General features: G+C 45.6%; 3 protein-coding genes across 6 annotated transcripts; 1 reads left to right on the top strand and 2 right to left on the bottom strand.

Moving 5' to 3' along the window:
* Positions 1–15,816: 15,816 nt before the first annotated feature.
* On the bottom strand, positions 15,817–51,993 carry GATM (glycine amidinotransferase). Of its 3 annotated transcripts, XM_082198705.1 has the most exons (11): positions 51,845–51,993; positions 40,281–40,505; positions 32,705–32,900; positions 31,032–31,222; positions 28,434–28,571; positions 27,428–27,592; positions 23,394–23,457; positions 23,164–23,280; positions 17,651–20,259; positions 16,563–17,410; positions 15,817–16,301 (listed from the first exon to the last, which is right to left on the bottom strand). In XM_082198705.1, the coding sequence occupies exons 1-9, from the start codon at positions 51,911–51,913 to the stop codon at positions 20,147–20,149; spliced, it is 1,278 nt and encodes a 425-aa protein (XP_082054831.1). In that variant the 5' UTR covers positions 51,914–51,993; the 3' UTR covers positions 15,817–16,301; positions 16,563–17,410; positions 17,651–20,146. The 3 variants fall into 3 exon arrangements, with proteins under 3 accessions (XP_082054831.1, XP_082054830.1, XP_082054832.1); XM_082198704.1 differs by having other exon boundaries at positions 15,817–17,410; XM_082198706.1 differs by having other exon boundaries at positions 15,817–17,365.
* A 24,202-nt stretch (positions 51,994–76,195) lies between these two features.
* On the top strand, positions 76,196–133,233 carry SLC27A2 (solute carrier family 27 member 2). Of its 2 annotated transcripts, XM_082198526.1 has the most exons (11): positions 76,196–76,748; positions 83,173–83,382; positions 85,579–85,737; positions 88,174–88,298; positions 95,646–95,840; positions 96,465–96,555; positions 97,804–98,002; positions 99,418–99,515; positions 103,097–103,227; positions 105,882–106,206; positions 133,186–133,233. In XM_082198526.1, exons 1-10 carry the CDS (start codon positions 76,271–76,273, stop codon positions 106,056–106,058), a joined length of 1,863 nt encoding a protein of 620 aa, XP_082054652.1. In that variant the 5' UTR covers positions 76,196–76,270; the 3' UTR covers positions 106,059–106,206; positions 133,186–133,233. The 2 variants fall into 2 exon arrangements, with proteins under 2 accessions (XP_082054652.1, XP_082054651.1); XM_082198525.1 differs by lacking the exon at positions 133,186–133,233 and having other exon boundaries at positions 76,237–76,748; positions 105,882–107,186.
* HDC (histidine decarboxylase) lies at positions 109,366–132,199 on the bottom strand. The gene is made up of 12 exons (XM_082198489.1): positions 131,956–132,199; positions 130,809–130,981; positions 126,148–126,261; positions 124,012–124,134; positions 120,827–120,961; positions 118,785–118,928; positions 117,774–117,840; positions 117,302–117,464; positions 117,115–117,205; positions 114,345–114,443; positions 111,219–111,320; positions 109,366–110,327 (listed from the first exon to the last, which is right to left on the bottom strand). Exons 1-12 carry the CDS (start codon positions 131,981–131,983, stop codon positions 109,575–109,577), a joined length of 1,992 nt encoding a protein of 663 aa, XP_082054615.1. The 5' UTR covers positions 131,984–132,199; the 3' UTR covers positions 109,366–109,574.
* Positions 133,234–135,269: the final 2,036 nt, after the last annotated feature.

Here is a 135,269-nt window from a genome sequence, read left to right as displayed (position 1 = left end):
GATGAACACCCAGCCCAAACCCTTTGATGATCTCTCCCAGTGGCTTCATATGTTAAAAAGCAAGGGGGAGTGGACAGAACCCTGAGGCACCCCACAAGTGGGATTCCAGGGGTCTGAACACTCAAGAAGTGATGCTGCTTCCACCCCTGGAAAAAAGCCTCTCTTTTGATAAATAAGAGTACTGTAGTGGTTTGAGAGAGTAATTCAGCCTCAATCTTCTTGGAGGATACTGAATATCTAGATTCATTTCAGTTAGGGTTCAAACCCCAGTCGTAGTTGTCCCAGTGGACAACCTTTACTGAGACAGAAAGGGACAGGGCTAATACAACCCTCTCTCCCTCCTGGTTGCCTAGCTACTATCTCAAAACTGTGCAACTCTTTCCCCAACTGTATGGCCTCTGAATCTGGTGGTCTCTCTGCTTCTGGGAATGTTGAAGTAAGGGGGGGGGTAAATCTTCCCCTTCTTCCTCTGTTAAAGGCTGCTCTGTCTGTGATGGCATTCCTCCCTCTTCAGAGTCATACTAGTCTCTGACATCCGATCAGCTCCAGCCAATAACGTCTAGAAGGCCACAGGTTCCTACCACAAAGATAACTCTGGGACAAACAAGCCATGGCTGCTCTCCCTTCAAAAACATGAGAGCATAGGAACCAAGTCCTAGAGACTGAGTGCCCTCCCTCCCATAAAATATTTGAGGGGGCCAGCCCCCCACCCACAAAGCTAATGGGCATTGCCATTCAAATGGTCTATGGGCTTGGTTTTGTGGTGCAGGGCATACCTGGGCCCCCCTAATATTTTATTCAAGTTGGCACCCCTGCATATGAGTCTGCAGTTATCCAGATTTGGCTCTGTTAATTGAATTCTTTAATTTTATCTTCTTCACGGCCCACTAATTTCTGCTGTGAGGCTTAGTACTCGTCGTATCTCAGTTGCAGCTCTTTTATTATGGCTGGGGCAGAGGGAAGCTTGCTACCAGGAAAGACAGAATATTCTATTATTGCCTGAGTGAATTCCTGCCTCAGGCTATTTCAGGGGCCAACGTCATGCCTTCCTCCGAGATCTTCGGGCGGCTGCAGATGAACGATGTCCCCCAAATAGGTGGCATTTTTCTTGGTTGCAAAACTCTCCTGCCCACCCTGGAAAAAGGTCAGGCCCCTTCTTTTGGCAACGGTCTTTGATTTCGAGATCCGTTTCCCCTGGACTGATCCTTTCAAGCTTTTAGGATTAATAAAATGATCAAATAGCTGGAAAGGTCAACCAGGTCTGTGAAGCATGCATTTAAAATCACTTTAATGAAGCAGTGTTTCATAGGGAGAAAGGAATCTTTTGGATTAACTCTCTGCTCTTCTGAGGCCCAGCGGAAGCAAAGAAAGAAAGGGGAAAGATATGGGGGTGTAGCCCGTGCTAGAACTCAGAGTAGACTCATTAAAGTTAACCAACTCAGGTTCATTATTTTCAATGGGTCTAGGGACGCGTGTGGCGCTGTGGGTTAAACCACAGAGCCTAGGACTTGCCGATCAGAAGGTCGGCGGTTCGAATCCCCGCGACAGGGTGAGCTCCTGTTACTCAGTCCCTGCTCCTGCCAACCTAGCAGTTCAAAAGCACATCAAAGTGCAAGTAGATAAATAGGTACCAATCTGGCGGGAAGGTAAACGGTGTCTCTGTGAGCTGCTCTGGTTTGCCAGAAGTGGCTTAGTCATGCTGGCCACATGACCTGGAAGCTGTACACCGGCTCCCTCGGCCAATAAAGCGAGATGAGCACTGCAACCCCAGAGTCGGTCACGACTGGACCTAATGGTCAGGGGTCCCTTTACCTTTACCTCGAGTTACATACACTTCAGGTTACATACGCTTCAGGTTACAGACTCCGCTAACCCAGAAATAGTGCTTCAGGTTAAATACTTTGCTTCAGGTTAAGAACAGAAATCGTGCTCCGGCGGCCCGGCAGCAGCGGGAGGCCCCATTAGCTAAAGTGGTGCTTCAGGCTAAGAACAGTTTCAGGTTACGTACAGACCTCCGGAACGAATTAAGTACTTAACCCGAGGTACCACTGTAATCCAAGTGTGTGTTTTTTATAACTCCATTGTATCCATACTTCTCGTTACATTACAAGTGTTATTACAATCACGCTAATGTTTTCATCTGCGTACAGTAGTCTTTAAGGAAAATTGTATATTTCCCCCATTCCTTATTAAAGTTTTGATCGTCCTGGTTCCTGAGCTTTACGGTCAGTTTTGCCATTTTGGCGTAGTCCATTCTTCTCTGGTAAGGGCCCTCGCTTTTTTCTATCCTGGTGGCCAAAAGACCTCAAAGTTCAATGCCCATTTGCCTGAGGTGACTACTTCCTTCCACCCAATGGTAGGGCCGGCTTTTTGGAATCACCTCTGCTAACCCTGCCCTGTCTTTGTTCACTCTGACTTCCCTACATCGTCTTTGATAGCTAGCCAGCTGAACATGAAGCATTTCATTCCTTTTATCCTGTACTCTTTTTTTCTGGCTCGCGAGAGGCAGTAGAACAAGATCAGAAATTGCTTGGACTAGACTCTACTCCCACCATTGCAACCTGTTTCGAAACCTCAGATGGGGAGTCTGTCAAGCCAATTAGATGACTTCCCTGTACAGTGGTACCTTGGGTTACAGACGCTTCAGGTTACAGACTCTGCTAACCCATAAATAAGAACTTTGCTTCAGGAGGAGAACAGAAATTGTGCTGCGGCAGCGGGAGGCCCCATTAGCTAAAGTGGTGCCTCAGATTAAGAACAGTTTCAAGTTAAGAACGGACCTCCAGAACGAATTAAGTTCTTAACCTGAGGTACCACTGTGTGTTGCTCCCGTGGGTTACCCGAGAGGCAAGGTCCAAGTCCGGTCCATGGTCAAAGGTGCAACATGGAGGCAGTCCGTAGTAGCTAAAGCTGGGTGCAGGGCAGGGAGTCGGGTGAAGTTAGGAACAGGCAAGCAAGCAGGGAGCCAGGGCGGGTCAGGAGCTCAGGCAGGAAAGCAGGACAGGGTTCAGACAGGAACTAGCAACCAACAATGTTGCTCCCGCAACTTGGGACTGGGGCTGGCCGGCTTTCATCTGCCCCAAGGCATAGGGCGGCCCCATCCTCAGGTGACTCACCTCTCCTGGCCTGGAGGCGAGCACTCCTCCTGCGGGAACTTAGTTCCCTCCGCCTCTCTGCCTTGAGCCTCTGTAGCTCAGGAGAGGCTGGAGGGTTACCGGACCCAGAGGCAACCTCAGCCTCCCCTGACGGGGCTGAGAGTGGAGCACCTGCAGGCAATGGGTCCTCCATCACGTCAGGAGCCAGAGCAGACTCAGCTGATGCCTGCACCTGAGGACCCAGCACAGGTGAGGACCCTTCAGGCTCAAGCCCCAGCCCCGGCTCAGCTGGTTCTGGAGGCGGGAACTCCTGTGCAGGCTGGGATTCCTCAGGTTCAGCCTCTGAGTCTGAATCCCAGGCCATCACACACTGTACTGTGTGACTGACAGACTGATGGACTGACAGGCTCTAATCAAAAGGGAAACAGATCAGAATGAGTCTGCCCAGTTCTCTGCTTCTCTTGCTTGTTAAGCAGATACGAAAAGGGGAGGCCAGCCCCGTCTCTCCAGTTCCCTTCTTGCCCTGCCTCTCTCCCGCCGTGGACTTTCTTTCTGCTCAGATAAGGTACTCGGAATACCAAGCTTGCAAGCAGGGAGGCAGGGAGGGAGAATGGTACAACGTGTTACCGGGTCCATTCCACGTCAGCCCAAACAACTCCCCCTTTGGAGAAATAAAACTGATAACCGCTCCGAAAGAAAGAGGTTGCAAAGAGATCCGGGCTGCCGCTTAGAAGGGCTGAGTACAAAGGGGGAACAGGACTCCTGCATTTTGAAAAGTGACATCGAAACATTTGGAGGGTGCTTTCCGAGGGTGTGAAGGTTTATCGAGCCAGAATCCTTCCAACCTGAAAGCCGCTGGCCTGCCGAACGTTATTGGGCTCACATCCAGAGTGAATACTCAGGTGGTTGTAGGACGGCAGGAGTAGGCCATGTTGAGCCAGTGTGGTGTAGTGGTTAAAAGGCTGTTCTCCAACTGGAGCGCTCACAGGCCAGTGTTTCCCAGTTGTCGGTGTTTATACTACATTTTTTAATATTTGCCTTGGGACAGTCTTTAAACCTCTTTTGTTGACCACCAGCATTATGCTTTCCATTTTTAAGTTTGGAATAGAGTACAGTGGTACCTTGGGTTACATACGCTTCAGGTTACATATGCTTCAGGTTACAGACTCCACTAACCCAAAAATAGTACCTCGGGTTAAGAACTTTGCTTCAGGATGAGAACAGAAATCACGTGGTGGCGGCGCAGCAGCAGCAGGAGGCCCCATTAGCTAAAGTGGTGCTTCAGGTTAAGAACAGTTTCAGGTTAAGAATGGACCTCCGGAACGAATTAAGTACGTAACCATAGGTACCACTGTAGTTGCTTTAGAAGATGATAATCAAGCATCCACACAACATGACCAGTCCAATGAAGTTGACGTTGAAGAATCATTGCTTCAGCACTGGTGATCTTTGCTTCATCCAGTACACTGATATTAGTTCACCCGTCTTCCCAAGTAATGTGTAAGATTTTCTGGAGACACCATTGATGGAATTTTTCGAGAAGTTGTAGATGGCGCTTGTAAGTGGTCCATGTTTCACAAGCATACAGTAAGGTTGGTAGTACAATAGCTTTGTAAACAAGCATTTTGGTTTCCCTGCGAATGTCCCAGACACTCGAACTCAGAACGCAAGGGAGAAACGTGCTAAGAGGAAGGCACGCTTGGCAAATCCACACTGTGATGGACTCCCGCCCAGAAACCAATGTCCCCACTGTGGAAGGACTTGTGGGTCCAGAATTGGCCTCCACAGTCACTTACGGACTCATTGTTAAAGCCGTGTTTATGGAAGACAAGCTTACTCGGCTCACCAAAGAAGAAGAAGAAAGAAGTGGTTAGAGAGTCAGACTAAAACCTTGGAGATCTGGGTTCAAAGCCCTACTCAGCCATGAAGCTCACTGTGTGACCTTGGGCCAGTCACTGTCTCTCAGCCTGACTTACCTCACAGGGTTGTTGTGAGGATTAAATGGAGATGGGACAGAACTATGTGCGGCACCTTGAGCTCCTTTGAGAAAAAGGTGTGATATCAATGCAATAAAATAAAAATAGATATAGATGCTTTTTGGACTGGTTCCTGGTTCCACCAGGCCTTTGGCCAGGGCACAGCCTGACCCCCTCCTTTGGCAATCCTCACAGAACTCTAGCCCAATGGTTGCCATTAATCTGATTTTGAGCTGATTTTATAATGAAATGATTTTAGAATGTTGTATCATTTTACTGTTGTTAGCCGCTCTGAGCCCGGCTTTGGCTGGGGAGGGTGGGATATAAATAAAATAAATTATTATTATTATTATTATTATTATTATTATTATTATTATTACGCTACCCATTATAGCCAACAGTCATGGGAGAAGGCAGCAGTAGACCCTCAACATCTGGAGAAGTATTATGTAAGCATAGTAATAATAACAATAACAATACAGTGGTACCTCAGGGTAAGTATTTAATTCGTTCTGGAGGTCTGTTCTTAACCTGAAACTGTTCTTAACCTGAAGCACCACTTTAGATAATGGGGCCTCCTGCTGCTGCTGCACCACCGGAGCACGATTTCTGTTCTTATCCTGAAGCAAAGTTCTTAACCCGAGGTAATATTTCTGGGTTAGCGGAGTCTGTAACCTGAAGTTAGAGTGTTGGATTAGGACCTGGGAGAGCGGGGTTCAAATCTCCCCTAAGCCACATGAAGCTCACCTGGGGCCCCTCACTCACTCTCAGCCGAACCCGCCTTGCAGTGCTGTTGTGAGGATAAAATGGGGAGGAGTGCTACGAGTGCCGCCTTAAGCTCCTTAGAGGAAAGGAGGAATAGAAAACTTTTACGTAAATAAATAAAATAAACATGCATTTCCTTAGGAAAAAATGCATGCAAAAATGTGGCAGAATTGCACAGAAAATGTGTCTATTTGGGAGAAGCATGCATGTATTTGTGCATAAACGCTGATGCGTTTTTCATAAGCAATTTTTTTTTTACTTTTAAAAAATTGAAACCCCACCCCCACGTGCTGTGGAAAAGTGATGAGCGGAAAGTAAGCGTGGAGAAGAAGGAGAAATCAGAACAGACAGACCCACCCATTCCTACGCAGCCTGATGAACAGAGTGGGGGCAACTGGAATAGCAGAACCCCGCCTTGGTGCTCAGCAGGAGAAAAAAGTCCTGTGGTCTGGCCTTAGTGGGAGGGGTCCTTCGATGTCCCCGTCTTGCCAGCTCCCCCAAGCATAGTGATTTCTATTTTCTTTTCAGCACATACTGATCTTAGCCCAACCTGCCCATAGATGAAGACTGTTTTCTTCCACTCCTTATAAAGAGCTTGCGATCTGCTTTTTTAACTCACTTGCAAATTCCCTACTGAGTTCATTCATTCTGGGAAGGAAGGAGGCAGCCGGCCAACCCGAAATTTCAAATTGCTTTGTGTTGTTGATAACCGGTTTATTTTGGTTCTTTGTCAAGGTCAGCGGCAGCTCTTGCGGCTCGCTTTATGTATCAATTTGCCATCTTTCCTCTCAGTGAAAGAAAATGAATCCAGCCGTGATGGGGCTGTAGGATTGGCGTGCGGAGCAAAACTCTCTTGTGAACGTCCCTTACTGATTTCAGGCTGCAATCCTGCATATCTTTAAGGCCTATTTTTCATCTGTTTAAAATACTTGTGCTCCATGTTCTCTTTCTCCCCATTTACTTCCAACTTTTCAAAAGAATTTAGCCACCCCCTCCCCCCTCAAAAATGCATTTCCTATGGTAAAGAGTGTGTGTAATCATATATATTAGTAAAAACAACATACCAAATATGCATTGTGTTATGGGAAAATGTTTTACAGAAATGCACGTTGCGGGAAACTGAAAACAAAAATGGTATATTAGCAGGAATTGACACTGAAATGGTGGTGGATTTTCAGGAGGACTTTTAAAGGGGGAAAAAATGCTTTATTTTCCAACGCTGTTGATTTAATCTGAATTTGCACTTTGCATAGTTACTGTTTTTCTTTTTCTGATCTGTACGTTCTCTAGACTTCCTTGAAGTTGTATTTTTGAAAAGCCAATAAATATATATTTAAAAAGAATCACAAGCCAATGCTGAATTCATGAGAACTGAATTGAAGACTGGAAAAATGAGACATTCTCCCATGTTTTCTGTTGTATTTTGGTTAGTTATTTTGGCCCTGGGACCACGTGGTGAAGGGCTGGCTATCAATGTGAAATATAAAATAAAACTGATTTTCATAAAGCCATTCTACTACTCTAACCACTACGGCACACAGACTTTTCAGTGTAAAGAGCAATTGTGGCGAAGCGGTTCGACTAGAAGTGTAGAGTAAAAAGGTAAAGGTAAAGGGACCCCTGACCATTAGGTCCAGTCGTGGCCGACTCTGGGGTTGCGGCGCTCATCTCGCTTTATTGGCCGAGGGAGCCGGCGTACAGCTTCCGGGTCATGTGGCCAGCATGACCAAGCCGCTTCTGGCGAACCAGAGCAGGGCATGGAAACGCTGTTTACCTTCCCGCTGGAGCGGTACCTATTTATCTACTTGCACTTTTTAGCGTGCTTTTGAACTGCTAGGTTGACAGGAGCAAGGACCAAGCAACGGGAGCATGGGGATTTGAACTGCTGACCTTCTGATTGGCAAGTCCTAGGCTCTGTGGTTTAGCCCACAGCACCACCCACGTCCCTAGAGGTGAAGAGATCTGGGTTCAAATCCCTTCTCAACCATGAAGCATACCCCTTTACTTTCATTGAGTGACTGCCACCAGGTCTGTACAGTGACTTTGGCCTAAGCCAGAACTGAATCAGGCCAATGGAGGATGATCTGGGCCTTGGGCCAAGTTGGGTTGAGACAAAGCCCCAGATCAGCCTGGATTAGATCAGGTTGCCCAGAGTGGTCTGAGGCTGCCAGTTCCTTCCCAGCAAGGAAGGCACTTGGGACGCAGACGCCAGCAGGATTGAATCCTCCACTCACCAGCTGGAAGGTTCAGTGCTCATGCTTCAGTGTGCCTCTTTTCATTGCGAGCACCTTCGCTGAAGGGAAGACCCATGCAAAGCCGCATTCTCAGGATCGAGCCCTCAATGAGTGGGTGAAGACCCCTATGAAAGCCTTTACCCTGTCCCCACACTGGTTCGGGGTTGGATCTGGGGCGGGTGCTTCCCACGCTGGCCAGGATCAGGATAGGGGTGGGCTGTGCACAGCCCAGGTTGCCCCTTACTCTGGGGTGGCATGTAGGAAGAAGAAAAAAGTAAAGGTAAAGGACCCCGGACGGTAAGTCCAGTCAAAGGCAACTATGGGGTTGCGGCGCTCATCTAACTTTCAGGCTGAAGGAGCCGGCGTTTGTCTGCAGACAGCATTCTGGGACATGTGGCCAGCATGACTAAACTGCTTCTGGTGCAACGGGACACCATGACAGAGCATAGGACTTGCTGATTAGAAAGTCAACGGTTCGAATCCCTGTGATGGGGTGAGCTCCCGTTGCTCGGTCCCTGCTCCTGCCAAGCTAGCAGTTTGAAAGCACGTCAAAGTTCAAGTAGATAAATAGGTACCACTCCGGCAGGAAGGTAAACGGCATTTCCGTGTGGTGCTCTGGTTCGCCAGAAGCGGCTTAGTCATGCTGGCCACATGACCCGGAAGCTGTATGCCGGCTCCCTCGGCCAATAAAGCGAGATGAGCACCGCAACCCCAGAGTCGGTCACGACTGGACCTAATGGTCAGGGGTCCCTTTACCTTTTTAGAGGGACATTAATGTGAATGGAGGAAAACCACTTCCACCACCATGCAGACTCTCCAATTGTCCCTATTTCCCAGGAACTTTGAGTATGTTGTTGCTTAGTCATTTAGTCATGTCCAACTCTTCATGACCCCATGGACCAGAGCACGCCAGGCACTTCTGTCTTCCACTGCTTCCCGCAGTTTGGCCAAACTCATGCTGGTAGCTTCGCGAACTTTGAGTATATGCATATACAAAAGTTTGTATTCATCTGTCTCCCTGCAGGAAATTTATATAGGACCTTTACATAGAAGGTTTACTTTCTGTTATCAGTAAGGAGCTCGGGGTTCCCAGGAGCTGGTCAACAGACTTACAAGAACAGGTTAATCTACAATGCTAATGCCGTCAGCAAACAGAGAAGCAAGATCTGAATATTTTCCTCCAGATAAGCCTCAAGGTATGTATCGGGGTAGTGTGGGAAAAGATGGTGTGTGTGTGTGTCTGTGGAACATAGGAAGCTGCCTGAGGCACATTCGCGCCAGACCTCTGAAGCAGTAGGATACCACTTTAAACTGTCATGGCTTCCCCCAAAGAATTATGGGAGCTGTAGTTTGTTACAGGGGCAAAGAATTGCTAGGAGACCTTCCTATTGCCTCCCACAGCTGCAGTTTACAAAGTGCATACCCTCCGACATTTCTCCGATGAAAATAGGGGCATCCTATTCCATAATAATCATCAGCATTTTATTATTTGTACCCCGCCCATCTGATTGGGTTGCCCCAACCACTATGGGTTCCAACACAGATAGAAACCTCATTACACATTTTTTTTTAAAAAAAATTCCCTATACCAGGTTGCCTTCAGATGTCTTCTAAAGGTTATCTAGGTTGCTCATCTCATTGGCTCAGGGGTCTCATAACTCCATACCCTCCAACATTTTTCTGATGAAAATAGGGACATCCTACCATACCCACCAATATTTCTCCAATGAAAATAGGGACGCGGGTGGCGCTGTGGGTTAAACCACAGAGCCTAGGACTTGCCGATCAGAGGGTCGGCGGTTTGAATCCCCGTGATGGGGTGGGCTCCTGTTGCTCAGTCCCTGCTCCTCTGGCGGGAAGATAAACGGTGTTTCCGTGCGCTGCTCTGGTTCGCCAGAAGCGGCTTAGTCATGCTGGCCACATGACCCGGAAGCTGTACACCGGCTCCCTCGGCCAATAAAGCGAGATGAGCGCCGCAACCCCAGAGTCGGCCATGACTGGACCTAATGGTCAGGGGTCCCTTTACCTTTACCTTTAAGGAAAAGTGAGATCAAATAAAAAACCAGAACGGCTTCAGTAAATTTGGGGCTGTCCCTGGAAAACAGGGACACTTGGAGGGTCTGAAAGTGGTTTAACAGTCAATCTCTTTTCCTATGGAACTGCAGTGGTACCTCGGGTTAAGTACTTAATTATTTCTGGAGGTCCATTCTTAACCTGAAACTGTTCTTAACCTGAAGCACCACTTTAGCTAATGGGGCCTCCTGCTGCCGCCGCGCCGCAGGAGCCCGATTTCTGTTCTCATCCTGAAGCAAAGTTCTTAACCTCAAGCACTATTTCTGGGTTAGTGGAGTCTGTAACCCGAAGCGTATGTAACCTGAAGTGTATGTAACCCGAGGTACCACTGTAATGCCTAACTCCTGCTATAGTGAATTCAACAAACAACGGCATTTGGACTAGACTCAGCAGGAGTACCAACTTGGCCCCGCGGCTGTGGGTGCCTGGGGCCGTGGGTGCCACACAGCGTGCACGGCCATGGCACCAAAATTTGTGGGTGCCTGGCCCCTTCATGGGGAAATTTGTGGGTGCTTGGGCACCCAAGATCCCGGGGAGTTGGCACCTATGGGACTCGGTGAAGGTTGGAATCCTACAAGATACTTACTTGGGAGTAAGGTTTACACTACTCTTTTGGACTTACTTCTAGGTAAAGGTGCGCAGGTTTACTTCAGGCTGTTATGATCGCAAAAGTCAGCTAAGAAATAAAATCTAACCAATAAAACTACTTTCTCAAGCAGATTCCTAGACAATTACCGTATTTTTTGCACCATAACACTCACTTTTTTCCTCTTAAAAAGTAAGTGGAAATGTCTGTGCGTGTTATGGAGGGAATGCCTACGGGTGGCATGCCTACGGATTTTCCTCCTCTAAAAATTACGTGCGTGTTATGGTCGGGTGCGTGTTATAGAGCGAAAAATACGGTAGCTGCTGAGACAGCGCCCTCTAGCGTTGCAGCATCCCAATTTTTTACTGCCTCTTTCTTTTCAAGCCATTTGACAACAATTATGAAGCATTCTAGAAACAGATGCAGATAACGGCTAGACTTGAGAGCAAGAGTGTGCTCTGTGGTGGGAGCATCCCTCATGCCTGTTTTCCCACAAGCAGCTCTTCAAAAACAAGACAGGAAATAATGCTTTCTTTCTTTTTTTTTGCAAGCATTCATTTCAAGCGCTTGCAGAAGTCTCTGAGGTTTTGCACGTACAGTGGTACCTCAGGTTACATACGCTTCAGGTTACAGACTCCGCTAACCCAGAAATAGTGCTTCAGGTTAAGAACTTTGCTTCAGTATGAGAACAGAAATTGGGCTCCGGCGGCACGGCAGCAGCAGGAGGCTCCATTAGCTAAAGTGGTGCTTCAGGTTAAGACCAGTTTCAGGTTAAGAACAGACCTCCGGAACGAATTAAGTACTTAACCTGGGGTACCACTGTATTAAAAGGAAATGCTTGGAAAATACAACTATCATTTGGCCTCAGATTAGAGTGTCTGTGCATCTCTGGACCTGAGGAATATAAATGAAATGAATGTGTAAAGACCAGATTACTATTTTTAAGCAGATATCCCTCAGCAAGACTCAATCACAAGCTTTCAAGCAGGTAGTCCTCAGCAAGACAATTTATTGCCTTCTTCCTTGCTTTCTTCTAGTGGGGCGACCACACAGGGTCCCCGGACGTTTCACCCTCTATTGATCCCTGTGCCACCACTTTATTTCTCGCTGCCACCACCCAGGCCCTACCTGGGACAATACTGACTCCAGTCAGGGCTAAATTGGAACATAAATTTCTGTTTATATATTGCAGTTTAACAAGCGTGTGGTTTAACAAATGGTATCGGTCAATTAGGGATGCAGGTGGCGCTGTGGGTTAAACCACAGAGCATAGGGCTTGCTGATCAGAAGGTCGGCGGTTCGAATCCCCGCGACGGGGTGAGCTCCCGTTGCTCTGTCCCTGCTACTGCCAACCTAGCAGTTTGAAAGCACGAAGTGCAAGTAGATAAATAGGTACCACTCTGGCGGGAAGGTAAATGGTGTTTCCATGCGCTGGTCTGGTTCACCAGAAGTGGCTTAGTCATGTTAGCCACATGACCCGGAAGCTGTACGCCGGCTCCCTCCGCCAATAAAGTGAGATGAGCACCGCAACCCCAGAGTAGGTCACGACTGGACCTAATGGTCAGGGGTCCCTTTACCTTTACTATTGGTCAATTACAATCATAGGGTGCCTATCCAGACCTATAACTTACGCTACCTGCTCTCACTCACTAAACCACCTCTCAGAGATTTACTTGTCTTCCTAGCTCCTAACTGTTCCTGACTGAGCTTATTTCGTTACACTAACTCAACCTACCCCCAGACTCTATCCCAATTCACTCCCACTGCAACCAGCCTCCCAACAAACTCCACCCTTTGCCCCTCCCAGAGCTGGTTTTATAGTCCCTCTGACTCCACCCCCCGGGTTCTGATTGGGTAACCTGTTTAACTATTTCACCTCCAGCACTCTCATATGTTAACGTCACACAGTGAGGTTTTTTTAATTGAGTTTTCATCCTCCTTTTTTGCAGGTAGGCTAAATAATGTTGACTTACGAGTGAGCATTCCATCTCATTTGTTTGTGGGGAGCTTACATGACACTGGATTCAAGGAAATGCTTCCCCACATTTTCCCATCACTTTCCTTAACGCACAAGGTTTGTTCTTCTGGAGAAGGGTTTGTGTGGTGCAATCAGCCTTGCAATCAACGGTAATTGTGCAACCTGGATTTGCTGGTAGGTGACTGAATCCAGCAAAAAATAAAAAATAATTGGCCATCTGGGAATGCCCTTGTGTAAATGAAGCTACTCTGAATGGTTTGGTCGTTTCTTCTCCCTTGTAATTTGTTTTCCTTTGTTTTCCGAACAAAAAGCTTAACACAGTAATAAAAAAAGGTCACATCCAATCGTGGTTTAGTAGTTTTTTCCTCGTTGCTAGTGCTGTGCTGGTTGGAAATAAATTTCAGCACAGGGACTCCTGCCCAAGGTTGTTGAACTACAGTTGCCATCAGCCCCAGCCAGTGCGGCCAATGGTCAGCAATGGTGGGAGGTGTAGTTATAAGAATTTTAAGGTCTCAAATATAGAATAAATATTCATAAATGCACGCATATCTAAATATATGAACCATGGGAGAGCAATCCTGAAGCCATTTCAACTCTCCCAGTGACCCCAAATATTCCTCTGCAATAAGGGAGGCAAATGGGGAAAGCCTTCCCATTGTCTTTTTGCTTGCAAATCCTGTCTTAAGGGCATATTTTTGTTTGAATAGGGTGAGCCTGTGACCAGGATTTAGGAACTAAAGTATTAACCACCACAAAAGATTGGCCAGGTAAAGCAATCAGTGACCATTATCAGGTATCCTGGCAGGCAGGATATCTGCTGTAGACCACCTCCCTCTGTGATGTATGAATGATGTTTTGGAGTGGTGGTCTTGGGCTACAGGGTGGCAATTTCAAAAGTCTATATAAGGGCTTGCGCACCATTGTTCAGGGTCCTTCTCCCTCCACAGCTGTCAACGTTTCCCTTTTCTAAAGGGAAATTCCCTTATTCCGAATAGGATTCCTCGCAAGAAAAGGGAAAAGTTGACAGCTATGCCGCCCTCCTGTGTGTGGCGAGTGGGGACCCTGTTGCAACAGTTAACAGAGATCAGGCTTACCAGCTGCTTTGCTTCTCAATATACTCTAAAGGTAAAGGTAAAGGGACCCCTGACCATTAGTTCCAGTTGTGGCCAACTCCGGGGTTGTGGCGCTCATCTCGCTTTATTGGCCAAGGGAGCCCGCGTACAGCTTCCAGGTCATGTGGCCAGCATGACTAAGCTGCTTCTGGCAAACCAGAGCAGCGCATGGAAATGCCGTTTACCTTCCCGCCGGAGCGGTACCTATTTATCTACTTGCACTTTGAAATGTTTTCGAATTGCTAGGTTGGCAGGAGCAGGGACCGAGCAAAAGGAACTCACCCTGTTGCGGGGATTCGAACTGCCGACCTTCTGATTGGCAAGTCCTAGGCTCTGTGGTTTAACCCACAGCGCCACCCGTGTCCCTTCCTCTGTCCTATATACTCTGGTATATACCCGTGTCCCATATCCTCTGGTCAGCCTCTATTATTCCTCCTACCAATAGGGAACCCACTTAAGGACTCTAGATAGGTTCTGGAATAACCCATAAGGGAAAGGGAGCCGTTTTTCTTAGAACACCAGAAACATCTGAAAGGCACCAAGGCAGGGCAAAGTTGGAACTTCTCAGCAAGCACCTGATTGGTCATGAAATTGATCAGGAACATCCTTCTTTCATGCAAATGACTGTGCCCTGAGCACACCTGGTTAGCTCAGTGTTGCTTGTCACAAGGAGAAATGACCGAATGTAGACTGGGCTCTGCATGGAGAAAGGGACTGCTGGGTGGGGAGACTGCATGGGTCCTCTTGTCCACAGGTGCCACCTCATACCTATTCCGCTTTTGTAAGAATTTGATTATTTAGTGTGGCAACACCTGGACTTTGGAACTTCCTGCCTCTTGAGACAAGCAGGTGCTTTCACTGTACTCTTGTCAGCGCCTGCTAAAAACATCCTTGTTTAGAGAAGCCTGCCCAGGTGCGTAGAAAGTTAAGGTAATTCTAATCCGTTTTAGTATTTTGACTTCTGTATGTTGTGAAGTATGGTTGAAAACAAATTATTTGTTTTCTCTTTTACAGTGGTACCTCGGGTTACACACACTTCAGGTTACAGACGCTTCTGGTTACAGACTCCACTAACCCAGAAATAGTACCTCGGGTTAAGAACTTTGCTTCAGGATGAGAACAGAAATTGTGCTCCGGCGACACAGCAGCAGCGGGAGGCCCCATTAGCTAAAGTGGTGCTTCAGGTTAAGAACAGTTTCAGGTTAAGAATGGACCTCCAGAATGAATTAAGTACTTAACCCGAGGTACCACTGTATTCGTAAACTGCCTTGAGGTGTTTTTACCACCAAGCAATGTATAAATTTTATGAAATCAATAAATGTATCTGCAGCTGACTGAACAGTAAAGATAATAATAATACAGTGGTACTTCTGGTTACACACTTAATTTGTTCCAGAGGTCTGTTCTTAACCTGAAACTGTTCTTAATCTGAAGCACCACTTTAGCTGATGGGGCCTCCTGCTGCTGCTGCACCGCTGCCATGCGATTTCTGTTCTCATCCTGAAGCAAAGTTCTTAACCCGAGGTACTATTTCTGGGTTAGCGGAGTCTGTAACCTGAAGCTTATGTAACCTGAAGCGTATGTAACCCGAGGTACCACTCTGGGCGGCTTCCAACAGAACACTAAAATACAATAACCTATTGAAAATGGGTTTTGTGGGTTTTGGGAGGCAGACAGAGAGCAGATGTATTTAAAGCACATTCAATACACATGACTCCCCATATTCTAGAACTCTGGGAACTATCATTTCTCTGTCACAGAACTACACTTCCCAACACCCTTATGCTATCATTCCCAATATTTTGGGGGTGAAGTAATGTGTTTTAAATGTGTGTTGAATGTGCCCTAAATGTTTAGTGTGAATGTCTGAAGACAGAAACACACACACATACACACACACACAGAGGATTTGGGTTTTCTGTGGTGAGTGGGGGTCGAGGTGTAGCCATTCTTGTCCCAGGCAGAAAATCAACCCTCAAAACAAGAAACACCAAAAGTTCACAAATGCAAACATGTTTTATCGGCATAAAAATACATATTGAGGAAATCAGTATTGAAAACTTAATTTACAGCACTCCTTAAAATTCCCACGATTTGGCATTTCTGCTAAGGATTATTAACAATAATAACAACAACAATAAAAAGCCTTTCCTTTATCTAAACAAGCTCACAAAATCAAATGTGTTGGCACACATGGGAACTTTGAAAACAAACAAACCAGAAGTGATGTTCATCGAGAGAAGATACATTGAAATAAGAACTACTTCCTAAACCAGAGCACTAGATACAAAGTCTAGAGCTGTAGAAAGCACTATGCGGATGTGATTGTGTAGGAAGGTGACCATGCCCTATTTCCTGACCCACCTGCAGATCCATCCACTGGAGTAAGGGGCTATGTGCGTGAATTTCCTGCCATTACCACCACCTCATGAAAACAGTGGACAACTAGAGATCCAAGGGGAACCTGTAAGCAGGACCTCAACTCAATAGCCTTCTCCCTTCCAGTGAAGAAGAAGAAGAAGAAGAGTTTGGATTTGATATCCCGCTTTATCACTACCCGAAGGAGTCTCAAAGCGGCTAACATTCTCCTTTCCCTTCCTCCCCCACAACAAACACTCTGTGAGGTGAGTGAGGCTGAGAGACTTCAGAAAAGTGTGACTGGCCCAAGGTCACCCAGCAGCTGCATGTGGAGGAGCGGAGACGCGAACCCGGTTCCCCAGATTACGAGACTACCGGTCTTAACCACTACACCACACTGGCTCTCAGTGGTTTCCAGCAGCTGGCATTCGGAAGCAGCAGAAGTAAAACATAGCCTTACTTGTTTATTCTTTTATGTTTATTCGTTTATTTGTCTATTCTTTTGAAGCCATCCACGTTGATAGCCATCACCACCCTGTGGAACGCCCTCCCATCAGATGTCAAAGAAATAAACAACAATCAGATTTTTAGACGACATCTGAAGGCAGCCCTTTTAATATTTGATGAATCATTGTATTTTAATATTCTGCTGGAAGCTGCCCAGAGTGGCTGGGGAAACCCAGCCAGATGGGCGGGGTATAAATAATAAATTATTATTATTATTATTATTATTATTATTATTATTATTATTATTATTATCATTATCATCATCATCATCATCATTCTTGAGGGCTTTTATTTTGTCTGCCTTGAATCTTCCCAACATTCAGCTTCATTTAAAGTCCCCAAGTTCTAGCTGGGGGGAGAGGGGAATTACCTACCCATTTTCTCTGCATCGTGCAAAATTCTATAATATATTAAGTAGAATCATAGAATTGTAGAGGTGGAAGGGACCCTGAGGATCATCTATTCCAACGCCCTGCGTTGCAGGAATATGCAGCTGAGGGGATCGAACCTGCAACCTTGGGTGTTATCAGCACCATGCTCTAACAACTGAGTCATCTAGGAAAAGCATGAGGTTCAGAGTTATATATGTGGGCCTGGCCTCCTAAGGTAGACCTTTAGGAATCTCCCATTTCAAAGGGCAAAGGTTGTGCCAACTTTAAGGATGGAGAGATCAGTCTTTTTCTGGTCCGGCAAATTTTGCAAATACTGTATAACTTTATATACCACCTAATATATTTATATACCACCTAAACATTAGGAAGAACTTCCTGACAGTAAGAGCTGTTCGACAGTGGAATTTGCTGCCAAGGAGTGTGGTGGAGTCTCCTTCTTTGGAGGTCTTTAAGCAGAGGCTTGACAACCATATGTCAGGAGTGCTCTGATGGTGTTTCCTGCTTGGCAGGGGGTTGGACTCGATGGCCCTTGTGGTCTCTTCCAGCTCTATGATTCTATGATTCTATATCACACAGTTTCCCGCATATTCTTTTGGTGTGCATTTCATGACAAGGTACACACTTGGTTTTGCATTCACCCATCGAAGAAACTCAAGCTATGGCGTGCTGTGAACAAGCAACAATCCTGGTACATGCTGCTGGGAAAAAGCCCTCTTGTGGTTTGTTTGGAAAGAAACAGACTTCGAGGATCAATTTTGCACCGAGCCGTAAGCCGTAGGCACAATGGTTTGCTTCCTGTCGGCGCAGGAAAGGGAGAGTGAGTTAGGCACAGTTCTGACAGCGTACATCAGGAGACATGCATGTCATAGTTGGGCGAATGTGTGAAGCGCGCCACTGCTTCCAGAAGTGTATCACAAAGAACAGAGAAGGGAGGGAAATAGAAGGATAGCCTTGGGCCAATCTGTGTAGCAAACCAGGAACCCCCAAATGAGGCTTGTTTGCTTAAAAATGCAGACCAAATTCAGTTCACGAGGATCCCTAGCCTTTGTGTGATGGATTGCAAGCATGTAGCTCCCCTACTCCAATGAATGGGTTTCAGGCAGGTCCACAGAGGGCATTATATTATTCCTACATGATTAATAAATTCAGTTACAGCCGCATCAGCGTGGGGCTTAACCTTTTCGAAAGAACAACAACACAAGTCAAACTAACCTAAATAGCTTATACAAAATCAGTAAAAACCAAGGTCCATATAAGATCTGTGTATTTAAATATTTTGCCTTAAATTTTATGAAGTGTGATGTGTATCCACAAACACACTCAAACTAGAAAAGATACTGGAAAGATTTCTGTTAAAAATCAGGTCTAACCTTTCTAGCTGCCTTTTTGAAAAGAGGTAGATGTAGAGCGGTATTCAACCAGTTGACCTCTATGAGGCTGAAAAGTACTGTTGAAGTTTGTGCATCCTGGAAGTGAAGGTAAGAAGGGACTTCACGGGGAGGTGGAAGACTTTCAAAAAGCCAGCCAGAAGACCTGTACTGCTGATGAGGAGTTGCAACTTTGGCCTAGACGAGCTAAGGGCCACTTCACACATTACAGGGTTTGAGGGCGCACCCAAGTTGTTTTAAAGGCTACAGAACCTATACAGGAAAGGTTAGATTCAGAGTAACGACACACACGACCTTACAGGCTGTATATAACTGTATAACTTCTGTTTCAAAAAACAATTCAACAGATCATATCACAGTATGTCATTCCATAGACCAATTTATCATATGAGCGGAACATATTCTGAGAGATTAAAGTCCAGGGGATTAATCAGGATCTCCCCCCCCCCCAATTTTTTATTGATTTTCCAAAAAAAATTTAAAACAAACAAACAAACAAACATAAATCCCAACCGTAATTAAACCAATCTTGATAACATTGTTACGTGACTTCCTCAAATCCCCCTGGTTGAATTTCAGTGTATATCATTTTAACAGTTTTCCAAAATCAATTTTCTCAAAAAATTAACTTAATCACTTAGCATCTTTCATTCTTTCTAATTTAGCTTTAAACATCTTAATTCCTATCCTTACATATTTGAATCCTAAGCCTATCTAATATTTGCAAGCTTTTCCAATTAAGTTATCTTAACATATTTAGCGAAAAGTTCATCCATTCTTCCTGGTATTCCTCCTCCTGGTCGCAGACTCTTCCAGTCAGGTCGAATCAGGATCTTATGTTCCTAACATAAGAACTGAATAGACTGTATCTCCTGATCAATCCGCTGGACTTTAATCTCTCAGAATATGTTCTGCTCATATGATAAATTGGTCTATGGAATTACATATTGTGATATGATATGTTGAATTGTTTTTTGAAATAGAAGTTACACAGTTACATACAGTCTGTTACATCGTGTGTGTCGTTACCAGTATTGTATTCACGTAACAAAAGTTTCAGCAGCGCTTTGTAGATTCAGAGTATGCCAGAGGCACTGAGGTCCTATGGAAATAAGGTCAGCAACAGGTCACTTCCATAGAATTGTAGAAATGGAAGGGACCCCGAGGGACTGAAACTGCAACCTTGGCAATATCAGCGCCATGCTCTAACCAACAAAGTATTCTATTGATTTCAGATGGGACCCAACAGCAACTAACAGTCTGGATCAAACCAAGAGGAGCAGGAGCCCTTTGAAAATGTAGGCATCTTCTAAAAAGGGAATTTTTAAAAAAGATACGTGGATTTAGTGATTTAAGGCTGCAATCCTGTGCATCTGGAAATGAGCCATGTCCACCACAGTGGAGCTTCTGAACAAATATATGCATGGGGACCAAAAAACCACGGAACATACAGGCACATTTTGGGCTTGCCTCTGTGTAATGTGTGAATAGGCTCTTAGGGCACATTGTTCATGTTACCTCCGTTGGGGTGGGTGGGGAGGTGGGCACTGTCCCAAGTATTGCAGTCCATGCACTCGCACCCTTTTTAAGCAGAAAGATGAAACCGATCTCCTCTTCTTCATTTGCCTACGCCTAGCTCATGAAAACTTAACCGCGTGCAGCTTCACAAAGCTGCACCCTGCCTAATCAAAGTAAGACTTCAGGGTACCACGACGGCGGATGTCGCAGGTCCAGCAGTGGAAGCCTCCTCCCAAGGAATTGGCGTGGCGGATGTTCACTTTGACTGTCGAAATGCCTGCAGAGGAAAAGAAAGCGAAGCAAGACCCTTTGGTGAAGGTTGACCCAGATTTACACACAGGGTTTTGAGGAGCTGTGCAAACATGTCTGTAAAAGGCGAAAGATTTATACGATCTGAAGAGAAACCAGATCTCTTCAAACATGTCTGGTACCATGGCCAGCTCCCCCTTCATTTACAACACAGTCAGGGGACACGGATGGCGCTGTGGGTTAAACCACAGAGCCTAGGACTTGCCGATCAGAAGGTCGGCGGTTCGAATCCCCGCAACGGGTGAGCTCCCGTTGCTCTGTCCCAGCTCCTGCCAACCTAGCAGTTCAAAAGCACGCCACTGTAAGTAGATAAATAGGTACCACTCCTGCAGGAAGGTAAATAGCCTTTCTGTGCGCTCTGGCTTCTGTCACGGTCTCCTGTTGTGCCAGGAGTGGTTTAGTACTGTTGGCCACATGACCCGGAAAGCTGTCTGTGGACAAACGCCGGCTCCCTCGCCAAGCGAGATGAGAGTCGCAACCCCATAGTCGCCTTTGAATGGACGTAACAGTCCAGGGGTCCTTTACCTATTTTACCCAGACCCACTGAATTCAATAGCTTATGAACTAATTATTATGACCAATGTTGGCTATCCCCCAGTGAATGCAGCAAAATGAGATTGGGAGGAAAGGTGGGGTAAACATTTCATTAAAAAAATAATGTGTGTCACAGCGCTGTCAGGCTACGAATGCCCAGAGCGAGGAATTAACTCATTATTGTCAAAAGTAGGCATTACATTAGGAGAAGGCATGACCCGGAAAGCTGTCTGGACAAACACCGGCTCCCTCGGCCTGAAAGCGAGATGAGCGCCGCAACCCCAGAGTCGCCTTTGACTGGACTTAACGGTCCAGGGGTCCTTTACCTTTTTTATCTTTACAACACAGCACGTGTCATAGAGTGTTTGGGGCATATTTTTGGGCTTGAACCCCCCTCTCCCAACAGTGGGGCTCCTCCTGCAAGGCCATTTTGGCCACGCTACCCCCAAATGGCTCAGACAATTTCAGTTCTCTCAAATTTCTTATTTTTCCAGGCTTAAATCTAGTTCTTCATATCTCTGCATCTTCCCCAGCTGGCATAGCCCAGGGGTGATGGGTTTTGAAGTTCAGCAACATCTGGAGGGTCAAAAGTCCCCCACACCTGCCTTAAGAGTTGCCAGAGAGTAGGGATGGGAAAATTTGTGGCCTGACGGTTGGACTCCAACTCCCATAAGCTCCAACCAGCATGCCCAAGGATCAGTGGCGTAGCGTGTGGGGTGCAGGGGGGGCCGGCCGCACCGGGCGCAACATCTGGGGGGGCGCTCGCACTCGCAGGTCTCTGCCCCTACCTGGCTCACTCACTTTCTCTCACTGCAGTGCTGGCTGTGCGAATCCGATCCGAGCCGCTGGGTCGCCGCCCACTGTGGAGGGGGTGGGTGCCAGGCGTGCGGTGCGGAGAGAGAGGGAGGGACTATCTGGGGGAGGGACAGTGCAGCGGCCGTCCAGCGCAGCGCTGAGCGCGGGAGAGAACCACACCAGACCAGACCACGCAGCAGCAAGAAGAAGCTGGCAGCGGCGGCAGGTTAGGGGTTAGGGGGCGCAAATTACTTGCCTTGCCCCGGGTTAGGGGGCGCAAATTACTTGCCTTGCCCCGGGTGCTGACAACCCACGCTACGCCATTGCCAAGGATGGTAGGACCTGCATAGAGGAGTCAGAGGTTTTCCTCTTTCTGGCCTAGGGAGGCCCTGGGGCAGAGCCATATCTTTCACTTTCTCCGTCATGCCACTGCAGCCCTGCCAATTAGCTGCTCCTTTAAGCTTCACTTACACACTACATTAGGGAGGCGGGTGGCGCTGTGGGTTAAACCACAGAGCCTAGGACTTGCCGATCAGAAGGTCGGCGGTTCGAATCCCTGCAACGGGGTGAGCTCCCGTTGCTCGGTCCCTGCTCCTGCCCACCTAGCAGTTCGAAAGCACAACAAAGTGCAAGTAGATAAATAGGTACCACTCCAGCGGTAAACGGTGTTTCCGTGCACTGCTCTGGTTTGCCAGAAGCGGCTTAGTCATGCTGGCCACATGACTCGGGAGCTGTACGCTGGCTCCCTCAGCCAATAAAGCGAGATGAGCGCCGCAACCCCAGAGTCGGTCACAACTGGACCTAATGGCCAGGGGTCCCTTTACCTTTACCTACTACATTGCATGGGATATTTACAATGCAATCAAACCAACAGTGCATGTTTGCTAGACAGGCACATGATAGGAGCTGAAGCTCATAGAGTTTTCCTGTAAGTTTGCTAGACAGAACTCTTGAGAGCCACTCCCAATGTGCCCTGTCAGTGGGAAAGTGTAGCCACATATAATCTCCTCACCCGGCTGGGCACATTCTCTTTGCTCTTTCGCCGCATCCCAGCAATGTATAACATATGCTGAGTCTGAGCCACACCGACTCCATTTTGAACTAGACTAAAGTATGTATTTGTAACTGGATTACCATTTTAAGCCTGCCTGAACAAAGCTGCTGTTAACTCTGCTGTTCTTCAGTGGGGAATACTGAATGAGTAAATGTCATTTTTTACTTTTTACAAGACTGTTTTACTTTTTTTAAAAAAAACAATAAGTGATTATTGTTTTCAGGGGGGAGAACATAGGAAATACCAAGAGAATCCAGTCCTCCTTAAAGCATCCTGGATTACTTAAATTAAAAGGCTAAAACTAACCTATCTAAGCTTCCCTTTTAAGCTGCAAAGGGATGCATTCTGCTGAACTCACAAGCGTGAGGAAGGAAGGAAGGATAATATAACCTAAATATAATATAACCTAAATATAACCTCTCCTGGATAATATAACCTAAATATAACCTCCCCTGGCAACTATACACATCCCTAAACATTTTGACCCACCGAGACTTTCAAACAGCTTGTGGATTGGAGTTTCGTTGGCATCGACCATCACACGTTTTTCATCCAGCATCAGGACGTTCATAGAGAGCCATTTAGAGGACATCCACAACGGGTGGTCTGGATGCAAATATAAACAGGAAATAATATTTAGCACTCCCATTGGGCGGGTGAAGTCTGGGACTTCTGCTTTGCAAAACCCATCTTCAAAATTGGGAATAAGCTAAACATACCATCAGGGATCAGGGGCAATGGAGGGTGAACCACCGTCCAGCCTGCGTTCTTGAAGAGATCGATCTAAGAGAGATAGAGATTCAAATTGAAGAGATTCAATTTTGAAGAGATTTTTTTTAAACCATTGTGGGATTTATTCCCAATGCAAACAAGCACCCACAGAAGAGGGTGTATCTTGCGGGATCACAGAAGGAGAGGAAAGGGTTAAGAATAATAGAGTTGGAAGGGACTCCATTGATAATCTAGTAGTCCAACCCGTTACAATTCAGGAATGTGCACCCATACAGGGATCAAACCCGTGACCTTGCCTCCTACAATCCTTATTATGATCGCCATTGCTACTCTTGGCGTTTGCATGTTAAAATGCATGCATGCTAAAATGAAAATATGCATTCTGCATCAAATCTAGTTTGGTCCCAAGGTCTTTATAAGAAAATGTAGTATAGTTTGCAGAAGTTGCATTGCTTAGTTTTCATCACAAGAGGGCTCTCTACTTGCACATCAAAGAAAGACATTGAGCATCCTTTTTTTCATGGCACTTCATTCGATTTTCAATCTTTCCCCTAAGTTCCACATTATATCTGAGCTTTCACACATCATAAAAGCCTCTTCTGTAACTATAGTGAAATATAGTTCAAGTTTAGCAGCCAAGTCCATGTTATTTGCTTCCAGAAAAGAATCCATTTGCAAATAATATGGAAGCGAGTGCTACTCTATAGCACAATAGCTCCAGAGGTGGCTTTTAAATTGTGTGAAAGCTGAAAAATAATGTGGAAATTATCAGTTAGGGAAACATTTTATGAAAATGGAATAGATTGCCATGTGAATGCAATCTCAGTCTGGAGCTAAATGTATTGTGCTGTCACTGGTGTCTAATATTTTCCAATTGCTCAAATATTCCTAAAATGTTTGCAGTCTGATGGGATCCAGTTTCAATATATTATATTTCACATGCAATGACATTGTACTTTGTACTTCTCAACTGACACGCAATCAGTGCAGGCCTAGACATGCAGACCTCTAAAAATTTAGACAGGGAGAGTCTAAATTTTAAAACCACCCCAAAATCCGGTCATGTTACCTTACTCCCATCTTTACTAAGGAAGGTTGCCACAGAAGCCATGACTGTTTAAAGCGGTATTCTACTGATTTAAATTATAGTGCAGATAGCACCCTAGAAAACACTCCACATCCTCCTTTGGCCACCCACTGCAAAGGAAGATCAAGAGCTATACTGGATCAGACCCAAAGTCCATCTTGTCCACTATTCTCCTCCTCACAGAGGCCCGTCAGATGATTCTAGCACCCCCACCGGACAAGATATTTTAAAAGGGAGCACACACTAATTTCTTCCCCTCTAGCACTCATGCCAGCTTTTGTAGGCCATTCCTCTCATGTAGATAAACGTATTCCCCATATGCTACATGCAGGGCCAGATTTAGGATTGAGAGGCCCTCAGCTACTGAAGGTAATGGGGCCCTTTATATGTCCAGCTGTCCTTTGTCAACAACATAGTCCCTGTTTTTTGTGCTGAATATATGCTACGTGGTAATTTATGGACCTAATAGGTATCTAAAGCCATTTGCATATAACAAAATATGTATTTTATCAAAGCAATTGTTGAACTGAAATACAATTAAGAAGAAGTATATTGATAGTGAAATACAATTAAGAAGTATATTAACAGTGAAATAATTATTAAGCTCTAAATTAAAATGATTTTTTATTCATAACAAACTTAATAATGCAAACACACTGGCATTTGGCAATAACAGAATTTCCTTTAGAAACACAATTTACAAAGACTCATAATCTAGTCTCTAGAAACTTGCTATAACATGAAATAATAATAGCAAACCAGTGATATTTTAGGGAGCAGGCTAGCAGGCGGGGCCCATTACTTACATCATAGGAGCCTACACAACACAAAACACTGTTGCTGTATGTAGGTTTTATTTTATTTGTTTTTTATCTTTTATTTTGGAAATGTATATCCAGTTTTATTTTCCTTTATTTGGGGGGGGGGCTCAAGAGAGTGGGGCCCTAAGCTATAGCTTGTTTAGCTTATACGTAAATCTGGCACTGGCTGCATGCATCTTTCTGCCCAAGGAAGCTGCAGCTAACAAACGGAGCAATAGTTCTGCTAAATAAAGCAATCTACTGCAGTGGTAAAGGTAAAGGGACCCCTGACCATTAGGTCCAGTAGTGACCGACTCTGGGGTAGCGGCGCTCATCTCGCAGCGCATGGAAACGCCATTTACCTTTCCGCCGGAGTGGTACCTATTTATCTACTTGCACTTTGATGTGCTTTCGAACTGCTAGGTTGGCAGGAGCAGGGACTGAGCAATGGGAGCTCACTCCATCGCGAGGATTCAAACCGCTGACCTTCTGGTTGGCAAGTTCTAGGCTCTGTGGTTTAACCCACAGTGCCACCTGCTTCCCTCACTACAGTGGTACCTCGGGTTAAGATCTCAATTCGTTCCAGAGGTCCGTTCTTAACCTGAAACTGTTCTTAACCTGAAGCACCACTTTAGCTAATGGGGCCTCCCGCTGCCACTGTGCCGCCGCTGTGCGATTTCTGTTCTCATCCTGAAGCAAAGTTCTTAACTCGAGGTACTGTTTCTGGGTTAGCGGAGTCTGTAACCTGAAGCGTATGTAACCTGTAACCCGAGGTACCACTGCACAGTCCTTTTGTTAGCTGGAGCAAAAACAGATCAAGAGTCCAAGGGAGAGCCCACACAAATTTAAGAGCTGTAAAAAGGAACCACAACCTTTGCCCGCAATTGCCCAAGGTCAGCTGCAAAAACAAGGGCTTAAATAATGTTTGGCTTAGTTAACAATTGCTGACGAGACACCTAGCGACTTGTTCAAAGGGTTCAGAAAAGTCTCGGCTTGCAAGCTTCCCGAAAGCACCTGTGGGCCTAGACTGGCCATTGTGTCTGATTCAACAGGGCTCTTTCGTTCTCCTGGCAGGACTCTACCACTTTAAGAATGGAGGTGTGTGAACAGGATCTTTGAATATTCTCCTGCATCAAACTCCCTGCACATAATCAGCTAGTGCCGCAGGGAAGAGGCCTAGAAATACACCAGAAATTGCTTCCACAAGAAGCAGTGGTGGCTACCAACTTGGGATGGCTTCAAAAGAGGGTTAGACAAATTCATGGAGGAGAAAGCTATCAAGGGCTACTATCCACAAAGGCTATGTTCTGCCTCCATGGTCAGAGGCTGTGATACTTCTGACTACCAGTTGCTGGAAGCTGCAGAGGGGGGGGCCCTCTTGTTCTTGGGGGTCCTGCTTTCCCATGGGTTGACCCCTGTGAGAACAGGATACTGGACTAGATTACTGCCGTGCAATATACGTAGGGCTGCCTCTGAAGATTGTTCGGAAACTGTAGCTGGTGCAGAATTCAGCAGCCAGGTTGCTCACCAGAGCAAGACGGTTTGAGCATATTATATCGATCCTGGTCTCACTTGCACTGGCTACCAATTAGTTTCCGGGCCCAATTCAAAGTGCTGGTTTTGAACTATAACGCCTTAAATGGCTCAGGACCGCAATACCTCAAGGACCGCCTCTTCCCATACAAACCTACCCGGACCGTGAGATCATCTTCTGAGACCCTCCTTTGTGTGCCTCCTCAAGAGGTCCAGAGGGTGGCAACACGAGAACAGGGCCTTCTCCGCAGTGGCTCCCCATCTGTGGAATGCTCTCCTCAGGGAAGTTCACCTGGCACCTTCATTAGACACCAGGCAAAAACATTCCTTTTTATCCAGGACTTTGGTTGATTTGATTGACATCCTATGCCCTTTTAAAATGGGCGGGGGCGTTATTGGGTTGCTGTTTTTATTTTGATTACCTATTTTGTGGTTTTATATTTTGATTTCGTTCTGTGAACCACCCTGAGACCCCCGGGTATAGGGCAGTATATAAATTCAATAACTAATAATACTAATAGCAATAATAGGTGGGTCTTTGGCCAGATCCTACAGGGCTGCTCTTATATTCTTGCCCCCAGTTTGTCTGAAGAGCCCTTACCTCATTGCACGGACGGTCTGGGTTGGAAAGCACGAGGCCCGGTCCGATGATGTTGAATGTGGCATCAATGTGCATGGGATTGGGGTCTTTGAAAGAGATGGTGTGCACTCTGTATTCCGGCGCAAGGTGTCTCCGCATCCACTCAATACCCAAGTAGTTAGTAACCTGAGAGCAAGATTTAGACTTTTAGTTGTTTCAGAAGAAATATCTGCAACAACAGTAAGCCATGTATCAGGCCCGTCCAACGCCCAAGAGACTTCGATCTACTCCCAGTATTTTTTAAAAAAATGGCAGTGATCTACCTGATCTACCCATTGTCACTGAGGATTGACCAGAGTTGCTGAGCTTTTTTAAAGGGGGAATGACATAAATCACTCATCTAAACTCCGCCACTAACAAACACATGCCGCATTAACTCCGATCAACGTATTCCCAAAGCGCAAAACTCTGCCAACTTGACGCAACGGAGGGACAGAGAGAGGCAGATATTTAAACTGAACATCAATAGAGCATTGGGGGGGGGGTGTATTCTTAATTGTCTGCATAGGTGTAGCGGAATAGAAAAGTTTTCAGCAGGCTTTTCAAAGTCAGCATAAAAGTTGGCACTAACCAACAAATAAATCTAACTAAAAAACGAATAATGGATGTAATTTTGTTGTTGGACTACGCAGAAATGGCAAAGCTGACAGTGAAATTAAGAGATCAAAATGGTGAACTTTTCATAGAAGAATGGACTATTTTTAAAAACACTATAGCCAAATGAAATTGAAGTCTGGATTCTAGCTAAAAGCAGAGGAAGAAAAAAATGATAAAATAATTGCACCAAAGAAACTTTTGTAATAAATATATAATGCAGTAGAGACGGTCTGAGTAAAAAGACTGCAGAAATGAGAGTGGGAAGTCAATTTATGAAACAATGTAACTATTTGATAAGAAGATTATGGTGCAGATGTTTGAAAAAATTAATAAAAAATTATACTGCAAAAAAAGGAACTGATCTGCTCACCTGACTTCTTTGCACAAAGATGTCTCTTCCGGCTCGTATGAAATCTGCAGCATCAAAACACGGCTCAAATTCAGTTGTGACAAATTTGCCCTGTGCAGCCAGCTTGTGCCTGTCTTCCACCGTGCGAATGGGGTAATCCTGGTTTCAGAAAGACAAAATACACACAGGCCTTCGCTAGGACTGTTCTCACTACTCAGGGCAATCACACGGCGCCATTTCTCAACCTCTGATCTGCCTAAACCAGGCTTCCTCAACCTCGGCCCTCCAGATGTTTTGGGCCTACAACTCCCATGATCCCTAGCTAGCAGGACCAGTGGTCAGGGATGACGGGAATTGTAGTCTCAAAACATCTGGATGGCCGAGGTTGAGGAAGCCTGGCCTAAGCTTTTCCAGGGCTGATAGTTCTAGCAGGGAGGGTTGCCAATGCAAACATGCTGGGGCCAAACCCCGATTTCTGGGGCGAGGAACACGGATGGTCCTGCAGATATTATTGTTGGCATTGAGCTCCCATCAGCCCCTGCCAACTGTTAGGATTTTTATCTATCTGAGCTGCTCCAGCGAGTGGTACTATGATTTGTAGTATGATTTGGGAATTCTGGCGGTTCCCTCATTGTGAGAAGCAAAGCTATAGGGAACCAGGCAGAGGGCCTTCTCGGTAGTGGCGCCTGCCCTGTGGAACGCCCTTCCAGCAGATGTCAAAGCGATAAACAACTACCTGACATCCAGAAGACATCTTAAGGTAGCCCTGTTCAGGGAAGTTTTTAATGTGTGACATCTTAGTGTATTTTTGGTCTTTGTGGAAGCCGCCGAGAGTGGCTGGGGAAACCCAGCCAAATGGGCGGGGTACAAATAATTTATTATTATTATTATCGTATACATCACGTGAGTGTCTGAGTGAGCGTGAGAAAGGAAGTCTGTGTTGTCTCTTCCTTCTGAGTACTATTGGAAGTTGGTTTCACTTCTGTGTGTGTTGCAGTTCTGTATAGTGGTACCTCGGGTTACGTTTGCTTCAGGTTACAGACGCTTCAGGTTACAGACTCCGCTAACCCAGTAATAGTACCTCGGGTTAAGAACTTTGCTTCAGGATAAGAACAGAAATCGTTCTCCGGTGGCGCATCGGCAGCAGGAGGCCCCATTAGCTAAAGTGGTGATCCAGGTTAAGAACAGTTTCAGGTTAAGAAAGGAACGAATTAAGTACTTAACCTGAGGTACCACTGTACTGGTGTTCAGAGAGCACAGATGTACTGATGGAGTCTCTGTATATAAAAGGTAAAGGGACCCCTGACCGTTAGGTCCAGTCTCTGGGGTTGAGGCGCTCATCTCGCTTTATTGGCCAAGGGAGCCGGCGTACAGTTTCCGGGTCATGTGGCCAGCATGACTAAGCCGCTTCTGGTGAACCAGAGCAGCGCACGGAAATGCCATTTACCTTCCCGCCGGAGGGGTACCTATTTATCTACTTGCACTTTGATGTGCTTTTGAACTGCTAGGTTGGCAGGAGCAGGGACCGAGCACTGGGAGCTCAGGTCCATCGCAGGGATTCGAACCGCCGACCTTCTGATCGGCAAGTCCTAGGCTCTGTGGTTTAACTCACAGTGCCACCCGCCTCCCTCTGTATAAAGGTAAAGGTAAAGGTACCACTGCCCGTACGGGCCAGTCGTGACCGACTCTAGGGTTGCACGCTCATCTCGCTCAAGAGGCCAGGAGCCGTCGCCGTTCGAAGACACTTCCGGGTCACGTGGCCAGCGTGACGAAGCAGCAACTGGTGAGCCAGCACCAGTGCCGCACACGGAAATGCCGTTTACCTTCCCGCTATAAAGCGGTACCTATTTATCTACTTGCACTTAGGGGTGCTTTCAAACTGCTAGGTGGGCAGGAGCTGGGACCGAGCAACGGGAGCTCACCCTGTTGCGGGGATTCGAACCGCCGACCTTCTGATCAGCAAGTCCTAGGCTCTGTGGTTTAACCCACAGCGCCTCCCTCTGTATATAAGACTGTAAATAAAGTAGTTTTAGAACTACGAGTGAGTCTTCCTTCTGCTATGATATGCCAGAAGACTGGCGTGCTCTTTTCAGGAGAGAAGAGTTGCTTATTACTGGCCGCTCTTGACTGAAGAAGATTTATAGCCAGAGAGAGCCACAGGGGAATGCTCCGGAGACGTAGGGAAGTTTGCAGAAGAAGAAGAAGAAGAAGAAGAAGAAGAAGAAGAAGAAGAAGAAGAAGAATTTGGATTTGATATCCCGCTTTATCACTACCCGAAGGAATCTCAAAGCGGCTAACATTCTCCTTTCCCTTCCTCCCCCACAACAAACACTCTGTGAGGTGAGTGGGGCTGAGAGACTTCAGAGAAGTGTGACTGGCCCAAGGTCACCCAGCAGCTGCATGTGGAGGAGCGGAGATGCGAACCCGGTTCCCCAGATTACGAGACTACCGCTCTTAACCACTACACCACACTGGCAGCCTTCCCAGGGCGTTTTTCCAACACCAACATGGCCAATCAATGGTCAAGGATGATGGGAGTTGTACTCCAATATCACCAGGAAGGTACCCTTGCTCCTGCCACCATAGTTGCTTGCTTGAAAGCCAAACGGATAATAATACCTGGTCATAAAGTTCATCAGCCATGGTGGGCTTTGGTGCTGTGGTCCATTTCGATCCGCGGCGGAAGTACTCTTTGATGATGGGCCGATACGCTCTGTATTCAAAGAAACGAGCGCGCCAAGCCATCGGCGCTTCAATGATCTCGTTCCCAATGACCAGCAGAATGTCTCTTGGCATAGCTGCGTACATCCCTACCAAAAGAACAAAGTGTTTGATATGGGGATCCAATCAACAGCGGCACAAATCCTGCACACCGGATCCCAGTCAAGGTTCGATTTTGCTCAGTAGCAACCCGGTGGAAGAGGGAGTGAAGCTTCCACACATCAAGCAAAAAAACAAGCAAACCACAGGCTACTGAACGTAACCGAAACAAATCAACTCGATTCCCAGCGTCGGTTTGCCAAAATGTGTTAGGACCCAACCTTCTTTTGGGGACACGATTGTGTTTCTGCCACTCTTAACCAGAATGCCAAGCCTTTATCAAAAAGCAGCAAAACACTGCACTCAATTTCAAGTAGTTTGTATGGGGCAGACAAACATTTTAGCGTGTCATCCATTTTAATCCATCATGGCTGCTCCACTGTGTGCCTAAAGCACATCACAACAGCATAACAGTGATGTCTATGTAGGCCTAGCAAGATCTAGATCAGGGGCCGACAGCCTAAGGCCCATGGGTCACAAGTGGCCCACAGGGGTCATTTTACCGGCCCACGAGCTGCCCCAAAACCGAGCCACCCGCTCGCGAGACCCCGCGTGCTGCGTTAAACTGGCACAGCGTGGTGTGGGGACTCGCCGAGTAGCGCCAGAAATCGCGTCTGCGCAGACACAGATGCTGAAAATTGTGGACATGCACACTCACACACGCCCGCAATCGGGCCCACGGAGGGGTCTCCATGGCAGTGAACCGGCCCAGGCAAGGTAAGTGTTATGTACTGAGTTGAATAGGATCCAAAATGCAGCCGTCTGATTGGTCCTAGAAAAATAGGATTCAGAATGCAGCAGCCTGATTGGTCCTAGAACAATAGGATCCAGAATGCAGCAGTCTGATTGGTCCACAGGAGCCACCCAATCCAGCTCCAGGTGGAAGTGAATCCGCAACCTGATTGGCCTACAGGAGAATCCCGGAATTAGCCAATCATGTGGGGTCCATTGTGTAAATAATGTATATAAAGCAGACATTCTGGGGGAACTTCCATTCCTCCTCACCACTATGAGCTGAATAAAGAGCATGAAATCCACTCTCGACTCCAAGTATATTTCAGTAAGCCTTGCCAACCCCTGAAGTCCCTGTGAAACTATAGCTAGCAATACACTAAGTTGCTTAACGGTAGGCTCTTGTTGTCCTTTATGAATTGTCACGAGGACTTTAAAGTTTTTTAGTTTTTTTAAAAAGAGGAAACAAATCTCTTCAATAACGAATAAACAATACATTATAAAATAATGAGGAGACGGAGACGTGGGTCACACCCACAATGTACATTTTAAGCATGTTTTTACCACTTTTCGCAATCATGGCTTCCTCCAAAGAATCCTGCAGTTTATCCATCACAGAGCTACAATTCCCGGCACCCTTAAACTACATTTCCCAGGATTCCCAGGTGCTTTACATGTACGGCTTAGATGTGGGCATGCGCTAAATCGATTCTGCACATTCCAAGTCACTGAGCAATTACCGGTGGACTCAAAGTCAGGCGTTTTATATTTGGTCGACCAGTCAAGTGGCTCTGGTCTTCTCACAATCACTCCTTCCATTTTCAGAATATTGCACATCTCTTCGATTTCAGCAATTGCTTTCTTCACATGATCCTGGGGGAAACTCTGGCCTCCATACTTCTGATAGAATCCCCAGTACTTCTCATAGGTATTCGCCTGGTAATCAATAAAGAAAAAGCAGACATGAACCAGCATCATATTAACATTGCAAAGAATCACTCTGTATTCATCTACTAACAGTTAAACAACAGTATGTCAATCTCATAGGACTTGTATATTCAGGTGATTGCATTTTCTGTAATTCTAAGTTTTAAAAACTATTTTTGAATAGTATTACATCGGCTCAACAACCAAAGCTAATTTTTTTCCCCTTCCCACTCTTATTTCAAAGCGATTTTTGTCTTGTATCAGAAAGGCACCTGGATAATTTGGTTGCCAATAAATATCGCTGCAAACATTTCTGAGATCATGGTCTTTCCAATGATTGGCTCTTGTCTAGGTTTGTTACCGTATTTTTCGCTCTATAAGATGCACCAGACCACAAGACGCACCTAGTTTTTGAAGGAGGAAAAGAAGAAAAAATATATTCTGAATCTCAGAAACCAGAACAGCAAGAGGGATCGCTGCGCAGTGAAAGCAGCAATCCCTCTTGCTGTTCTGGCTTCTGTGATAGCTGTGCAGCCTGCATTCGCTCCATAAGACGCACACACATTTCCCCTTACTTTTTAGGAGGGAAAAAGTGCGTCTTATAGAGCAAAAAATACGGCAATTGTCTTACTTTGAATATTGTGAGGATCCTATGCCTTTTTGAAATGTGCTTTTTTGGAGTGGGGGTTATTGGGTTGTTGTTTTTATTTTGATTATGTATTTTGTGGTTTTATATTTGGATTTTATTCTGTGAACCGCCCTGAGACCTCCAGGTATAGGGGGGTAAGTAAGTAAGTAAGTAAGTAAATAAAGTATTTTGAATTGTCATAACCAAGCCATGTGGGGGTAATAAATAAAAATTATTGCTATTCACATGGCACCTGAATCACATGGCACCACTGCAACTGCAAGCTGGAGAAATTCCACTGAGATGAGCAAGAGGGATTGCCGGACAGTTTTCCATAGAGTCCTGGGCTTAGACTAGAAAGACCTGAGTTCAAATCCCCATTCAGCACAAAGTTAACTGGGCAACCTCGCGTCAGCCTTTCCCCCCTCTATTATTTATATGCCACCCATGGGTTGCCGCAGCCACTCTGGGCTTCCTCTAGCAAAATATAAAAACACAAGGAACATTATTACATTGGCAATTTCTACTCCTGTTTCCATCAAAATTGTTCAACATCCCTAGTTAAGTCTTGTAGAAATTGGGTGCAGTGACTGCCATTACGTCAGCTGCCTGAGCGAAGGGGGTGCCTGACCCAAACATTCTTTTTTTGAGCATGCTTTCTTCCTCCTCCCTCCAGTTCCTTTTTCCTCACGTGTCATGACTTTTTAGACGGTGAGCCTCAAGTCAGAAACCACCTTAGTAGTTGATTTATTTAAGCTGCTCCGACGGTCATTTTTCCTTCAAAGGCAGGGTATAAAATGCCTGAAACAAACTTCCGGGTTCAGGGATGCAGCAGTAAGAATACCAATACAGGGGTACCTCTGGTTAAGTACTTAATTCGTTCCAGAGGTCTGTTCTTAACCTGAAACTGTTCTTAACCTGAAGCACCACTTTAGCTAATGGGGCCTGTCGCTGCGCCGCCGGAGCACGATTTCTGTTGTCATCCTGAAGCAAAGTTCTTAACCCGAGGTACTATGTCTGGGTTAGTGGAGTCTGTAACCTGAAGCATATGTAACCCGAGGTACCACTGTACAATACATCTGTCACCTTCCTCTTATGTACATGCAGGGAAAAAAACCCATAAGCTAGTACAGTGGTACCTCGGGTTACATACGCTTCAGGTTACAGACTCCACTAACGCAGAAATAGTGCTTCAGGTTAAGAACTTTGCTTCAGGATGAGAACAGAAATCATGCTCCCGCGGCGCGGCAACAGCAGGAGGCCCCATTAGCTAAAGTGGTGCTTCAGGTGAAGAACAGTTTCAGGTTAAGAACGGACCTCCAGAATGAATTAAGTACTTAACCCGAGGTACCACTGTAGTGGAATGAGTGTTGCAGCCAGCCGCCTTCCACAGAACGCAAGCAAAGCTTTGCACATATGCAATACATTATACAGTGGTGCCCCGCAAGACGAATGCCTCGCAAGACGGAAAACTCGCTAGACGAAAGAGTTTTCCGTTTTGGAGGTGCTTCACAAAACTAATTTCCTATGGGCTTGCTTCGCAAGACGACAATGTCTTGCGAGTTCCTGCTGGGTTCCCCCCCCCCCTTTTCTAAGCCGCTAAGCCACTTATCAGCTGATCCGATCAGCAGATAAGCCGCTAAAAGCCACTAAAAGCCGCTAATAGCGCTAATAGCGCTAATCTGCTAATCCGTCAATGGGCTTGCTTCGCAAGACGAAAAAACCGCTAGTCGAAGAGAATCACAGAACGGATTCTTTTCGTCTTGCAAGGCACCACTGTATGTGAATGCCACGTATTAAGTCTTTGAACAAGTCAATGAATAAGTGAATGTGGTTTTTTTTATTAAAAAAAAATACTGCCCCCCCCGGCTGCTAAAAAAAGAGGTCAGCAGAGCAGTGAGCTCAGCCAACACTGAACATCTGTGACTGTATTTAAGTTTCAGTAGGGAAATGTTAAGAAGGCCTTTAGACAGCTAGAAGATGAATTGCTGCAGCGGCGGCCAAATGTACAGTACACAGCCCGAGATTTTCTGCCAGCAGGACTCAGTCCTGGAGACTCAGAAATGGCCTGGAATGAAACCTGTAACATAAGAACGACCTTCAGAGACTGCCAGCTCAGCAACTCGTAACCTACATGTCAAACCGCTCATTGCAGGCTGTGATAAATGCACTTAAAAAAAATAATTTAAAAGCACCCTTTTAAAAATAAAATATATAAAAGCGGTTTGCTACCCTCTCAACTCTGTTGGGAAACTGTATCGCAAACTTCCCTTGGTGTCATTCCAGGAGCCTGGAGACTCTTATCAGAAGCCACACAAGTACGAGATTATAGGGGTCTGCTTGGAAACACCGTTTTCTGATATTTATGTAGTGCTCTCAATGGACACAGCACTTCACAGAGTATGGGGATACCACACCCCCTTAAAAGGAAGATCCCTGCTGCCCCTATGAGGCTTACAATTTAAATTACGATTTAAGAGGATAGATAGTGACAGAGTATGGTATATACTGTGTAAAGGTAAGGTAAAGGTAAAGGACGCCTGGACGGTTATGTCCAGTCAAAGGTGACTATGGGGTAGTGTTTTCCTCATCTCGCTTTCAGGCTGAGGGATTTTCAGGCTGTGGCATTTGTCCACAGACAGCTTTCCGGCTCCTGTGGCCAACAGGACTAAACCGCTTCTGGCACAACGGAACACAGTGATGGAAGCCAAAGCGCATGGAAATGCTATTTACCTTCCTGCCACAACAGTACCTTTTGATCTACTTGCACTGGCGTGCTTTCAAACTGCTAGGTTGGTAGGAGCTGGGACAGAGCAACAGGGACTCACTCTGTCATGGGGATTCAAACCGCCGACCTTCCCATCAGCAAGCCCAAGAGGCTCAGTGGTTTAGACCAGAGTGCATATATATACACGCACACAACAAACATCTACACACTATTACTACCATTAATACTGATCATACTACAAATACCACTTGCCGTAAAGTTATGTGAAACATTTTGAATGTCCTCAAGTTCCTATAGAAATGCTATAATTATGATGGTGATGATTACTAATGCTACTGTCAAATGCATGCTCTGTTTGTTTTCATCATGTTCACAACAGATTTAAACCCTCAATCAGCTACATGCAATTAAAATGCATATTAGTTTCTCTGTCATTGACATTTGTTCATATTTGATAAGCAATGCTGAGAACTGATTTTCCATTATCAGCCTATCAAATCAGCCTTACTAAAGAGAGCATTTTCCTCTGCTAAAACACATACAGCCATGCTAATCCCTCCCACACGGAGGACTTTCCTTCTACCGAGTTTCCTAAAAGAGGTGCATGCTAATAAACGAAGGACTGAAGCATGACTAAAACTTCATTCTGAACAGGAAACGCTGTTGCACTTCTTGGATCCATGGATCCAAGAAAATATTTAGGGGCATCTGTTTCCATTTTAAATTGTGCCACCCTCGGGTTGCCAGACGGGACGCGGGTGGCGCTGTGGGTTAAACCACAGAGCCTAGGACTTGCCGATCAGAAGGTCGACGGTTCGAATCCCTGTGACAGGGTGAGCTCCTGTTGCTTGGTCCCTGCTCCTGCCAAGCTAGCAGTTTGTAAGCACATCAAAGTGCAAGTAGATAAGTAGGTACCGCTCCGGCGGGAAGGTAAACGGTGTTTCTGTGTGCTGCTCTGGTTTGCCAGAAGCGACTTGGTCATGCTGGCCACATGACCCGGAAGCTGTATGCCGGCTCCCTTGGCCAATAAAGCGAGATGAGCGCCGCAACCCCAGAGTCGGCCACGACTGGACCTAATGGTCAGGGGTCCCTTTACCTTTAGGGTTGCTAGACATCTGGGGAAACCTGGATGTGCCCTCCTTTTGGGTGCCAACATGCCCATCCTGGCAGATTTTTACATTTTAAAGGAAATGTCTGGGTTGGGGGGGCATGTGTATGTTTCAGAGGGCCCTGTACCCCGGAAGCAGAAGCGCTGCAGTGGAGTGAGGCTGTCGCAGCAAAGATCAGGTCACAGCAAGGATTGGGCTTGGGCTGCTCTGCACACCGCAGGCACTGCCAACCCGAGTTGGGAAAGAGGCATGGGGAAGTGGCAGCAAGGGCTCTGTGCACCTCTTTCCCCATCTCAAGCTGGCAGCGTCTTCAAGATATGGCAAACCCTATGCAACCTCCCCGAGAATTGACCTGTGAAGCAGCTACGTCTCTTAGCGGTTTCTTGCTTCACTTGCTAAACTGCATCGCTTCCATGTGCCGACACAACTGTCAAGCCACTCAAATGTTATCAGTGTATTTACTTCTCTACCTGCAGGCGATAGTGTTCTTTGCAGCCAGATTAATCTGGCAGCATGCAAATGTCAAACAAGATCTGGAAAACTAATGCTGGGCTGACAGCGCAGCTGAATGAATGTTGACTCTAAAGTAATTCTCATTGTGCTCAGTAATCCTTCCTCCTTAGCAAGCGTGTTTAGGGTTTGCTCTCTAAATAAACTGTGAAAGTAAGTGCAGAAGCAGTATACAATAAAATTACCGTATTTTTTGCACCATAACACTCACTTTTTTCCTCCTAAAAAGTAAGGGAAAATGTCTGTGCGTGTTATGGAGGAAATGCCTACGGGTGGCATGCTTACGGATTTTCCTCCTCTAAAAACTACGTGCGTGTTATGGTTGGGTGCGTGTTATAGAGCGAAAAATACGGTAATATGGGCTTGTCAACCAGCAGCCTGTTTGGGCTTGTCAACAAGTGTGTGTTTTTTATAAAAAAAAAAAAATCTGGCAAAGTTTTCACTGCACATCCCTGGTTTGATTCAAAAGCAGTTTTCCATGTTTCCTCCGTGTGTCAGCCAGAGCTAATGGAAATTGCACTCCGAAATATCTGAAGGAAACCAGCTTGATGAAGGCTGCTCTTACTACTGCAGGCTACTGAGCACGTAGAAGAGATTTTGTGGGGTGAAATAAAGTTTCAGCCCCACACTTTTACAACTGCTGCATAGAGTAGGTAGCCCACCCCACCCCCCGGCTCCACTACAAGAATACAGTGGTACCTCGGGTTAAGTACTTAATTCGTTCCGGAGGTCCGTTCTTAACCTGAAACTGTTCTTAACCTGAAGCACCACTTTAGCTAATGAGGCCTCCTGCTGCCGCCGTGCCGCCGGAGCACGATTTCTGTTCTCATCCTGAAGCAAAGTTCTTAACCCAAGGTACTATTTCTGGGTTAGCGGAGTGTGTAACCTGAAGCGTCTGTAACCTGAAGCATCTGTAACCCGAGGTACCACTGTACAGAACTAGGCCACCCTTTATTTACAGGATTATCCGGAGGTTTAGAGTATGTTGCCAACAATATGCTGATGACGCAAATCTCTATTTCTCCTTTACATCTGCAGGCATGGCAGTGGAGGTGCTGGACGGAAATGTCTTGCATCGGAAATGGAAACAAGAGCCAACAAACTGAAGCTCAATCCAGATAAGACAGAGACCCTGCGAGTGGCAGTTCCCCAGACTGGATGGCTGGGAGATTGCCAGCTCTTGATGGCGTTACACTCCCTCTGAAGGAGCGGGTATGCTGCTTGGGGTTACTTCTGAATCCCTTGCTGTCACTTGAGGCTCAGGTGGCGTCCGTGGCGCTCAGTACCTTCTATTAGCTTTGGCTGGTGGCCCAGCTGCACCCCTACTGTATCTGCAAAGGGACAGCCTAACTGCTGTTGTTTATGCTTTGGTCACCTCTAGGTTAGATGACCGCAACGTGTTATACGTAGGGCTGCCTCTGAAGACTGTTCAGAAACTTCAGCTGGTGCAGAATTTGGCAGCAAAGCTGCTCACCGGGGCAAAATAGTTTTACAGTCAGTATTACACTGACTAAACCGACTGCCAATTAGTTTCGGGGCCCAATTCAAAGTGCTGGTTTTGACCTACAGTGGTGCCCCGCAAGACGAACGCCTCACGAGACGAAAAACTCGCAAGACGAAAGGTTTTTTCGTTTTCGAGTTGCTTCGCAAGACGAATTTCCCTATGGGCTTGCTTCGCAAAACGAAGCTTGCCCCCGCACCCCGGACCTCTTTTGAAGCAAGGGGCGGCAGGGAGAAGATCGCTTCTCCCCGTTGCCAGCCCCGCAATCTCCGGGGACAGAGGGGAAGGCGCGCGCGCGCCTTCCCCTCTCTCCCCGGACCCCTTTTGAACCAAGGGGCGGCAACGGGGAGAAGCGATTCTCCCCGCTGCCCCTTCCCTTGCTTTAAAACAGGTCCGGGGACAGAGGGGAAGGCGCGCGGCGCTTCCCCTCTGTGACCGGACGGTCTCCATAGGAACGCATTGATTGATTTTCAATGCATTCCTATGGGAAACCGTGCTTCGCAAGACGAAAAACTCGCAAGAAGAAAAAACTTGTGGAACGAATTAATTTCGTCTTGCGAGGCACCACTGTATAAAGCCTTAAACGACTCAGGACTCTATGAATGATACATAGGCTTCTACTCTAGATGAAGACTGTCTGTCTGAGCTTGCAATTCCCTCCTTGTAAGAGCTACGAAATTGGAAGCAAGCCATTTTTTTTCTTGCAATAACTTTTATTTACAAGTTGATTGGGGATAGCAGGCAGGCACCCAGACAGAAAGAAGCCCGCAAATGCTATTAGAAGTCTTCGGTACTCATAGCAAAACAGACATCGTAAAAGCCTGTTATTGCAAAACCTCTCCAGAGTTTGCAGAAGTGCGGAGATGCAAAAGGCATACATAAAGTCTTGCGACGTAAACAGCACATGGTTTACCTTGACCTCCACAGAGAAAGGAGGAACGCAGGCATTTTCGGCTCTCCCCACAATGACTTCCTCCAGCGGGTCCCATTCGTTGTATGAGCAAACAGGGCAGTCCTCGGGAACAGGGTCAGGGGCCTTGTTATTTTCATCAGCAACAGCACAGGTCGTCTGGGAGGCTGCAGCTGCGTGGGTGCTCTGGAAAGTTCGCTGCACCCATCCTGTGAAGACGCGTCCAAGCTTTAATGAAAAAACAAAAAGTGGGGGGGAGGTCGTCACTTCATTAATTTAGATTATTTAAACATCATTCTGCTAAGCGAGGAGCCAAGGGGCTAGACCCAGTGGTGTAGCGTGGGGGGTGCAGGGGGGGCCGGCCACACCGGGCGTAACATCTGGGGGTTAGGGTTAGGGGGCGCAAATTACTTGCCTTGCCCCGGGTGCTGACAACCCACGCTATGCCACTGGCTAGACCTCATGATCTTGACAGCGCACACACACACATACACACCCACCCAAGAAGCTCCATCCTCACAGCGGCCAAGACAACGATTCTCTTCTAGGGAAGAAAGGTTCTCCATTTCATTTGCCTCGAGTATTTGAATGGCAAGATTCTTTATTATTATTATTATTAAAGATTTTCTTGTTTTACAGAAGTATGTGTAATGTCTCTCGTATTTCTTCCATGTAACATTTTTACAAATCAGTTTCATTTGTTGAGACATGGGGGGGGGAGATGGGTGTGGGGGGGTCGGGTGGCGATGATAATAATAATAATAATAATAATAATAATAATAATAATAATAATAATTTATTATTTATACCCCGCCCATCTGGCTGGGTTTCCCCAGCCACTCTGGGCGACTCCCAACGAAACACTAAAGTACAATAATCTATTAAACATTAAAAGCTTAAGCTCTATTTTGCTTAATGTCTGTAGGGTTTGCTCATGCAGGTTCTCTGCTGTACATTTGTGTTTCTTTGGTGGTGAGAGAGGTTGGGGTTGGCCTAGGGCAGGGGTCTGCAACCTTTAAGACAAAAAGAGCCACTTGGACCCATTTCCGAAGAAAAAAAAACTGGGAGCCGCAAAACTCGTCATTATAAAAATAACTTTTTTGTCACTTTTTTATTATTTCTTTGTTTGACCCCTCAGAATTACTCCTCCTCATAGAAATAAACGTTAAATTTACAAGTTACCTTTTTGTGTGTGTGTGTGTGTGTTCTTCACTCCCCTTCAAAACAGTGACCAGCGTACATGCCCCCTTTCAATGCAGTGACCAGCGTACGTGCCCCTTACAATGTAGCGGGCGGGTGGGCGGCCGGAAAGGTGATGTCGGGACAGTGCGTGACTAACGCACGCACCGCCCCCATGCGACGTCACAGCCAGTACAGCGCCCGCCACAGTGGGGAGTGTCGGGGCACACAATGCGCCTCCTCCCCTCGCTAGTATCCGCCCCGGAGCCGTGGCAAAGGTGTAAAAGAGCCACATGCGGCTCCAGAGCCGCGGGTTGCAGACCCCTGGCCTAGAGTGTAGTTGTTTGTTTGTGATTGGCTGTAGTGATCTTTGTTTTCGTGTGGGGAAAGATTCTTTTTTAAAAAAGAAAGTAAATTTTAGCGCCTCGCCCACTTGCAAGCAGGTTCATGCATGATCTGTGCAAATGAACTCATGTGTGAGATTGCTTGCACCAGCAATGTGCAGAATCGTGATTTCTTTTCCCTGTGAGCAGGAACATCGCAAGTGCTCGAACATTCACCTGAATGCACAGTGAGTAAAAGTGGGGGGTGGGCATGCCTGCAAGCCCCCACGCCCCGCAATATCTTTCAGCTGCTCTTCATATCTACAATTAGCAAAGAAAGGGAAATGGTTCGAAGGGAGGTTTCAAAGCACGTTCAGTCAAAGACACTTTTTAAAAGCCTTCAGCCCTTCATGCTAGTTGCACAAAAATCAGAAGACTAATGCTGAACAGCGCAATTTATTTTCCTGTGCTTGAAGAGAACTCTCAAGCCTCAAAGCACAAAGACCCAGTTCAGGAAACCCAGCTTAGGAAAAAGGAACGAGCTCAAGCACTGAAGAAGAGAAGAAGAGTTTGGATTTGATATCCCGCCTTTCACTCCCCTTCAGGAGTCTCAAAGCGGCTAACATTCTCCTTTCCCTTCCTCCCCCACAACAAACACTCTGTGAGGTGAGGTGAGTGGGGCTGAGAGACTTCAGAGAAGTGTGACTGGCCCAAGGTCACCCAGCAGCTGCATGTGGAGGAGCGGGGAAGCGAACCTGGTTCACCAGATTACGAGACTACCGCTCTTAACCACTACACCACACTGGCTCTCACTGCTGCCTTCTTGTGCTCATAAAAAGTCCCCAAGAAACTTTATGTTTTTCTGAAAATGCAGTAAGTGAAATCAGGTGCAGGCACAAAAGTGTACACAAGTCCCGTCCCCAACACCCCAGACCAGAAGCATGGGACCCGATTTGGGTTTGCTCTGGGCCCCACAAACCCTCTCAGCAGCTCCACAGGAGGGGCTGTGTTGCATGCAAGATCCTGGGCAGCTGCACAGGGTACCTATTTGCAGAGGGGGAGTAAACGCAAAGCGCTCGTGGAAGGGGAGCAACTGTGCCGACTGCCCTATATCACCAGAAAACATTCGGTGGAGCGGGGCCAGGAGCTGGCGTTTCATGAATTGGACAGCGAGCAGTAAGAATTTCAGCACCGGGAGTGAGCAGTCAACAAAAGCTGCTACTGTAAACGTATCCAAGCTAGGAGATGACACAACACACCTCACCGCGGAGAGGGATCTTTACAAAAGATGGTCTGCTACAGAGCCACGGCTCTCCCCATACTTCCAACATACACTCCAACATTTCTCCGATGAAAATAGGGAAGTCCTATGTCATTATTATTAATATTATTATTATACCTGTATACCTGAAGGAGCGTCTTCACCCCCATCATAGAATCATAGAGTTGGAAGAGACCACAAGGGCCATCGAGTCCAACCCCCTGCCAAGCAGGAAACACCATCAGAGCACTCCTGACATATGGTTGTCAAGCCTCTGCTTAAAGACCTCCAAAGTAGGAGACTCCACCACACTCCTTGGCAGCAAATTCCACTGTCGAACAGCTCTTACTGTCAGGAAGTTCTTCCTAATGTTTAGGTGGAATCTTCTTTCTTGTAGTTTGGATCCATTGCTCCGTGTCCGCTTCTCTGGAGCAGCAGAAAACAACCTTTCTCCCTCCTCTATGTGACATCCTTTTATATATTTGAAGATGGCTATCATATCACCCCTTAACCTCCTCTTCTCCAGGCTAAACATGCCCAGCTCCCTTAGCCGTTCCTCATAAGGCATCGTTTCCAGGCCTTTGACCATTTGGGTTGCCCTTCTCTGGACACGTTCCAGTTTGTCGGTGTCCTTCTTGAACTGTGGTGCCCAGAACTGGACACAGTACTCCAGGTGAGGTCTGACCAGAGCAGAATACAGTGGCACTATTACTTCCCTTGATCTAGATGCTATACTCCTATTGATGCAGCCCAGAATTGCATTGGCTTTTTTAGCTGCTGCATCACACTGTTGGCTCATGTCAAGTTTGTGGTCAACCAAGACTCCTAGATCCTTTTCACATGTACTGCTCTCAAGCCAGGTGTCACCCATCTTGTATTTGTGCCTCTCATTTTTTTTGCCCAAGTGCAATACTTTACATTTCTCCCTGTTAAAATTCATCTTGTTTGTTTTTGCCCAGTTCTCTAATCTGTCAAGGTCGTTTTGAAGTGTGATCCTGTCCTCTGGGGTGTTAGCCACCCCTCCCAGTTTGGTGTCATCTGCAAATTTGATCAGGATGCCCTTGAGTCCATCATCCAAGTCGTTGATAAAGATGTTGAATAAGACCGGGCCCAAGACAGAACCCTGTGGCACCCCACTAGTCACTCAGTGTCCATCCTTCAGCCCGGACACTGAGATCCAGCACCAAGGGCCTTCTGGCGATTCCCTCATTGCGAGAAGGCAGGCTACAGGGAACCAGGCAGATGGCCTTCTCGGTAGTGGCACCTGCCCTGTGGAACGCCCTCCCAGCAGATGTCAAGGCAATAAACAACTATTTTACTTTTAAAAGACAACTGAAGGCAGCCCTCTTTAGGGAAGTTTTTAATGTCTAATGCTGTATTGTTTTTAATATTCAGTTGGAAGCCGCCCAGAGTGGCTGGGGAAACCCAGCCAGATGGACGGGGTATAAATAAATTTTATTATTATTATTATTATTATTATTATTATTATTATTATTATTATTCTCTTTTTACCCCACCCATTTGACTGGGCTGCCCCAGCCACTCTGGGCAGCTTACAACATATATAAAAACATAACTAAACATTTTAAAACTTCCCTATACAGGGCTGCCTTCAGATGGCTATGAAGTTGGATAACTCATTTCTCTGATGAAAATAGGAATGTCCTAAGGAAAATTGGGACATTCCGGGATCAAATTAGAAACCGGGATGGCTTCTGTAAATCTGGGACTATCCCTGGATATTTGGGACTGTCCCTGGAAAAGAGGGACACCTGGATAATAAGAATAAGAATAATTTATTTATACCCCACCCATTTATCTGGGTTTCCCCAGCCACTCTGGAGGGTCTGTTCCAATTAACGTGAGACATGCAGGAAATTGTCTGGCACAATCCCCCTGATGTTTATGTAGTGATGCTTGACTGGTCTGGAACTCCCTTCGCTGCCTGAGGATTGGAGCCATGGTTGTCTTGCACTGCTCTTCATCCAGGCTGCTTCACCTTGTCTCAAGGGGTGGAGAAACTCTTGCAGCCCATGAGCCAAGTTCCATTCTGGGCAACCTTCTGGGTACCACATGTCAGCAGTGGAAGGAGGCAACAGTCATCAGAAAAAAACATAAATAATACCTTTTGTACAAGGCTCGTTTCTAGACACACTCATGCATCCCTCTGGTCACAGCTCAAGGACTCATTCCAGCCAGGCAAAATCACTCAAGCAGGGTGCAAAGTTTGAAATTCACCAGGCGCGTTTTGCAGCTGGTTTTTGGCCACTTGCAACCAAGTGAAAATGCCCGGGGGGGGGGGCAGAATGCTGCCTAATGCATGGGTAGGCAAACTAAGGCCTGGGGGCCAGATCCAGCCCAATCGCCTTCTAAATTCGGCCCTTGGACAGTCCAGGAATCAGTGTGTTTTTACATGAGTAGAATGTGTCCTTTTATTTAAAATATATAAATGTATTTATTTAAAATGTATCTCTGGGTTATTTGTGGGGCCTGCCTGGTGTTTTTACATGAGTAGAATGTGTGATCTTATTTAAAATGAATCTCTGGGTTATTTGTGGGGCATAGGAATTCGTTCATATTTTTTTTCAAAATATAGTCCGTCCGCCCCCACAAGGTCTGAGGGACAGTGGACAAGCTGCCCGCTGAAAAAGTCTGCTGACCCCTGGCCTAATGTCTCCACCATCTGGAGGTATGTCCCTGGAGATCTTATAAATAAATAAATAAATAAATAAATAAATAAATAATACCCCACCTATCTGGCTGGCTTTCCCCAGCCACTCTGGGCGGCTTCCAACAAAAGATTAAAAATACATTAAAACATCAGTCATTAAAAACTTCCCTTGACTGTCTTCACACACATCAGCAACACATCCTGCAGAATTTTTTACCCATTATATTTCATCTGCACAATCAGAATGAATTTCAGGAACCAAAAAATCACATTGAAAAATATGACTTTCAAGCCGTTTGGCCCAGAAATGGCAGCTAGGCATTCCGTTTTGGCAACACTGACCCTGGTTTAAGGAGCCATTTGGTGCCTAGCTTATATATCTGAGTTTCTAACACTGCCTGCGGAGAGTGGGGTGCAACTGGGAAGGGCCGGATAGGAGGCTTGGAGGGCCACATTGCAGGGGCTTATCTTCCTACCCAGAATGTAGAATATAAGGGAGAGAGGACTGGCTCCAGCTCTCCAGTGCCTGTGTACACAGTGGAAGGCACTTTTCTGTAGCTGGGGCATCTACCTCCATTCAAGGCACAACATATAGGGATATACGCTTGGCTTGCTCCCCCCCCCCAAAAAAAAAAAACTGTTCCGGCATAACTGGATCAGGCTTGAGGGCAATTTCTCCCTGCTCTGCAAAGCTGAGCATTCCAAATACTTAAAAGAAGCTGGTTGCAGTTGTTCCACACCAGCTGTTGGGAAAGGCTAGACAGCAAAGCTGCAGATGAGCAAATATGCCCTATCCTGTTGCAGACTGTTAATGATCAACATTCCCCGACCCAATATGGGAGGGGTATGCATGCCTGCTGGCTCAGCAAAAGAGAGGGAACGGTGGGAGGGAAATAACCCTTCCCTATGTGAGGCGTGGGACGCGGGTGGCGCTGTGGGTTAAACCGCAAAGCCTAGGACTTGCCGATCAGAAGGTCGGCGGTTCGAATCCCCGCGACGGGGTGAGCTCCCGTTGCTCGGTCCCAGCTCCTGCCAACCTAGCAGTTTGAAAGCACGTCACAGTGCAAGTAGATAAATAGGTACCGCTCCGGCGTGAAGGTAAACAGCGTTTCCGTGTGCTGCTCTGGTTCGCCAGAAGCGGCTTAGTCATGCTGGCTACATGACCCGGAAGCTGTACGCCGGCTCCCTCGGCCAATAAAGCAAGATGAGCGCCCCAACCCCAGAGACAGCCACGACTGGTACTAATGGTCAGGGGTCCCTTTACCCTTTACCTTTATGTGAGGTGTGCTGGCAGATGCAAAGGGAAGCCACACAATTGAAAGTGTTGCCTCCCCCCCCACCCGCCCAAGACAGATATGATCTTGGCTCTAACACAAGAAGACATCAGCAGCATCTACAGTAAGAAAGGGAAAGGGTAAAGGGACCCCTGACCGTTAGGTCCAGTCGTGGACGACTCTGGGGTAGTGGCGCTCATCTCGCTTTATTGGCCGAGGGAGGTCATGTGGCCAGATGTGGCCAATATGTTAGCTGTAATTGTACTTTAAGGAACATACAAACTCTTCTAGATCATACCAACATCCTCTCTGGTCTTGCATTCTGCAGCCAGCCAGAAGTTAGGAGGGATGTGGTTGGCTCTGTGGTCTAAACCACTGAACCTCTTGGGCTTGCCGATCAGAAGGTTGGAGGTTCGAATCCCCGTGATGGGGTGAGCTCCTGTTGCTCTGTCCCAGCTCCTGCCAACCTAGCAGTTCGAAAGCACGCCAGTGCAAGTAGATAAATAGGTACCACTACTGCAGGAAGGTAAATGGTGTTTCCATGTGCTCTGGTTTCTGTCAAGGTGTTCCGTTGCACCAGAAGTGGTTTAGTCCTGCTGGCCACATGACCCGGAAAGCTGTCTGTGGACAAATGCCGGCTCCCTCAGCCTGAAAGCAAGATGAGCGCCGCAACCCCAGAGTCGCCTTTGACTGGGCTTTTTAGGAGGGGCTGCAGCCCAGTGCACGTAGCATCTCCTTTGCATGCAGAAGATTCCAGGTTCATTCCTGAGCATCTCCAGGTGGGGCTGGGAGACAAGCCAGTCTGGAATGCCGGAAGGCTGTTGCTAGTTAAGAATGGACCTCCAGAACAAATTAAGTTCTTAACCCGAGCTACCACTGTATAAGGCAGCTCAGTACAGTGGTACCTCAGGTTACATACACTTCAGGTTACAGATGCTTCAGGTTACACACTCTGCTAACCCAGAAATAGTACCTCAGGTTAAGAACTTTGCTTCAGGATGAGAACAGAAATCCTGCTCCGGCGGCGTGGCAGGAGGCCCCATTAGCTAAAGTGGTGCTTCAGGTTAAGAACAGTTTCAGGTTAAGAACGGACCTCCAGAACGAATTAAGTACTTAACCCAAGGTACCACTGTATAAGGCAGCAGGACAGGAGCGCAACAGCAGCCTCCCTAAATGTATGTTCCAGCAAGTGGTATTCAGATATCGCCTCTGCTTACCGCAGGAAATACATAGCCAACTTCACAACTAGTAGACATGGACAGTCTGGGGCAGGAGAGGAAGGAATCTCTTACAGCTGTCAACACAACTGCTGTGTGTCAATCTGAGAAGAATGGCACACCTTGAACTTTGACACCTCCCTGGTAAGACAAGGCGCGTTGGAGGCTAACTTCTTACCTGATAGTCCACAATGCTAAAGTGCACATTCCAGGACTTGAATTTAAGTCCTGTTGACAAGGCGGAACCTTCTTTCAGTTAACTCGCTCACAACAGATTACAGTGGTACCTTGGTTCTCGAACTTAATCCGTTCTGGGAGTCCGTTCGACTCTGGAAACCGTTCGAAAACCAAGGCGCGGCTTCCAATTGGCTGCAGGAGCTTCCTGCACTCAATCGGAAGCCACGTTGGACGTTGGGCTTCCAAAAAACGTTGGGCTCCCAAAAAACGTTCGCAAACTGGAACACTTACTTCCGGGTTTGTGGTGTTCAGGAACTGAGTTGTTTGACAACTAAGCCGTTCAGGAACCGAAGGTACCACTGTACACACAAAAGCGCAGAAGGAGACAGTTGAGCGTGTTCACATCACGTACCTACTGGGCATTCTTAGTCAAATCGGATTTACAAAATAACACCCATCATTGCTTATTTGAAAAGATCCATCCCTGCCTTTCCACTAACTGTGCCCAAAGCAGCTTTACCAAGATGGCCACCTGCCATGGATGTTCTAGTTGAGATTCCTGCTCTGCAGGGGGTTGGACTAGATGACATTTGGGGTCGCTTCCAGCGAGGCTTCCACAGAGCCTAGGATTTGCTAATCAGAAGGTCGGCGGTTCAAATCCCCACGATGGGGTGAGCTCCTGTTGCTCAGTCCCTGCTCCTGCCAACCGAGCAGTTCGAAAGCACGTCAAAGTGCAAGTAGATAAATAGGTACCGCTCTGACAGGAAGGTAAACGGCGCTTCCGTGCGCTGCTCTGGTTCGCCAGAAGCGGCTTAGTCATGCTGGCCACATGACCCGGAAGCTGTACGCCGGCTCCCTCGGCCAATAAAGCGAGATGAGCGCCACAACCCCAGAGTCGGTCACGACTGGACCTAATGGTCAGGGGTCCCTTTACCTTTACCAGCTCTACAATTCTATGATTCTACATGACAAGAGAGGGGCCTAGGAAGCAACAGAGGAACACAGGAAGCTGTCGGGCCATTGGATCCACCTTGCTCAACATTGTCTATGTTGATTGGCAGCAGCCAATTGAGGGTTTCAAACAAGATTCTCTCCCAGCTCTACCTGGAGATACTAGGAGGTGAATATGTGTGCAAAGCAGATTCTGTACCACTGAGTTGCAGCCACGAGGAAAGCAACCTTTACTGTATATTATATATATTCAGGGTGGCTTCCCAACCTTTCCCTCTCCATTTCAGCACCCTCTGTGTCACACCCACCATTTCACAGCTCCATTCAATAGTTTAATCCTCCTTCCTTCATATTTCAATCAAGACAGACCCCATCACCACCACCGCTGAATTAAAGGTTTGCTTTCTAGGGTCCAACAACACACGTACCTCATTAGCAAATTACTGTTTAGCAATGCAGGTTTTGCCACGAGGAAGCGGTATGGAAAGGGGTTGATCAGACACAGATTTAGGGGAGCGCGAGCAGTTCGATTGCACGAGGCATGGGGACTTGGGGGCGCCACAACTATGATGTAGAATGGGGGGCACTGAATTTTGCTGCTGAAGTTTAAGACCCCAGGGTCCGCTGCTGGGTTGATTATGTTGCTTTGGTTAAGGATATGCAATACGCTTGTTTGCAGTAATTGTGTGAGAAACCTAGCAATCCAGAGAAAGGTAAGTTTTCTCCCCAATTTATCAGTACAGTGGTACCTCAGGTTACATACGCTTCAGGTTACACACTCCACTAACCCAGAAATAGTGCTTCAGGTTAAGAACTTTGCTTCAGGATAAGAACAGAAATCGGGCTCCAGCGGTGTGGTGGCAGCAGGAGGCCCCATTAGCTAAAGTGGTGCTTCAGGTTAAGCACAGTTTCAGGTTAAGAACGGACCTCCGGAACGAAGTAAGTACTTAACCCGAGGTACCAGTGTACACATTTTCCCCTCTCACCTCCTGCATGCATGGGAATGGGAATGCTCTTGCCACAAATTTGTGTATTTGGATACAGCACACGGTCACACTTTCATACTGGAATCATCCGTCCATCCATCCAACCAACCAACCACAAAAAGTATTAATTCCTCAGACGCAGCCAGGAAGCATATATCTAAGCCTGTATGAGGACCACCCCTTTCCACCACTTTGACCATTTTTAAAGCTTACAGTCCCTGACATTGTGAAATGGTACATATATGCACACAAAGGGTATGCATTATTTTGTAAAAGTAGCATACATGATGCTCTTCAGCTGGTACCGAACCCCATGCCCAATCAGCCGCTTTAAAACACACCTGCAGCCCATCTGTCTCTCTCACCTGCCCTGCATATGCAATCCGGACATATACACAACTCCACAGAATATGAAGCTCCGACTCTTGCAATTATGATTATTGCAAGGATTGCAGTGCGAGCAGAGACTGGCTTGGTTAAGGTTAGTGCAATGTGATCATCAGCTCAAGAAGAAGAAATTAGGCAATCTTCACAAGCTGTTTTTTCTTTTATGCACACATAAGCATCAGGTTAAAAAATATATATTTTATACCCTACAAAGGGCCAGAGATGAGTAAATGACTAGCTGGAAGCAATTTGGACAATGGGACGGGGGAGGGGAAGAGTTTCAAGTGAATTTGGATTTGCTTCCCAAACTTGTAAGCAATATTTTAATTTAAACCATTCACACACATCCCCAAATTATGGAATGTTGGAGAAGTTGAGTTATGGAAATAGTTCTATAAAAATGGAAGCATTGCCTTGGGGTTTTTTTAAGGCATTTAAACCCGAAAGTTAAATATATGGTCTTAAAAATTCATATTCAGCAAGGGTAGCTCTCCAATGCAAATTTCAAAAGCAAGAATGTGCTTGCGTTGGAAATTCCAAACATTCAGTCCTGACTTTTTGCCAGATTCCACTTTTCTCTCAAGACACGCACACTCCTTCCAGTCCCTAGAAAGAAGAATTAAGAGAAGCTGTTAATCATAGCCCGGCCCCTTTCCGAAAAGGAGAAGATAAGAGCGTCTCCAAGCCTCAGCAAAGTCACGCTCATACTCCGTAAGTCCTGCTCTGATGAGCAAGCAGCGTCTAGCGGCGAGAGGAATGCACTCTGCACATGCACAGATTCACTTTCCCCCCAATCATGTCCTTCTTCCTCCCAAATTAAGTTCTGGTTTAAAATACTGTTTAGGGGGCTTGCCTTGCCTAGAAAGTAGTCGAATGTTAATTTATTAACACCGTCCCAAGGGAGAGAAACATTTCATTGCAAATTCTAGCACGTTTTCATGGCGCAAAGTGAGACGGGGTTGTTTTTAAAGAAAAAAATATTTTAAAAATATACTTTTGTTAAAGTTGCACCCATATAAATAGAGCGCACGGCCTCGATCCTTGGAGACCTGTTCTTTCCTCCCCTTGCCCAGAGCGAGCCATCCGAGCGCCCAGGTCATTCTGGGTTTAAGATCGCGCGCACCGGGGTCTCCGCACCTACCCTGGACCCGATGTAATGCACGGCTTCGGCTCCCCGGCTCCCTCCTCGCAAGCACCGGACGCGCAGCATCCCTCTCTCTCCGCGGCTCTGGCGACAGGAATGATCCCTCTCTCGTCCCCTCCGGGGAACACACAGCACGCCTAACCTAAACAGCGAAAAGCGAGAGGCAGTGGGGCGGCCGCGACCCTTTATAGCAGCTGCCGCCTCGCGATTGGCTGGCCCAAAGCGATGGGGCGGAGGGAGGCGGTGGGCGAGAGCCCCAAATTAGCAAGCGGCGTCCGGCCAAGGCGCCTCCGTTGCCTTTTATAGCCTCCAGGGGCGCCTCTCTGGCAGGGATGAATGGGGAAGAGGGTGAAAGACGACCATTCAGACCCGCCCCTCACTCTTTTCTAAGAAAGCCACGGGGTGTGTGTGTGGAGTACGGGGAGATCTCTTGTTTTCCGTGGCTGGATCTGTTGCACCGTGCAGCAAAAGGAAGTGGTAGAGCACCCCCCCCCACCCCCGGACTGCACCACTTCAGACTCCACATGGAGGATGCAATTCTCTGCAATGTTTCCCCACTTCAAAATGGATGAGGGAGCCTGCTAGCCTGTGCCCGAGAATATAAGCCCCTTTAATAGGATGTGTAGCCCTGCAAAAACTAGACCCGTTGGAGTTAAGAGACATGGCAGCCTTAGCTTTGTTAATTTCAGTGGGTCTGCTCTAAATAGGGTTAGCATTGGATAAAGCCGGTCATGGTACTTTAAAAGGTAAAGGGACCCCTGACCATTAGGTCCAGTCGTGACCGACTCTGGGGTTGCGGTGCTCATCTCGTTTTATTGGCCAAGGGAGCCAGTGCACAGCTTCCGGGTCATGTGGCCAGCATGACTAAGCCACTTCTGGCGAACCAGAGCAGCACACGGAAACGCTGTTTACCTTCCCGCCAGAGCGGTACCTATTTATCTACTTGCACTTTGACGTGCTTTCAAACTGCTAGGTTGGCAGGAGCAGGGACGGAGCAACGGGAGCTCACCCTCTTGCAGGGATTCGAACCGCCGACCTTCTGATCGGCAAATCCTAGGCTCTGTGGTTTATTTTTTTTTTAATAGATATTTATTGAGAATTTTCCATTTTAATACATTAAAAAGCCAAAAAGAAAAAACAAAAGAAAAATTAAAAACATATACAGTTTACAATCCTTATTTTTCTATAACATATTTCCCTGACTTCCCCACACCTCCCCTTCTTATATTCCAATTCAAATTGTTAGTTCAACAAGTTCTTATCCCCAATTTTTAACCTTTTTACATTTAATTCATTTAAAAAACCAATTTTACCTTATAAACATCAAAATTTATACATCAGTACTCATTCTTAAATCCTTTTTCTAAAGTCGACCCAAATTCCCTTCCACGAATTTCCCACTTTTCATAGTAATAACAAAACAGAATAAAAAGAAAAAGACGAATTATGATTATGCACCCTTTGGATCCCCAAACCCCACCCCGTCCCCTTTCCCGGTTTCAATCCCCAACAAATGTCCATCAGTCTTAATCTGCTGTCAGCCTGGAGATCTCACGTCCGAGGCTCTTAATTGTCTCTCAGTTCCTCTCTGCCGGTTTTTTTTTTTTGATAGTCCTTAATATTAAACACCAGATCTCGGAGGTGCTCTGGCCCAATGGGGACAATGTTTCTTCCAGCCAGACCTCCATACTTAAAGGTGGAGCCCAAATCTTGTTTCTTACTCCTTTCAAGTCCAAATGTCCCCAAAGCTCCAACTTTTACCTTAATCAAATTTGTAATCCTTGGATCTTCAGATCTCCACATAAGGAGATCTCTCCATTCTTCAATCTCCAGTTCAAACCAAATTTTCATCATTATGTCAGGCCTCTGGCTCTCCTTTGTCATCTGCAACATTACATCTCCTCCTTCCTTCTCCTCAAAAATAACATGTGTCTCTTTCTCCGCACTCTCAAAGTTCTCAGATTTCTCCTCTTGTCCAGCTGCATGAACTTCCTGGATCAAATCCTTATCAAATTCAGTGAACTTGCTTACTGTTAAGTCCAGAGTTGCAACGTTGGTAGCCAAAACATCAATTTGGCCTTGTAACTTTCCCAAGAGAAAAAAGACTCTGTCCAATTTAGCTTGAATTTCCACTCCTTCAGCCATTCTTGTAATCTAGAGGGATTTTGGTTACTTAGTATTCCTTCCAGTTCAAATCCAAAAATCAAGTTAGTTTGTGTCAGTTCTTCCTTGTTTTCAACAAAATATAGCCAAATTGTAACGAATATAACCAGCAGAGACAATAAAAAACAAAGTTCACTTTTTCCGTCTTGACAGCTAATTTGACAGCTGTCAAACTCTTTAATATCTCTTCAACAGGCTCTCTCGCGGATCACTCCCGGGTCCGGGGGGGGTGGCACTTCAGCTCCAAAAATTAGCCCTTATCCTCCAGTAAGATTACTTAAACTGCCAAATCGTGAAATTAATGTCTTATACCCAATAAAAAGAAAAAAAAACCTCTCGACCTTAGTTAGCAGGTCCTTGCTTTAGATTATTTACAAGACGGGGAGACGGACTTCCTGTTTGCGCCTTCCCCGATCGTGCCTAATTTTTTTTTAAAAAAAATCTTTACGAATCCAATTTCCGTACTACTCATGGGTTGCTGCCTTAAAATCCAATTGTTCACAAGAAGAAGTCAGCGCTCTCCGACCATGGCATGCGGCTTCACTCCGCAGGAGAAGCAGTCGACTCTCAGCACCGCGCCACTCACCCCGTCCCCCGTTCCGAACAGTGGCGTAGCGTGGGTTGTCAGCACCCGGGGCAAGGCAAGTAATTTGCGCCCCCTAACCCGTGGATTTGCGCCCCCTAACCTGTGGATTTGTGCCCCCTAACCCTAACCCCCAGATGTTGCGCCCGGTGCGCCCGGCCCCCCCTGCACCCCCCACGCTACGCCACTGGTTCCGAAGCCTTTAAAAAGGCTCCTTCACGGGTCGGGCGGGCGCAAATGGTGCCCGCCGAGTCACCAGGTTCACAGGCTTCGCCACCTGTGATTTTTAAGGGTCCCCGCGTCGCTAGGCTCTGTGGTTTAGCCCACAGCGCCACCCGCGTCCCTTTATCATGGTATCATGAGTAAACATTCATAGGTCACATTCACACAATAAAGTGCTGTGGTACCAATAACAGAAGCCAACGTTGACACCTGACCTAGGCTGCATCTGCACTATACAGTGGTACCTGTAGTTGTGGACACAATCTGTTTCGGGGTACCGTTTGCACCCCAAAAAGCCCGCAACTAGAGTGGCACTTCTGCGAAAGCGTGGAGCGTGATAGAGTGCTTCTGCGCATGTGCGAAGCAAGCAGAATGTTTCTGCACATGCACGAAGCATGCGGTGAAACCCGGAATTATACACTGGTGTGATAAATGTACAGAAGAGTTTGGATTTGATATCCCGCCCTTCACTCCCCTTCAGGAGTCTCAAAGCGGCTAACATTCTCCTTTCCCTTCCTCCCTGACAACAAACACTCTGTGAGGTGAGTGAGGCTGAGAGACTTCAGAGAAGTGTGACTGGCCCAGGGTCACCCAGCAGCTGCATGTGGAGGAACGGAGATGCGAACCCAGTTCCCCAGATTACGAGACTACCGCTCTTAACCACTACACCACACTGGCTCTCCACACTGACTCTCCACACTCTCCACTACACCACACTGGAAGTTCTGGGTTTGCCATGTTTGCAAGCCCAAAAGACGCAACATGAACCTAACGCAACATGAGGTATGACTGTACATTTATCACACCAGTTTAAACAGTCATGGCTTCCCCCAAAGAATTTTGGGAACTGTTGTTTGGTTAAGATAGCTGAGAGTTGTTAGGGGACCACTATTCTCCTCCCAGAACTGCAGTTCCCAAAGTTTCCTGTGAAGAAGGATTGGTTGCTATTTTGTGTCCTAGGCAAGGCTCCTTGCACCCACCCCTCCTCACCCCCCCCCCGAAAAATGCTAACTTCCCTTTTGAAAAGCAACATACTTGAAGAGGAAAAAAGAAAAGCAAAAAAACTTGAAATTGCTACATTTATTTTAAATTGCAAGAATGTGAAACACAGCAATATTTGATGATCTTTCTCAAATACAAAAGAAAATGTTTTACCGCACAAGTCATTTTGAATACTCTTGTCTATTGTGATGTTAAAATTCAAGTCTCTTAAAAGTTTCAGTTTCAGGCACATCAAAACCTTCTCCTTTTCAAATGTTCAAATTTTGCCAGCAATTTCTTCAGGTCAAAGTGCTGATATTTGAGTATGTTCAACTGATATACTTGCCAAGGCAACCGGTCTCTTTTGCATCGTCGCTGAGCGTAAGTTTTTATAAGCTTGAGTTTGAGAAACTGCGTTCCCCACTTGCCACCAACACTGGAAGTGTGAGAAGAATCCTTAGAGCAATAAGAACATTAGGCACATTATCCATGAGTTTTTGCTGTAGTATGAAGAGAAGTATTCATTGTGAAGCGTAGACTTTTAAAGTCTTTGAGCTATTGCTTTAAGTTTACAGCATAGACCTTCAGCATCAATAGCTTCAATTTTTCCAAATTCTTGCAGGCCTTATCTATCTCTTAAGTAGATTTTATATTGATATCGTATTTATCACACAGGAAGCCAGATACAGAATTACAGTGGTACCTTGGTTCTCAAACTTAATCCGTTCCGGAAATCCGTTCCAAAGCGTTCCAAAACCAAGGTGCGCTTTCCCATAGAAAATAATACAAAATGGATTAATCCGTTCCAGACTTTTAAAAACAACCCCTAAAACAGCAGTTTAACATGAATTTTACTATCTAATGAGACCATCGATCCATAAAATGAAAGCAATAAACAATGTACTGCAGTCACACAATCAATCAATCAGTAGCTGTGTTCCACACAGTCACAAAAACAAAAAAGAGCTGCAAAAACAAAAACGCAAAATAAATAGCAAAAACAGACTGACCTCAGCATAATACTCAAAACGGAAGTGTAGCACTCAAATTGGGGCAGAACACTAAAAATGGAGCACATTCAGCTTCCAAAAGAATTCACAAACCAGAACACTTACTTCCGGGTTTGCAGTGTTTGGGTTCCAAGTTGTTTGAATACCAAGGCGTTTGAGAACCAAGGTACCACTGTATATTATTATACCTGTTGGAATCGCTCTTCAACTAAGGCCCAGCTCTTAGTGTCAGAAAGTTCTTCCTGATGCTTCATTACATTTCCTCCATTGGTCTGAGTCCTACCCTCTGGAGCAGGAGAAAACAAGCTTTCTCCATCTTCCATGTGGCAACCTTTTAGATATTTGAAGATGGCTGTCATATCTCCATCTCAGAGTGCCTTGGCTCCTAGGCCAGACCAGTGGAGCTTCCTGTGGGCGTGCTACAGGTGAGCCATAGCCCCTCACCCCTTTTGCACCTTGCCCCAGGCTCTAGCAACCTATGCTATGCCACTGGCTCCCACAGTTCTTTGGGGGAAGCCATAACTGTTTCAAGTGGGATCATAGCACTTTAAATGCATGATGTGAATGTGGGCATAGATTGCTTGTTAATAGGTTCCTTGCAGTTAGAAAACTCCATGGCTGGCAGCAGCAATGTTTTTGATTACCAGCTGCTGGAAACCGCAGAACGGGGAGGTTCTCTTGGTAGCCTTCTGGCTAAGCACCCGTCTTTTAAGGAAACGAGTACTGCTCTGGCTGTTCCTGACTCTTGCATGTTTAGATCATGGTTCCTATTAGAGAGAGAGAGTGGGGTTTTCCTTTCCAAATCGATGGCAGCATATGCCTGGATTGAGAACAGTTCTGTGGCTGTAGGCACACCCCTTACGTGTGCAAAAATGCATATATTGGGGGAAAGCATGCATAAAAATGCATATATTCATGAAAAAAATAACACAAAATTGCATTATATTAGAAGACTTCAGTTTCCAAAAATGTGTACATTAGGAGAAATTGCATACAAAAATGTGTCTATTAGGGGGGAAATTCACACAATTATGTGGATGAATTTTAAGGAGGACTTTTTAAAAATCACAAACTGTTGTGCAAATGCGGGGAAAAAGGACATAAGATTGAAAAAAATGAGAAATGGGGAGAAACAAAAAATGACAAACTTGCCCACCCCTAATCTAGAGCCATCCCTGAAAAGATGATTCAGGGCCGCTTGATAACCTTTTCCAGATCAGATAGTTCCAAAAGTTTAAACATTGCCCCCACCCGGGGAAATTGCTTTCCTCTTGATCTGCCATGAACCTTTGGAATGTTTACTGTGCATTTTTGCACAATGAGTGAACTTTAACATTTAATAAGGGTGGCATGCAGCAGGAATCTGGCACTTAACAGTACATACAGTAGAAAACAGTGCTCCTTTGTGAACTTGTACAGTCGTACCTTGGCTGTCGAATGAAATCCATTCTGGAAGTCCGTTCAACTTCCAAAAATGTTTGAAAACCAAGGTGCAGCTTCTGATTGGCTGCAAGGGCTTCCTGCACTCAATCGGAACCCACCGAAGCCGAGTCAGACATCCGGCTTCCAAAGAACATTCGCAAATTGGAACACCCACTTCCGGGTTTGCGGAATTTGGAAGCCAAAACGGACAAGTGCCAAGGCGTTCGACAAACAAGGTACGACTGTACAGTGGTACCTCGGGTTAAGTACTTAATTTATTCCGGAGGTCCGTACTTAACCTGAAACTGTTCTTAACCTGAAGCACCACTTTAGCTAATGGGGTCTCCTGCTGCTGCCGCGCTGCTGGAGCACGATTTCTGTTCTCATCCTGAAGCAAAGTTCTTAACCTGAAGCACTATTTCTGGATTAGCAGAGTGTGTAACCTGAAGCGTATGTAGCCTGAAGCGTATGTAACCCGAGGTACCACTGTAATCATTTTGCAAACACGTAAGCTTTCATGTAATTATCACCTCCTGGAATGCATACATTTACTTTCCCTCTGACATAATAATAATAATAATAATAATAATAATAATAATAATAATAATAATAATAATTTATTATTTATACCCCACCCATCTGGCTGGGTTTCCCCAGCCACTCTGGGCGGCTTCCAATCGAGTGTTAAAAACAATACAGCATTAAATATTAAAAACTTCCCTAAACAGGGCTGCCTTCAGATGTCTTTTAAAGATGAGATAGCTACTTATTTCCTTCACATCTGAAGGGAGGGCGTTCCACAGGGAAGGCGCCACTACCGAGAAGGCCCTCTGTCTGGTTCCCTGTAACCTCACTTCTCGCAATGAGGGAACCACCAGAAGGCCTTCGGCGCTGGATCTCATCGCGCTGAACAATGGGGGTGATAATATATATATATATATATTTCACAGTCCAAAACCCTGCATATACACATTTGAGCATTACACCTGTCAGTTTAGGATAACACTTCATGCATCTGATGTAGTGGACTCCAGTCCATGAGAACTTATGCTAACGATCCCCAAACTTTAAGGCCTGGTGGCATATTTGGAATTGTAAGAAACCGTTGCAGGCACAGGTACTGTCGGTGAGTCGATACCACATTTGAGAAATTGGTCAGTTGCCTGCCCTGGCTGGAGTGGAACTCTTCCTGAAATAGCAAGTACAGTGGTAAAGGTAAAGGTAAAGGGACCCCTGACCATTAGGTCCAGTCGTGACCGAATCTGGAGTTGCGGCGCTCATCTCGCTTTATTGGCCGAGGGAGCTGGCGTACAGCTTCCGGGTCATGTGGCCAGCATGACTAAGCCGCTTCTGGAGAACCAGAGCAGCACACGGAAACACCGTTTACCTTCCCGCCAGAGCGGTACCTATTTATCTACTTGTACTTTGACATGCTTCCGAACTGCTAGGTTGGCAGGAGCAGTGACTGAGCAATGGGAGCTCACCCCGTCGCAGGGATTCGAACCGCCAACCTTCTGTTTAACTTACAGTGCCACCTGCGTCCCCTAAGTACACTGGTACCTCGGGTTAAAAACTTAATTCATTCTGGAGTTCCGTTCTTAACCTGAAACTGTTCTTAACCTGAAGCACCACTTTAGCTAATGGGGCCGCCTGCTGCTGCCGCGCCACCGCTGCTTGATTTCTGTTCTCATCCTGAAGCAAAGTTCTTAACCCGATGTCCTATTTCTGGGTTAGCAGAGTCTGTAACCTGAAGCATATGTAACCCGAGGTACCACTGTATATAGTCTGTGGGTGCTTCTGAGTTCCAAGTAGCCTCAATGTCCAAATGTGCTTCTTCATCAACTGCAGCTGCTATAACAGCTATGACTGTTCTCGGACCAGGAAAGTTTGCCCTCAGTAGCTCAGGCATGGGTGACTTCAAGACTGGATTACTGCAATGCACTCTATATGGGACCTCCCTTGAGCTCTGAGAGAGAAAGGGTGACTGGCTGAAGTTCGCCTCTCAATCTTCATGGCTCAGAAGGAATTTCAGCCAGGTCTCCCAAGTTCTCGCACACCCTATTCATTGCGTCCCACTGTCCCTCTGATTGCTCTGCCTCCAGGAAAGAAAGAAAAGGCATTAATAAAATAAATGAGCGTTTTGTCCATCACAGGGTTTATGTTTATTTTACATACCCAATTAAAGCAAGAGCCTCCATGGGTGAAAACGCACTTGTGATATTTATGCCTTGTACAGAAATGCATATTTAAGTCAAGTCTAAATTAATTTCCCCCGCCCCCAGTGGAATATTATGGCCCCAATTCAATGGTGTACTCAGACATCTGCTAAGACTGGGTTAATGGATTTCAATTGAGAGAATCCTCTTTTTTTATTACTAAAACTGGCATCAGTTGAAAAGAAAATTTAAATAAAGGATTTGGACCATTAAGATTCCTAAAAATTCTAGGCCATTCAACTCAGATAGCCCCAACTTAGGTAATTAATTATTGGCTCAAGGTTAACTCTAAAGGTCCCCCTCTATGCCATCTGCTGGTTTTGAAACTTTGGTTCACCTCTAAGCAACTTGACAGATCAGCTGTTTCTGAAACTTTGGTTCACCTCTAAATGACTTGACTGATTAGGAAAACTCTGACTCTGCATATGTCTAGGGGCTGTGTGCATTTGCACCAAGAAAAGCTGAACTCTACAAGTCATATGAAGCATCAACTTGCTTACTTGTCATCATATAGTTTATATTTTACTGCATTACTTCATTTCAAAAAGATATGTATAATTTTCATCATTTATTCTGGCTTTGCAAGTCATGGCAAGGGGCAAACAGGTTTGCAGTGCCAGCAGAATCACCGTGCTAAATAACACATTTAAATTCAAGCAATTCTGTACTCTAGTGCAACTGTCCTGAGTATACGGCTAGGGACAAGGAATAAACTCAGTTTGGTTTGCATCTTAATGGGAACCACCTAATTCATATGTGTTTACCCAATACATGAAGGGATACACAATTTTCTTTTGAAATTTGCACTTCTCTGTTTCTCCAGCCAACAATGGGTACAAAAATGCATACATCGGATGAAAACATGCAGAAAGATATAGACACTGCAGAAAAATATATACACTGAAGTAACTTTCAAATATCGTTATTAGGAGAAATTGCTTGCAGAAATGTGTTTATTACTCAAAACGAATTTAATAATGTGCACGTTAGGAGAAATTCGCGTAAAATGCTGGTGAATTTTCGCAAGAAGCTTTTTAAAAAATCACATATTTCTACAGAAATGTGGAAAACTGAGTTTAAGAGTGGAAAAATGAGAAACGGAAATTGGTAGGTTCATCCATCCCTACCTGCAGACCCTGAAGAGTTGTAAGCATGATCTAATATCATTTCCCCTCTCAGAGCTGAGCTATAGACAAGCTGTCCCAGATAACCCTGGACATGGGGACCAGGTGTCAGGGACCGTGCTGAGGAGGGGTGCTCTGAGGAGGAATGGTGGGAGCCTCCCCCCCCCTGCTCTTGATCAGGATCCTGAAACTTCCCAGGAGCAGGAGGACAGTATAGATTTGGAATAGTGGTTTGCAGAGGGACATAGTTCAGAAGGCAGAAGCTAGGAAATACTGGATGGGGAACAGTTGCCCTCTTTTCCCGAAAATAAGACAGTGTCTTATATTAATTTTTGCTCCCAAAGATGTGCTAGGTCTTATTTTCGGGGGATGTCTTACTTTCGGGAAAACAGGGTATTCCGGGGAGGCCTTATTATCGGGGAGGTCTTATTTTGGGGGGGATGCCTCATATTACAGCGAGAGGCAAAACTGGAAGTAGGTCTTGTTTTCGGGGGATGTAGGAGAAGAAGCACCAGGAGGGAGAGAGTTAACAGATTCACTGTCAAGATTCCCAAAAATCAAGAAGAGCTGGTAAGGTGGCAGCACAGAAAGCACAGTGGTTACGAGATGAGGTTACAAGATGCGGTAGTGATGGGGGTGACTAGGGAGGAAGTGGGTGGAACTGTTAATTGGGAGCACCGCCATTCCTAGAAAATGGATTCTTTGTTCTCTTGCTGTTATCATTGAAGTATCTTCTTTGGTTAAGAAGACTCCTTTCCTTTTGTTCTGCTTATCTACTGCCACAGGCGGAGGAAGCCAATTTCCTGAAGCCTGACGCCAGGAGATAAGAGTTCAAAGCCAAGGAACAAGCCAGGAGTGAGACCTGAGGAATCAGAGCCAAGGGTTAAGCAGGAATCAATGGTCAGCACCAAGGACCAATCCAGAATTCAGGACTAATGAGCAAACAAAAAATTGGGACCATGTGGTCAGACACAAACATAACCAGAGCATGCCCCAGAGCTCAATAAGATCCTGTTGTTCAGTCAAAGCTAGACACAGACAAGGAGTCCATTTAAAGTCCTTTTCTGTCCAGGAGGATCAGAACTGTCAGCCCGAGCAGATGAGCTGTTCTAGGACCTGAGGACGCTTAACTGCCTTGGCCAGTTCCCCCTAAGCTGGTGCCCTCCAAACCTTTGCTGGTTGGGTCTGATGGGAGATGTGGCCCAAACATTTAGAGAGCACCAGGTTTGGGGAAGACTAAGCAGATGCGTCAATTGGCAGATCATCAAGTGAGGTAGCAGCAGTGCCCGCCCAAGGCCTTTTGGCGCCGGAGGCAAGATCTGCCACTGATGCTTGTCACCCCCAATCCAGATCCACACCTCAGTGGGGTGGGAGGAGCGTGCCACCTGAGCTGGGTTGTCTCCTTGGTGCGCCAGTCATGTGAGGGCAGCAAGAGAGCTGCAGGGCTGCAGGGCAGACCACATGGAACACCTTTCTAGCCACTTTCCACCCCTCAGAATTTGCTGCCTGAGGCAGCTGCCTCACTCTGCTTCATGGTGGAACCAGCACTGGGTAGCAGCACAGAAAATCTGTGTTAAGTTGTGGGAGAACATATCAGACGACACAGCGATTCTTCAAACAGCTCTTGTTTATTCACAGGCCAGAACAGAACTGAACTGAAGGGTTCAGCCAGCCTGCTTATATAGAGCTCCACTACAAAACAACTGTAACAAATTTCTGTAACTATCCAATCACTGAACGTCACTTTCATTCCCTTATTTGCATATGTGGACCTGAGTGAAAACTATCTACAGTATCCCCCTGCTGGCCCAGGGTGAGAACTTCAGTACAGAACAATCTGAATGACCCCTCAGTTTGAGTCCTGATGAACCCACACTTTCAGAACAGCAGCAATCTGGGTACAGAAAGTCACACTTTGATTCAGAAATTGTATGAGAAATTGAACACGTGGCAACCAAATTGTAAGAAAATGTGGAAGTCTCCGAAGCATAAAAGTGACCCACAGGTTAGCAAAATTTTAAGAGCTGGTGGTACAGAAAATTGTTATGGGCCAATTGGCTGCGGCTATAAAGGTCTGTATAGTTAAAGCTATGGTTTTCCCAGTAGTGATGTATGGAAGTGAGAGCTGGACCATAAAGAAGGCTGATCGCCGAAGAATGGATGCTTTTGAATTATGGTGCTGGAGGAGACTCTTGAGAATCCCATGGGCTGCAAGAAGATCAAACCTATCCATTCTGAGGGAAATCAGCCCTGAGTGCTCACTGGAAGGACAGATCCTGAAGCTGAGGCTCCAATACTTTGGCCACCTCATGAGAAGAGAAGACTCCCTGGAAAAGACCCTGATGTTGGGAAGGATTGAGGGCACAAGGAGAAGGGGACGGCAGAAGACAAGATGGCTGCACAGTGTTCTCGAAGCTACCAGCATGAGTTTGACCAAACTGCGGGAGGCAGTGGAAGACAGGAGTGCCTGGCGTGCTCTGGTCCATGGGGTCACGAAGAGCTGGACATGACTAAACAACAACAGAGTGTTACCTCGGTTTTTTAGCTTCTCAGAAACCGAACGTTCCGTTTTTTGAACACACCTTGGAAGTCGAAAGTCTTCCACTCCATTTCTTTTTTTCAATCTTCTCCATTGACTTTGCTGACCACCCTTTGCACCTTGCTTGTCGAATGTTTTGGAAGTCAAACGGTCTTCCGGAACAGATTTTGTTTGACAACCAAGTTGCCACTGTATTTTCTTTTTTAGAATAAAACAGATAATCAGTATTTTATCTCTCACTATTTAAATTTAGACTTGACCGGCTGCAATTTACTCAAATGCAAAAAATCAATCCTCGTTGTTGTTTTTCCTTTTCCTTTTTTGCAGCTGCTGCAGGAACTGTAAAAATCCCCATGCCAAGTATTGAGTCCTCATTTCCAATAATACAAATCCTCTTTCCAAGACATAAGCTTGGCCATTAACTCTCTTGGTGGCCGTTGGCCAGCTGTTATCTCTCAGTCTCGGTTCATTTCAGGCCAACCTTAGATTTAAAAAAAATAAAATAAAATTGGCCACCTGAATGAAAAATGCCTGTTTGCTTAACTCCTGCAACTCACCAGTATAACCAGCCTTCTTGCCAGGAGGTTGGAAAGTAGACAAATTGAACATCAGTTTTCACAAATGGACCACCTGCCAGGCAGTCAGCAGTGCCTGGATTACAGGTGGAATAAGAGGATCCTGCTCACCTGCAGCTAGGAGATGACCCCCATAGCCATGGCTCCTGTTTTAGAAGGTTCCTAACACAGTGGTACCTTGGCTCTCAAACTTAATCCGTTTCGGAAGTCCGTTCCAAAACCAAAGCGTTCCAAAACCAAGGTGGGCTTTCCTATAGAAAGTAATGCAAAATGGATTAATCCGTTCCAGACTTTTGAAAACAACTCCTAAAATAGCAGTTTAACATGAATTTTGCTATCTAACCAGACCATTGACCCATAAAATGAAAGCAATAAACAATGTACTGCAGTCACACAATCAATCGATCAGTAGCTGAACCGGGTTCCACACAGTCACAAAAACAAAAGAAAAGAGCCGCAAAAAACAAAAACGCAAAATAAATAGCAAAAACAGACAGACCTTAGCATAACACTCAAAACGGAAGTGTGGCACTCAAATCGGAGGCCTAACACTAAAAATGGAGCACATTCAGCTTCCAAAAAAAGTTTACAAACCGGAACACTTACTTCCAGGTTTGCAGTGTTTGGGTTCCAAGTTGTTTGAGTATCAAGGCGTTTGACAACCAAGGTACCAAGGTACTCAGAGGGGAGCCAGGGTAGAGTTCATAGATAACATTAAGTGCCTGCCCCCAATAATTCCCGCAGGAAAAGATTAGCCTATAAACTAATGTCTGTTCTAAAGAATCATGTGAACCCCAAGTCACATCGACACCATGCATTTAAAGCGCATGGCTTCCCCCAAAGCATTCTGGGAACTGTAGTTTACATCTCATAGCTACAATTCCTAGCCCCCTTAATAAACTACAGTTCCCATTATTCTTCGGAGGAAGTCATATGTGTTAAATGTACTTCAAATGCGTACCTGTGACATTTATCCTAGAAATCAGAGAGGGATGGGGGATGCAATCAAGAGTGGACATGTTAAAAGTTGATAAAATTATGGCATGGACTGGAGAAAGTAGATTGTAAAATTCTCGCACAACACTACAAGTTGAGGCCATCCAATGAAATTAAGGGGGGAAGTATATTCTGGAAAGGGAAAAATTCACATTTGGAACAACAACCAAAAGGTTGGCTCTTGAGGTTATCTGCCCAGCTACAGATTCCCTTATGGCCCCATAAGTGAGCCACAGATCACTGAGCACACAGAACACTTTATAATGCTAGGATAAATGCTGTCAGTGCAACATACCTAACCTGTGTGATGATGAACCAGTTTAACTTATATCCTTCCCTGAAATTGTTGAGCAATAGAGCTCAAAATTCAGTTTCTTCCACTCCACTGACCGTCAGCTTTTGTTAGTTATTTAATCTGAGCTATGTTTTGAGAACACCCAGAAGAAGAATCCGCTTTGAAGAACTTAGAAGAGTATAATTTTTCATAGTGATGGATCTAAAGAAGGGGGAGCTTGGAGGACCTCAATGAAAGTCACAAGCCCCACCCCTGACTCCTCCCACCTTTAGCCAAATCTTGTTCTATATAGGGTAAAGGGACCCTTGACCGTTAAGTCCAGTCACGGACGACTCTGGGGTTGCAGCGCTCATCTTACTTTACTGGCCGAGGGAGCCGGCATTTGTCCGCAGACAGCTTCCGGGTCATGTGGCCAGTATGACTAAGCTGCTTCTGGCAAACCAGAGCAGTGCATGGAAACGCTGTTTACCCCACCGCCGGAGCGGTACCTATTTATCTACTTGCACTTTCACGTGTTTTTGAACTGCTAGGTTGGCAGGAGCAGGGACCGAGCAACGGGACCTCACCCCGTCGTGGGGATTCGAACCGCTGATCTTCTGATCAGCAAGTCCTAGGCTAGGGGTCTGCAACCTTTAAGACAAAAAGAGCCACTTGGACCCGTTTCTGAAGGAAAAAAAACTGGGAGCCGCAAAACCATTGCGACATTTAAAACAAATATATCTCCGGAGCCGCGATCTGACAGTGGGCGGGAAGGCGACGTTGGGACGGTGCGTGACTAACGCATGCACCGCCCCCATGCGACATCACAGCCAGTACAGCGCCCGCCACAGTGGGGAGTGTCGGGGCACACAATGCGCCTCCTCCCCTCGCTAGTATCCGCCCTGGAGCCGCGGGTTGCAGACCCCTGTCCTAGGCTCTGTGGCTTAGACCACAGCACCACCTTCGCCCCCTTGTTCTCCATATATCCTTCTAAAAACAGTAGCTGAGAGGACTACCACCACCTGATATAAGGGAGAGATGAGCCTCTTCTGGACCCCTGTAGTTCAAGCGCTGTCAACCAAGCAAAGAAATTGTAATTGGTGAGTTCCGCAGCCTTCACCAGTTATTTAAAACCTGCCAAATAAAATTTGTATTCATTGCATCAGAAAACCGAAGGGAGGAAAAAGATTCCGCATACGACAGGGATGGGAATCTCTGGCTCTTCCAGATGTTCCTGTACTAACATCATCCCTCAGCCTTGGCTGTGCTGGCTGAGCACATCAGAGCTGTAGTCCAATAAGACCTCTCCTCCTCCCAGAGGGGAGGAGTTGTGAGCGGGAGCAGCAGGGAGGCATATTCGGCTCCCTGCTTCTGATTGCCTCTGCTGCCACGGCCAAGCCTTTCAGCCGGCCAATAGGGACGGCTGGTGGGCGGGGTTTCGCTGCATATAAACAGCCACGCGGCAGCGCTCTGACCCCAGTCGGTTCCTGCTTGCATCGGATCTCCCCATAGCTGTCAACATTTCCCTTTTTTTTAAGGGAAACTCCCTTATTCCAAATAGGATTCCTCGCAAGAAAAGGGAAAAGTTGACAGCTATGGATCTCCCGCCCTCCCTCCCTTTTAGGTCAGCTGCCTCTGCGTATTGACCTTGCTATGGACTTCGGTTGGTTGCCTTGTCAGAACTGTTTTGGTATTGGCGGTTAGGCATTGGAATATGTGTACTGTGTTGGAGGATTGAGTATGGCCATCATCTACCCCTCCTCTTTTGGGTATTCCGTTAAAGGAATCCGGTGGTCGTGGATCCTGCCCAATGCCCTGCTGGTGGCTAGGGCCATAGCACGACCCTCGGTGACGTCATGGGGAGGCTTCCAGTTGTATTTGCATCAACAAGCTCCTCCCACTGGTTGTTAACCCCTGAAATGACTCCCCGCTGAGCAGGGTGGAGTCATGTATTGCTGTTTCATCCAATGCCTAAGGCAATACCACTCACATGCTGTAACCAATAAAGTTGTGGCTGCCTTGCTGTGGCGAAGGGGCTTGAATAACTCAGAGAAGCAATGAGCTACGCTGTGCAGGGCCACCCAAGATGGACAGGTCATAGTGGAGAGTTTTGACCAAACATGATCTACCTGGAGCAGGAACCGGCAAGCCACTCCAGTATCCCTGCCAAGAAAACTCCATGGACAAAGACAATATGGAAGTGAGAGCTGGACCATAAAGAAGGCTGATCGCCGAAGAATTGATGCTTTTGAATTATGGTGCTGGAGGAGACTCTTGAGAGTCCCATGGACTGCAAGAAGATCAAACCTCTCCATTCTGAAGGAAATCAGCCCTGAGTGCTCACTGGAAGGACACATCCTGAAGCTGAGGCTCCAATATTTTGGCCACCTCATGAGAAGAGAAGAATCCCTGGAAAAGACCCTGATGTTGGGAAAGATGGAGGGCACAAGGAGAAGGGGATGACAGAGGATGAGATGGTTGGACAGTGTTCTCGAAGCTACCAACATGAATTTGACCAAACTGCGGGAGGCAGTGGAAGACAGGAGCGCCTGGCGTGCTCTGGTCCATGGGGTCACGAAGATTCGGACACGACTAAACGACTAAACAACAACAATTTTGCCCATTAACCTAAAATAATGTGTCTTTGTGTCTTAATCCCATGCGGGTGCCAGGTCCTCGACTCACAATATCTGGAAGCTTCCACATTCACTACTCCTAGACTAGAGTGAGTAACAGCAGTTCTTTGCGCTTCCAGCTTTTCCGAGTCCTCCCAGGGACTGAACATACACACAAATCCTGTGCTCTGTTACTGAGCTACATTCCTGTCTTCCAAATGGGGCTCGCTTCCTTCTGTGTCAATACACTCCAGTCCATGCCGTCAGTGGTTATAATACGTGACATCTTACACTCTGCTATTTTGAAAGGGAGTACAGTGCTGAGTAGTGAAAGGCACGGACGTTTCGGGAAGCTGCTCTCTGGGATATATTTCATTCATACCAACATTCCTTCAAGAGCTTGCTGCTCACAGCATGGGTAGAAGAGAAGCCGGCCAGCTGCGGTTTCCAGTGGCCCAGATTGTAAGAACAATATTCTCAAGTCACAAATGCTAAGCAGAACTGCTCTGGGGAGACTTGCAATAGCACACATTTTTTTTGCATGCATGCTCTTTGCAGGAAAGACACTGCAGGCAGCTCAGCGTTTCCAGTTTGCCACGTAGTATTTAAAAAAGTATTTAAAAAAAACAATTTATTTATTTTTTAATCTCCTTCACGATGAACCCAAAGCAGTCTTAGAGCTGAGAATTGCAGAGGGGTTGCTAACAGCATAGCATCATGTGTGCACTCGGGATTTAATGGGGAATGTGTAATATTCCCTGAAAAAATAAAAGGGTCTTTGGTGTTCCTGCATCTATGTGCATTGGGACTTGTGTACATGGTGCAAGATGCTATTGGGCTGTATCCTGTCTGCTTGTCTGGGGCTGCTTGTCTGGGGCTGCTTGCGCTAGCAGATGGGTGAGTTTTAACGTCACACAACAGCATAGCTGTCAACGTTTCCCTTCCCCCCCAAAAAAATAATTCTCTTTTTTATAAACTTTTTTTTATTCAAAATTAAAACAAAACATATTATCCAGAAACATATCATCCTTATTCCCCCCCCATTTTTCCTCCCCCCCACCCTCCCACACAAACCCACCCAAACCCACCTCCCAGCTTCCCTCAGTTCCAGTCTTTGATTTCTCTAAGAACGCTGTTTTCTGCATGTTTCCCTTTTTTAAAGGGAAATTCCTTTATTCTGAATAGGATTCCTCGCAAGAAAAGGGAAAAGTTGACAGCTATGCAACAGAGGGATCCAGCACTACAGTTGTGCTAGTAGAAACTCATCAGGCAGAAAATTGCCCCATCTCTTGTGCAGCGAAGCAACCAGCAACTTGCCTATGCATTCTCTTGCACAACAATTTTGGCTGAAAGATAAAGAAGCCTATGAAAGGAAAGCAGGAGTGGCTTTGAAGTTGTCCATCAAAGGTCAACAGCAGCTGGGCAGCAGAATGAGCAGGGACACAGGTCACCTAGTCATAATTTTCCCGGCTATGAGGGCAGGACGTACTTCAGTCCTATCTAAATTATGCTAATTATTTCTAAATTTGAATATATACATATATGAATTGGTGCGTGCATATTTTATGTAGATGTGAGTTCCCTTTTTGTTATTTTCTTTGGCAAAGTATTTCCTCTTTTTGGAAATAAACAAAATCAGGCTTAGATACAGCATGCTGCTTCTAGGCAGCTTACTTCTTGCGGCTTCAGAACATGCTACGTTCGTTACTCAGAGTTATGGTATATGTATGACATTAATGACAAATACGAAATATAGTGCAATAAAAAAAATCCAGTTAGGGGCCATGTACTTCTGGATGACCCAGACATGTATGTACATATGTATACATGTACATACATACATACATACATACATGTATGTATGTATAGCCAAAGCTAGCTCTTTAAATATTATGTCCCATCCGTGGAAGCCATGACTGTTTAAGGTGGCATTATACTGTTGCAGACATCACCTTGCTGACAAAGGTCCGTATAGTCAAAGCTATGGTTTTCCCAGTAGTGATGTATGGAAGTGAGAGCTGGACCATAAAGAAGGCTGATCGCTGAAGAATTGATGCTTTTGAATTATGCTGCTGGGGGAGACTCTTGAGAGTCCCATGGACTGCAAGAAGATCCAACCTATCCATTCTGAAGGAAATCTGCTTTCGGCAACAGTGTTTTGCAGACTGCAATTGTTTCGCTGATGATTTGTTAATTATTCTATATGATTTACACTGTGTTTGTGATGTTCTGTTATTTTCTATCATGTTTGCCTTGTATTGGGAAGTTTTTAATGGTTGGTGTTTTAGTATGTTCTGATATATGCTGTGAGCTGCTCAGAGTGGCTGGGGAAACCCAGCCATACGGCCGGGGTATAAATAACAAAATTGTTGTTGTTTATTTGTAAACCGCTTTTGGATTCATTTGAATGAAAAGCAGCATAGAAATACAGTGGATGCTCAGGTTGCGAATGTGATCTGTGCAGGATGCACATTCGCAACCCGCAACGTCCGCAACCTGAAGTGGTGCGTCTGCGCACACGTGGGTTGTGATTCGGTGCTTCTGCACATGCGCAAAGCCGATTTAGCACTTCTGCGCATGTGCGAACGCCGAAACCCGGAAGTAACCTGTTCCAGTACTTCCAGGTTTCGGCGGTCCATAACACAAAAAAATGCAACCTGAAGCATCTGTAACCCGAGGTATAACTGTATAATGAATCAAATCAAATCATGGTTATTCTTAATTTTCAATAATAAAAAGCAATGATTACTTGTTGTGTTTCATATATTTATAATAAAATTACAATTACTAATTGATAATAAATGTTAGTAATTTTTTTAATAAGTTGATCAGGTCTGGCAGCTGAATCTTATTTCAACACTAGTGTCAGGGCAATATTCTCCCGAAGGCAGAAGCCTAAGGGGCCACAGGACATCTCACTGCCATTCCTAGCACAGTCAAACCTCTGTTCCCAAACACCTCCGTTATTGTACATTTCGGCTCCCCAATGCTGAAAACCTGGAAGTAAATGCTCCGGTTTTGGAACGTTTTTCGGAACCTGAACACCTGACATGGCTTCTGCTTGAGTGCAAGAAGCTCTTGCAACCTATCAGAAGCCGCACCTCGGTTGTCGAACGTTTCGGAAGTCGAACGGTCTTCCGGAACGGACTACGTGCAACAACTGAGGTTTGACTGTACCACTCAAGGCAGCTGCCTCACAGCCTTATGGCAGGTCTTAGCCCCGTCTCTCTCTAACTCTCAGTCCTTTTGCAGCCTGTCCACACGGTGGGTACCATTAGCCAATGGGAATGACTGTTGGCCTGGTCTGAAGACTGCCACATCCCTGTAGCAATCTCCTCCGAAAAAGGGAGAATGTGGGCCCTAGGCCAGGAATCTAGCCCAAGTTTAAATCATGAGGCAGGCATGTATGTTTCACATGACAGTAGAGAAATACTATCGTGAGGTTGAGGAGGGGGAAAGAGATTGAAACGGCAGCAGCCTCTAGGGTTTCTGCAACAGATATGCTTCATTCGAAGCAACTTTCTTCTAGGAAGAGCTCTGCGTGGCTATAAATCACCTGAAATCCAATGCTAAACTGCATGTTAAAAATAACGTGAATGTCTTTAGCCTTCTGTGGTCTCCAAGACATACAATATGGCCAGGACCCCCACAACCGAGCCAATTATGGAGCACGAAAAAGTAAGACATCGAGGTCAGAGCGTACCTAGGCACAAATTTTAACAAGCAGTAGGAAAAATCACTACACACTCCTCATAACCCTGAGCGGTAAGAAGTCCAGCGGCAGCCTGGCAAAGTTTTATTCCCTTTTCCATTAAACTTGCGGTGCCGTCTGAAGTACTTAATGGGTTGTCGTTTTATAAATGTAGACATTTGTAAAAAAAAAGGATCTCTAATACAAGTTTGTTTATGACATTGTGCAAAAGCATGCGCTTGTATTTTCATAAAAACAACTTTTTTAAAACCCCACCTTTCCATTCTAAAACAGAAGCCTCAAAGCAGTTCGCACGTTTAATCAAAGAAAAAAAAATATATTACTTGTCAGCTTAATCATACTGTTATGAGTTGGGTTGGGGGGAAATAGGCTGTATGCAGAGATCCTTCTAACCCCTGGATCAAGTGTTAAAAATAGTACAGTAATGTTATCAACAACTGTCTTAGCCCTATGCCTTATGCTTGTTTTTCTGTTAATGAATTTACAAAATGGTTCTTTTGAAACCCTTAATAAACAATAAAAACAATCTCAAAACAGTGAGCAATTAATAAAACCTCTAACTGCTTCCTGATTTCTTTTTCCAAAGTTTTGCTCTGGGAGGCAATAATGAAGTGTGTGTTGAGTAAGCAGAGGAAATAGATTTCTGTTTGGTTTGTTGTTGTTCTAATATTTACTATGAGGGTTTCTGCTTGTAGAGTTGTTCGATTGCCTAAAGAGAACTGATGCACTGTGGTCCACGTTCGCTCCCTAGTGGCAAACTAAGGGAGCAATCCAAACCCAATATCTACCAGATCTAGCGAGTTGGAATCCAGCAGGACTCCAGCATAGCCGGCTGATTTCTGGCACAGCCGGGCTACACCAGTGTAAGCTCCACATCCCAGCTCAGCAGGAGAATATGCCGTAGCAACTGCCTCATCCCAGCTCAGCAAGGGCTGAGCCAAGAACAAGCTTTTGCCTGCACAAGCCCTGAAGGGGTGTTCCAGGTTGGGAGCACGACGAGGCAGGGGAAACTTACACTGGATTCTAACTCAGTTCTGCTCAGTCACATGAACTGACAACTCAGGGGAACATATGCCAGCAAAAAGGGTGATGTCAGTCCAATTCCATTTTAAAGGCTTGTTTTCTTTCTGCCGAAGTTTGGAATAAGGGTAATCTATATCAGTTTATATGCCCGTTGTCTTTTTCCATTGAGTTTTCTTGTAGTGATGTATGGAAGTGAGAGCTGGACCATAAAGAAGGTTGATCGCCGAAGAATTGATGCTTTTGGTGCTGGAGGAGACTCTTGAGAGTCCCATGGACTGCAAGAAAATCAAACCTATCCATTCTGAAGGAAATCAGCCCTGAGTGCTCACTGGAAGGACACATCCTGAAGCTGAGGCTCCAATACTTTGGCCACCTCATGAGAAGAGAAGACTCCCTGGAAAAGACCCTGATGTTGGGAAAGATGGAGGGCACAAGGAGAAGGGGATGGCAGAAGACAAGATGGCTGCACAGTGTTCTCAAAGCTACCAGCATGAGTTTGACCAAACTGCGGGAGGCAGTGGAAGACAGGAGTGCCTGGTGTGCTCTGGTCCATGGAGTCACAAAGAGTCGGACACGACAAAACGACTAAACAACAACATATCCGTTTAACATGAACAAGCATAAATTGCACAGGCTTTCTATATTTAGGGTTGCTCTGCTGTCTCAAGTGTGTCCATTTTTTGCACATTTCCTACTGCAATTATGGTATGCCACCTTGTTTCAGTACTGTCCTTTAGCTACCTTGTTGCAAGGATTGGACACCCTATTGCACATCCCTGCGCTGAAAGTTTCAATTTTATAAGCAACAGAGCATGTGCTTCCACAGTGCCTTTATTACAGAGACATTTGTACTAGATTCATCTTACCATTACTGCATTCTTATACCCAGGGTACACAGGACAATTCTATACCTTGTAGCTGCTTTCAGATACCAACCCTGCTACAAATTACACAGTTGCCAGATTCTGCACAGCAGCGCTCAAAATTTGTCGGACGATGACCTGTGTCACAAACTAGATTTTATGACCACATATCAGAGTGCTCTGTAGACTGACAGCTATATATACTAACCGCTTATGCTCTGCCATTCCAGTCTAATGTTCCTGACTCTTCGCTTAGACTTTCCTTGCCTCCTTTAGATTTTTATAGACTTTAAATACTTTTTAGTTTTTCAAATCGTTTTTCAGATTTTAAATGACTGTACCCACCCACCCCTTCCTTATGCTGGTCTATGACCATAACAAAGATTTGATTTGATAATTTCGATTTTATCAACTGAAGACCAGACATAAGAAGCATTAATCCCATTAACACTTCTGCAAATCCCTTTGTTCTGATTTTAGGTTGCAATCCTATGCATAGGTTCTTGGTTGCAATTCCCATTGAACTCAGTAGACTTTATGAGTAAAGCTCAACAACTTCACAAACACACACACACCCCAAGGTCAACAACAACTTTGGCTCGGTTTGGGGGCAGCTCGGGGGCCAGTTAAATGACCCCCGTGGGCCGCTTGTGGCCCATGGGCCTTTGGTTGCCAACCCCTGCTTTACATAGTCTAAGATACATTGAGGACAGAACCAACCAAGCCCTCAGGGGCGGCCCTACCATTAGGCAGAGTGAGGCCACCACCCACAGGTACTGGGGGACACCAGCGCTGCTCCTCTGGCACTCCTGCTTCTACAGCAGGGAAGATCTGTGCATGTTCATAAGGAGCCTACTTTCCCACCCCCACCCCATGTGGTAAAGGACACTGTCCCATGGCCAGTGCTGTGGGGGGGGGATTCAACTTCTGGTCCATTTCTGTACCAGGAAGAGTGAGGGTGCCATCTTTTTGTTATCATGCCTTACTCGTCATTTCATTTTCAGTTTTGTAAAATCCAGTTAAAATATTTTTTTAAGAAAAAAAAATATTTGTATCCTGCAATTTTATTTTATTTTTTTTAAAAAGGAATCAAGAGCAGAACAGGCAGATGGTAACAAGCAGTATGTGATATACAAATGACATGAGAAAACTTAGTATACCGTACTTTTTTGTATAACATTATTCTTGTTTATAAAACCCAATAATAACTTAAAATCAAAAAACAAGCGGTATGTTAAAACCGCTTGTGAAGGCGGATGAAGGCTGCAGCACATAAGATATCTACCAGTCGTCATGATACTCTGTTGTTGTTTAGTTGTGCCCCACTCTTTGTGACCCCATGGACCAGAGCACGCCAGGCCCTCCTGTCTTCCACTGCCTCCCACAGTTTGGCCAAACTCATGCTGGTAGCTTCGAGAACACTGTCCAACCATCTCGTCCTCTGCCGTCCCCTTCTCCTTGTGCCCTTCATCTTTCCCAACATCAGGGTCTTTTCCAGGGAGTCTTCTCTTCTTGTGAGGTGGCCAAAGTATTGGAGTCTCAGCTTCAGTATCTGTCCTTCCAGTGAGCACTCAGGGCTGATTTCCTTCAGAATGGAGAGGTTTGATCTTCTTCCAGTCCATGGGACTCTCAAGAGTTTCCTCCAGCACCATAATTCAAAAGCATCAATTCTTCGGCGATCAGCCTTCTTGATGGTCCAGCTCTCACTTCCATACATCTCTACTGGGAAAACGATACTCACGCCTTTTGAATAGAACCTTACTGCGAAGACTGTGCGCTGGACAGCGCGCACACATAAAACAAAACAAACCCCAAACCGTGTTTATGGAAGGCAATCTTACTCGTGATCGCCAAAGAAGTAGAAGTTTGAGACTCCTGATCTCCGCTTCTGGAGGAGACAGGCGGGCTGGAAACCTGGAGAGAGAAAGGGAGCGTGAGCGCGCGCTCCCGTCTGGCTGGCTGGACCCGCCCCTCGTTTGGCAGGAGCCGGTCACTTTTTGCGCCGGTAACCAAGCGAGGCGCCTCAGTGCGCTCGGCGCGCCTGGGCAGAGAGGAGCGACGAGCTGGCGCCGGGGGCCGAGTCTCCCCAAGGCGCCGTCGAGACCATGTTCCCGGGCTTGTACACGGCGCTGGCGGGTCTGCTGCTGCTGCCTCTGCTGGTGAACCTGGCGTGCCCTTACCTCTTCCAGGATTTGGGCTTCTTCCTGCAGCTGGTGCGCGTGGCGCAAAGGTCTCGCCGCGCCGCCTCGCGCGTCCCTCCGCGGACGCTGGTGGAGGTGTTCAGGCAGCGGGCGCGCCAGGCTCCCCAAAAGCCCATGCTGCTCTTCCGAGACGAGGTGTACACCTACGAGCAGGTGGAGCGGCGGAGCAACCAGGTGGCGAGGGCGCTGAGGGAGCACGCAGGGCTGCGGCAGGGCGATGCCGTGGCGCTCTTCCTGGGCAACCAGCCCGCCTACGTGTGGCTGTGGCTGGGCTGCGCCAAGCTGGGATGCGCCATGGCCTGCCTCAACTGCAACATCAGGGCCAGGTCCTTGGTGCATTGCTTCCAGTGCAGCGGCGCCAAAGTGCTGCTGGCCGACCCAGGTGAGGACCTCCTCTTCTCCTCTCCCTCCCCCCCCCAGCTGATAGTGGTTTAATTGCTCTGTCACCAGCTCCTGCCAACCTAGCAGTTCGAAAGCACTCCAGTCATAGCTGTCAACCTTCCCCTTTTTTTTTTTTTGCTGGAAATTCCCTTATTCCAGCGCCGTTTCCCACTGCTATCCCGGATTGTTAGATATCCCGTGGACTGTCCCCGGGACAGGTGAAGCTGCTGATCCCTTATTTCCGAGGCTGCTGATCCCTTATTTTCAAATCTGAAAGTTGACAGCTATGACTCCAGTGCAAGTAGATAAAAAGGTACTGCTGGGGCAGGAAGGTAAATGGCGTTTCCGTGTGCTCTGGTTTCCGTCACGGTGTTCCATTGTGCCAGAAGTGGTTTAGTCATGCTAGCCACATGACCTGGAAAGCTGTCTGTGGCAGTGGCGTAGCGTGGGTTGTCAGCACCCGGGGCAAGGCAAGTAATTTGCGCCCCCTAACCTGTGGATTTGCGCCCCCTAACCCCCAGATGTTGTGCCCGGTGCAGCCAGCCCCCCCTGCACCCCCCACGCTACGCCACTGGTCTGTGGATAAACACCGTCTCCCTTGGCCTGAAAGCGAGATGAGCACCGCAACCCCATAGTCACCTTGGACTGGACTTAACCGTCCAGCGGTCCTCTACCGTTTTTTAACCTTTTTTTAATGGCCGCCCACCTAGCAGTATCCATGCCTTTAGGGGCCCCGCAACCAAGGATCAAAAGAAAATTACAACCAACCTTTTGTAGTTCAGTGTTACCCCACTAGAGCACTCCCACGAGACATCTCCAGATACGAAGCTTCTGTGAGCTAGTGCGTTGCACGTTCCCACTGAGCCCAGATCCTAGTAGAATATTCTCAAGTAGGTGATTGGAAGCAATGGTGGGTTGGTAAAATCAAGAACGTTTTAGGAGATAATTTGTGAGTGCCCCTCCTGAGATTTCGTCTGCCTAGAGTAGAGGCCTCCACAGAGTTTAATCTAGCACTGGTGGCTAGAGTGATGGGCAGGGGTGCCAACTTGAATAAAATATGGGAGGGGGGCAGGTAAGCCCCACCCTGATATAATGGATTACATGATGTGTCACTGTGTACATGATGTGGCAATGCTCATGAACTCTGGGGGAGCCTTGGCCCTCTCAAATACAGTGGTACCTCAAGTTGAGTACTTAATTTGTTCCGGAGGTCCATACTTAACCTGAAACTATTCTTAACCTGAAGCACCACTTTAGCTAATGGGGCCTCCCGCTGCCGCCGTGCCACCGGAGCACGATTTCTGTTCTCATCCTGAAGCAAAGTTCTTAACCTGAAGCACTATTTCTAGGTTAGCGGAGTCTGTAACCTGAAGCGTCTGTAACCTGAGGTACCACTGTGTTTTATGGGGGGGGGCGGTACCTCAGCCCCTAGGAGTTGGCTCCTATGGTGGTGTGAAACCCGCTCAGAATCCCACAGCGTGACCTTGGGTCATGTGCACAATCTCAGCTTTAGCCCACCTCGCAGGGGTGTTGCGAGGATGAGCTCCCAGAAGGATGGTGGAGCTGTGTGTGCTGAGCTCTTTGAAGGAAGAATGAGATGATGGCATGGTAACCTGGTGTTGCACACCATCAAGTCAATAGAAAACCACTTTTTTCAAAACCAGGTTTGAGGGAGGGAGCCTTGAAGCACCAGTCTTTCACTTTTGTTGCCTCTGATTAACAGGTTTTGCAATAATAATGATAATAATAATAATAAGTATTGTTCATCAGAGGTAATAGAAGAACAAGAAGTGGTTGGGTGCACATTTGGGGGGGGAATCCTCATGCTCACCATAAATGTGAGGTTCCCAGTGGCGTAGCGTGGGTTGTCAGCACCCGGGGCAAGGCAAGTAATTTGTGCCCCCTAACCCGTGGATTTGCGCCCCCTAACCATAACCCCCAGATGTTGCGCCCGGTGCGGCTGGCCCCCCCTGCACCCCCCACGCTACGCCACTGGAGGTTCCACAAGATTATTCACTGTTTTGACAGCAATATTGTGCCTTATTAAAATGCAGATGACACCTTTAAATTGCTTCCTATTATTAAGCTTCATGCTAGGCAGCAGTTCCACAGGTGCATGGAGCATGGTATCCCCTGTTGCATTTCTCTCTCTCGTGTAGCTGTGAAAGGGATAGGAGACTTTCTGGAGAAAAGAGGTTATCCCTACCAATAGGGTGACCTGAATAGTTGCCATTCCATATCTTTTATTAAGCTCCATCAGCAGTTTGACATTGGGTCAGTGTGAGTAGTGAGTGAGAGCAAAGGTACATTTACAATCATTGGTCGTAGATACAGGCTCATTAAGAAGCAAGAATCAGTTATGACCAAGTATCAATATGACTTTCAGTGGCAAAGAGAGGACTGATAAGTGACAATCCAATAATATATATGAGAATAACCACACTGAAATTTCTAAGCAGCCCTCCAAACTGAGTGACTGGACAGTGAAATGTGAGGTACAATTCAATGTAAACAAGTGTAAAGTGATGCATTTGGGGACATATTATTATTATTGTTGTTATTATTATTATTATTAATTTCAAGTATATATGCCCATGGGGTCTTACCTGGAGGTGACAGATAAGGAATGGGATCTGGGACTCATAGTCAATAATTTAATGAAGATGTTCACTTAGTGTGCAGCGGCTGTGAAAAAAGGCAAATTCCATGCTAGGGATCAAATTCCTTCTTAGGAATCATTAAATTAGTTATACAAGTCTGTGATGGTTGCCTTGCCTCAAAAATGATACAGTGGTACCTTGGGTTAAGAACTTAATTCGTTCCAGAGGTCTGAGCTGAGGAGATGCAAACTTGAGAAGATCCACTTGGGGTCACCAATTTTTGGCCTTGCATAGGGCGCCATGTTATGAAAGATTACCAAAGACCACCCCTGGGCTAGGGCCTGAGAGACCAGTGTTCAAATCTCCACTCAGCCACACGAAGCCTGCTGGCTCACCTTGGACCAGTCACTATCTCTCAGCCTAACCTACCTCACAGGCCTGTTGTGAGGATAAAATGGAAAGCACAACACCTTGAGCTCCTTGGAGGAAAAGTGGAATATAAATAATAACTAAGCTTTCTTTAAAAAAAATCCAAACAGACAGAATAGTGAGATTTGTAACAAGAATATATGCCTGGATACTATCATACAAGTTTAAACAAGTTTTGTTTGTTTTGAAAAGTGCTCTGGAAATGTTGGAAGTAACCTGTTATTGGGTTAAAACAACTTGCAACCTCGGGTTTACACAGGTAATGGTAGTAACTTAAAAATAGGAGGCAGAAGGTGTTCCCTGTTAAATAGTTAGCAGAGATACCTTGTTTGGACGTTAGCCTGCATTTTCTTGTAAACATGCCCACATTGCTGATATATCCGTATCTACATGAGATAACGGATAATTATCGTTGTTCACTTGGCATAAAGTATGAGTTTTAAAATCCTACCTGTGGAAAATGAAGGATTAGACAATGACCTGAATTAAGAAAACAGAACTACAAACAAGTTACCGAACAAGTTCATCTGATACACTGATGGTCTAATATCAGCCTCCCTATGCAAATGATAGTTTCTGGAAGTGCAATGCAATTCCTTCCTCCTTTCTCTTATCTGTCCTTGTAATTGCTGTGACCCGAGAAAGAGAAACAATAGTATGTATAAATTATTTACTTGAGAGCATCTTCTGCCAAGGCAGAATCATAGGCTGTAAGTTGGTTGGTTTTTGCAAAACTCCTCTCTCATATCCAGAAAGGAGGTAAACCTAAGGTTGCTGGTGGGGGCTTCGATGGCTGAATGTTCTTTATTACACTATTTTTATTTATTGTTTTCTTTATTAGACTTATATATCGTCCTTCTCCATGAGATTTCAGGGCGGTTCTGACCCCCCAGATTCCTCTAACTTAGCTAGAACTCTCTCTTCATACATGCTGCAGAAATATTATAGATGGGGAAATATTCAGTTAGATGGGCCTGCAGTAGTTACATCCAGACAGAGTTTTACCACCTCAGATTGCCAGCAATCAAATTAGAAGAACCAAGGATGCTATGCAGGGCCAGAGTCAACGACAGTGGTACCTCAGTTTTCGAGCATCTCGGAAGCCAAACGTTTTGGTTTTCAAAGACCGAAAACCCGGAAGTAATTGCTTCCATTTTCGAACACACCTCAGAAGTCGAACGGCTTCCGTGGCATGTTTTTCCATTTTCCCCATTGACTTTGCAAACCGCCCTTTGTGCCTCGGTTGTCAAACATTTCGGAAGTCAAGCGGTCTTCCGGAATGGATTATGTTCAACAACTGAGGTACCATTGTATATGCAGTGTCCACCTTTTAAGGTGGTTTTGGGGGGGGTTGTTTTTGCCTTTTACAAGATTTGGAAATTCTGCTTTTATTCTACTCTTCTGCTTCTATTCTGTTGATACATTAATACATTACATAACAGCAAAATGTCCCTTTACCTTGTTCTGAATAATGGTACTTCTCTTGTTAATGCTGTCTGGCATTTGGGTTTGGAGCTGGGGCGCGGGTGGCGCTGTGGTCTAAATTACAGAGCCTAGGGCTTGCCGATTGGAAGGTCGGCAGTTCGAATCCCCACGGCAGGCTGAGCTCCCATTGTTTCCTCCCAGTTCCTGCCCACCTAGCAGTTCAAAAGCACATCAAGTTACCACTGTACTAAATGCACGAGCGAAAATGCTTAAGTGAACAATGCTATGTTTAAGTGATGATCATGTAGGAGACATAAGGGAAGAGTTCCCTAATAAGGATGCTGCCACAGAGAAGGCCCTGCTGGAGGTCACAACCGCACCCCTGAGCCATACACATCTGTGTCACCACTTCCTTTTTTGGGAATGCCTTCCAAAAAGAGAACCGTGCTCACAGTGGCTTTTGGGGAGTCTCTCATGCAGGGTGGAACAGGAGCACACAGATAACCGCAGATACATTTTCCATGTCATTATGGGAACCTTTCAGAAACGATGCATGAAAGAGGTAGGAAATTCCCTGGGATATTGCGTCACCCTCCCACTGGAAATAGCTGAAATACGCAGGTGGGGCTGGAGAACCCTCACACTTGATAATGAACAATCTCCTGAGGGTCCTTATAGTGACACACAAATCCAGGCATTGTGCAATTTCAGATTGTTAGGAAACATGCCGGCTAGCCTTTTCCCAGATGTATCGTGAAAATATGACACCTGTGTTTCTGATACCCCACAGTATTTTGCCTTCCTTTATATGGCACCACTAAATATTTGTGGAAATAAATTTGGCAAGATGTTTGCTGTGGACCCTGTTACAGTGGTACGTCGGGTTAAGTACTTAATTCGTTCTGGAGGTCTGTACTTAACCTGAAACTGTTCTTAACCTGAAGCACCACTTTAGCTAATGGGGCCTCCTGCTGCTGCCACGCCGCCGGAGCACGATTTCTGTTCTCAACCTGAAGCAAAGTTCTTAACCTGAAGCACTATTTCTGGGTTAGCGGAGTATGTAACCTGAAGTGTATGTAACCTGAAGCGTATGTAACCTGAAGTGTATGTAGCCTGAGGTACCACTGTACAGTGGTACCTCGGGTGACAGACACTTCAGGTTACAGACTCCGCTAACCCAGAAATAGTTCCTCGGATTAAGAACTTTGCCTCAGGATGAGAACAGAAATCGCACGGCGGTAGCAGGAGGCCCCATTATCTAAAGTGGTACCTCAGGTTAAGAACAGTTTCAGGTTAAGAACGGACCTCCAGAACAAATTAAGTTCTTAACCCGAGGTACCACTGTATATGTGAGTGGCGTTTAACATGGCCACACTGTAACTTGATGACCTGTATTCTCTTTTTCACCAAAAGCTGATCTCCCACGTGGGTTGCAGGCAGTGGCATAGCGTGGGTTGTCAGCACCCGGGGCAAGGCAAGTAATTTGCACCCCCTAACCCACACCGCACGCCTGGCACCCACCCCCTTCACAGTGGGCGGCGACCTGGCGGCTCGGATCGGATTCGCACAGCCAGCACTGCAGTGAGAGAGAGTGAGTGAGCCATGTAGGGGCAGAGAGCTGCGAGTGCGAGCGTGCCCCCCCCCAGATGTTGCACCCGGTGCGGCCGGCCCCCCCTGCACCCCCCACACTACGCCACTGGTTGCAGGTTTTGTTCTGTGCTACTTGTTCCGCCATTGTGGAAATGAGCAATGGCATATGACTTTTCTGAGGTTTCGAAGCTACAGCACCTGAAATTCTCTCCTTCTACACAACTCTTTTCTTTTTCCTCCCCCCCCCCCCTTGCATCTGGCCATGCTATGAAGAGTACTACAAAAACATTTCAGAGTAAAACATCACAGCACAAACCTTTATTGAATAATGGGCCTTCCCCCCCCCCCTTTAAGTAACCATTTCTTCTCTCCTCCTTAAAGAATTAGCATCAGCCATTGAAGAAGTGCTTCCAGTCCTGAAGGAAGAGAATGTGACTATCTATTACTTAAGCAGGACCTCCAACACAGAGGGGATCGACAGTTTCATTGACAAAATGGACGCTGCTTCAGATGAGCCTATTCCAGTGTCCTGGAGATCAAATGTCACTTTTAAAAGTCCTGCCCTGTACATATATACCTCTGGGACTACAGGTACTGTAATAATAATAAAAACCCAGAAATTAGGGATTCCTTGGTCTACAGTCAACCCTATGCAGAAATAAGTCCTGTTTAGTTCAGTGGGACTGATTTCCAGGTAACTGGGTGTACAGAATTGCAGCTGGCTTATTTTATTCACTGGCTGGTTTTAAAATATCTTATGAAGAAATCTAATTGACATATTGCAAAACTCCACTGAAAGTGCCTGAGGAAAAGCACAGTGCCTCTAAAGTCTCTAAAACTTGGGAGACAAAACTAGCTGTAGTTGTGTATTTTAATACTCTGTTGGAAGCTGCCCAGAGTGGCTGGGGAAGCCCAGCCAGATGGGCAGGGTATAAATAATAAATTCTATTCTATTAAGCAATGTGGTAGTTTGCAAACAAAAGCATATGTAAGGCATGGGCGTAGCCAAGTAGGGTAAGGAAGGGGCAGTAAAATCAGTAAAAATACATAGCTAACTGAGGTTCTGCTCCCTGCAACAAAAGGCCCCCCCCCCCAGAAATCCTAGCTACACCCATGGATGTGAGACTGCTCTACTAACAAAAGAGAGCATTGTTGTTTTTTGAACGGTTTCTTTTGGATGAAAAAAACCAGTAGCAACCCAAGCTGGATCCAAGCTAAGTTGGCTACGTTTTAGTCCTACTGAAAACAACCGATAAATGTTAATTATGACTATCTCTTCAGTTCCCAAAGTTGTTAACAATCAATCTTCTCAGGGAATCCTGGAAGAGGAATAGGAGCCGCCTAACAACTTGAGGCACCCTTAACAAACTACAGCTCCCAGAATTATTTGGGGGAAGCCACAACTGTTTAAAGTGGCATTATGGTGCTTTAGGGACGCGGGTGGCGCTGTGGGTTAAACCACAGAGCCTAGGACTTGCTGATCAGAAGGTCGGCAGTTCAAATCCCCGCGACGGGGTGAGCTTCTGTTGCTCGGTCCCTGCTCCTGCCAACCTAGCAGTTCGAAAGCACGTCAAAGTGCAAGTAGATAAATAGGTACCGCTCCGGCAGGAAGGTAAATGGCGTTTCCGTGCGCTGCTCTGGTTCGCCAGAAGTGGCTTAGTCATGCTGGCCACATGACCTGGAAGCTGTACGCCGGCTCCCTCGGCCAATAAAGTGAGATGAGCACCACAACCCCAGAGTCGGCCACGACTGCACCTAATGGTCAGGGGTCCCTTTACCTTTACTATGGTGTTTTAAATGCATGTTGTGAATGTGTCGCAACTTAGCCTTCTCCCTAACATGAGTTTTTTTGTTTGTTTGTTACACGAACGGAGATTTTAAGCATGAGGATAAGGTGTAGGAGATGAATTGGCATATAAAGCCTTCTCTGGTTATTAGAGGTTTGGAAATCATTATAGTAGGTTCATAGATGTCATTGCCCTGTACAGTGGTACCCCGGAAGTCGAACGGAATCCGTTCCGGAAGGCCGTTCGACTTCCAAAATGTTCGGAAACCAAGGCACGGCTTCCAATTGGATGCAGGAAGCTGCTGCGGCCAATCGGAAGCCGTGGAAGCCCCGTGGGATGTTCGAGTTCAAAAGAACACTCACTTCCTGGTTAGTGGCGTTCAGGAGTCAAAATGTTTGACTCGCAAGCATAGCTGTCAACTTACAGATTTGAAAATAAGGGACCAGCAGCCTCAAAAATAAGGGATCAGCAGCCAAAATAAGAGATTTTCCAAACACAGGTATGTGAGCCCCTCCGAGCCAAAGGCAGAAAGCCCAGCCAGCAGCCAAACGAAGCCTCAAGCGGTGGTTCCCACAGTGCAGCAACCCAGCAAAGGGGATGCAGCAAGGAAAACCACCGTCACCTCTCCGCTGGGAAGCGCTGAGCAAAGGCGAGTCCCCAGGCAACGCGGCCGATTTGATTGGCACAGGGCATGCAAGCTCCACCCCCCAGTCGTTCTTAGACTCCTTATTGGGTGAGCAACGCAGCCAAGCAACACAGTTGGAGCCTCCCTCCTCCCTGGCCAGCAGAGAGGGAGGGAGAGGAGCTGCTTCCTTTGAAACCCGGGAAATTTACAGGACATCATCAATAAGGGACAGAAGCGGGACACGGCGCTGGGATAAGGGAGTTTCCCGCCAAATAAGGGACGGTTGACAGCTATGCTCACAAGGCATTCGGGATCCAAGGTACGACTGTACTTGTTTCCCGTCTAATGAAAAACAAAACTTTTCTCTTCACACAGGTCTCCCGAAAGCTGCGTTGATTACCCATGAACGCACGATATTGGCCTGTGCTCTGATCATTGCCAGCGGTGTTACTTCAGCAGATGTTATCTATACCGCTCTGCCGCTCTATCATAGTGCCGCCCTTTTAATTGGGGTGCACGGCTGCATCCTGCAAGGTAAGCAGGACTAAGTTGGATTAATAACTTGACTTTGTTTTGGAAAGCGTGTTCTCCTTCATGGAGAGCACGTGTTGCGGTGGGGTCTTACAAGACATCCCACTGTTGCTGGGCGGGTAAAGGTAGTCAGCCACCATTGCAATTGGGCTCCTCTTGTCGTTGGGGAGAATTTGATGTTGCCATTTAATGATTGACAGCCAAGAAGTTTTATATTCCCTGCGCGCAGCGTTGAACTTCCTTTTTTCGCTGCGCGCATCAGATTACTCGCCCACCCTCCCTATATTTAGGGTTGTTCCCACTGACCTTGCTATGCCCGTCATGGGGCAGGGGCCTGGTAGGAATTTTGTCCATTTGGCTGATTGGCTGGGGCCATTTGGATTTTGCCTACCGCGTAGCAAATCGTCACAACTTGTAAGGTTGCGGTGAGGCATTGGTTTTTATGAATTGGTTGGTGCCTGCCCCTCCAATGCTGTTGCTGCAAGGGTATTCCGTTAAAGGAATCCAGGGGCTTGCCATACTTTTGTCCAAACCCCTGTCAAGGGGCTAGGGCCACGCAAGAGCCCCTGTGAGCATTTGGGGAGAGGTGAGGGCATGTTTCCCAGCTCCATCTTTCTCCCCAAAATGTTTTCCCTTTCTGACTTTTGCGGGCGTGCGAATGTCAGTCTGTCCCCGGGCGGGGACAGATAGTTGCAACCAATGCCTAAGCAACCACTCACATTTTCTGTACAGTGGTACCTCGAGTTACATACGCTTCAGGTTACAGATGCTTCATTTTACAAACTCTGCTAACCTAGAAATATTACCTCAGGTTAAGAACTTTGCTTCAGGATGAGAACAGAAATTGTGCTCCGGCGGTGCGGCAGCAGCGGGAGGCTCCATTAGCTAAAGTGGTGCTTCAGGTTAAGAAGAGTTTCAGGTTAAGAACGGACCTCCGGAACAAATTAAGTACTTAACCCGAGGTACCACTGTATTTTAATAAAGTTGTGGCCAAAATTATGCCAAAAACCTTAAACAAAAAATTCTGTGTGAATTGTGTTTTATTGGGTTGGCTTGGGGACCTTGACACGGCATGAGATTCCACTGTAGCATGTTTACTCGGCTTCTAGCCACCGAACTGAGCCAGGAGTGTAGAATCAACATTTGTTGCCCCTTGCCCCCCATCGTTCCTTCGTATACATTTCCCCGAAGGTACCTGGGATCTTGACGCAAAGCTCCCACACCACATGCCCTTGGAGGCTCTTGGGAGAAATAGCCATGGGTGCAAACAGACAGAGATATGTTTTGATGGTGCTCATTCAGGGATAATACTGTTTGAACTGTGTGGAAACAAATTAGGATTTTGCTGCAGGCGTGGGAACTTCTTGCCTTCCCGGATATTGTTGGGAGTTCAGTTCCCATCATTCCTGCCTATTGGTAGTGCTGGCTAGCACTGGTGAGAGATGGGAGTCTTGACAACAACCAGAGTATTAAGTTGTGGGTGAACATATCAGACGACACAGCGATTCTTCAAACAGCTCTTCTTTATTCAGATGCCAGAACAGAACTGAACTGAAGAGCTCAGCCAGCCTGCTTATATAGAGCTCCAGAACAATGTAACTGTTGCAACTTTCTAAAACTATCTGATCACTGAACGTCACTTTCGGTCCTTTATTTGCATACAAACTATCCAATCACTGAACGTCACTTTCGATCCTTCATTTGCATAACTATCTACAGTATCCCCCTGCTGGCCCAGGGTGAGAACTTCAGTACATAACACCGAGGACCTGATTTCCCATCCCTGATTTAGTGAGTTGTTCTTTTAAAACCTTGATGGCGTTAGCTTTGACCACGCCGTAAGCCAGTTGTTTGTACCTTTTCCATGCACTGCCGATTCACAGGGTTCTGAGAATTTCAGGAGGGTGTAGTAGGCCTTGAAATATTTCAATTTCCAGGGAGGGACTATGTGGGTGTGTCTACGATTACCCATCACACAGGCTCAAAGATGGCAGAATGAGTTTTTAGCAAAGTGTCTGCTCAATGGTTCTGCGTTACTACACACAACACTTTTACGCAGGGGAGCGTTCAGAAATGTGGGCTTGTATTCTGAACTGGTGCAGTCCAGATTTCTGCTACCAGGTCCTGTACATGGGCTCTCAGACAGGAATGTGCAGTCCTTCAGGATTGGTTGCAATTTTCCCACAGCAGCATCAGAAGATGATATATACCGTACTTTTCTGTGTATAAGACTAGGGATTTTTAATCAAAAATAATGTTTAAAAATGGGGCTCGTCTTATACACGGGCAGTGCATTGTGGGGGCAGATGATTGGTTGCAGCCCCCAAAATAGGGGGCGTCTTATACACGGTGGGGGTGTTATACATGGAAAAATACGGTATGTCCTTCAATAGGGGTGTGTGTGTTAGTATCTAATTCCACTGTCTCGTTTGCTTGTAGGCGCTACTCTTGCATTACGTTCAAAATTTTCAGCTACCCAGTTTTGGGATGACTGCAGAAAATACAACGTAACTGTCATACAGTACATCGGAGAGGTGCTTCGCTATTTATGCAATGTGCCCAAGGTAAGTTATTTCTCTGACATCTCTGTATGTGTGTGTGTGTGTGTGTGCGTGAGAGAGAGAGAGAGAGAGAGAGAGAGAGAGAGAGAGCGCGCTTCTATGGATATTGTTAGAACTGGTCTTGATTCAATGCCTTATTTATTTATTTATTCATTCATTCATTCTTTCATTCATTCATTCATTTAAAGTATTATATCTATGGTTTGCTAGCACTTGTGGCTTCTGTAAAAAATAAATAAATTGTACCTTCACATGAACTTGAAAGAGGCCCGTTTCTTAGATGGCGAAATTAATTCTAAAGGAAGACTTGGGCCAAGTTCATTTGTTGGATCCAAAGCCGTTCTGGATTAAAGCCGCTCTTGCACAACTTGTGACTCTCTAAGCCGGGGGGAGGGGGGGAGAATGCTTTTCATGCCAAGGGCCACATTCTCTTCTGGAAAACCTCCCCAAGGGCCACATACCAATTTTACTGTTTACTATTAGACTCTGATGGGTTGTTGAATGTTGCTTTGTCTGATATCAGTTGTTTATTTTAACATTATTGCGACTTTTATACTGGATCAGATTGTCACTATTAATGTTTGATGTTTTATTATGTTTTTATGTCCTGGAAGCTGCCCAACCCAGCCAGATGGGTGGGGTATAAATGAAATATTATTATTATTATTATTATTATTATTATTATTATTATTATTAGAGCCAAAGGCAAAAGTGGGCAGAGCAACGAAAGTGAATTTCCCCTTTGTATGGTAGGCTGGTTGCCACATGCTCTCATTGTTAAATTGTGGGTGAACATATCAGACGACACAGCGATTCTTCAAACAGCTCTTGTTTATTCAAAGGCCAGAACAGAACTGAACTGAAGGGTTCAGTCAGCCTGCTTATATAGAGCTCCAGTACAACGTAACTGTAACAACTTTCTGTAACTATCCAATCACTGAACGTCACTTTTGATCCCTTATTTGCATATGTGGACCTGAACTATCTACAGTATCCCCCTGCTGGCCCAGGGTGAGAACTTCAGTACATAACACTCATGTACCCCGCTCCTTCCATCCAGACCACAAGAGACATTATCAGAGGTCTTGGGCACATTCTAGCCAGACAAAAGCACTTGAGGAGGGAGTGAAGCAGGGCCTATTTGGGTTGTGACCCAAAGGCCAGAGAGGCAAGGAGGGATGCATTCAAGTTCCCGGACCTGAGGTTTCCCCCTCCTGCTCCGACCTGAATCTAATTCCACCGGCTATACATGACAGCCCATCAGTAGCTTCAGAAACCTTCTGTTCTACTGCTTGCCTGTAGCTACAAAAACCAAAGGTTTGTCAGGCTACAGTCCATAGCTGGTAGGCTACACTTGGCTTGGATCACAAGTTATGCAAGTTGGAGGTAAATTAAGGTACCATGGACTTTGTACATCAGAAACTTAAACGATTCTAAGAAATTTAATTTTTAGTTTCTCAGCTGCCCTTTGCACTGTAGGAGGGACTGGAATCCACCAGGAATGTTCTGCATCAGAATACCTGCTGGTGCAATGCCAATTGAAGTACCTCCAGCAACCCCACTCTGCGTTGTCCATTGCAAGTGGTGGGAGGTGGAGTTTATCGATTATGGTGGACTAAATTGTCTTCTGTATCTGGGTTGTCTTTCAGGACCTTAAAGCTCTGCAGCTCTGAATACAGGCACAAGAAAAGAAAGGCACAAGAAAATTTGAGGCTTAAATGGCTGCATTTGGTTGCAATCAACTTTCGTCTCAATAAGCAGAGATATGCATGAGCTTAAAACACGAGCTGAACCCTTTATTTATTTAATCTTCCTTAGGGGCGTAGCTAATTGAACACCAGGTTTTCCAGTTAATACGCAATTAAACTGAAGAGTGGGAAGTTTACACCTGCCTCAGTCTGTTTGGCTGCAAACCAAACAGAAATAAATGGCTCCAGCAATCCTTTGGGATATCAAAGGAGCAGTCTTTAGAGCCCGGTTCAGGAAGCAAGACCTAGTGTCATGTGACTCTAAGTATAGAGACACACGAATCTCACTGGAAGAAATGTTAAGGGATCTGTTCCAAAAGGAAAGAGAGCTAAAGCTGGGGGGTTAACTAACGGGTGCTAACTGAAAACTGAGTTCCTCTACCTATCTCTATCTTAAGACAGGTTCCTGTATTTGCTTGAAGTTAATATGTTTTGCGTAAGGGACGCAGGTGGCACTGTGGGTTAAACCACAGAGCCTAGGACTTGCCGATCAGAAGGTCAGTGGTTCGAATCCCCACAACGGGGTGAGCTCCCATTGCTCGGTCCCTGCTCCTGCCAACCTAGCAGTTCGAAAGCACGTCAAAGTGCAAGTAGATAAATAGGTACCGCTCCAGCGGGAAGGTAAACGGGGTTTCTGTGCGCTGCTCTGGTTCGCCAGAAGCGGATTAGTCATGCTGGCCACATGACCCGGAAGCTGTACGCCGGCTCCCTCGGCCAATAAAGCGAGATGAGCGCCGCAACCCCAGAGTCGGTCACAACTGGACCTAATGGTCAGGGGTCCTTTTACCTTTACCTAATCTGTTTTGCAGTGTGAATGTAGTGGTTGAGCAAGGATTTTCAGTTGTGTCTGGAAGAACACTCTGCACATTTCCACCAACAGAAAACTCTCCAGTGAAGAGTTACAAAAACCAGCTGACTTTTATGCCAGCCATTTTAAGAATTTAATTAAGCTCTCAGCAGCAGCAGCAGCAGCAGTAGCAGCAGCATAGACTGTTGTCAAAGTTGGCATGCTCAGTTACATGATCCAAGGAAATCACTTCAAAGCTGGGAATAAAGCCCACAGATGTATATTTGTGATAATGAGGGTGTAATACAAAACAAGGTGGCTTTTAGCGATGCGATTTGCTTTTCCTGCGGGTGTTATAAAACTCTTTAGCTGTACAGATCATTAAACCTTGTCAAGGGGAACCATGACAGAAACAGGAGGAGCGAGAACTGTTGGGTTTTTTTTACATAAATATAAAGATCACAATGTTAGGCAACACACACAAAAAAGTTATTTTTTGGATTGTCATCTTGTGTTTCCATCCAAAGGACCCCAGGGAGGCAAACTGTTAAAACAATACAATTTTACAACAGCAATGACAACCACGTACCCTCACAACTGATGAGTTCAGAATTGCCAGAAATATTATCATTTAGCCACTGAATGCTAAGGTGAAACAGTAATGTTTTGCCTAAATGTTAAGAATGAGGGGTTCACATACACATCACCAGGCAAAGCATTCCATAAATCCGGGGCCTCTACTGAGAAGGCTCCGTCGTGGGTTCGGCTGCACTCAGTAACAGCGTTTTCTCATGTTCCACTCTCCCTGTTTACAGGTGCATTGGTTTTTTTTTTATTTTATCTTTAAAGGAATTTTATTAACTGAGACAAAATATATGTGGGACACCAAAAAATCACAATCCTTTCAGAGTTACATATATTTGAAATGTTAACTGGAAAAAAATAAACAAATATCAGTACATTGTAAGTGGTTCATAACCAGACTTTTTTAAAAAGCGCATTATTTGTGTGGTACGGTTCCTTTTGGATTTGATCATAGCTCAGATCTAGCCTTTGCCGCCTTCATTTTGCATCATCTCCTTTACTCAGGGGGAAAGGGATGAATGGAAAACAGAGGGACGGATGGCAGGTTAATAATAGCTCACCCCTAGAGAAGTTTTTTAAGCGGAAAAATTAATCTCAGGACTCCCATGGTCAAAAAAGCAAGAGCGGGGGGGAAATACATGGAAGGACCAAAGCTAGCCATTGTGGTGTCATGTGGATAGAACATAAAAAGAACCCGCCGGATCAGGCCAAAGACCATCTGGTTGGCTGTTCTCATAGTAAATTGAAATTGAAATAAATATGAAATACAGTGGTACCTTGAGTTACAGACGCATCAGGTTACAGACTCCACTAACCCAGAAATAGTACCTCAGGTTAGGAACTTTGCTTCAGGATGAGAACAGAAATTGCGCAGTTGCGGCAGCAGGTGGCCCCATTAGCTAAAGTGGTACCTCAGGCTAAGAACAGTTTCAGGTTAAGAACAGACCTCCAGAACGAATTAAGTTCTTAACCCGAGGTACCACTGTACTTTATTGTCACTTGTACAACTTGTATGCAGTGAGATTACACCAGCACCCCCCCACACACACACACACACTCAGCTCTCAGGTCTTAATTCCTCTTGTTTACTGACGCACACCCACCAAACCCTAAAGTCAGTTGCCCTGTTCTTATCTTTTCATTCAGCAGCCTAACATCCCATGGATAAAAGCATTTCTTTACCCTGTTGGTGTGACTAATCATGCTTCTATATCTTCTGCCCAAGGGCAGGAGATCAAGAAATTGGCGGCCAGGGTGTGAATCATCCCTGAGAATTTTCCTCACTCTCCTGAGGCAACATTCTTCCGCGATGTCATCCAGCGGATTCACGTGACAGCCCATAATATCTTGTGCTGTATTCACCGCCCCCTGTAGGCACTTCCTATCAGTTGATGTCAAACCAGCGTACCACACCGTGATGCAGTATGAAAGGACACTTTCTATTGTGGACCGGTAGGAGATCATCAAATGTTGATTGACATCATTCTTTCGCAATACTCTGAGGAGATGGAGTCTCTGTTGGGCTTTCTTAACCACCTGGGTTGTATTGATTTTCCAAGTAAGGTCTTCACTGAGATAAACTCCTAGGAATTTAAAGGAAGAGACTCTCTCCACACAGCCCTCCCCGATGTACAGCGGGGCTAGTTCTCCTCTCTTCCTCCGAAAGTCCAACACCATCTCCTTTGTCTTGCTAATCTAGTAGCCAACTAGATTCGTGTGGGGAAAACTCTTGAGCAGGATTTGACCACAAGATCCCTCTCCCCTCCTGTGTCTTCCAGTAGCTGTCATTCAGAAGCATCACTGCCCCCAACCTTGTGTCCTAGACTAGAGTGTCCTTTTCATCTTTTCAATTTGTATACCGTCTTTCTATCTTACAATACTCAAGGCGGTTTACAAGCTGAAGAAAGAAAATATGTACATCTTATAACAATCTAATGCAGTACAGAAATGTGACAATAAAACAAAATTTTTAAATAAGCAACCTACATCAAAAAAGTAACATTCAACAATCATTAGAACAGTATAAAATAATAATGTCAACATATAAAAGTTAAACAGAAATCCACTCAACAGTTCCAATAAATAATTTCTAAACTATAATCAATAAAACAATGGCAAGCCAGAGTACAGTAGTACCTCGGGTTAAGTACTTAATTCGCTCTCGAGGTCTGTTCTTAACCTGAAACTGTTCTTAACCTGAAGCACCACTTTAGCTAATAGGGCCTACTGCCGCTGCTGCCGCGCTGCATGATTTCTGTTCTCATCCTGAAGCAAAGTTCTTAACCCGAGGTACTATTTCTGGGTTAGCGGAGTCTGTAACCTGAAGCGTATGTAACCCAAGGTAAAGGTAAAGGGTAAAGGGACCCCTGACCATTAGGTCCAGTCGTGACCGACTCTGGGGTTGCAGGTTTATTGGCCGAGGGAGCCGGCGTTTGTCCGCAGACAGCTTCCAGGTCATGTAACCAGCATGAATAAGCTGCTTCTGACAAACCAGAGCAGCACACGGAAACGCCGTTTACCTTCCCGCCGGAGCAGTACCTATTTATCTAATTGCACTTTGTGCTTTTGAACTCTTTGGTTGACAGGAGCAGGGACCGAGCAACGGGAGCTCACCCCGTCGCAGGGATTCGAACGGCCGACCTTCTGATCGGCAAGTCCTAAAACAATACAGTACGGATTGAGAAGCAGAGACTAGAGGGTGGGGCAAGGCTTTGCCTGACGAAATCTCTCCCCCGACAGTCCTTGAACTCTGAATAATGACTCTTGTTTTTCTGGATGGAGGAAAGAGAAGGAAGTACCGTATTTTTCGTTCTATAGAACACACATTTCCCCTCCAAAAATTAAGGGGAAATGTGTGTGCGTCCTATAGAGCAAATGCAGGCTGCGCCGCTAAGCCCAAAGCCAGAACAGGAAGACGGAGCACTGCGGAGCGCTCCGTCTCGCTGCTCTAGCTTGGGGACGGCTGTGCGCAAACCTCTGCAGGACAGCGGGGTGCCTTCACCCCGCTGTCCTGCAGAAGCTAGCAAGGCTGTTCCCAAGCCAGAACAGTGAGACGCAGGGCTCCGTCTCGCTGCTCTAGCTTGGGGACGGCTGTGCGCAAACCTCTGCAGGGCAGCGGGGCGCTGCGCTCCAAAGGCTTCAGGGATCTTTGAGGCTGGCGGTGGGGGAAAGCAGTGCTTCCCTCCACCGCCAGCCCCACAAGCTCTGGCGAATGTACCTTGAACGCACCTTGTTTTAGAGGAGGAGAACAAGAAAAAAAAAATTTTCCCTGTTCTCCCCCTCCTATGGTCTGGTGCGTCCAATGGAGCAAAAAATACGGTATGTAGAAACTTGCCTGTTGTACAACAGGATGCCGTAGCTTGGTGGTAGAGCAACTGCCTTGCATATAGAAGCTCCTTAGTTCTATCCCCAGCATGTCCAAGTTAGGGCTGGGAGAGACCCCACCCCCCTGAGTGCACTTGCCAGTCAGTGTAGACAGCCCTGAGCTAGATGGACCTATGCTCAGACTCAGTATAAGGCACAGTAAAGATTTGCATTGGTTTCTCTGCCCACTTTTGCCCCTGGGAACGGGCACCATTGGTTTTGATAAGATAATTCTGACTTTTGATGTACATTTCCGAGCACAATTCCAAGTGTTGGTGCTGACCTTGAAAGCCCTAAACGACCTCGGCCCAGTATACCTGAAGGAGCATCTCCACCCCATCACTCAGCCAGGACACTGAGGTCCAGCTCTGAGGGCCTTCTGTCGGTTCTCTCCCTGCGAGGAGGGGGTTACAGGGAACCACGCAAAGGGGCTTCTTGATAGTGGCGCCCGCCCTGTGGAACGTCCTCCCATCAGATGTCAAGGAAATAAACAACTATTTGATTTTTAGAAGACATCTGAAGGCAGTCCTGTTTAGGGAAGTTTTTAATGTTTGATGTTTTATTGTGTTTTTAATATTCTGTTTGGAGCCACCCAGAGTGGCTGGGGAAACCCAGCCAGATGGACGGGGTATAAACAATAAAAAATTATTATTATTATTATTATTATTATTATTATTATTATTATTATTATTCCAATCCTTTATAAGGCAGCTCCCTGTGCTTCTCATAGAAGCCTCCACCTTCTGCTGGCAAGTGTAGATTACTTTTTGCATGTATAAAATACTGCAATATTTTCTGGCTAGCTCATTCTCTACTGAACACTGTTAATGCCCTTCTGGTATCATGAGTTCTTCCTTTTATTTCCAGAAAGACAACGATCGCAACCATAGGGTAAGAATTGCCTTGGGTAATGGCTTAAGGGCTGACGTTTGGAGGGAATTCATCCGGAGGTTTGGAAACATACGCATTTTTGAGTTTTACGCAGCCACGGAAGGCAATGTAGGCTTTGTGAACTATACTGGGAAAATCGGAGCCGTGGGAAGATTAAATTATTTGCATAAGGTAAGTGAAAATGTGTTTCAGTGGTCCCTGTTTACCAAGATTAGACATGATACTTCAGATTGAAGATGTATATAAAACAATATTTACAAAGATTGTTTAATTTTGAAGATACAACAACGTCGTCAGAAGCTCACACTAACAGAATCCATTCATCATGATCTGAACCTCTGTATTAATTAACAGGTGGGGGTTCCGTTCTAGGCCCCTGTGTTTTTGCGAAATCACATAAAATGGGGAGCACCCTGGAGAGTCCTAGTGACTCGCAAGGAGACCTACCTCAGATCCCAAAGAGGACCTCTTCAGGCTCCGGGGGGATCTCCTCACAAGCTGGAGGGGCAGTGGGGCTTTGTTGAGCTGCTTAGCCTCACCGCCTAACAGCTGATGTTCAAGGTAGCGCAGCAGCCGTCGCTGCTTCCAAGTGCACCAGCTGAAGAAGTCCACGGCACTTCCATGCATGTATATGATGCTTAAAGTGTTCTCTTTTTTTATATAAACAGTATTGGGGGTCTGTATGAAGAAAAATGCAATGTATATGTAAATGTGATGTATATGAGACCTCCGGGTATAGGGCAGTATATAAATTTGATTAATAATAATAATCATTATCATCACCATTTTCATTAGAAAATAATGCGCTATGACCTGATTAAATATGATGTAGAGAAAGATGAACCTTTCCGAAATGAAGACGGCTACTGTATAAAAGTTCCTAAAGGTACATATGTTTTACTTCTTTATTTGCCGGTAAAATTCAGTGCTGCTGTTTCTTTGAGCTGCCATTTTAGTAGGCCTTGTTTGCACATCATTTTGAAGTGCGGAAAACAATAGGCCTTTTAAAGGTTGCTGGACTGCAGCTCCCATCATCCCTGAACCCTGGCCATGCTCACTGTAGCTGATGGGAATTGCAGTCTAGCAACATCTGTAAGGCCACAAATTCCCTACTTGTGAACGAAACAACTCCATCTGTGAAACATTATCCCCAAGGAAACATGCCTGACACCGTCACTAAGACCTTTATATTCACTCAAATATTTTGTAATTAAGAGAGCCTTCCTCTACGGTGGTGTTTATCTGGGGTGGCTAGGACTTGTCAATATTACATTATTAGATGAGCATTTTGGGTATTTTGTATGATACGTTGTTTTAAATTTGTGGGTTTTGATTGGTTTTGTCTGTTTTATTTTATCTCATTAATATAATAATAATAATAATAATAATAATAATAATAATAATAATAATAATAATAATAATTTATTTATACCCCGCCCATCTGGCTGGGTCCCCCCAGCCACTCTGGGCGGCTTCCAACAAAACACTAAAATACAATAACCTATTAAACATTAAAAGCTTCCCTAAACAGGGCTGCTTTTAGATGTCTTCTAAAAGTTTGGTAGTTATATTTCTCTTTGACATCTGGTGGGAGGGCGTTCCACAGGGTGGGTGTCACTACCAAGAAGGCCCTCTGCCTGGTTCCCTGTAACCTCACTTCTCGCAGGGAGGGAACCGCCAGAAGGCCCTCGGAGCTGGACCTCAGTGTCCGGGCAGAACGATGGAGGTGGAGACGCTCCTTCAGGTATACTGGACCAAGGCTGTTTAGGGCTTTAAAGGTCAGCACCAACACTTGGAATTGTGCTCCGAAACGTACTGGGAGTCAATGTAGGTCTTTCAATCCACATTCTGGATTAATTGTAGTTTCCGGGTCACCTTCAAAGGTAGCCCCACATAGAGTGCATTGCAGTAGTCCAAGCGAGAGATAATTTATTTTTTAAAGCAACTAACAAATGTAATAATAGATAGATTGATACACAGATTGTACCCAGCGCATTTGACTGGGTTGTCCCAGCCATTCTGGGCAGCTTCCAACAGAATATAACAAAACAGAGTGAAACATCAGGCCTTAAAAACTTCCCAGTATGGGGCTGCCTTTTTATACCTGCTTGTTGTTGTTTTTTGTTCCCTACAGGTGAAGTGGGACTGTTAGTTTGTAAAATAACACGGTTTGCACCATTTAGTGGCTATGTGGGAGCCAAGAGCCAGACTGAAAAGAAAAAGCTCAGAGATGTGTTCCAGAAAGGGGATTTATATTTCAACAGTGGTGATCTTTTAATGATTGACCATAACAACTTCATTTATTTCCATGACCGAGTTGGAGACACATTCCGGTTTGTTGGCTTTTTATGTATATTTATGACTTTTAAAAGGTGAAAGCAAATAATTGTGGGTTCTTAATGTATGCAGCAAGGGACACGGGTGGCGCTGTGGGTTAAACCACAGAGCCTAGGACTTGCCGATCAGAAGGTCAGTGGTTCGAATCCCCACGACGGGGTGAGCTGCTGTTGCTCAGGCCCTGCTCCTGCCAACCTAGCAGTTCGAAAGCATGTCAAAGTGCAAGTAGATAAATAGGTACCACTCCGGCGGGAAGGTAAACAGCGTTTCCGTGTGCTGCTCTGGTTCGCCAGAAGCGGCTTAGTCTTGCTTAGTATGCCGGCTCCCTTGGCCAATAAAGCGAGATGAGCGCCACAACCCCAGAGTTGGCCACGACTGGACCTAATGGTCAGGAGTCCCTTTACCTTTTAATGTATGCAGCTCATCAGAAAGATGATGTGCAGCAGAGAATTTGGGTGATCATGTCACTATGAAGTGCAGGCTGGGGGACAAACACACACCTCTCTCTCTCTCTCTCTCTCTCTCTCTCTCTCTCTCTCTCTCTCTCTCTCACACACACACACACACACACACACCCTCTTTTGTTGACCTCTTACTGAATATGTGAGCTTACAATGAAAAATATTCTGTCGGAAATGGGTAGCACCAACATGCAAGTCATCACTTAGTGATGCCAACAGTCAGCAGATGAATGTGTGGACTTATTCCAAGTCAGTCCACATACTGACTTGCAGAAATGGCAACATGAAATGGCCTTGAAGAGGCGGGTTCCGTATTATTGTGTCAGGGCTGTAGCCATGAAAGCTGAACCCGGAAAACATTTCCATGGATGCCCTATGTGGTAGCTAGTCAGCAGTTCAGTTTGGGGCATCTTCCAGAGGTTTATATGGTCTCAGGCTCTGAACTAGCCCCACCCACCCAGGGTGCCCATTAGGCCCTGTGGTCTAAACCACTGAGCCTCTTGGGTTTGCTGATCAGAAGGTCGGCGGTTCGAATCCCTGTGATGGGGTGAGCTCCCGTTGCTCGGTCCCAGCTCCTGCCAACCTAGCAATTTGAAAGCAAGTGCAAGTAAATAAATAGGTACCACTCCGGCGGGAAGGTAAACAGTGTTTCCGTGCGCTGCTCTGGTTCGCCAGAAGCGGCTTAGTCCTGCTGTGCACATGACCCGGAAGCTCCCTTGGCCTATAAAGCGATACGAGCACCACAACCCCAGAGTCGTCTGCGACTGAACCTAATGGTCAGGGGTCCCTTTACCCTTTACCTATATTACTTGCAGGTTAGTTACTTAATTTGTATGGCTACATCTCTGCAAAGGAAAGTGGCGCAAGTGTCCATTATTTTGCAATGTTACTTGCTCTGAGTTTGTTTGCTTTAATGGGATTTTCTCCCCTGCTGCCCCCCCCCATCTCAGATGGAAAGGAGAAAACGTTGCTACAACTGAAGTTGCAGATATTCTGGGACTGATCAACTTTATTCAGGAGGCAAATGTATATGGCGTGCCCATTCCAGGTATAGTATGGATGCTCTAGTGTCAAAGGTGATAGTTTTGTGGCTTCTTGAAAAGAGAGAGAAAAATGGCCTTCTTTCCATCATTGTGGCTGCTACACTCCCTCAACACTCATCCTAAGTGATCAGAAAATCTCTGTCCCACCTTCTGTATTTTCCTCATAACACATTTGAATTTTTTGTAACCATGATTGCAGAGTAATGTATCAACATAAAAAAAAGATAGCAGCAGAGAAGGGAGTCATTAACTTTCTAGACAAAACCAAATACTGTTTTTCAGCATTTGTAAACACATTTTGAGTTGCAGAGGAGAGAAGTTGGATTAGGATGAATGCAATCAATTTTTAAATATTGGGAAGTCCGTGACAGAAGTGGATATTTTGTATGAACCGAAATATTAACTTACAGTGGTACCTTGGTTTAAGAACAGCTTAGTTTATGAACAACTTGGATTAAGAACGCTGCAAAACCCAGAAGGAGGTGTTTTGGTTTGTGAACTTTGCCTTGGAATACGAACATGTTTTGCTTCCTGTTGAGTGTGTTCCATTTGTAAATTGAGTCCCCCGCTGCTATGGGAAAGCACGCCTTGGTTTAAGAACGCTTTGGTTTAAGAATGGACTTCCAGAATGGATTAAGTTTGTAAACCAAGGTACCACTGCATACATGTCTACTCAAACATAAAGCCACACTAAGTTCTATAGGACTAAGTGCAAAGGATTGCAGCCTTATTTTACTATATGCTTTTCTTTTCTCTAAAAGAATAAAAGACAGATCAGTGACAAGTTCTATTTATACAATTATGCACATTTTAAAAAAAAATATGTATTTATTTATATACTCTTTATATGCTGAAATGGAATCTAACCAGTTTACAATTATAAAATCAATAAAATTGTAATTACAAATCATAAGATCAATACAAATTAAAATACACAATAACAATTCCATTGGGGCATTAAAACACCCCCAATTAAATATAGAAATGAATGCAATGAATACGAAATTTAAAAATACAATTATTATCATGATTAATAATAATAATAGTAATAATAATAATAATATCCTGCCCAATAGAATATTAAAAACACGATAAAACATCAAACATTAAAAACAATAAAACAAACCATTACAAAGCACAGCAATCAGAAGAATTAGAGTGATTAAATGTGCTATGTTTTCAGTAAACGCCTTTTTTAAAAAATAAAAAGGAAAAATAGCAAACAATAGGAGTCTTTTGCTGGGTGCTCCATTTCTGCCACCGACATTTAGAGCTTGATTACCAAGTGTGCTTCAAGCTGCTTTCCTTTGTTTTCACCTACCTCTGTTGAAGAGGTAAGCACCTAATTGCCATGGGAAAGATTTCGCCAACAAGAGAACTGAATAATAGTCCAGAGTTCCTTATCCTCTCCTCAGATTATGTTACAGCAGATGAAGGAACTATAGCTCAGCTCCCCTTGGGCCTAAAAAACCAAATAGAAGACTGAAATGCCTAATTGCAAACTGGTCTTGCAGCAAGGGGGAGAATAGCAAGTCGTGGTAACCCTTCACATTTTTTTATTATCCCTAGGTTAAACCTTTTCACCCCTTTTAGATAGATCCTATATATTTGCCACCTGACGTAAGTTCACAGGGACAGAATCTCTCCTAAACACTTAAGCCGATCTGGCAGGTTCAGGTGTGAGCACCAAATATTCTATCCCAAACCACAAATCCTTTGAGTAAACAGTATTCAATGCCAGGTGTTCCTTTCCAAGTGACAAAAAGCACAGATTAGCTCAGAAGAAAGTATGCAACCATGTTCTCACAGCCCTGGCTAGGGGCTCCTGTGTCAATAACATTCAAGGTCATAGTTACAGATGGGTAGCCGTGTTGGTCTGCCATAGTCAAAATAAAAAAAATTCCTTCCTGTAGCACCTTAAAGACCAACTAAGTTAGTTCTTGGTATAAGCTTTCGTGTGCATGCACACTTCTTCAGATACTGTGTATCTGAAGAAGTGTGCATGCACACGAAAGCTTATACCAAGAACTAACTTAGTTGGTCTTTAAGGTGCTACAGGAAGGAATTTTTTTTATTCAAGGTCATAGACCTTAGAAGCCCTGGGAGGAGGCTGGTTCCATCAAGACTATTCCAGCCCCTTCCCCTTAGGTTTTGGCTTTAAAAACTCTAGTCCTTTCACCTATGTGTACAAGGAAGCTCTCTTATCCCACACATAGCATGACTACAGTGTCAAACAACCGTGGTTCAGCTGAAATCTCCAGGTACCCAAAGCACTTACCTAACTGGAGAGATGGGCCTGATAATTTGGCTATTTTTAGTTCATGTTCTTGATGTAGGGCAGCGGTAGACTTCAGGCAGCTATGGTCCTCTTCTCCAACTCATTTGGATTTGCACAGAAAAGGTCTGAGGGTTAAGCTGTTGTTGTTGTTGTTGTTGTTGTTGTTGTTGTTACCCTGCCTATCTGGCTGGGCTTCCACAGCCACTCTGGACGGCTCCCAACAGAATATTAAAAGCACGATAAAACATCAAAACGTTAAAAACGTCCCTAAAGAAGGCTGCCTTCAGATGTCTTCTAAAAGTCAGATTCAGTGGTACCTCAGGTTACAGATGCTTCAGGTTACAGATTCCGCTAACCCAGAAATAGTACATCGGGTTAAGAACTTTGCTTCAGGATGAGAACAGAAATCGTGCTCCGATGGTGTGGCGGCAGCGGGAGGCCCCATTAGCTAAAGTGGTGCTTCAGGTTAAGAACAGTATCAGGTTAAGAACGGACCTCCGGAACGAATTAAGTACTTAACCCAAGGTACTACTGTAGTTGTTTATTTCTTTGGCATCTGATGGGAGGGCGTTCCACACAGGGTGGGCGCCACTACCAAGAAGGCCCTCTGCCTGGTTCCCTGCAACCTCACTTCTCGCAGTGAGGGAACCGCCAGAAGGCCCTCGGTGCTGGACCTCAGTGTCCGGGCAGAACGATGGGGGTGGAGACGCTACTTCAGGTATACTGAGGTAGTCAAGTATACCTTGACTACTTGACAAGTTGTCAAGACAGTCTGTTTTTTTATGATTTACACTGTTCGAAAAATTTTCTAGTAAGCTGTATCAGGAACTTCTTGAGATGCGGTTTAGAAACACAAGCAACAGATATAATGGGAAAAACTGATTTTAATAAATGAGTACAGAATATTTGTTACTTAAGAGAAGTGTTGAAGCCTCAAAGAGATAGGGGGAAGTCAACTAATATAGCAGGGATTCAAACTAGTTTTTCCGGAACAGAAAGAAAGTGACTGTAAAGAAAGAAAGAAAATAAGGATTACAAATGTATTTCTTTCTGAGACCTGGTGTATAGAATATTCAAATTACTGTTTGTGCCCTTTGAACAATTTAGTGTACTTGACTAATTCTTTTTTGTTTTATATTATCTACCTTTTAATTTCTTTTTCTTCTTCTTTTTCCATTTTTTTATTTTTCCTTTTGATTTTTGAATATTTGGATGTAATGTTTAATTTATGCTTTCTTTGTAATTTTTAAAATGCAATAAAGATTTAAAAAGAAAAAAGAAACGCAAGCACCAATGATTGCTTTGCAGGTCACGAGGGCAGGATAGGCATGGCGTCCATACGCCTGACAGACGGCTGTGAATTTGATGGGGGACAACTCTACAAACACGTCGTAGACTACCTGCCTGCTTATGCAAGGCCTTGTTTTGTGAGGATCCAGGTAAGTCTGCCTTACTAAGGACCATTTTCACCATGGAACAGGTTCTAGTATTAGTGGAAGTTACAATACGGTAGGAATCTGTGCATCTATGATTCTACCGCTCCTGTAAGAAGACTGATTACAGCAGTCAGGCTTCTTTTTAGAGAGAAAAGGCAAGCAAGAGTCAACAGGATGTTGTTGTTGTTGTTTAGTCGTTTAGTCGTGTCCGACTCTTCGTGACCCCATGGACCAGAGCACGCCAGGCACTCCTGTCTTCCACTGCCTCCCGCAGTTTGGTCAAACTCATGCTGGTAGCTTCGAGAACACTGTCCAGCCATCTCGTCCTCTGTCATCCCCTTCTCCTTGTGCCCTCCATCTTTCCCAACATCAGGGTCTTTTCCAGGGAGTCTTCTCTTCTCATGAGGTGGCCAAAGTCTTGGAGCCTCTGCTTCAGGATCTGTCCTTCCAGTGAGCACTCAGGGCTGATTTCCTTCAGAATGGAGAGGTTTGATCTTCTTGCAGTCCATGGGACTCTCAAGAGTCTCCTCCAGCACCGTAATTCAAAAGCATCAATTCTTCGGTGATCAGCCTTCTTGATGGTCCAGCTCTCATTTCCATACATCACTACTGGGAAAACCATAGCTTTAACTATACGGACCTTTGTTGGCAAGGTGATGTCTCTGCTTTTTAAGATGCTGTCTAGGTTTGTCATTGCTTTTCTCCCAAGAAGCAGGCGTCTTTAGAAAGGTATAAAATGATGCATAAAATGGAGAAAAAGGACAGAGAAATGTTTTTCTCCCTATGCAACATAACACTAGAATTCTAAACGTTGGAAGAGGACGGACAAAAGAACATACTTTTTAACACAGTGCGTTTGAAATTGCTCCCACAAGGGGCGGTGATGGCTAGCAACTTGGATGGCTTTAAAAGAGGAGCTCAGTCAGTAGAACCTGAGACTCTTGATATCATGGGTTCGAGCCCTATGTTGGGCAAAACGATTCCTGCCTGCCAGGGGGTTGGACTCAATGACCCTCATGGTCCCTTCAAATTCTACAATTCTGTGGTTCTAAATTCATGAAGAATAATGTTATCAGTGGCAACTAGCCCTGATGGATGTGTTCTGTGTCCACAGTCAGAGGCTGAATGACTCTGAATCCTGGAAGCCACAGGAAGAGAGGGTGCTTTTTCTTTGGGCATAGTTGATTAAGGATACTTAATCCAGAGAGGTGCATACTCTAGTTATCTCCCGCTTGGACTACTGTAATGTGCTCTATGTGGGGCAACCTTTGAAGGTGACCTGGAAACTGCAATTAATCCAGAATGCGGCAGCTAGACTGGTGACTGGGAGCGGCCGCCGGGACCACATAACACCGGTCCTGAGAGATCTGCATTGGCTCCCAGCACGTTTCCGAGCACAATTCAAAGTGTTGTCGCTGACCTTTAAAGCCCTAAACAGCCTCGGCCCAGTATACCTGAAGGAGCGTCTCCACCCCCATCGTTCAGCCTGGACACTGAGATCCAGCACCGAGGGCCTTCTGGCGGTTCCCTCATTGCGAGAAGTGAGGTTACAGGGAACCAGACAGAGGGCCTTCTTGGTAGTGGCGCCCGCCCTGTGGAACGCCCTCCCTTCAGATGTGAAGGAAATAAGCAGCTATCCTATCTTTAAAAGACATTTGAAGGCAGCCCTGTTCAGGGAAGTTTTTAATATTTAATGCTGTATTGTTTTTAACACTTGATTGGAAGCCGCCCAGAGTGGCTGGGGAAACTCAGCCAGATGGGCGGCGTATAAATAATAAATTATTATTATTATTATTATTATTATTATTATTATTATTATTATTATTATTGTGAATTGTAGCTCTGTGAGGGGGAAACTACAATTCCCAGGATTCTCTGTGGGAAGCAATGTGCTTTAAATATGTGTGGGGTGTGCTTTGAATGTACAGTGCGATTCCGTCCTTAGTGCTGGAGGAGACTCTTGAGAGTCCCATGGACTGCAAGAAGATCAAACCTCTCCATTCTTAAGGAAATCAGCCCTGAGTGCTCACTGGAAGGACAGATTGTGAAGCTGAGGCGCCAATACTTTGGCCACCTCAGGAGAAGAGAAGACTCCCTGGAAAAGACCCTGATGTTGGGAAAGATGGAGGGCACAAGGAGAAGGGGACGACAGAGAATGAGATGGTTGGATAGTGTTCTCGAAGCTACCAGCATGAGTTTGACCAAACTGCGGAAGGCAGTGGAAGACAGGAGTGCCTGGCCTGCTCTGGTCCAGGGGGTCACGAATCCTAGGTGTGTAACCTGAAACCCAACAGAGATGGACTTGACTTTAACCTACACCTTGGAGTTGAGCCTAAAAGCTGACTTCATAGCTACGCCAGCCAGACTAATGTTTATACTTCCTTTTTTATTTTTTGGCAAACTTTGTACTTTTCCTTTCCCCCCACTTCCTCATATTTTGTGTAACATCTTGCCTGATAAAGAGTTCTTGAGAGCTCAGACACTTGTCATTATTTTTGGCATTTTTGTTGATTCCAGTAAAGATATCGCCCAACTGATAATATTAAGGCTACAATCCTGTTTACCTGAGAGTAAGCCCCTCTGAATACTGTGCCTTACACTTGCGTAAACATGCATAGGATTGCACTGTAATTTTGCCTTTTCCCTTGTCGTCGCAGGATGCCATTGAGGTCACCGGAACATTCAAACACCGGAAGGTGCAGTTAGCCCAAGAAGGATTTGACCCAGCAGCTATCAAAGACACCCTGTATTTCTTGAATGACAAAGAAAAGACATACGTACCGCTAACGGAAGACATTTATAATTCAATATGTAGCAACCAACTGAAACTATAATGCGCCCAGAGCGGCTGGTTGGTGGTGTTTGTAAAAGCAAGAATCAGTTTTTATATAATGTTAGAAAGTTACCAAAATTGATTTGAAAGTGATTGTGTGTTTGTATCTAGAATCTAGTGGGTGGTTCCCTAGACCAGATGGCTGGGAGGTCTCCTGCTCTTGATGGGGTTACACTTCCCCTGAAGTGTAGCTTGGGGGTGTTCCTGGATCATTTGTTGTCGCTCGAGGCTCAGGTGGCCTCAGTGGCCCAGAGTGCCTTCCCTCAGCTTCGGCTGCTGACCCAGCTACGCCCCTATCTGGACAGGGATAGCCTAACTACTGTTGTCTATGCTCTGGTAACTTCAAGGCTAGATTACTGCATTGCGTTATACGTAAGGCTGCCTCTGAAGACGATTCGGAAACTTCAGCTAGTGCAGAATTCAGCGGGGAGGTTGCTCACCGGAGCAAGACGCTTTGTGCATATTACACCGATCCTGGTCTGACTGCACTGGCTCCCAATTAGTTTCTGGGCCCAATTCAAAGTGCTGGTTTTGACCTATAAACCCTTAAACGGCTCAGGACTGCAATACCTCAAGGACTGCCTCTTTCCATATGAACCTACCCATACCGTGAGATCACCTTCTGAGGCCCTTCTTCATGTGCCTCCTCCTTGAGAGGTGCAGAGGGCGGCAACGCAAGAACAGGGCCTTTTCTTCAGTGGCTCCCCGTCTATGGAATGCTCTCCCCAGGGAAGTTTGCCTGGCACCTTCATTTTATACCTTTAGGCACCAGGCAAAGATGTTCCTTTTAAACCAGGCCTTTGGTTGACCTGATTGACATCCTATACCCTTTTAAAATGTAGCTTGGGGGGGCATGTTATTTTGTTATTCTTATTTTGATTTTATATATTGTGATCTTTTCTGTGAACCACCCTGAGATCTGTGAGTAAAGGGCGGTATATTAATTCAAACAAATAAATAAATAAAATTTTAAATGCCATTACATTCTTTGTTTAACAGATATTTTAGTGGTGATGGTGAAGTTGTTTTACAACTCTGCCTTCGCAGTTCTGGGCATTATGCTTCCGAATGCCAGTTAATGGGAATCACAAGGCGAGAGAGTCCTGCTGCACTCAGATCCCATTTGTGGGTTTCTTATAAGTATCTGTGAGAACAGGATCCTGGGCTAGAGAGGACCTGATGTTCTCCTTTCCTGTCATAGGATTTCCTGTATTCTTGTTTTACATACACATTCCTTTTACGATACGATACGATACGATATCTTTATTGTCATTGTCCCATACAGAACAATGAAATTGGAAAATCTACATAAGACATTCAGAAACCCCTAAAAACTCTGAAACCCCATTTTAAAATACAATATACTCCTAATAGAGACTCCTTATACTGTGTTTAAAACCAGAATTGCATTTGGGTAGAAACTGTTTCTCAGGCGTCTAGTCCTAGTCTTTATCACCCTGTACCTTCTTCCAGAAGGCAGAAGCTGAAAGAGATCATTTCTGGGGTGCGCACTATCCTGCACTATCTCTGCAGCTTTCTTATGGCACCTGGAAGCATAGATTTGACCTAAGGTGGGAAAAGTGCACCCAATTATTCTCTCTGCAGTTTTTACAACCCTGGACAGCATTGTTTTTTCCCTGGCCGTGCAGCTCCCAAACCACACACACAGACCATAAGTTAATACACTCTCCACAGTACAATGGTAAAATGCCCAGTGGCGTAGCGTAGGGGGTGCAGGGGGGGGCCGGCCGCACCGGGCGCAACATCTGGGGGTTAGGGTTAGGGGGCGCAAATCCACGGGTTAGGGGGCGCAAATTACTTGCCTTGCCCCGGGTGCTGACAACCCACGCTACGCCACTGAAAATGCCATCAACAGGTCCTTTGAGAGATTGTTTTTCTGGAGGATTCTCAGAAAATATAACCTCTGCTGTGCTCTCCTCATCAGGTCTTTGCTGTTTTCTAAATTTAGCACTAAAATCTGCATGATCTGCATACGAGTTCCTGCCATGTGGTTTATTGAGTACTTGTTATGTACTGAGTTGAATAGGATCCAAAATGCAGCTGTCTGATTGGTCCTAGAACAATAGGATCCAAAATGCAGCAGTCTGATTGGTCCCAGAACAATAGGATTCAGAATGCAGCAGTCTGATTGGTCCCAGAACAATAGGATTCAGAATGCAGCAGTCTGATTGGTCCTAGAACAATGCAGCAGGATGATTGGTCTGCAGGAGCCACCCAATCCAGCTCCAGATGGAAGTGAATCCACAACCCGATTGGCCTAGAGGAGAATTCCGGAATTAGCCAATCACGTGCAGCCCATTGTGTAAATAATGTATATAAAGCAGATACAGTACTTTGAGGGGACATTCATTCCTCCTCACCACTATGAGCTGAATAAAGAGCATGAAATCCACTCTCGACTCTGAGTATATTTCAGTACTGAATGAACGTCTCCATTATCGCTGGAAACCAAAATAGTCCTAGAGCAAGCGAATTAACCTTCAGACCACCTTGACCTATTCAACCCTTTTCTAGATTGCCCAATCATTGGGACAATGTCCCCACATTTCAGGGTATCCTTGTTCTATAAAGTAGTTGTGCCTAACTCAACAGTGATGTAATAACATGTGTAAAATATTTGTTCCACAAATTACCGTTTTGCAAAACAGTTGCAAAACACGAGTTTCAAATATAACTTATTTCTGGCTGTTGGTTTGTGGTGTTTTTCCAACAGAAAGAAGAACATGGTTTCCTTGACAGCATCTCTCGTTGCAACGTTTGCTGGTGCTATTCCTTCTTCTGAAACTAGAAAAGGCTGAGGACAGTTGACAACTTTTCATCCTAGCAAAGGTTTTTGTGTGTGCATCAAAAAGACAGAAATCCTACAGGTACAGAGTTTCCTGGCCTGAAAATACCATGAGGAAAATGACAAAACTTTGGCAGGATTTGAGTAACGTTTGTAATGTGCTAAAAACTAAGGTAAAAATGGATTATTTAAGAAAAATAGAGAAAATATGTGATGCAATCGAAAAAGGTTGAATATGGAAACCATGGAAGGGTGGAAGGGATTCAGGAAATTCAGGAAATCCTAAATGCTGATGCTGACGTCTAATGTTTGAATTTAAATGCGTAGTGTAAAACTGGATAAAAAAGATTGTACCAAAAAAACCCACACCAATTCTCAAGGGGCCAGTTTTGAACTAATGGCCTCTAGTTGCTGATCCCCTTTTGTTTGATAGCTTACAAACCCACAATGCAAAAATTCCATATGGAAGCAGAGAATCTGGAATGAAACATGAAACGCCAGGCACAATGCTAAATAGTTTTATTTCTCCTTTAAACTTATTAAATATACAGGCTTTAAAAAAAATAGCACAGAGTCTTCTGTAACTAATATAATTATTTTATATATTATTAGAGAGGGTCATAGATTATTGCGTTGCATGAGAATAAGCAGGCTTTGGTTCTTGCTGCCTCGAGGAGAGCAGGGGGACAGCCGTTGAGGGTGGAGGACTGACTACACGGTGGCCTGTAGAGGGCAGCACGGCAGCTGGAGCCCACACTGAATCGTGCATTCCGGAAAACTGGGCACGCTGTAAAATTTCAGGTGTTTCTTCAGGGCGCTTTTCTTGAGCATCAGTATCTCTCTGGGCAATTGGGAAAGGAGTTTCTCGCTGGTGCAAGATCCTCTCTTTCCGGGGACCTCCCAGCCCATGGCCTTTGGGTGGCTCGCTTCCCAGAAGCCAGCTGTTGGCACACTGAGAGAGCGAGCGGTCTTCTTCTTGCTTTGAACAGAGAACGAGGGCACTTTGTGGTTGGTGGGGCTCAGGCTGCCTTCTGTGAAGCAGTCGTCCGAATGAGGATCCTCAGGCACGGCGACATTTTCCCCGAACAACCACGGAGAAGGGCTTAGAGAGCCTCTTCGAGGCTGCACAGTTATTTTACATGGGGACCTTTTGCTTTCTTCTTCCTCCAAGTCAAAAAAGGGAGCAGCACCTATTGATTTTGAAATGGGGCTGGTTATCACGTTGGGAACTTGGACCCCTTCCTCTGAGATGGCGACAGGTTTGGGCGTATGATGCATGTTTAAGACTTGCACCGCAGCCTGTTGGATGAGGGCCCAGTCTCGTCGGATGTCTTCTCGGGTTGTAAACTGAGACGTCACAGTGAACCGAATGATGAACTTGTCGTGAACCGTTGCCGGAATAACAAAGAGCTTCCCCGATTTGTTCAGATCTTTTAAGACCTTTTCTGTCATCCAGTTAGGGCCCTGTTTTCAAAAGATATTGTGATAATCCACGTACAAATTGTTTTCAAAGTAATAATAATATAATAATAATTTATTATTTATGCCCCGACCAACTGGCTGGCTTTCCCCAGCCACTCTGGGCAGCTCCTAACAGAATATTAAAAACACGATAAACCATCAAACATTAAAAACTTCCCCAAACAGGGCTGCCTTCAGATGTCTTCTAAAAGACAAATAGTTGTTTATTTCATAGACATCTGATGGGAGGGTGTTCCACAGGGCGGGTGCCACCACCGAGAAGGCCCTCTGCCTGGGTCCCTGTGACCTCACTTCTCGCAGTGAGGGAACCGCCAGAAGGTCCTTGGTGCTGGACCTCAGTGTCCGGGCTGGACGATGGTGGTGGAGACGCTCCTTCAGGTATACTGGGCCGAGGCCGTTTAGGGCTTTAAAGGTCAGCACCAAAGAGAGAGGCCATGCAACTGAATGCACCAATTCCCATCATAGATTTTGATTAACCCAGGAATCTGGACCAACACCAGTGAAGTCAGGTCTGTGAACTTAAATTATGCTTTTTCCTATTAAAAGATGACTTGGTGGATGGTGTGGATGCATGACAGAAGTTTATAAAGTTATACTTGAAGTGGATAAATTAGCGGATTTTTCTCCCTCACCCATAGCAACTAGGATGTGGAAACAGCCAGTAACTTAGACTGTATCTGCACTGAGGGATAGGAAGCAGCCTTGTTAATGGCCTGGCTATATTCCACCCCCCTTCAGCCTTTCATTGGAGATCTGGTGTCTACTAGAGATGCTCACAGTGATTCATTCTCTCCTACACTCTTTCTTCATAGCTGTTTTTGTGGGGATGAAGTGGGTTGTTTTAAACTCTAGAGGGGGAACATTTGCTCTTACCTTTAAACGAAACACAACCAGTCCAAGGTGTCTCTTAGCAGGGATTTCAAACAGGGGATCACTTCTAACCAGTGACTCAAAATATTTGGCCATCTCAGTGCCCTACAGTTTCCAAAAAAAGCATAAGCAATTATTGTTTTACAATGATTTTGATTAAATCTTCCAAATTATTACATAACTCCAAACTTAGGTACAGTATTGGTTTGTTTATTTTTTACACATTTTCCTCTTGACTTCCTACCCCTCCTTCCTTGATTTTTTAAATTCTCCCTTAATATCTGCATTAAAACTCATTTACATTTATTTTTTAAGCCCACAAAATCCATTTTCTACATTCTTCCATTGCTCCTATCTCAAATCCTGCACGTGATTTCATATGAGTTATATAGTTTGATAGGTATAATCCACCAACGGCCTCCATTCTTCTATTTTAAAAAAAAATCATCATTTTGTCCTCTTATTTTAGCATAAGCAATTATCATTTCCAACAGAGCAAAACTCATAGGATACAGAATTAAAATGAAAACATGATCTTGCCAAGAACCAATGAGATGTCCCTGACCATCCTCAAAGCTTTATGTAGATAACATTTTAACATGCAGAAAGGCTGGAGAAACTTTGGGGTACCTACTCACCATTGGCACTTAAGAACTCTGCCTGGCTGCTAGCTAGCAAGCTTGCTTTCCTATCCGATTCATTAGCCAAAGTTCTGCATATTACACAAAGTTGCCAACAAAGATGTATATAGAATCATAGAGTTGTAGAGCTGGAAGGGACCACAAGGGTCATCTAGTCCAACCCCCTGCAATGCAGGAATCTTTTGCCCAATGCGGGGCTCGAACATACAACCCTAAGATTGAGTGTCTCATGCTCTACCAACTGAGCTATCCCAGCTGGATATATGGTTCGCATCAACGGGGCTCCCCCTACCAGTGGCTTACCCTTACTGGGGACTTCCTGCACAATGGGCAGGAGTCAGATACAGTCAGGTCCAATCAATGCCTAAGCCAATACCGCTCAAATTCTGTAATTTCAATAAAGTTGTGGCCAAAATTTGCCCAATAACATAAACCTAATACCCACATGACCTGAAGGTGCTGCTGTGCAATGCCAGGTCAATGATTCATAAGACCACTGCCATCCATGACTTGATCATGGATGGAGGATTTGACCTGGCATGTGTAACAGAGACTTGGTTGGTTGAAGCAGATGGGCCTGTTCTTGCCCCTGCTTGTCCACCAGGTTTCTCTTACGCACAGCAACCCAGGCCTTGTGGGCAGAGAGGGGGGGTGCAGTAATTTTTAGGAAGTCATTAGTTGCACCAGGCGTCCTATTGGGAAGACCCAGTTCTCTGAGTGCATGTTCTGGAAGTTGGGCAATAGGGGCAGTACAGGATTCCTTTTGGTGTACCGACCTCCCCACTGCACCAAGGATTCCCTGCCCGAGCTGCTTCAGGTCGTGGCGGATGTTCTCCTGGAGACACCTAGCTTGGTCGTCCTAGGGGATTTTAACATCCATGCCGACACGACCTTACAAGGGGCCGCTCGGGACTTCGTGGAAAGCATGGCCTCCATGGGGCTGTCCCTGAATAAGTTTGGCCCAACCCATAGCCGCGGACATGCCTTGGACCTGGTGTTTACCTCTATGGATGTTGGTGATCTGACACTAAGTAAAAGCGAAACGAAAGAAGTGCCATGGTCAGACCACTTCCTGGTGCAACTTGACTTCTCCGCGACCATACCATTGACCATAACATCCTTCTGGACCGTCTTGAGGGGCTGGGAGCTGGGGGCACTCTTATACAGTGGTTCCGCTCCTTCCTCCTGGGCCGTGTTCAGAAAGTGGTGGTGGGGGATGAGTGTTCAGACCCCTGGGCCCTCACTTGTGGGATGCCTCAGGGTTCTGTCCTCTCCCCCATGCTTTTCAACATCTATATGCAGCCGCTGGGAGAGATCATCAGGGGGTTTGGGCTGGGTGTTCATCAGTATGCGGATGATACCCAGCTCTACCTCTCTTTCAAATCAGAACCAGTGAAGGCGGTGACGGTCCTGTGTGAGTGTCTGGAGGCGGTTGGAGGCTGGATGGCGGCTAACAGATTGAGATTGAATCCTGACAAGACAGAAGTACTGTTTCTGGGGGACAGGAGGCGGGCAGGTGTGGCGGATTCCCTGGTCCTGAATGGGGTAACTGTGCCCCTGAAGGACCAGGTGAGCAGCCTGGGAGTCATTTTGGACTCACAGCTGTCCATGGAGGCACAGGTTAAATCCGTGTCCAGGGCAGCTGTGTACCAGCTCCACCTGGTACACAGGCTTAGACCCTATCTGCCTGTGGATTGCCTCGCCAGAGTGGTGCATGCTCTGGTTATCTCCCGCTTGGACTACTGCAATGCGCTCTACTAGGGGCTACCTTTGAATGTGACCCGGAAACTACAACTAATCCAGAACGCAGCAGCCAGACTGGTGACTGGGAGCGGCCGCCGACACCATATAACACTGGTCTTGAAAGACCTACATTGGCTCCCAGTACGTTTCCGAGCACAATTCAAAGTGTTGGTGCTGACCTTGAAAGCCCTAAACGGCCTCGGTCCTGTATACCTGAAGGAGCGTCTCCACCCCCATCGTTCTACCCGGACACTGAGGTCCAGCCAGTACTGAGGGCCTTCTGGCGGTTCCCTCACTGCGAGAAGCCAAGTTACAGGGAACCAGGCAGAGGGCCTTCTCGGTAGTGGTGCCCTCCCTGTGGAACGCCCTCCCACCAGATGTCAAAGAGAACAACAACTACCAGACTTTTAGAAGACATCTGAAGGCAGCCCTGTTTAGGGAAGCTTTTAATGTTTGATGTATCACAGTATTTTAATATTCTTTTGGAAGCCGCCCAGAGTGGCTGGGGAAGCCCAGCCAGATGGGCGGGGTATAAATAATAAATTATTATTATTATTATTATTATTATTATTATTATTATTATTATGTCCTTGTGTGAGTTATTTCCAATGAGGGGGTTGGCTGCGTGGTCTCTACACACAATGGATTTTCATTAGAACTGCACTTAAGAGTGGGGGAAATTAGAAACCAAAACTGACAGATTCCCTCTTGCCCAGTCACACATGTACACCTCCAGTTCACCTACATGTCTAACGTGGTCTTGAAGCTTCTTCACACCAAACGAGCGGATCACAAACCACAGCTTCAGAGAACGAAACCTTCGGCTCAGGGGGATTTGCCAGTGCTGTAAATCAAACAACAGTCAGAGCTCAGCCAGGAGAAAAAGGTGGAGAAGGGTCGGATGTTGAAACCTGCCAAGGGCACGAAAGCTACATATCTGGGATCTCATTCTACTTATTGATGGGGAGCGACTGTACCTTGGCAATAGAGAAAGCTCATGCATCTGTCTGCGTTTCCGAGAATACACTCCTGCAGCCTTCCCAAACCTGCTGCCCTCCAGCTGTTTTGGACTATAGTTCCCATCATCCATGGTCTGCATTTGGTGTGCATCCAAACAGAGACCAGATGCCCACAAGGCCTCATTTGAGTTAGAATTACCGTATTTTTCGCTCTATAACACGCACCAGACCATAACACGCACGCAGTTTTTAGAGGAGGAAAACAAGAAAAAAATATTCTAAACAAAACAGTGGATGTATGATTTTTGTGGTTCATGCTGTGGCCACAGACATGTGATCTGGCGGTGAGTTTGGCGTAGCCCAATGCAAAAATCCTGAGGATCCATGTGGATCCATGCTAAAGTCGCCCTAAAGTCACAGGGGCGCTGGGGGAGTGAACAGGAAGCAGGAGGAGGAGAACAATCCCTCTCTCACACACAGACACACAGAGTATCAATCCTAAAGTTGGAGGAGAGCGCAGGGGCGCTGGGAGTGGGAAGCAAGAGAAGAACGATTCCCCCTCTCTCTCTCACACACACACAGTATCAATCCTAAAGTCGCAGGAGAGCGCAGGGGCGCTGGGAGAGTGAACAGGAAGGAGGAGGAGGAGAACGATAGCTCAAGCACACACACATACACACACACACACACACACACACACACACAGAGCCCCTACAGTGGCTGATCCAAAATCGGACAGCAAAAAACTGCAGGCAGGGACATAGAGCACGGGGTTGTTTTAAAGTAACCAAGCCCGATCCAACCCCGATCTGCTTCTCTCCCTCCTCCCCGGCTAGGCTGGCTGACAGGAGCCGCTTACACCCGCTTTGCAGTTTCAAAGAGAGCCTTGGACTGCTCACAACTGCAGCAGATTCCCCTGCCATCTGCAGGCATTCGCTCCATAACACGCACAGACGTTTCCCCTTACTTTCCAGGAGGAAAAAACTGCGTGTTATAGAGCGAAAAATATGGTAAATTAAACAGAGAACAGGCACAGGAATCTCTCCTAGTATCCCCCGGTAAACAAAGAACGAATAAAAAGTGGTGCCTCCTTCTGAGATCTACAGATGAAGGGTGGTGTACAATTTTTTTATAAATCTATATAAATCAGGCAAATAAGTAAATATCCCCCTCATGACTGAATAACTGGAGAATTATATTAGGGCAAAGGCCTTCCCAGCCACAGGGCATGCCCTCCAAACACAGCCCATCTTGTTTCAGAAACCAAGTTCCCATATGCGCTATACATTTCAAGCACTAGGATACCATTTTAAACAGTCATGGCTTCTCCATCCCCAAAAAAGAATCTAGGAACTGTGGTTCATTAAGGGTTTTTGTTAGGAGACCCCCTATTCCCCTCCCAGAGGTCCAGTGCTCAAAGCAGTTCAACAATCAATACATCTTCCCAAGAGTGGAACTCTCTGTGGGGAATAAGGGTCTCCTGACAACTCTCAGCAACCTTAGGTAAAGGTAAAGGGACCCCTGACCATTAGGTCCAGTCGTGGACGACTCTGGGGTTGCGACTCTTGCTTTATTGGCCAAGGGAGCGGGTGTACAGCTTCCGGGTCATGTGGCCAGCATGACTAAGCCACTTCTGGCGAACCAGAGCAGCACATGGAAACGCCATTTACCTTCCCGCCTGAGTGGTACCTATTTATCTACTTGCACTTTGACGTGCTTTCAAACTGCTAGGTTGGCAGGAGCAGGGACTGAGCAATGGGAGCTCACCCCGTGACGGGGATTCAAATCGCCGACCTTCTGATCGGCAAGCCCTAGGCTCTGTGGTTTAACCCACAGCACCACCCACCCTCAGCACCCTCAACAAATGACAATTCCCAGGATAATTTGATGGGAGTCATATGTCACATACTAATATGTGACATATATGAGACTAATGTGAGACTAATATGTCTTCCAAAGCAACTACTCTATTCTGAACTTAAAAATGGAAAGCGTAATGCTGGGGGTCAACAAAAGAGACTTAAAGACTCTCTCAAGGCAACAACAACAACAAAAGGAGTATAAGCACTGACAACTGGAAAACACTGGCCTGCGAGCGCTCCAGTTGGAGAACAGCCTTTACCAAAGGTGTCATGGACTTTGAAGATGCTCAAACTCAGGACGAAAGGGAGAAACATGCTAAGAAGGAGGCACGTTTGGCAAACTCTCACCATGATCAACTCCCGCCTGGAACCCTATGTCCCTACTATGGAAGGATGTGTGGATCCAGAATTGGCTTCCACAGCCATTTATGGATTTACTGTTAAGACTGTGTTCATGGAAGACAATCTTACTCGGCTAAGAGGGATCACCAAAGAAGAAGAAGACTAATATGTAAGAACTACTAATGATGGTGATGGTGTATGTTTTGCCTAAGGAGGTAAATAATTTGGGGGATTTCTCATGGGAGAAAAGACAAAGGAGGAGAGAATCGGCCCCCTACTGCTATTTTGCAAACAAACACAGAAATCTGGTATCTGGTCTACAACAGCCTCCTTTTGCATTCAGTTTACTCACCATGAAGTCTGTGGCTGACCCCGTGTTGGGATGTCTGAGGTAGATGGGATTAACACTGAAGGTTTGCTGCAGCTTGTTTTTATCCTTGATCCTATACAAATGGGGACCGGGGGAAATAATTGGTCATTGGGGGCAATTGAGAGACTTAGAATTTCACGTGTGTGCAAGCTTTGAGCCTCACACTCACCAGAACGCTGTGCAGTCAAAGTGAACCATCATCCATTTGGAAGGGTTGAAGGTAAAAGAATCTGCGTATTCTATTCCAGTCAAAAATGTTCTGAATTCTGGGCAGAGAAACGCTGTCCCAGCATAGGCAGCATCGACATGAAGCCAGAGTCCCTCTTTAGAGCCTAAAGAGTAATTGAAGGTGATGTTTGAGAAGGTATAGAGATGTATTGAATGTTCTCTGTCTGCCCTTGCACTAGCAGATGACCGAATTTAAAGGCTGCACAACAATGAGATCTAATGCAACAATTGCACTAGTGAAAGCTTGTTGCGCAACAGTTGATTCCTGCACAACAGTTGATTTCTGGCTGACACTTGCGCAAGCTGTTGCGTTGCCATAAAATCTAGAATCAGAGATTTGCTTGGGGAAAGGGTTGGTCACCATCTAAGACTTGTTATAACGGTTCCTTTTGAGAAGTATTGAGACTACTTACAAACGGGTCCCAGCTCCGAAAGGCTGTCAAAAGCACAGACCCCAGTTGTTCCGAGAGTTGCACAAACCTAGACAAAAACAGGGCGTTGTCAAGAAAGCACAGCAGAACATCCAAAAACAACCAGAGACACGAATTTATTGGTTAACAAAATGTCCGCTCGCAGGACGCAGATAAGTCGGCCATCAGTTTTCAGGGAGTTGAAGGCAATACGGGAGAGACGTCATTGCTCATGGGGTGTGTTGTGACGTGGGGTTTGTGATTTCAGCTCTCTTGACATAATATGCTGGAGACAGTTCTCTAGTAACACTTCTTTATTAAAGCAAACAAGACTGAAGACTGAGGAGGAGAAAGCTACATTTATAGGGACAGGGGACTAGCTAGAAAGGATACATTTTGGAGGGAACAATATCAGGCAATCACAGTCCTGCCTTTTGGAGGAAACCAATAAGACAGAGGATCCAAATACAGCAGCTTAAATGAACCGATAGTAGCTGTACCCTTTGGAACCAAAAGGCAGTTACTTTACCCTAATGCAAATACAGACAGATATAAAATCCTTTGACTCAATACACAACAGGGTGACCCATGGCAGCTGCTGAGAAAACAGGTTTTGCAAGTGTTAGAAACGCCTGCACAACTTCTTTTAACCAGCGATGGAAAGAATGGCTGGACATGTTCTAAACAACGTCAGGGCTTCCACAACCTTCAGCTCTGAAAAGCAAGTGTCACCTGTCTTTCTTCAACCATAGTTTTATGCTCCTTAAAGAAGTTGCTGTTCTAGCTGTCTGTCTATCTGTCTGTCTGTCTGTCTGTCTGTCTGTCTGGTCCAGTATCTTATTCTGGTCCAATATCTTATTCCCAGATGCCTCTGGGAAAACCTCATGCAGAAACCAAGCACAATAGCACTCTCCTTTCCAGAAACTGGCACTTAGAAGCAATACTTCAACCAAGGAAGTAGAGGAGAACCACCAAGGCCAATAGCCTTCCAAGTATATAGAGAACAAAACTTACAAAGATGGGCACCAGGCCACGGCTTCTGTCTTCTTCAATGGCTTTTTTCAAGGTTTCTCCTCTCAAGGAAAAATTTTCATCCACAGGAAGAAATCTCATCTTCACGAGGGAAATTAAGCCCGCCTTTTCTACTGAGGAGTGAGCCTGAGAAGACAAGCAAGGAGATTCCAGGGACTCAAGTGCTGGTAATGTTGTTCAAGAGGAGCCCATACGACAAGAAGATTTAGTCAATACAATTACAATTAAGTTTGGCTGAAGGCCTGAGCAGATTTGTCCTCGGTGCATATATTCAGCCCATATATCTTAAAGGATAGGTGTTGTTCAGTCCCAGCTCCTGCCAACCTAGCAGTTCGAAAGCACGCCAAAAAGTGCAAGTAGATAAACAGGTACCACCCCGGCAGGCCAAAAAGTGCAAGTAGATAAACAGGTACCACCCCGGCAGGCCAAAAAGTGCAAGTAGATAAACAGGTACCACCCCGGCAGGCCAAAAAGTGCAAGTAGATAAACAGGTACCACCCTGGCAGGAAGGTAACTAAATGCTTAGTTATGCTGGCCACATGACCCGGAAAAACTGTCTGCGGACAAACGTTGGCTCCCTCGGCCTATAGAGCGAGATGAGCACCTCAAACCCGAGTCGTTCACGACTCAACTTAACGATCAGGGGTCCTTTACCTTTACCTTTATGCATCCTTCTTTTTCCAAAACTGACACCCCTACACATGCAAGCCTTCATCAAAAACATGGGGCACTTCCAGACTGTTGATAATTTTGAGTGGCATCCAAACAGCTAAATTCATGTTGCACGATCAGAGTTGATCGGGAAGTCGTGCACAACAAACCCACTTCCCCAACAGATCAGACTTTTTAACGATGAGGAACATGTGAGTTAAGGCATGGATGAAAGGTAATTTAACCTCATTGCAAACAAATCAGAATGAGTGCCTACTGCTTCGAGTCCTACCCTCTGCAGTAGCAGAAAACAATTTTGCTCCATCTTCTGTGCAGCAGCCCTGTAGATCTTTGAAGGTGGCTATCATAACATAAAAGTTTCCTTTTATCCCGGCTAATTATACCCAACTCCTTCAACCATTCCTCATAAGGCTTGGTTTCCAGACCATTTATCATTTTGGTCGTCTTCTGCACTTATTACCAATACAGTGGTACCTCGGGTTACATACGCTTCAGGTTACATACGCTTCAGGTTACAGACTCCGCTAACCCAGAAATAGTACCTCGGGTTAAGAACTTTGCTTCAGGATAAGAACAGAAATCGGGCTCCAGCGGCGTGGCAGCAGCAGGAGGCCCCATTAGCTAAAGTGGTGCTTCAGGTTAAGAACAGTTTCAGGTTAAGAACAGACCTCCAGAACGAATTAAGTACTTAACCCGAGGTACCACTGTATCCTTCTTAACCTGTGGTGCCTAGAACTGGGGTCAACAACTCTCAGCACCCTTAACAAACTACAGTTCCCAGGATGTTTGGGAGGAAACCATGACTGTTTAAAGCAGTATGTGTCGGATATCAAGCCTTATCAGAGGAACTGGCCATGCTCCAGGCACCCGGCTTGATCTCCTTGTTGACCTCCCCGTCTGCGTTTCCCGGCAGGATTCAGGCTAGGTCACTATTGGCGATCCTCCTCAAGCGTGAGAAGAACACACCACTCTTCCCTGCTCCCTGCCTCCCCCAGGGAGGGGAAAGAGATAGACAGAAATGTATTTACATGCCTTTATTTCTGTCTTTGCAGCAGTACAGAGAAATGCGTCTGCACTCTCCAAACACCAACAGCAGAGAGACAAACTCCACCCCTGTACTTCCAGTACAGGTCAAATGACACTCTGAGCTAACATCCGGTGCTCAGCACAGTGAATAGACTGCCCCTTTGTTCCCATGGTACAGTCCCAAACATCAACATCCTGTTTTGCTTTCCAGCCAGCTGCAGCTCGCTGCTGCATTGCTCCTTTTCCGTAACAGTATGATACTGTTTTAAATATATAGTCCGGATGGGGCCTAACTCATATACATGCAGACACACACTCTCATTTACCTGATCTGAGGCATAAGCAATGAGACGAGAGTTCAGAGCTGAATCGTCTGCACCTGGCTCAGACTCCTTCATTTCCAGAATTTTATTCTTCCTTGCAGCCAACAGAGCAACCAAGGTTGATTCACTAACTGTGCTCTGCAGAAAGAAACAAAGAAACAAACCCTCTTTATTATTAACAGCAACCTGTATTACAAACACACACAGGTATATAGGAGGCCCTCTTATATACCCAGGTCCCTTCTAGACTGTCACTATTTTATGAGTGCGATTCAGTCACAAACTGGTATATTCAGTCTACGCAACTAAAGTGGATTTGGCACCTCCGCCCCATTAACTCAAGTTTCGATGGAAACTGCATCAAATATTCAACACTGAATATTCAACACTACAAAAATGTTGAATAATAATTGTTTGACCTCAGAGGTGGGGAACCTTTTTCAGCCTGAGGGTCATGTTGACTTCTGGGTAGCCTTCCCAGGCCACATGGCAATGGCGACTGGGGCCAGAGGCCAAAGCAGATCATTTATCGCCTGTCCAGTTATTATTGAATAGGACATCCCTATTTTCACCAGAGAAATGTTGGAGGCTAGAAGCCCCCCCCCTTTCATGCTCCCTGGGCCACTCCTCCTCTGATCTGGGTGGCTGGGTGAAGCATAGAGGCTCCTCTGGGTGCTTCAGCAGAGCTCATTGCCAAGGGTGCAAGCAGTGCCGGATTTACGTATAAGCTAAACAAGCTATAGCTTAGGCCACACTCTCTTGGGGGCCAAAAAAAAAAAATAAAGGAAAAAAACCTGGATGTACATTTCCAAAATATAAGATAAAAAACAGCGGGTGGCGCTGTGGGTTAAACCACAGAGCCTAGGACGTGCCGATCAGAAGGTCAGTGGTTCGAATCCCCACAACGGGGTGAGCTCCCGTTGCTCGGTCCCTGCTCCTGCCAACCTAGCAGTTCGAAAGCACGTCAAAGTGCAAGTAGAGAAATAGGTACCGCTCCGGCGGGAAGGTAAACGGCGTTTCCGTGTGCTGCTCTGGTTTGCCAGAAGCAGCTTAGTCATGCTGGCCACATGACCCGGAAGTTGTACACCGGCTCCCTCGGCCAATAAAGTGAAATGAGCGCCACAACCCCAGACTCGGCCACGACTGGAACTAATGGTCAGGGATCCCTTTACCTTTATCTACATACAGCAACAGTATTTTGTGTTGTGTAGGCTCCTATGATGTAAGTAATGGGCCCGGCCTGTTAGCCTGCTCCCTAAAGTATCACTGATTTGCTCATTTCTATATATAGGGTGCCTACATTCCACATGGACTGGTTCCATGGCAACAAGTGCAAATGGCTTTAGATACCTATTAGGTCCATAAATTACCATACAGCATATATTCAACACAAGAAACAGTGACAATTTGCTGTTGACAAAGGACAGCTGGGGCCCCATTACCTTCAGTAGCTTAGGGTCTCATCCAACCTAAATCTGGCCCTGGGTGCAAGGGAGCCTAGGTTCGCCTCTGTCTGGAAGTGATACAGGCCAGGCTATCTAGCTCAGCTAAAGCTTTCTGAATAGCAGCTGGCTGAGGTTTTTCTTGCCATCTACGTACTAGCCATCTCCTTTTTAAAACTGGGAATTATCAGGGATTGAACCTGTGACTTTACACATGCAGAGCTTGCGCTGTGTCTCTGAACTACGGGCTCCTTCCGCTAGAAAACTGTACCTCGCTGTTTTAATCTACAAACTGCTAATTCATTTTGTCCCCACTGCATGCTGCAATCTATGAATCATTTCATCGTAGGCCAATGGTGACACCTACTGTTTGCTCTAAGAAATGATATTAATCTCTCTCATTTATAATCATGCTTCTTTTTAGAAAAGATTATTTATGTATGCGACCACGGCTGTGCAGATGTTGTTGGTCCAGAGATGGAAAGAAGATAAAGTCCCTACCAGAGAAGAATGGCAGATCAAGTTGACTGATTATGCTGAAATGGCTAAAATGACCAGGAGAATCAGAAATCAGGGAGACCAAAATTTGAATAAGGAATGGGGGAAATTTATAATTTATCTTAAAAACGATTGTAAAGAGTTAAAACCATTAGTAGGATTGGAATAACAGTTGTAGTTTAATGGTGAATTTTGGACATAGTGGAGAGGTAAAAGATTTGGATTATTATAAAAGATGCAGGAGGAAATGACTAACAATAGGATCCACAAAGAGGAGGAGGTAAGCCCAAAAGATTCTTTAGAATCTTGTTTCTATGTTGTATGTTGGATATGTGACTGTAAAACTTTAATCTGAAAAACCAAATAAATATATGATAATGCTTCTTTTTTGTTTGAGGCGTGTCGCAAACTATTCCCCAGTAGAAGGATGTAAATCAATTTTGACATGTCCAGACAAGACGGTAGAACAAGAATAGGGAAATGATGTCTATGGCCATGCTGTTAGAATTCCTGTTCCATGGTTGCAGTCATGGGATTGTTGTCTTTCACATGACTGTGTATGTTTTGACTCCACAAAGTGGGAAGTGACGGAGACAGGATGTTTGTGTTACTGTGTTGGGTGAAGTGGGACTATTGTCCTTTGTTCATTCTCTTTGCTGTCTGATGCTAGAGAGAGAGGGAGCCATGTTGCAGCGCTCCGTGTGTGTTTATATGTAAATAAAGTAGATTAGCCAAAATGCTGAGTTGCTGAGCTCTGTTACGCAAGTTGCGCAAACTCTGCGGATCCCTAAGTGTGCCAGTGTTGGTTGGCATCAGTCGCTGTAGTGTTCGGGCTGAAGAAAGCTTTTGAAGCTCCCGAACGATCAGGAGGGAGAGAACATGCCAGTTGGGCATGTGTCTCTGCCAGGGTCCTACTTGAGTATAGGCCGAGCTCCTGACACATACTACCCTTAAGATGCTCAATCTTGTCTGATCTCAGAAGCTAAGCAGGGTCAGGCCTGGTTAGTACTTGGATGGGAGACCACTAAGGAATACTGGATGCCATAGGCTTAAAAAGAGAGAGAGTAGGGAAATGGTGGACCTCCAGATGTTGATGAACTCGCATCATCACTGACCATTGGTCATGCTAGATGTGGCTGATGGGAGTTTTGGGGTTCCCCAGGCTCCCCATCTCTCACACTAGAAGTTCTGAGCATGTTCAGACTAAATAAAACCAAGGAAAACACACAGCCCTCCTGAGCTACTTACCTGCAGGATACCTCCGCCCCTGCTGTCTGGATGATGATGCAAGAAGAAATTGGGGAGACCTAACATTTGAGCCAACCAGTCCATCACGTTCATTTCCAGTTCCGTGCAAGCTGGGCTAGATGCCTGCAAGTGTGAAAGAGATACAGGATGAGGAAAAGGATCTCTTTTTACTGGGTCAAAGCCTACCGATGAACGAATATGCTTTGTGTAGGGAAAGGGAAGCTGCTAAACCTGCAGCCTACTTGTGAGTAGGGATACTTGAATCTCTCAGTTTCAGCTTCTCATTTTTTCCACTCTTAAGTTCAGCCCTTAACATTCCCACAGCAGCTTGTGACTTGTTTGAAATCCCTGTGAAAACTCATCATCATCGTCATCATTTTAATGCAAATGCTCCTGGCATGCACATCTTTGTATGCAAGTTTTCCTCACATGCATATTTCTGCAAAGCAATTTCCCTTAACAAGATGGGTTGTGGGGTTTTTTTGTGTTTTTTTGCATATTTGTAATTTTGTATGTGTTTTGTTTAGCTGGAAAATTGCATTGTCACATTTGGAGAAGTGCAAATTTTAAAACATACATCTATGATTTTTTCATTAAGATTTAATTGTATTAGTTTATGTAATTTATTTAGATTTCTGCTTTTCTTCTTTCTATTCTTTTTCTTTTCTTCTTTTGTTCTTTGTAACCTTTTAAAATCTTTTTTCTTCTTTTCACGTTTAAAAGTTTTGATTTGTATGTATTTGCAATATAACTCAATAATTTAAAAAAAGCATTGCGGGCCTTTCAGTTTGCATATCAGAGCAAACTAGATAAGATTGCGTTAAAATGAAAACTACTGGATTTCTTCCCCAACCCTATCTTACTGAAGTATTCTGTTAAAACACTTTGCATGACTGCCCTCTAGTGTTAACATCATGTACTAGTATGGTAGAGTAAATTTGTAAGAAGCTGTTTTGCCTAAGCAAATAAGCGCTTTAAAAATAATAATAATATGTTTTTAATAAGATTCCCCATAAGTAACAGGTATCACTGAAGGCTGGCTTTAATTGGGGGGGGGCTGCCAGTGAGTGGCAGAAATGCTATTTGTGTTCAGCCCAGGTAGGAAATGACCCTGAATCTTTTTCCCAAACTGCTTCTGCAAAGGTAATGAATTTGGGAGGACTTGTATTAGAGAGATGGCCTGGGTTGCGGAGGATAGTAATTTGGGGAAATAAATTAATTTAATATGACTTTACCTAGAGGTGATTTAGGGATAAGGAATGGGGGTAACAAAAATGGAACTGAAATGATTGATTTTGAGCAGGGTCATGTTGAGAAATAATTTTTTAACACCGCAGCACAAACTTTTCTTTCACTATCCAACTCCCACAATTTATTATTATTATTATTATTATTATTATTATTATTATTATTATTATTTAGATTTATATACCTTCCTTCATAATAAGATCTCAGGGGCGGTTCACAGAATAAAATGCAGGATAAAACAGTAAAGGTAAAGGACCCCTGGACAAAGGCGACTATCAGGTGTGACGCTCATCTCGCTTTCAGGCTGAGGGAACCGGTGTTTGTCCACAGACAGCTTTCCGGGTCATGTGGCCAGAAGGACTAAACTGCTTCTGGTGCAACGAAACACCGTGACGGAAACCAGAGCGCACAGAAACGCCATTTACGTTCCCGCCGCAGCAATACCTATTTATCTACTTGCACCGGTGTGCTTTCAAACTGCTAGGTTGGCAGGAGCTGGGAACGAGCAACAGGAGCTCACCCTTTTGGGGGGATTCAAACCGCCGACCTTCTGATCAGCAAGCCCAAGAGGGACAGTGCCAGTAGGATGTCCTTGACTTGGCTTTTGATAAATAGGGGGGTCCTCAGTAATTAGCTAATTGGGAACCACTGCTGTAGAATATCAATCAGCCAAAGGCCTGCTTGAAGAGAAAACAATATCTCAGAGAGGCAATGATATTATAATGCCAGCCATGTACACAGGTAGTTAAACATAACAAACGTTGATATAATAAATGTATATTTAAAAGGTTAATCAGGTACAAAGTCTTTCAGCAGTCAACAACCATGATTTTGTTGAGCAGCAATCAATTCAGCATGAAAACTCCCAAGAAAAGCGGTGTCATTTACCCAGGTAAATCCCAAGCAATTAATGGCGTCTGCCAGCATGTCGCCCAGGAGTGAAGGCCAGGAGGTGAGAGCCGGGAAGTAGGCATGCATATGTGGACTCTGCCAATGGACAACCTGGGTTAAAAACAAGAGTTGAGAAGCTGATGAGAGGGCGAGAAAGGGTTGATTACCGCAAAAAACAAGTGAAAAGGAGCAAAGGTTACCTTAACTTGCCCTCCTACATTTCTCACATGAATATTATTATTATTATTATTATTATTATTATTATTATTATTATTTATTTCTACCCCACCAATATGGCTGGGTTTCCCCAGACACTCTGGGTGGCTCCCAACAGAATAATAATAATAATAATAATAATAATAATAATAATAATAATAAACATCAAACATTGAAAACTTCCCTAAACAGGGCTGCCTTCAGACGTCTTCTAAAAGTCAGATAGTTGTTTATTTCCTTGACATCTGCTGGGAGGGCGTTCCACAGGGCGGGTGCTACCACTGAGAAGGCCCTCTGCCTGGTTCCCTATAACCTCACCTCTCTCAGTGAGGGAACCACCAGAAGGCCCTTGGCGCTAGACCTCAGTGTCCGCGCTGAACAGTGGGGATGGAGACACTCCTTCAGGTATATCCTGAAGGGACATCCTATTAATTTTACTATTTCTACCCCGCCCATCTAACTGGGTAGCCCCAGACACTCTAGGCAGCTTCCAGAAAATACATGATACATGAGGACATTCCGGGATCAAATCAGAAACTAGAACGGCTTCTGTAAATCCAGGACTGTCCCTGGAAAATAGGGACAATTGGAGGGTCTAAAGCAGAGAGCCACACCTGCAAATGCCCTCTCTGTTGTTTCTAGTGATGTTCTATCTTCTGCACAATTAAAAGGATGTGTGTGAAACCTACAGCTTCGTTCTATGTCGCTCTTGGCTGCTTTTCAAAGCTCCCTCCCTACTTTGCAAACTCTACCCACTTTGGCTTTGGCCCTGCCCACTTTGGGCTGTGGCTCCACCCACTTTGCAAACTCCACCCACTTTGGCCCTGCCCACTTTGGGCTGTGGCTCCGCCCACCACTGTCATGCAGATTGCTCCCCTGCGGGAAATGCGGTGCTTGGCAGGTGATAGGGGAAGATGTCTACCCCGGAATTCCGGAATTAAAGCCACAAGATCTTCAAGTACCCAGTGGCGTAGCGTGGGTTGTCAGCACCCGGGGCAAGGCAAGTAATTTGCGCCCCCTAACCCGTGGATTTGCGCCCCCTAACCCTAACCCCCAGATGTTGCACCCGGTGCGGCCAGCCCCCCCTGCACCCCCCACGCTACGCCACTGCAAGTACCCCAGGTTGTTAGACCGCAAAGGGGGGAGGACTGCAGTCCTCGCCGAGTGCATCTCAGATCTGATGGAAGCATCTGTGCATATTTTTTTTAATGTCAAAGGAAATAGAAGAATGTGGGACTTGGTAGATAAATGTCTCACTAAAGCAAAACCATTTATCTCAACGAAACATGCCCGTTAAGAGGAAATGGAAACCCATCCATAAAGAGGAAGCGATACAGATTTTCAAAGAAGAAAGCCATCACAGTACAGTTTTCTTCTTGTTTATGTTCATTATTTATCGTGTGTCGGCAGGAATCTGCAGCTGATCCATACGGGGATCGACTCTGCAACCTTGCCATTATACAGAATGCATTTGTTAATTTTGCAGCTATTGCTATCTTTCATCACAAAAATAATAACTAATGAGCATTGATACCACGCTTTTCAAATCTTCAAAATGCTTCCTGTACATTACCAAAAAAAAAAACCCTACAAGGTAAGACAGCATTATCTCCATATTGCAAATGCCAGAGTCTGACAGATTATTAGAAGATAATAATAATAATAATAATAATAATAATAATAATAATAATAATAATACAGTGGTACCTCGGGTTAAGTACTTAATTTGTTCCAGAGGTCCGTACTTAACCTGAAACTGTTCTTAACCTGAAGCACCACTTTAGCTAATGGGGCCTCCTGCTGCCGCTGCGCTGCCGGAGCCTGATTTCTGTTCTCACCCTGAAGCAAAGTTCTAAGTCTGAAGCAGTATTTCTGGGTTAGCAGAGTCTGTAACCTGAAGCGTATGTAACCTGAAGCGTATGTAACCCGAGGTACCACTGTAATAATAATAGTAATAATAATTTAATTTGTATACCACCCTTCATCTACAGGTCTCAGGGTGGTTCACTACATAAAAACCACAAAATACATAGTAAATATAAGAACCAATAACCCCTCCTCCCACAACTTATTTAAAAGGACATCGGATGTCAACCTGTGAAAGGCCTGGTTGTAGAGGAATGTTTTTGCCTGGCACCTTTAGGCAGACAAATCTCCATGGGGAGCGCATTCCACAAATGGGGAGCCACTGCAGAGAAGGCCCCGTTTATTTAAGAACCTCCGCTAAATTTGTAACCCAGGTTAGACTTCATTTAGAGAACTTCCAGCCCTGTCCCTCTGAAAACCGGGAGTTTAAAGAACCTACACTCACATTGTAATACAAATTTAAAACCAAAGTACCTCATAAAAGTGCGAGCCAGCAAAGCAACCATAATAGTAAACATGATCAGCATACAGTTCATTGAGAACAGTAAGATATAATAAAAACTAGGGAGACTCCAGTAGCATCAGAAAAGCAGAAGCCCATAAAGATCTTCATTCAAGAAAAAGCAGATGGAAGCACATAGGCAGGGGTCAGCAAACTTTTTCAGCAAGAGGCCGGTCCACTGTCCCTCAGACCTTGTGGGGGGCCGGACTCTATGGGGGGGATGAACAAATTCCTATGCCCCACAAATAACCCAGAGATGCATTTAAAATAAAAGCACACATTCTACTCATTTAAAATCACACTGATTCCTGGACGATCTGTGTGCCGGATTTAGAAGGTGATTGGGCCTTAGTTTGCCTACCCATGCTCTAAGGGGTGTGTGGCTGGGGGGAATCATATTGTGAGTCTCTGTCTCCTCCTCTTTATGGCGATGGTGGTGGTATCCTCTCCTTTCCATGACCCCCAATTACTTTTTGTTGGGGGTTTTGCTGCTGCTTTGGAACTGGTAGTTTAGATCTCCTCTGCTTCACATTTAATTTTTTTCTTTTGTCCAGCGGCGTAGCGTGGGTTGTCAGCACCCGGGGCAAGGCAAGTAATTTGCGCCCCCTAACCCCTAACCTGCCGCCGCTGCCAGCTTCTTCTTGCTGCTGCCTGGGCTGGTCTGGTGTGGTTCTCTCCCTCGCTCAGCGCAGCGCTGGGCGGCCACTGCACTGTCCCTCCCCCAGATAGTCCCTCGCTCTCTCTCCGCACCGCACCACACGCCTGACACCCACCCCCTCCACAGTGGGCGGCGACCCAGCGGCTCGGATCGGATTCGCACAGCCAGCACTGCAGTGAGAGAGAGTGAGTGAGCCCGGTAGGGGCAGAGAGCTGTGAGTGCGAGCGTGCCCCCCCCCGATGTTGCGGCCGGTGCGGCCGGTCCCCCTGCACCCCCCACGCTACACCACTGCTTTTTTCGCTGTTTCAGAGGTCCTGCACCTCCTCCCTCCCTGGCTTGCTCTAAAAAGGGAGGAGATGAGGAGTCTTAGCAGGTGGGCAGGAGGGTTGGCAAAGCAGCCGGGTTGCCAGCCACGTTGGCCGGCAGCAGCTGAAGGCACCCCACCCTGCAACCCTTGGCCCAGGGCAAATGATGATGATGATGATTTATACCCTGCCCTCCCCAGCCAAAACCAGGCTCAGAGCGGCTAACATCAAATGTATAACACATTATCATTAAATCAGGCAATCATTTAAAAGACTGTCTCGCCAGAGTGGTGCCTGCTCTAGTGATCTCCTGTTTGGACTACTGCAATGTGCTCTACGTGGGGCAACCTTTGAAGGTGACCTGGAAACTGCAATTAATCCAGAATGCAGCAGCTAGACTGATGACTGGGAGTGGCCGCTGGGACCATATAACACCGGTCCTGAGAGATCTGCATTGGCTCCCAGTACGTTTCCAAGCACAATTTAAAGTGTTGGTGCTGACCTTTAAAGCCCTAAACGGCCTCGGTCCTGTATACCTGAAGGAGCGTCTCCACCCCCATCACTCAGGCCGGACACTGACGTTCAGCGCCGAGGGTCTTCTGGTGGTTCCCTCATTGTGAGGTTACAGGGAACCAGGCAGAGGGCCTTCTCAGTAGTGGCACCCGCCCTGTGGAACGCCCCCCCCCATCCGATATCAAGTAAATAAGCAGCTATCCTATTTTTAAAAGACATCTGAGGGCAGCCCTGTTTAGGGAAGTTTTCCATATTTAATGCTGTATTGCTTTTAACACTCGATCGATTGGGAGCCGCCCAGAATGGCTGGGGAAACTCAGCCAGAGGGGCGAGGTGTAAATAACAAATTATAATAATAATATTATTATTATTAAATGCTCACCAGGCCCAACGGTTTGTGCTGAACTTATATGAGCCTGTGACAAAAATTGGGAGGATGCTTTCATGCAAGTTGTTATGAAAGGGGAGAGATGCCCGTTTGCCCTTCCTTTAGGAACAGTCTTCCAAACAGGTCCTTAGAATTGGGTCTCAAGGAAGGACTTGTGCAGGGGATGAAAGCAGACCGCACCTGCTGTTGCATCTCACTAGAAGTCCTTACCCCAGGCATGATGATCTTCTCAATGTCTTTAAAGATGTTGTCCCAGCTTTCTGGCTCGAAAGGAGCGCTGTCTGGCAGCTGGTCTCTCATGTAACCAGGCTGTACATCAGGAGACACTCGTCTCTCCCTAAGGCTGGTCAGGTACTGGCAAATGTAGTCCACCATCTCTTTTCCTGGAAGAAGAAGGAGTTGTGAACTCTTGAGACAGCTTTTCCTATCGATTTCGGGGTCAGTTCACCCCAGATGCTCATCACCACGGTATCAAAACAATGACCTGCATGGGTGAATCAGCCACTACCAATTAATTGCCACAAACGGAGATTTCTTTCAATGTCGCCTGATGTCAACTTCACAGTTTTTGATGGAGCCAGAGCTCTCACAATGCTGTTCTAGAAGCCATGAAACCATGGAGGGTTTAAGCCTGCAGTCCTTACACCTGCTTATTAGGGTGTAAGCTTACCTCTGAGGACTGCATTGCAATCTTACGTGTCCTTATCTATCAATAAAATTGATTGAACGAAAGGATTGCCAATTAAGGAGGAATGGCTTGTGCAACTGATGGAATATGCTGAAACGGCGAAAGCGACTGCCAAATTAATAAGAGGACATAACAATAAAGTGTTTAAGTAGGATTGGAAATCGCTGATGGAATATCTATCAAATTATCACCAATATATGAAGTCACAAGCAGGATTTGAAAAATGAGCATTGGATTACTGAAAGATTTGATGCTAGTGGGGTTTAGATAATAAAAATATGTGTGCTATAAAACAGCTGATAAAAAGAGTAAAAAACAACAGGAAAGGAGGTATATGATGACAAGTGCTCTGAAATATAGCTGGAGACTTAATAAAAATGATATGGGGGGAATTAAATTGGTTTCACATAGTGGTGCTTCTGAGCATGTTCTAGAAATCATAATAATGGATTGCATCCAATGTTCTGCTAAGAGGAGACCACTGAAATTAATGGACGCAACCAACTTAAGTCACATGAAAATAATAATAATAATAATAATAATAATAATGTGACAAAACAATAACAACAGTAAACATAATCAACAACAGCAACGTAAGCACCATTTGAGTTTATAAAGTACTATCATAACCCGGTGGGAATTCCAGCAAGACTTCATCCATTTACTCACCTCTCTGTCTGTATTCCTCTTGGTCCATGATTCTGCTTTCTTAAGGAATCTCTTCTTCCAAACTGAGCTGTGGTGTGAGCGGATAAGTGGGTTGCAGACACCTCTGCCTTTTCTCAACTGATGCTCCTTCGCTCTCCATCCCTTTTTATACCCTCCTTTATCTGCCAGCCATGGTAGATTGCACGTCAGCAAGTTATTAGGAAATGATGACTCCCAGCCTAACTGCTGCTCCCCTGCTTCTCTTCAAGAATACCTTTGATGTCTAGCATCCTTCTCTTGAGTAAATTAGGGACTCTATTAATATTTTCAATGCAAGAGGAAACAAAGATGACTACGATAGGTTGCCCAACAAGGGTAGTACCAGCAACAGTGACGGAAGGAAGAGGTACACACACACACACACACACAGAGAGAGAGAGAGAGAGAGAGAGAGAGAGAGAGAGAGAGAGAGAGAGAGAAATTTAAGTTGCACGAAGCTAAATATTTGAAACTGAGTGAGTTCTTCACTGGGGAAATTCCTCAGACGCAATACAGTACTCTGTTGTTTTGAATTCAACCAAAGCTCATTGCAGAGGTCAAGCCAAAATAACATACAATAGATCAAGACATGGGTGACACTGTGGTCTAAACCACTGAGCCTTTTGGGCTTGCCGATCAGAAGGTCAGCGGTTCGAATCCCTGCGTCAGGGTGAGCTCCTGTTGCTCTGTACCAGCTCCTGCCAACCTAGCAGTTTAAAAGCATACCAGTGCAAGTAGATAAATAGGTACTGCTGCGGCAGAAAGGTAAACGGCGTTTCTGTGCACTCTGGCTTCCGTCTCGGTGTTTCGTTGCACCAGCAGCGGTTTAGTCCTGCTGGCCACATGACCTGAAAAGCTGTCTGTGAACAAACGCCGGCTCCCTTGGCCTGAAAGCAAGATGAGCGCCACACCCGATAGTCGCCTTTGACTGGACTTAACTGTCCAGGGGTCCTTTACCTTTTTTACCATAGATCAGTAATAATAATAATAATAATAATAATAATAATAATAATAATAATAATTTATTTATATCCCGCCCTCCCCAGCCGAAGCCGGGCTCAAAGCAACTAACAACAGTAAAATAATACAGCATTCTAAAATCAATTCATTATAAAATCAGTTCAAATCAAATTGATGGCAACCATTGGGCTAGAGTTCTGTGAAGAATTACCCTCTTCCCTCCCTGGATCACTTGAAAATGGCTAAGGGCAGTGGCGTAGCGTGGGGGGTGCAGGGGGGGCCGGCCGCACCGGGCGCAACATCTGCGGGTTAGGGTTAGGGGGCGCAAATCCACGGGTTGGGGGCGCAAATTACTTGCCTTGCCCCGGGTGCTGACAACCCACGCTACGCCACTGGCTAAGGGTACTCTGGCCCTCCTACAGCTCAATACCTTAAGGACCGCCTCTCCTCATAGAATAATAATAATAATAAATAATAATAAATTTTATTTATATCCAGCCCTCCCCAGCCAAAGCCGGGCTCAGGGCGGCTAACAACAATAAAATAATCCAACATTCTAAAAACATTTCATAATAAAAATTAATTAAAATCAAATTAATGGCAACCGTTGAGCAAAATTCTGTGCAGGTTGCCAGAGGAGGGAGTCAGGCTGGGCCCTGACCAAAGGCCTGGTGGAACAGCTCTGTCTTGCAGGCCTGCGGAAAGATGTCAAGTCCCGCAGGGCCCTAGTCTCTTGTGACAGAGTGTTCCACCAGATTGGAGCCACAGCCGAGAAAGCCCTGGCTCTAGTTGAGGCCAGCCTATTTAGAAACCCACCAGGACCCTGCAGTTGTCATCTGAGGACCTTTTCTGTGTGCCTGCTCACTCAGAGATTTGGAGGGTGGCAACACAAGAACAGACCTTTTCTGTGGTGGCCCCCCATCTGTGGAATGATCTCCCCAAAGAGGCTCACCTGGTGCCATGATTACATATCCTTAAGTTCTAGGCAAACACATTCCTTTGGTCGTTAAATGATCTTCTATGGTCTGTTAAAGCTGGGGTAGGGACTGTCATTATGATCATCTCATTATTATGCATTTTACTATGTTTTTATTATTATGCTCCATAAAATGTGCTCTTAATGTTGTACACAGTAAATAATAATAATAATAATAATAATAATAATAATAATAATAATGGGGTCCAACCATGGTGCAACCATGTAGAAAACAAAAGTTATGATATAAAATGCAGAAAATAATAAACATTATATACAATTTACCCCAGAAGGCCCCTCTGGAATATATCCTATGTGTTGAGTGTTGTCTCTGAGATAAATACAAAATAAAGCTAGGCCAGTGTTTCTAGAAGTTTTGACCTTTTTCTCTTTTTTGTTCTGTTTCTTTCCCACTAGGGTGATGGATCAAAATAGTTTTGCAATTCAAGCAGTTCAAAGCCCTAAGCGACCTAAGCCCTGCCTCCTATTTTACGCTCCAGCATTTCTGCAATGAAAATATGATATTATTATTATTATTATTATTATTATTATTATTATTATTATACCCCACTTATCTGACTGGGTTGCCCCAGACACTCTGGGCAACTTACAACATATGTAAAAACATAATAAAATGTTAAATGTTGAGAACTTCCCTATACATTTTCTGAAAACTTGAGCTGAATCACTGGGCATCCCTTCCACTTTTCATTTTTACTTTATATTTTAGCTTCCTATGTATTATATAATTATGCTGCTCCTCTTCTAAGGAACACAGACCAGACCGGTAGCTTCTACTGAATACTTCTGCTGAAATTTAACAAAACAAAGTGAAAAGGGCTATCACACCCTTTATATTTCCACAAAAACACTGGAAAGCATTATAGAGTCTCTGCTCCCCGATCTCTAGACTGAGATTGATGAGACTGAATTAACTTCAGGGTGGCTACTTATGTAACACACACACACACACACACACACACACACACACACACACGGGAACCCAGCCAGATGGGCTAGGTATAAATAATTTTTAACAATTATTAGTACAGTGGTACCTCGGGTTAAGTACTTAATTCGTTTCGGAGTTCCTTTCTTAACCTGAAACTGGTCTTAACCTGAAGCACCACTTTGGCTAATGGGGCCTCCCGCTGCCGCCGCAACACAATTTCTGTTCTCATCCTGAAGCAAAGTTCTTAACCTGAGGTACTATTTCTGGGTTAGCGAAGTCTGTAACCTGAAGCATCTGTAACCTGAAACGTATGTAACCCGAGGTACCACGGTATATATGTAGAAATATAAATGTATGAATCATTTAAATACAATCCATCTCACAAGAAACCAAATGACCTGTGTACCT

This window comes from Podarcis vaucheri, assembly GCF_965113315.1.
Source record: "Podarcis vaucheri genome assembly, chromosome: 14".
Taxonomy (NCBI): Eukaryota; Metazoa; Chordata; class Lepidosauria; order Squamata; family Lacertidae; genus Podarcis; species Podarcis vaucheri.
Note: the sequence above shows the minus strand (reverse complement) of the source record. Positions and strands in the feature narration are given on the sequence as shown.

Excerpts from the sequence above, each read along its gene's own strand:
- HDC (XM_082198489.1), bottom strand. The coding sequence starts at position 131,983 with ATGGACCAAGAGGAATACAGACAGAGAG. Across the intron at positions 126,262-130,808 it reads AGAAGATCATCATGCCTGGG|GTTGTCCATTGGCAGAGTCC; the intron begins GTAAGGACTTCT and ends TTTTTAACCCAG. Across the intron at positions 118,929-120,826 it reads TTGCTTATGCCTCAGATCAG|GCTCACTCCTCAGTAGAAAA; the intron begins GTAAATGAGAGT and ends TTGTCTTCTCAG.
- GATM (XM_082198704.1), bottom strand. The coding sequence starts at position 51,913 with ATGCTGCGCGTCCGGTGCTTGCGAGGAGGGAGCCGGGGAGCCGAAGCC. Across the intron at positions 27,593-28,433 it reads TCTTTGTGCAAAGAAGTCAG|GTTACTAACTACTTGGGTAT; the intron begins GTGAGCAGATCA and ends TCTTGCTCTCAG. Across the intron at positions 23,458-27,427 it reads CAGACCGTCCGTGCAATGAG|ATCGATCTCTTCAAGAACGC; the intron begins GTAAGGGCTCTT and ends TATCTCTCTTAG.
- SLC27A2 (XM_082198526.1), top strand. The coding sequence starts at position 76,271 with ATGTTCCCGGGCTTGTACACGGCGCTGGCGGGTCTGCTGCTGCTGCCT. Across the intron at positions 76,749-83,172 it reads AGTGCTGCTGGCCGACCCAG|AATTAGCATCAGCCATTGAA; the intron begins GTGAGGACCTCC and ends TCCTCCTTAAAG. Across the intron at positions 98,003-99,417 it reads CGAGTTGGAGACACATTCCG|ATGGAAAGGAGAAAACGTTG; the intron begins GTTTGTTGGCTT and ends CCCCCATCTCAG.